At 34.1% G+C, this 140,586-nt stretch overlaps 17 protein-coding genes and 1 long non-coding RNA gene across 23 annotated transcripts in view; 11 read left to right on the top strand and 7 right to left on the bottom strand.

Annotated features, from left to right (window-relative positions):
- The window catches only part of LOC18613252 (pyruvate kinase isozyme A, chloroplastic), a 4,337-nt gene extending 3,619 nt beyond the window's left edge, over window positions 1-718 (top strand). Inside the window, exon 6 of the mRNA XM_007050386.2 lies at window positions 1-718. This exon is cut by the window's left edge and continues 123 nt beyond it. Coding sequence (XP_007050448.2) covers window positions 1-179 — 179 coding nt within the window. The 3' untranslated portion in view covers window positions 180-718.
- Window positions 12,767-14,134, top strand: LOC18613250 (protein ELC-like). The gene has a single exon (XM_007050383.2). It carries the CDS (start codon window positions 12,878-12,880, stop codon window positions 13,856-13,858), a length of 981 nt encoding a protein of 326 aa, XP_007050445.2. The 5' UTR covers window positions 12,767-12,877; the 3' UTR covers window positions 13,859-14,134.
- LOC18613248 (guanylate-binding protein 5) lies at window positions 27,707-35,447 on the top strand. Of its 2 annotated transcripts, XM_007050379.2 has the most exons (18): window positions 27,707-28,109; window positions 29,583-29,685; window positions 30,236-30,305; window positions 30,432-30,470; window positions 30,542-30,659; window positions 30,742-30,799; window positions 31,330-31,394; window positions 31,544-31,550; window positions 31,645-31,705; window positions 32,208-32,267; window positions 32,375-32,394; window positions 32,483-32,548; window positions 32,905-33,072; window positions 33,230-33,487; window positions 33,984-34,196; window positions 34,637-34,908; window positions 35,027-35,191; window positions 35,278-35,447. In XM_007050379.2, exons 1-17 carry the CDS (start codon window positions 28,021-28,023, stop codon window positions 35,166-35,168), a joined length of 1,809 nt encoding a protein of 602 aa, XP_007050441.2. In that variant the 5' UTR covers window positions 27,707-28,020; the 3' UTR covers window positions 35,169-35,191; window positions 35,278-35,447. The 2 variants fall into 2 exon arrangements, with proteins under 2 accessions (XP_007050441.2, XP_017969628.1); XM_018114139.1 differs by having other exon boundaries at window positions 27,708-28,109; window positions 35,027-35,447.
- Window positions 38,181-40,016, top strand: LOC18613247 (DJ-1 protein homolog E). Its single transcript, XM_007050377.2, has 4 exons — window positions 38,181-38,445; window positions 38,562-39,023; window positions 39,244-39,606; window positions 39,752-40,016. Exons 1-4 carry the CDS (start codon window positions 38,257-38,259, stop codon window positions 39,932-39,934), a joined length of 1,197 nt encoding a protein of 398 aa, XP_007050439.2. The 5' UTR covers window positions 38,181-38,256; the 3' UTR covers window positions 39,935-40,016.
- Window positions 57,034-59,556, top strand: LOC18613246. The gene is made up of 6 exons (XM_007050376.2): window positions 57,034-57,105; window positions 58,027-58,181; window positions 58,287-58,400; window positions 58,575-58,681; window positions 59,087-59,292; window positions 59,379-59,556. Exons 1-5 carry the CDS (start codon window positions 57,069-57,071, stop codon window positions 59,277-59,279), a joined length of 606 nt encoding a protein of 201 aa, XP_007050438.2. The 5' UTR covers window positions 57,034-57,068; the 3' UTR covers window positions 59,280-59,292; window positions 59,379-59,556.
- Window positions 61,054-67,817, top strand: LOC18613245 (histone acetyltransferase GCN5). The gene is made up of 13 exons (XM_007050375.2): window positions 61,054-61,838; window positions 61,961-62,025; window positions 62,233-62,313; window positions 62,617-62,688; window positions 63,083-63,251; window positions 63,708-63,751; window positions 63,910-64,009; window positions 64,632-64,700; window positions 65,248-65,302; window positions 65,701-65,819; window positions 66,258-66,351; window positions 67,096-67,237; window positions 67,419-67,817. The coding sequence occupies exons 1-13, from the start codon at window positions 61,224-61,226 to the stop codon at window positions 67,480-67,482; spliced, it is 1,689 nt and encodes a 562-aa protein (XP_007050437.2). The 5' UTR covers window positions 61,054-61,223; the 3' UTR covers window positions 67,483-67,817.
- On the bottom strand, window positions 68,180-72,592 carry LOC18613244 (light-inducible protein CPRF2). The gene is made up of 6 exons (XM_007050373.2): window positions 72,151-72,592; window positions 71,970-72,045; window positions 70,508-70,712; window positions 69,830-69,905; window positions 69,615-69,740; window positions 68,180-68,962 (listed from the first exon to the last, which is right to left on the bottom strand). Exons 1-6 carry the CDS (start codon window positions 72,538-72,540, stop codon window positions 68,471-68,473), a joined length of 1,365 nt encoding a protein of 454 aa, XP_007050435.1. The 5' UTR covers window positions 72,541-72,592; the 3' UTR covers window positions 68,180-68,470.
- On the top strand, window positions 79,065-82,448 carry LOC18613243 (V-type proton ATPase subunit F). Its single transcript, XM_007050372.2, has 5 exons — window positions 79,065-79,188; window positions 79,296-79,375; window positions 80,059-80,140; window positions 81,003-81,085; window positions 82,003-82,448. The coding sequence occupies exons 2-5, from the start codon at window positions 79,313-79,315 to the stop codon at window positions 82,165-82,167; spliced, it is 393 nt and encodes a 130-aa protein (XP_007050434.1). The 5' UTR covers window positions 79,065-79,188; window positions 79,296-79,312; the 3' UTR covers window positions 82,168-82,448.
- LOC18613242 (splicing factor U2af small subunit B) lies at window positions 83,137-85,312 on the top strand. The gene has a single exon (XM_018125408.1). It carries the CDS (start codon window positions 83,522-83,524, stop codon window positions 84,359-84,361), a length of 840 nt encoding a protein of 279 aa, XP_017980897.1. The 5' UTR covers window positions 83,137-83,521; the 3' UTR covers window positions 84,362-85,312.
- On the bottom strand, window positions 86,711-91,702 carry LOC18613241 (tryptophan synthase alpha chain). 3 transcript variants are annotated; one of them, XR_001928914.1, is made up of 10 exons: window positions 90,981-91,702; window positions 90,130-90,276; window positions 89,990-90,055; window positions 89,328-89,436; window positions 88,420-88,496; window positions 87,795-87,872; window positions 87,542-87,619; window positions 87,303-87,350; window positions 87,106-87,165; window positions 86,711-87,011 (listed from the first exon to the last, which is right to left on the bottom strand). XR_001928914.1 is itself a non-coding variant. In XM_007050368.2 (9 exons), exons 1-9 carry the CDS (start codon window positions 91,167-91,169, stop codon window positions 86,877-86,879), a joined length of 939 nt encoding a protein of 312 aa, XP_007050430.2. In that variant the 5' UTR covers window positions 91,170-91,702; the 3' UTR covers window positions 86,742-86,876. The 3 variants fall into 3 exon arrangements, 2 of the variants coding, with proteins under 2 accessions (XP_007050430.2, XP_017980894.1); XM_007050368.2 differs by lacking the exon at window positions 87,303-87,350 and having other exon boundaries at window positions 86,742-87,011; XM_018125405.1 differs by lacking the exons at window positions 86,711-87,011; window positions 87,106-87,165 and adding an exon at window positions 87,180-87,229.
- On the top strand, window positions 95,139-99,814 carry LOC18613240 (transcription factor UNE12). Its single transcript, XM_018128099.1, has 6 exons — window positions 95,139-95,811; window positions 96,749-96,868; window positions 97,482-97,547; window positions 98,234-98,299; window positions 98,860-98,937; window positions 99,033-99,814. Exons 1-6 carry the CDS (start codon window positions 95,461-95,463, stop codon window positions 99,261-99,263), a joined length of 912 nt encoding a protein of 303 aa, XP_017983588.1. The 5' UTR covers window positions 95,139-95,460; the 3' UTR covers window positions 99,264-99,814.
- On the bottom strand, window positions 100,182-104,552 carry LOC18613239 (NADH dehydrogenase [ubiquinone] flavoprotein 2, mitochondrial). Its single transcript, XM_007050366.2, has 10 exons — window positions 104,373-104,552; window positions 104,248-104,280; window positions 104,033-104,098; window positions 103,455-103,571; window positions 101,653-101,730; window positions 101,444-101,549; window positions 101,281-101,327; window positions 100,802-100,879; window positions 100,627-100,692; window positions 100,182-100,538 (listed from the first exon to the last, which is right to left on the bottom strand). Exons 1-10 carry the CDS (start codon window positions 104,436-104,438, stop codon window positions 100,431-100,433), a joined length of 765 nt encoding a protein of 254 aa, XP_007050428.2. The 5' UTR covers window positions 104,439-104,552; the 3' UTR covers window positions 100,182-100,430.
- LOC18613238 (protein OSB1, mitochondrial) lies at window positions 105,278-107,285 on the top strand. Its single transcript, XM_007050363.2, has 5 exons — window positions 105,278-105,789; window positions 105,901-106,039; window positions 106,138-106,219; window positions 106,324-106,430; window positions 106,796-107,285. Exons 1-5 carry the CDS (start codon window positions 105,434-105,436, stop codon window positions 106,979-106,981), a joined length of 870 nt encoding a protein of 289 aa, XP_007050425.2. The 5' UTR covers window positions 105,278-105,433; the 3' UTR covers window positions 106,982-107,285.
- Window positions 109,316-110,840, bottom strand: LOC18613237 (auxin-induced protein 22D). Its single transcript, XM_018118109.1, has 4 exons — window positions 110,416-110,840; window positions 110,064-110,266; window positions 109,866-109,965; window positions 109,316-109,768 (listed from the first exon to the last, which is right to left on the bottom strand). Exons 1-4 carry the CDS (start codon window positions 110,634-110,636, stop codon window positions 109,696-109,698), a joined length of 597 nt encoding a protein of 198 aa, XP_017973598.1. The 5' UTR covers window positions 110,637-110,840; the 3' UTR covers window positions 109,316-109,695.
- LOC18613235 (auxin-induced protein AUX28) lies at window positions 117,972-120,680 on the top strand. The gene is made up of 5 exons (XM_018114231.1): window positions 117,972-118,423; window positions 119,427-119,653; window positions 119,777-119,912; window positions 120,101-120,162; window positions 120,297-120,680. Exons 1-5 carry the CDS (start codon window positions 118,158-118,160, stop codon window positions 120,332-120,334), a joined length of 729 nt encoding a protein of 242 aa, XP_017969720.1. The 5' UTR covers window positions 117,972-118,157; the 3' UTR covers window positions 120,335-120,680.
- Window positions 122,512-127,687, bottom strand: LOC18613234 (putative uridine kinase C227.14). Of its 2 annotated transcripts, XM_018119253.1 has the most exons (12): window positions 127,489-127,676; window positions 127,202-127,335; window positions 127,056-127,099; window positions 125,509-125,586; window positions 124,835-125,027; window positions 124,715-124,745; window positions 124,534-124,592; window positions 124,262-124,335; window positions 123,685-123,771; window positions 123,026-123,087; window positions 122,911-122,939; window positions 122,512-122,814 (listed from the first exon to the last, which is right to left on the bottom strand). In XM_018119253.1, the coding sequence occupies exons 1-12, from the start codon at window positions 127,541-127,543 to the stop codon at window positions 122,728-122,730; spliced, it is 933 nt and encodes a 310-aa protein (XP_017974742.1). In that variant the 5' UTR covers window positions 127,544-127,676; the 3' UTR covers window positions 122,512-122,727. The 2 variants fall into 2 exon arrangements, with proteins under 2 accessions (XP_017974742.1, XP_017974775.1); XM_018119286.1 differs by lacking the exon at window positions 123,026-123,087 and having other exon boundaries at window positions 122,720-122,814; window positions 127,489-127,687.
- LOC18613233 (F-box/LRR-repeat protein 17) lies at window positions 129,745-134,373 on the bottom strand. Of its 2 annotated transcripts, XM_007050357.2 has the most exons (11): window positions 133,412-134,373; window positions 132,812-132,913; window positions 132,051-132,195; window positions 131,776-131,960; window positions 131,468-131,572; window positions 131,251-131,348; window positions 130,931-131,151; window positions 130,776-130,842; window positions 130,602-130,687; window positions 130,362-130,460; window positions 129,745-130,030 (listed from the first exon to the last, which is right to left on the bottom strand). In XM_007050357.2, exons 1-11 carry the CDS (start codon window positions 134,041-134,043, stop codon window positions 129,962-129,964), a joined length of 1,809 nt encoding a protein of 602 aa, XP_007050419.1. In that variant the 5' UTR covers window positions 134,044-134,373; the 3' UTR covers window positions 129,745-129,961. The 2 variants fall into 2 exon arrangements, with proteins under 2 accessions (XP_007050419.1, XP_017975014.1); XM_018119525.1 differs by lacking the exons at window positions 131,776-131,960; window positions 132,051-132,195.
- LOC108662301 lies at window positions 136,504-138,049 on the bottom strand. The gene is made up of 2 exons (XR_001928200.1): window positions 137,979-138,049; window positions 136,504-136,730 (listed from the first exon to the last, which is right to left on the bottom strand). It is a non-coding gene; the product is annotated as an uncharacterized LOC108662301 (long non-coding RNA).

The following is a 140,586-nucleotide window of genomic DNA, read 5'->3' as shown; positions in this document are numbered from 1 at the left end:
GGTGCTTGAACCTGCAGTGGGGCTTGATTCCTTTCCGCCTTAATTTCTCAGATGATATGGAGAGCAATCTAAACAGAACCTTCTCCTTGCTCAAAGCAAGAGGCATGATCAACTCAGGTGACCTTATCATTGTTGTCTCTGATGTTCTGCAATCCATCCAAGCAATCAAGGTTCCCTAAAGTGGAATATGCCTTAGTTTAATTGGTATGTGTGCACTTTTCATGATTTTATAAAATTAATAAATAGGAACACGTATTAATTCATGGTAGGTTACGAATATATTGATGTCTATTCTACAATTGATTGGGGGATATAAGTGGTCTTAGGCAACATGGTGAAAAATCCACTTTCTTTCACAGCCAGAAGGAACCCTCCACATGTTCCTTCTTTTTGGCACATTTTTTCCAACTTCAAGCTGCAAACCAGAAGTGATCCCTTCAAGTGGCGGAGATGTAATTTTATCTCTTTCCTATGAATTTTTTTTTCCCTTTCGACAACATTGTAATGGGCAATAGATTATTTCAGTGATTGAATTAGCTTGTCGTGATTGTAGAGAAAAGATAACAGGAGAGAACATTGTGTGTATTTGTCATTTTTGACATGGGAAATTGTTGTATTTCATTGTTTCTTGATTCATCTCTGTATTTGATCATATAGACTGTTGTACTTTTTCCTCCGAGAATTCTTAATTGCAATATTATGAAGATCCAAGTTATGAAGTAGAGCTATTCATACATCATCTTCAGATTTTGAAGGTTTCAAAGGTTCAAGAAAAGGCAAAGCATTCAAAGATGGTACAGCAGGAAGCATATACGAACATCATCTTCGGATTTTAAAAGAAGGGAACACAGTCTCCCTTGTCAAACATTGGATCGTTGCAGAGCTAGAATAGAAATGCTATCTAACGATTATTAAGTTAGAAAATGGAAACGTTTCATAGCTCAAAGGTAAAATGCTTGTCCAAAGCAATCAGCCAATGATGCAGTAACAAGCAAAAGCAACACTGGCGGCAACTCGTAACCATGCCAGCCAGCTGCCAGCCCCACCCAAGTGAGGCATTGAGCCCAATTTGCTATTCACATATTGGCATGACTGAGTACCGACATTCTTTATTTCCATTGCAAGATTTGGGCTTCAACAGGGCCCAAAAGATTGCATTTGCACAAGTGATGAAAAGCAATACCAACCCTTGCACGTACAACACCTTTTTGCCCACTCCGCCATGCACAAGCTTTCGATTTGTTTTTAAAATGAAACAAACGCATCCTCTTTTGATCCTCTTTGGAAAATTAGCTAAGAACCAAGCACCAAAATACAAAAGAGATGGGCCTAGCCTAAGCTAGGAGAGTGACATCTTTCACTGGCTTTTTCTCTTTCTTTGCACTCATAACATGTAACTTCAATCAAAAAGAATAAAATCATAAAGAAAAGTGAACCCATAAAACTTTGACGATAGCATCTGTCTGGTGACTAACCAAGGGTACAACCGCGGGACTCCCAACTTACAATTGCCATCGATGCCTACAAACGGGTCAAGCTCCCTTGTGTTGTGTGTGCCCACCGTAAAAGTGCACACTACCTAAAATTTTTAAAAACGAGTGCCAAAGAGGCATACACTCCTAGATTTGTTCAAGAAAAAGTAGACAGGAACTCGATAAGAAAAAGGAGGGCAAGGCATGATGGAGAGGGGCTGATGGTCATGTGGGGTCACTCTACATATATCTCAATGTTGATTAAGAAAGAGAGAGAGACATGCGAGACTAGCTAAGGAGGGACTAATGAATAAGCCTCAAAGGAAATCACCCCTCGGAATTCCAAAGTAAGTAACTTTGTCACGAGTCAAAAGCACAAACGCATTTTACTAGGTTGGCATGATGCATCTTTGCTCCTTTCTTTGATATATTCAGACAATACCATCACTTGTCACTTGGGAATTTTATCACCTTTTAGATTTATTTTTGAATCAAATAAATTTTTATAATTAATAATTGACTATATTAAAACATCAAAATAAAAGAATAAAAACTTATTTGATTTTTTTTAAAATAATTTAAAAGACTTTTTTAAGTATTATGTTATGTTATTTATTATACACATTTTAAATGTAGATTTGACATTATTAATTAATTTATTTTTGTTTTATCCAAATTAAACCAAGTTAATTTTTATCTAATTTTCTCACCTATTAGAAAGTTGCAGAAAATGAAAAGAAGACTATATTATGCTGAGTTGCAGTAATTAATCTGATGATTACGTAATGTCCGTTGCTTAAAACATAGGTAAAAAATCAAATACGTTTTTTTATATTCTAAATTTTTGATACGATAGATCTTAAGTATGTGTAATTAATTATACATAAAATGTACATCCCTTAATATATTTAATACAAAACTATTTTTTTTGCAAATCTTAAAAAATGTTTTTAAATACTCTGTAGTAAAACTTTAAAACCATGAATCTTCAAATAAAAAGTTTGCATTAATATCCTTGATACCAGATCTTATAATCCATTTATCTAAAATATTGAACCAACCAACCAAAGGGACAGTCGGGGGATCGAAAGTGGTGGAATTGATATCCCATTATCTACAAAATCAAGCCAAAGGGATACAAAGTTTTCAAATCTAATATCCTACATCCTGGATCACATGCATGGAAGCCAAAATGAAAATCCTTTTTTTTCATTTGTTGCAGCGGCATACGTTCTACACTTTGTGTTTGATGTGGCCAATAGGATGCCACTTTTTCCTGTAGGGTCAAAGTAAAACAAGGTAGGTCTGTAGGGCTGAGTCTAGTGGATTACCGTTTGGTTTTTTTATTTCTCTTCTTTTGTAGACTAGGGTTGATTTGATTTGGGACCACTATGTCACCATAGTACAACCCAAAAGGTTACGGAGGGCATAATAATAATAATAATAATTGACACAGATATATACCGGTAACACTTTCTGTGGCGTCCTGAAGGTGAGATTTCTGACACCTTATCTTTTCTCACCACAAAATTTTTCATCATAAATCTTTCCTGGGTGTTTATCAACTGTGGACTGTCGTATGGTTTGATGGGCGGCGGGTAAAGAAAGAATAAATGTTCCGGGCTCTAGTTCATAAAATGAAGCCCATAAATTAGGGGGGTGGGAGACAACATATCTGAGTCAAGGCCCACCATTAGAGAGATGTGATTGGGGACACATGGTTCATGGTTGTCCTTTCTCTCCGTGGGGCCCACGTGAAATTAGGGGTCTAAGTGGCCCCACCATTGCATCAGATTTCAGATCAAGCTCAATCAAATTTGACATTACATCCAACGTTAAAACATTTGTACGGCTATTGTGAGAAAGAATCCTCCCTACTACCTATTGATTTCCTCTTTTTGTTAGAAATTTTTTCCCTAGGTCTCTCGTCACAAAATAATAGCATTTCGCTTTATATACCGTCAAATTTCTACAAATTATACTTTTAACATCATAAAAATTTATTATTTAATTAATAAATTAATAATTTTATATATTAATTAATAAAAAATTAATTTATCAATGTATTCTTTATTTTTTTTAAACATTGAATTTAATACATCTATTATATATTGTCATTATACGAATATTATCTAATTCCTGAATTACAAATTATTATTATTCGTGATGAGCAAATTATTGAAAATATCATAAAAATGACAAAGAAAATGAAGTTAAAGACGATAGTTCTATATAAGAGCCTGTATCATGCAAAAATGCACTCAAAGCAACAATCATATTACATAATTTTCTCTTGCAATAGAAGAACACTACACTAGAGCTTTTTAATGCACTAAGATAAGTTAAAGATGAGGTTTAATAAGACATCAATTTCAAAAAAAAAAAACAAAAGTAACATTGGAGTCATATTTTATAAAGGTCTCATAATTAAGTCATGTATATATATGTATATAATTTCGATCAAAAGACCCCTCCAGTCCTTATACTCTTCAATTTTATGCAATTTAGTCACTGTACTTAAAATTGAAGTAATTTAGTCCCTTGATTTTGAAAATTCCATCGATTTAGTCTCTCCCTCTAACAGCATCTAATTTTTCCGTTAAAAGATGACGTCAGCGATCACTTGGCGTTGAGATGATGACGTAGCATGCCACGTGGCATAGAGTGATGATGTGGTAATGTCACGTGGCGCTATACGGTGATGTGGCAGTGCTGACGTGGCACTGATATGCTGACATGTTGGTGCCAAGTGGCATATCAAAAAAATTTTGAAAAAAAATTCTGTCACGTCATAGAGACTAAATTGAATAAAAATATATAATAGAGGGATTAAATTGAACAAAATTGAAATGTTAAGGGACTAAATTAAAAAAAATATTTGAAAAGTACAAATCTTTAAATAGATTATTGATATGCTTATCAGTAAATCAAATATTTAAGTGTAAAAGATCTATAGTGTTAAAAAATATATAAAAATATTTTCTTACTTGATTATTTGATTCTAGAATATGTAAATTAATTTATCTTTTTTACAAAACTTAAGTTTGAACTCTCCTCCTATAAAAAAAATTTTGAAAAAATTTCATACCTAAAGTCAAATTTAGATGAATAACTTGCATTACGTTAAAATCAAATAGTATAAAATGACTAAATATGTTGATTTAGTTACAACTTTCATAATTTACAAATACATATTCTTTTGAAATTATTCAACTCTTACCCAATTTACCTTTTATTTAAATTTACTCAAATTAGCTGATCAACATCGATTTTAGTTCAAAATTCAAAATCGCTCGATTAACAAAGTCTTACAAATTAATGCTCCAAATGCTTCCCTTTATCTTCGTAGGCAAAGTTGATCGTCTCCAGAAGATAATTCCATAGTTTCGGAGGCGGTAAAGCAAAGCTTAAAGAAGAAGGGAATACATGTTCCTTCATGGCGAAAAGTTGAGTATGTTAAGATCAAATGGCTTTCTCTACATAACAGTGCCATGCCTACACCTTTACCCACTCTTACACCCACACCCATAATTGGAACACTCAAAGAATTCGAATTCGAAACCAAAGCTCAAGAAAAAAACCAACCTTTGTTAGAGTTGAATCCTAAGGAGAAGAACTTAGTTAAAGATGCTAAGTTGGGGGAGTCCATATTTGCTTTGTTTGAAAACTTTGAAAAATAGGGAAAGGATAAGGAGGTGGAGAAGGAAGAATGGAAGCCACCCAAGATAAAACCCAAGAGCTCACAAATTGGGGTTAAGATCGTTACTGGTTTGGCTTCAGTAATTGCAGATGAGCCAAGAAAATTTTGACTTTTGATTTTCATTTTTTCACTCTTTGCTTATTCCCTTTTAGGTTATTCAAGAATCAAATATTATGGTACATGATTAACTGTTTAAATCCCTTTCTGTTTTTTATGTAAGGTTGACCTAAATTACTAATATGAAGAAAATTATTATAAAAATAGTTAAAAAGAGAAGTTTGAAGTTTGGTTCTTAAGCTGGTGCCTCTTATTCTTTCTTCTTTAAATCTGCAAGGAAGCCTCAAAATTGATTCCAATTGTCGTTCTCTTTTTCTCATTGCATTTTTTTCTTGTTGGTTTTTTTAACTTGATCTTCTGCGGCAAGGTCTCTTTGAATTTATGGAACCAAAGCATAGAGGAGAAAAGGTAATTCCCCATCTCTTTTGTTTTGCCCTTTTCTACTTTTTTTTTCATTTTTTTATTTTGTAAATTGATCAGTTTCTAATCTTTAGTACTATTGTTTTATTTAAGGAGTAAAACTGAATTTTATGATGATGGAAGTAGGCTTGTGCAATCTCGAGCTCAGTGAGGTTAGGCTTAAGCTATTTTTCAATTGCTTCAACTGATCCTCTGCTATATTTTATAGAGTATTTTATTGATGGCATTAAATAATTTTCCAATCTGGATGGGTTGGATTGATTGTTCCTAGTTTCTGGCTGGTCGAATTGCCTCTTGCATTATTGGTTTTCTAATTAAAACCCGTGATTTTGGTTGATGGATTCCATTTCCTAATGACATTTGCTTAGTGAGAGAGATGGTCAATTATGGCCACGTCAATAGTTAGATTTGATAAGTGTTTGAAAGTTGGGAACTACTCTAGCTGGCAATTAAAGCATAAATGGAAGAGATATAATGTTGATAGAAATATTCATTTTAGAACAAAAGATATTCAAATTGCAAAATTTAGTATTCCTCACAATCCAAAATCCTGTGTTTGGTTAATATTGGCTTATGAATGATGTTTGTGTATGTAGTAGTTGGCATTTCTATATGCTCTGATTCTGATATATTGTTAGATGAGTACGGCGTAATGTCGATTTCTTTCTCTCTTTTTTTATCTATTGCCCAAAATGAAGAAAATGGAAGTTACTTGGATGTGAAAACTGAAAACAACATCTTCTTTTGAAATATTATTATCCATGATTAGGTCGAAGTTGTGCCCTTGTGGCTTGATGGTTTGTTTAAAAGAAGAGAAAAATTTATGAAAATGTTTATAGTACAATCTTGGCTATTTTTCAAGTTTTTGGAAGTATTCTCGAACTTAAGGGCCTAATTTCGTAGTGGGGATGTGCGTGAGCTTTCCCTTCTTGATTGAAAATTGTCTTTTACTTATAATACGAGCAAAAATTAAAAAACTCGGTTGGATTACAACAACCTGCACAAAACATATCAAAGGACTTAAGTTTCAATTCCATGTCGATTAAAAACAGCTTCGAAAGTCCTTTTTAGTATTAGGTTAAGCAATCAAGCTTAGAATCTTTACTTATGAATTTAGATTTAATAATTCCCTTTTAAGTGGAAGTCCTTATTCACCTACTTGTCTCCATTGAAATTATAGCAACAGAAACTCCCAGACCTACAAATCAAATCCACTAAAAGCAAATTTTACTTTCTTTTTTTCCTATTTCCCTCTAGGTTGACAAATTGGTGTAGGTTGATTCTTATCCTGCGCACTCGTTGGTTGTCATTGTGCATTTGATGCTAAAATGCACCTAAACTTGTCCTTTATATGCCTTGTACTGACGCAAAGGGTCCATATAGTATCTTGGAAATTGCAGTTTGGACAATCTTTGAATAATTCATAAAAAGCTGTTTGATTTTTATCTCTATTATAAAACTCCAAGACAATCATTGCTCTTGTGAAATTTAGTGCTATTGTTTGCATCAGATTAAACCTCATAACTTCTATCATCTAGTTCTCTATATGGAAAAAAAATCAGTGGGGTCAATATGGAGTATAATCAATAAGAAGGTGTTATGTTGAAAGCTTAACATTAATGAATTTCAATAGCTCCTTTGGTAATATTTATTTATTTGTGAAAGCAATATTTAAACTCTTCCTCTCTAAGTGCCTATGTTAGTCTGCCCACGGAGTATCGATTGCATTTGACTTTTATGAGATAATAAGAAAAAAATTGAGTCATAGTATTTTGTATGAGGACAAATATGATTTTCCTTTAAAATCTCTTGAGTGAAAAAGTTAAAAGATAGGAAACGAACCAAATGGTCTATTCTTCCCGTTTTGAAATAGAAGAAACGTAGATTGAAAGTATTAGAATATTTGTCATCAATAGATAATTTTACCATCAATTGTAAAAAGGAAAGAAAAAATGCTTACCATCAATTGTAAAAAGGAAAGAAAAAAGGCCTTACTCGGTAGGTGTAATGCTTTTTTGAAGTTGACAAAAGCAGCGGTTTGGAAAGAAACTGAATTAAAGATAATATTGTTTCTATATATTTTTTATGCTTCATGAGCACAACATCAAAAACAAAAGGAATATTAAAAGAAAAAGGTCCCCAAGTCGATTAACAAAAACCTTTAATTGCTGAGCTTTGGTTTATAAAAATATGTGGCAAATCTAGAATGCATGTGAACTTTATCGGGGATAAAAAAGGAATACGAGTATACATAAAACTTTTCCTAAAGTAGTCTTCTTTTTAATTAATGGGCTGCTTCTAGGCCAATTTTTTATTTTTCATTTTCAGGAAAAAAGTCACTGTGGCATTTTCAAAAGTCAATAATTTTGTCCCACTTTGATTCTTTTCTTTCACCCTTAGTTACAGTGGTAAAGTTTGAAAATAATCCTCCAAAAAGCCTCACGTTAGGTTTAAAATGGTGTTCTTACTTTGGAAGAATTTAAATGTTTTTGAATTGCTTGTGTGAAACTCCATAGCTTAATTTTAATGCTTACCCTGTTTTATATTCATCAAAAATTCAAAAAATCAGTGGGGGACTAGACCTTGAAACTTTGTAACAGAAGGACTAGACCAAGTAGCTGCAACGGCCAACGTTCGTTATTTGGTACTAGAAGGTTAGAGAATGAAGAAGGGCGAAAGAAAAAATGGGATTCTTCTTCTTTGTGAAAGAGTTTGATAGTTTCAAAGCTATTCTTTTTCCTCCTATAACAATGAAACAAAAATTGTGGGTCTGTCGATGGAAAGGACACGAGAGTTTCATTCCTTGTTTGATGATCTAAACACATGGCTCCCTCCTATCATCAATTCCCCTTACCTATCCTAATTCTGGACCACATATTCCTATTAAGATTTTTACGGTGTCTCATGAACGGTAGATAGATGTACTTTGAAAATTAGGGATAAAGAAAGGAAATTAAAACTTGTCTATTCATGGTTTTATCAAGTGTTGCTTTTGAGTTCTTACAGAATTTTATTGCTTGACGTTGCCTTGCAATTGTGTGATTTAAAACCCAACAACATTTTCTTAAAGATGATGCTACTCTTCATGTGGAGGTTGCTTGAATTTCTAGAAGATTTCTTTCACCCGTTTTTCTTGTTTTTGTTTTCGTAGTAGGCAATAATTTATAATACACATAAAAAAGTTTCTCATCCATCCACATCTACGTCACGTAGTTAACTCATAGCAAATTACTAATTAAGTAGCTAATAATATTCCTAGAGTTCGTGATGTACTGAAAAAGAGGGTGCTTGTAAAAGTGATAATATGATCAAGTTTTATGCATGTAATCGCATTTCTTCTGTTTAACATGGAACTGAAAGTTCAGCAAGATCCCACAATTGTAAATTAAAAAGCTGTAAATCTTGTTATCAGTCATTTTTCATTCCAAAAACTAAATTAATGGTAATATTCCAGTTTTCAGCTTCTAGCGTTACCTAAATTATGGATAGAGTTGGTCCATCTTAAATCATTATATTGGCGAAGCAAAGAGTATATATATATCTTTTGGATCCTTAATTTTGCCATGTGTTGACACATTTAACCAAGAATAAAAAGGATTACTTAAAAAGGTGTGGTCACCTATAACAACAAAGAATGTGCCTTGAAAAGGGGATGGAGAAACCCTGTTTAACACACTAAGGTCCAAAGAGAGATAGGAAGAGCTCCCTCAACGAAACAAGGAAAACGAAAGAGTAACCATAAAAAACCTTGAATGAATGAAAGGGAAGGGAAAAATAAAAAAAATACAAGTTGCTTTGCTTTGCTAGGAAGAAAAAAGTATATATGAAAAGTTGGTTAACAATGGTTTAAGAAGAACCAAACCTTGACCTCACATTACACCTGCACAAGTAACCAACTAACTTCCAACCATCTTTACCACCCTTTTCCTTTTCTTTTTGCTCTTTTTTCTCTTTTTTTTGGTAAGCTTCGAGAATCAATCCTAGCAAGATGTTCAAATTTGAATAATAAAGGCAAATATATAAAGCAGTCGGGTGTGAATGGCAAATGGGAACATCATGCATTCTCTTAGTAGTTAGTACACATAACGATTACACTATGCTATAAATTTTTAAAACTAATTAATTTCGGCCTTGAACGTAATTTCGAATAAATTGTCTTGTTTGGATACTGCTACATCTAAGCCCATGGGGCATGGACACTAGGACTCAAGGCTTAAGCCCAATTGAATTCTCTAATTTTCATTGTCTACCCCTTTGGAATGCAGGGTAAACAAAAATAGTTGCTATTTTCGGTTTCGTTCTAAGTGCTTGTTTGCGTTGATTTTTTTTAATTATCTATCTTTTAAAAGTAAGAAGCAAGTCAAATAGAACTTTTGAGAAGTTCTTAAAAAAAAAAAATATTTTAAAAAACAAAATTTCAAAAAAAGCTTAAAGAAAAGCTTTATTTTTTCTCTTCTTTCAAAAATGTGCAAATTTTTCAAAAAATAGTCATTTTTCTCAATCAATCTCACTCTCCTCTCTTTTTTTTTTTTTTGCAAATCACCTTCTCCAACGTAAATCACGATCTCTCTCTCCTCTACCCCTCTCTACAAAAATTATTAGGGAAAAAAAACAAAAACCCAAACAACAGAATAGCAAAATTTATGATTTTTTTGTTCTTATAAAGATTAAGAGGAAATAAGATTCAAAAGTCAAAACTGCATTCAAAATCTATGATCCAATTACTTGCTAGATTAACAAAAATCTAACATTAGTACTACTATAGAAGTTTGAGAGTTGTTTCATTTCTTTATAGATTTTTTTAATTTTAACATTTGAAATTGTATATAAATTCAAAGTAGACTTATTCTGTTTTGATTTATTAGGTAATTAAAGATGACATGAATATCCTTTATGATAATTTTAATCAAAAAGTGTACCAAACAAGTTTTAATTTCTTATTGTATTTGGAGCCTTCCAATATTTTAACCTCTCTTTCAACCTTAACATACCAAGAGTTCTTTTCTTTGTTAATCTCTTCCTACTTGGTATTTACTTGGATGGATTCGGTTTACATCTTGTCAAGGAAAAAATCCCGCTAATTTATTAATGGAACAGTCATTCTCAAAAAGTGAATTGCCTATGATTTCACACAAGCTTAAAGAAATAGTTGATGATGAGCAAGATTAAAAAGGTGACTATTGTTTATTTATTAATTTTTTAAATATATCTTATTAAAAGACTTGTCAACCCTCTAACCTTATTGGTAGGGTCATCATTAATGTATAATATGTATAATTTTGAGTAAAATACACTAATATCTCTAATTTTTAACTAAAATTACACGTAGTTTTATTAATTTTTAAAATAGACATTTCATCTTAAAAAAATATTTTTGCTGGACATATAAGTCTTGTCGTTAGTCAACCGTCGATGTTTCTATTAGTTTGATGATGTAGTAATTTTTTTAAGATAAGTTTACCTTTCATTAATTTTAAAAATTATCACTATATAAATTATAATTTTTAATTTTTTTTTAAAAAATCTTTCTTTCCACTTGAAATCGACGACACTCCTTAAGGGAGCTTGATTGGGGCTCCCAAAGAAGCACCAATTTGGTGCTCCCCAAGGCTGCCTAGGGAGATGGGTGATCAGCCGGTGTAAGGGAACGTTGCCAGTCAACCTAAAAGAAAGAAAAAAGATATTGTAGACATTTATGTTTAGGTATTAACACTATTTATAAGTTTAGGATGAAATGCTCATTTTAAAAATTAGTGAATCACGTATAATTATGATTAAAAGTTGAAGGTACTTGTATATAAAGTTGAAGGTACTTGTATATTTTACTTTACTATTTTTGATATAGCACATAAAAAAAAATATGGGTCCACTTTCATGGGCTATGAGATGGTCCAGTGTAAGTCCTAGGGCTTTATGGGCTACCCACAAAGGCTCATCACAGGCTAGCATTCATGATGACAGACAAACACCCCATGCAAAAGCAAATGTTTAGATCCATTCAGTTATCTAAGCTGCGATATGTGGTTCTCTTACATCTTTTTCCTGAAGTTCTCCTGCAAGGTTCACTTCCAGCGGCGGTCCCTAGCCCTGCTGCCCGCTGTTTATTAATTTCTGTCGTGCAGTAGAAAACTATTCTTAGTCATGAAGACTTTAAGGGAGTACGTCAGAAGCTTTGTAAGGCTGGCAATAAGTCTAGATTCGTAGATCCTTAGCCAGGGGGACCAGGCAGTTTGAAGAATATACTGTATATAAATGTCTTCTTACTTAATTTATTGCATGCAGTTGAGATTTTTTTTTAGCATTAAGCTTAGCTTAGTTTATACAACTCCTCACAAAAAACTTCAAGCTTGCCCTCCAAGAATGCTATAGTTTATTCCTGCAAATTTTGCAAGTGGGAATTGCTCTCCTACTCCTTAGAAAGACAAAGTTATGGTCTAGACACATAATCAAAGCCCGTACTTAAAGCATATGTTAATGTCATGTACTTCAATTTATTTTTATTGTATTCCAGTTGAGAATTTTTTAATCAAGCAACCGCATTTCAAGCAATATATCACCAACAACCGGCTTTCACTTTTTAGCAGTCCCTAAAGTTCTTGAAATCATTAACAGAAGAAACCATCGAGCTCTTCCCGTGTGGATATGAACATATACATTTCATCTTTTATCAGCCCAAAATACAACCCAGCGAATGTGATAAAGACACCCATTCCCTGGAATTGACGCTGAATTTCTAGGCACCCAGTTAGGCCTCTACGGGCATCTCTTCATCTTGGTCTTTTCTCTTCCATAATATTGACAACCTTCACAGTATGATTTTTTAATTCAGGAGAAGTCAAAGCATATATATTTATATAATTCATAGACGTGCCTGGAACTGTGAAGGAAATTTTGTGGAAATGCCTGAGCAAACCTCCCCGCAGTCCATACTCTAACAGAAAAGTCACCTATATATATTGTATGTTATTAGAAAGAAAAGGTAAAAGAAACATTGTTGGAGAGTCATTATAGTTGACCAGTATTCCAAGTGGAAAAGCCGTAGGAACTAGGAAACTTGCTAAAGGTCATAAGAAAATTTCCTACCAATTTGATGACAGTTGCAAACATTTTTCTGTATTGACTTGCAATATTTCAGGTCTTCTTAGACTGATTTGTTCTGGTTTATATCTAAGATTACAGAATTCCCGTTTGCCGATAAGCAATCCATCTGATCTCAAGCTCTCTCCATATGGCACCGCCATCCCCGAAAGAATTCATAGAAACAGCTCTTTTTGCTACCAACCCTTATGCTCTATCCTACTCGGACTCTGAACAGAAATGGCTTATACTACGACACCTCCTTTCGTTGCTTCAAGAATACCCTTCTTTCAGGCCCTCAACTGGTAGATTCCTGCACAATGATGGAAACGAAGTGAACCTTCTATGTGCCAGTGGCTATGTCCATGTCTCCAACTCCACACCTTCCATTCCTCTCACCATTTGGCTCCACGAAAACTACCCTCACAAGGCACCTTTAGTCTTCGTTTCACTTGACCCCATGACCCCGATTCATCGCCATCATCCTTTCGTTGACACTTCTGGCGCCACAACCCCACCTTATATCCTAACCTGGAAATATCCTCCATGCAACCTTTCTGACCTCCTGCACAATCTTGTCCAGCTCTTTAGCCATGATCATCCTTTCTCATATTCCCCGCCGACGAGTAGTTTCACTCACCCTTCTCTTGTTTCTAGAAAGGAAGCTCTTGATAGACTTGTAGGTATGCTTTATTATGACATGGTTGCCTTGCAGGCCAGCACAGTTGAAGAAATAGAGGAGCTATCCTTGTTGCAAGACAATCTGAAGAAGCGTGACCGTTTCACCACAAGCATGATTTTGGAGATGGAGCAGGAATGGATGAAACTGAAAGAGAGATCGAACAATTGGGCAGAAGAAGCTGATAGGCTGGTGAACTGGTTGAAAGTTAATGATCGAAGACCACTAATGGCCCTGGCTGCTGGAGATGTTGAAATTGAGGATGCATTTGAAATTGATGAGAAGTCAAGAGTGAAACTTGATTGCTCGGCTGCAGATTCTGCCATAGACGATGTGCTGTATAAATTGGACAAGGCACTTGAACTCGAGGCTGTGAGTTTCGATTCATATATTAAGCAAGTGAGGAGCTTGGCCAGAGAGCAGTTCTTTCTTAGAGCTTCAGAAATGAATTAAATGGCCTGGGCATACCCCATTAGCCAAATCGACTTGAATATATTTTTCTCAATGTACAATTATCAATAGTTCAACCTTTCTTTTTGGTTGGCTTTTTCCTATGTATCATCTCTCATACAATATCACCAGTAATATCATCATTCACCTGGATAAATTCAGTGCACCCGAATCCAGCAAGTTTTATCAAGATACACCGAGATGAAATTAGAATGACGTATATAGCTGTATAACATTTTTAATGGAAGTGACCAGTCTAATCCAAGTAGACAAAAGGATGAGATAGGAATATATATATATATTTATATAGATAAATATTTCATATAAATGTGTCCGGTTCGATAACTTCAAAAGTTTAAAGTTAAATATTCAAATCAGATTTTTTTATTGAAATTAAAAAAAATTTATTAAAATTTTATTCTTCTAACTTTTTGAAATGTAAAATTTTTAATTAAACTAATTTTATAATCAAGTTCTTCTAATATTTCTTTTTTAATTGATAATATAGCCAATATAGTTAATCTTTCTTAAGATATTGTTGATCTTAAATAAAATTTTATTAATTTTGGTTTCGAAAAACTTTTTTTTGTCGAAACAACACTTACTGAAATTATTAATATTTTTCTAAAATCAATATATGCATTTAGAAAAGAATGACTCTTCTTATATGATTAAGTATTCTGATTGGATTAGTATCTTCCATTTGTATCTAATAGTTAAATGTTTATCACAAACAACAAGTAAGACTTACGGCTTTATGAAGATACTTACATATATAATAGACTTCTTTTCTTTGGAAGAAATTGAAGTTAAAGAAGAAAAAGTAAATGAGGAAAGAAAAATTCAAAAGTAGATATTATAAATTGAAAAAAAATAGTTTTATATATATAAAAGAAATTGTCAGAGATCATTAAATACATATTATCATTAGTTTTTAAAAATAAGAGAAATTGTTGAGAACTAATAGTATTGTAAGAATTGAAAAGTTATAAAAAATTGAGATTTATTAGGCACAATAACTTGAAAAGTGAGAGAATATGTCATTTTATTAATTATGTTAACTTTTACCTATTTGTAATTGGAAATGAGATAAATAGTTGAAAATTAATAAGATGTGGAAAGTAAGAGAAAATAGATATTTATTAGTCATTTAATTTAAGAAGTGAGAAAATATGCAGATATTTTTATTAATTATCTTAATTTTTATATATTTTTAATATAATTAATTATATTATTATAAAATTATGGACTTATGAAAAATTAAAGTCTAACAAAGACTTTGGTGACTTTAAGATATAGCTGGCCTTGAAATGTGTGCTTTCATGTTTTCATAGCATTGTCAATGAAAGTTTATTGATTTGCATAACTAATGATTAGTTCCGATTATATTGCTTATAATCAAATTGGGATAAGATCATTGTAGAGGGTTCTTTTAGTAAAGAAAGAGAACGTATTGCAATAAGTGAAGCGAAATACACTAGAGGCAGTAAAGAGGAATACTAGAGTAGTCCTTGAAGCTTAAGTGCTTTGGTGGCAAGTAGTGAGGAATACGAAAAAGTGGAGAAAGTGACGGATTACTACGGATGGGATGGGCTGAGTAGAAAGAATGTTTGGAAGAGTGTTGAGAGAGTTTTGAAGATAATCTCTGCTAGGTTTTAATAATTTCTGATGGTCTTCCAACTTTCAAGGCTCTCATATTTATACTAAATATGAGTGTTTTTTTAGGAATAGTTGGGAGAACATGTTCAATCATGGAGAACGTGCTTGTCATAGAAGAGCACGTTAAACAACGACTTATTGGATATGAAATTCAATCATGGGAGAACGTGCTTGTCATGAAAAAACACGTTGAAGAATGACTTATGGGAATATAAGAAAATGATCATGTAGTTAGCTAGTGGGCGTTAGTTTTGAATAATGGAATAGTGACAGTTGATAGTGCACCACGTGTATGAAGAAAGAAAGAAAAGGGTAAAACACATGTAATTCAAGGGTAAATATTCATAAATTCATGCCTCATAGGCCATGGCTTAGAGTTTAGAGGAAAATGTGCAATAACCAGGTTTATGCTGTATATTGTTAAGAAAATTTAAAGTAGGGGATTATGCTCACTTTTCAAAAGTTGGAACAAACCAAGAAAAAGAGAGCCATTTTCTAGCTAATGGAATGCAAAAACAATTGGTTTTTGACACCTTGGTTATTATAAAGGTGCATCACATGGCTCTTGGATTTTATTAGCCATCCAATTTCATACCAGGAAGGAATTTTCAAAAGTTGGTAAACTTCAAAAGAGTTGAGCATCAAGTTCATTGTTATCTCTTTTGTAGCCTTCACCAGTTCACCCCATAATAAATTGATTACTCAAGAATGTCAAGGGAAAAGCTAAGCTTGCTTCACAAATATTGATATCCTAATAAACATCGATTGTATATATTTCAATAACATTTGTGAGAAATATCTCTTATAATTATAGTATTAGCTTTCATATATATATAAACTTCAAGCTAGAGCTAGGTAGCTCTTTCCACCTATTGTAAAATTTAAAGGATTGCAAGTTTTTACAGCTTCTATCATTTACTTTCTAATGTAGAATGGAAATTTGGATTTTCTTTTTCAATTGAAAGTTTTTGTTTGACTAGGCGTTAGAGTAAGGAACTTTAAATTCAAGTTTGATATACATTGATAAGATAGGTGGCGCTTGGTAACTTAATCTATTTTTTTTTTGTTTGAGTAAAAATGAAAACACTGTGTCCTTTTTTTTTCTTTAAAAAGCAAAAATAAAACATGTTTGGTAATATTCTTGTTACAAAAAACTTTTAAAAATAAAGACATGCAAACATTCAAGAAATTTCTAGTTTCATCTTTGTCTTGAATACTTAGACTTAACAGGGAAACGTGAACATAATTATCATAACTCACAGAGAAAATGATATGAAAAAAGAAAAAGCATTATTCTATCCAGATGTCCAAAGTCTCCAGAAACAATATATCAAATTTAAAAGATAAAATAAAGTGAAAAAGAAAAAGAGAGGAAAATAAAAGAAAAAAGAAACTCGCCTGAGGTGGATCAAATTTGAAGAAACTCTCGTGAGGTGGAAAAGCAAACGAATTAGACAAAAAAATAAAAAAGGATTTAGGGTGTGGTAGTTGGAAGAGAGAGAGAGAAACAAAGAATATAAGAAGAAGAGAGAGGTGGTTTGGTGTTGGTCCAATTAGAGATAAGGTGGTTCAGTGTGTTTTTTTTTTGTTTTGAAAACAAAAAAAAATGTAAAACACTTTTTTTGTGTTTGTGTTTTTTCACCAATTTCAAAAATGTTTTTAGAAAAAGAGAAAAGAAAAATAGGGCTACCAAACACATTTTTTGTTAATGTTTCATAATTCTTCAAATAAAAACAAAAAAACAGCAAATACCAATTTTACCAAACGAGGTCATAATTATTGTTAAAAAAAGATTTGTTTAGAAATTTGAAAGTGTTAAATTTCTACTAGAAAAACAATTCCCAAAATCTACAAATAGGAGAAAATAGTTTTGCAGAAACTCACAACCAACCTCTAAGGCTTTTCCCTAAAATTTCTTTGACAAGTAAGTTCTATTTACAACAATTTTATTTATTTTGTTCTTCTTGTTTCTATTCTCTTTTGCTCTAACGCAACTTTCATAGTGGTAGGGAAAGAAAAGAAAAAAAATAATTTATTGCTACTTTTACTCCTTATGTCACAGTGCAGCTTACTCCTACAAAAGAATACTAACTTGTTACTTTTTTTAAATGTAGAATGATAATTTTTTTTATTTATAGTTGCTTGCAAATTATTACATTATTCAACTACAATTACTAATATTCCAAAGGCTTACTACAACATATCATACAATGACTTTACTACTTACCCTCACATTGATATTATTATTCTTTGTATTATAAGTATGCGCCACTTTTTGCTAAGATAACTTTATCAAATATATGATTAGAGTTTTTTTTATTATATGTTTAATGATTTATACATGTGTGTGTTTGTGTATTCTTATTTGTTTTGTTTGGCATAAAGATAGAAATAAACAAACAAACATAGGGTAAAGATAAGAACAAATAAATAAACTTGAAATATTACTGATAAAGCGTAAACACTTATTTGGTCCACCTATAGGGACTTTGCTTTTCATTGTATGGCCAATACTCGTTTTACATCAAAACTCCGTTATGGTGAGCCTGACAAGGCTGCTCTGGGAAAGCGAAGAAAAAATATTGCTATAACTTCTCTTTCTAAGAAAATGCGAGTAGGGTGAACTGGTGACCTATCTTTTGTGCTTGAAAATTAGGATGATAGTGTCATTAGGGAAAAAGGAGTGGATTGCTTATAGGAAGTAATGCATGCAAAACAGGTAGATAGGCATCCATGTGCATCTGATGGCTATCATTAGGACCGTATTTGTAATGAAGCCACTCCAATTAAAAGGTGTTCCATCTTAAAAGCGTCAGTATTGAAGTTCAAATTTGAACGTGGTGAATTCTCACTTTCTGTCACTAAATTTGGATCTAACTCATTATAGGTTCAAGGCTAGGATGAATGGGTAGAAAAAGTTTTGAAGAATTCCCCTTACGTGACTACTCTCAATAATACTGAAGCCCTTGATGCTATAAGAGCCACCACTAAACTCTATGTTCATAGGGAGACCAGAATTAAAGTATCGCACATTATTCTTGCAAGGTGGAGTATCTTTTCACATATTATGGTTACTGTTTGGGGAGAGTTTACTTTTACTCTTGAAGACATGCTCATTTTTTTGAGACTTCCTTATACTAGTAGAGACGACTTTCTTTCCATTATACTTTCAAAAGAAGATGAGAATGTCAAGAAATTCTTTATAGACTTTTTTAATAGTCAAATTAAAGTTTTCAAAGTGACACGCTTTTTTAACTGGGTAAGGCTCTTCTATAAGAAGTTCAATATTAAAGGCTAAAGCAATCCTTCTATATATCCAAATCACGCACATGAGTTAGTGACTTTGTTAATCATGTGGTTGGCTTGATATGTCCTCTCAGTTTGTCTAAATGATGGGATCTCTTCTATAGTTATTCTTTATGCGATCAAGTTTGCTAAAGGTATAAGCTTTTCTCTTACTCCACTATATTCGAGATTTTTGTATAAGAGGTTAGACTTATATCACTCTAAAATTGCTAAATCAGTTGGTTGCTATAGAGTCTTGACATATGTGGATGTATCATTCATTCAAATGTGTTTGTAGGAAAAATTTCGTAGTTGCGCGCCCACTTCTAACATGTATTAGCTTTTTGTGTCTTCTTTTGCAAATAAAGTTTTAAGAAACAATTATAGAGCTTAGGCGTGGCATGACCAAACTTCCAAAATCAACATTCTTAAGGTGTTGGATAAGGCATATCAATTTATTGCAAGGCCTTATGTGAGATCAAACAATGGTTTTGGAGATCCAACTATTTATTACCATAGATAACCGTTTGAGACTGAAAAATTGAGCTCATGCAGATTGAACTTCTTAGTGTGGATTAATTATTCTCAATCACCTTTCATGATTGAAACAACCAGTTAAGTGTTAATCGGAATTCATTGTCTGTCGAAGTATGCTCTTCTTAGAAAGTGGCACGCCAATTTGGATATGATCAGCCAGCTCCACCTAGACCCTATTTTCTTGAAAACTTTTATTCTTGTCCTTCCTTATTTCTGATTAGTGTGCTCAAGCATAATATGGATAAGTTCAAAAATTATGTTGTCCCAACCTTTGATAGAATAGGTGTATACACTGCTGGTTGGTATGTTTATTGGGCAGACTATCTTCAAGAATAGACCTCGTTTGTTGTGCCTGCTTTTAAGGTGTAATTGCATGCTCCTTCCATTAGTAGTAGTGATGTGTCGCTTCACTTGATTCACTCTAAGAGAAACAAAACCTCTTGTCAGGTAAGCTTGTTTTTCACTCTCTCCATTTTCCTTTTCATTATATTCTTATCTTGATATTGAACTTTTCCTTATTTTTTTAAATGAGAGTCAAATCTAAGTGTAGAGTAGGAGGAACAAGATATCTCAAAGTCTGAAAGTGAAGAAGAATCATGTGACCACACGAATGATTATGAGTCCAGTGATGAGTCAGTTGAGGAGAGGCTTCCCAAACATGAATATTTAAGTTTGGGAGAAAGAATGGATGGTAATGCTATACAAGAAGGTTTGATAGATATAACTAATTTTCTACCTTCTACTACGCAAAATGTTGGTGGTGATGTGGTGAATGCCACTATTGGAGTTGATAAGAGTGTTCTTGGGATCGTTTCAAGCAACATGAATTCTAATTTCGACACACCTTAGCATAACAATGCCAATCTATTTTTAAGGGAACTTTTGGAGTTACTCAAAGCATTCAAAATAACTTTGGAATTGGTGCTACTCTTGGTGTCACTTGTAATGTTTCCTCTTCTAAAGGTGTTCTGAATGCTACTCATAATGCTTTTGCTCTTGAAAGTGTTCTGAATGCTACTCACAATGCTTCATCTCCTAGGAGTGTTCCAAGTACTACTTGCAATGCTTCTTTTTTGAAAGTGTTCCGAATTCTACTTGTAATTCTTTTTCTTCTAGGGGTGTTTTGAATACTACTCACAATTCTCACTCTCATTTTGGGGGTGTTCTAAATAGTTTCCACAATGTTTTTTTTTTCTTTTAAAGGTATTTCGAATAACTTACATATTATTTATTCAAATATTGTTATGCCTCTTTTTACTACTCACCATGTGTCATCCTTTTTTTTTAATGATCGAACATACAAATGATGCTTTTGATACTCATTTAGAAGATTTTCATGGCATTTAGTCTTGTCTCAACATTTACAGTTTTTGAAGCATATCTATAAAGTAGAAAGTGAGTTTTGGCATTTTAAAGGCAAATTCATAAACAAAGTTATTATGGATACATTAGGCAGTGCCCTAAAGATTACTTCCTCCCATGGGCAGACATTTCTTTTGAAGAATTACATAAGATGGTGGCTCTCATGGAAGATGTCCTCAACTTTAGTTGTTAAATTAAATGTCTTGACATTTGTGTAACCAAAGCCAAAAAATTCATTATGATGATGATTGACAAACCTAACATAGAGGCTGAGATAAAAGAGCTTGACATAAGGAAGATTAGATAGCCTTTCCAATTTTGAGAATGACAGACACTCCTCCTTTCTAAACTTCATACTTAACTAGTTTGTTCTTGTTTTTGTTTTTCTGAGTTTATAGACTTATTTTCCATACTAAATATTTACTTTGCTTTCTTCGTGGTTTTATTTCTTCACTTGTAAATTGAGATACACTTTTCTATATTTCATTGTTTGTAAAGATATGAATGCTTCACAAACATCACTGTGCACTCCGAAAAGGGATTCTCTAGTTCATATTAAAGTGAATAATCCTTAACCTAGTATGAAGGAGAATAACACATCTTTTATATGAGCATTTAAAACTTTAACCTATTTGTAAAAAGTAGGTTATGGCCAGGAAGTGAGCAATAAAGCTAACGACCAATAACACAATATCATTATAGCTAGATTATGAGCGATAAAGCTTGCGGTTGAAAATAAATTTACTTTAAAATATCACAAGACAGCCAAAATGGAAGAGATAAAGCTGCAACTGAAAATGCATTTACTTTAAGATAAACAAGACAATTAAACAAAAGTTGACTCTAAGAAATCATTCACAAAAAGAAACAGATAATGGATGGCATTCTCATACATGATACTTCTTAAAATATTGGAAATTGACTAGCGCTATAATAGCATTAGACTTTAGATTCATTAACTTGTAATATCCACTTTTGTTCACTTCATGAACAAAGCATGGTCTTTCCCACTTTGGACTAAACTTAGTTGCTGATGTTCCTCTTCTAATATGTTCTATTGCACGGAGTATTAAGTCACCTACTTCAAAGCTTCTTTTTTTTTACCAGCTTGTCATATGTTCTACTCAACCTTCTTTGATATGTGGAGAAGTTCTTCTTAGCTTTATCGCTTCTTTCTTCCAATGTTTCCAATTCCATCATTCATAAAGCATCATTGTCTATTTCAGCATTTAGGGCCAATTTGGTTATGGAACTAAGATTTTCGCTGGCAAAATAGCTTTTATCTCGCATATTAAAGAAAAATGAGTAGTGTTGTTAAGTCCTCGCTTGGAAGTTCTATATGCCTATAGTGCCACAGGAACAACATCATGCCACATCTTAGGATCGTCATGTACCATTTTACTCAGCATCTTGAGTAGAGTTTTGTTGGTAACTTTAGCTTGACCATTTTCTTTAATGTAAAAAGGGGTTGACTTTACATGGTCGACAGCATAAAGAGCTAAAAGTTTTCTAACACTAGAGTTAACAAATGGAGTATCATTGTCTGACAAGATACGCTTGGGTATTCCAAATCTACATATGATGTTCTCTTTAATGAAGTTGGCCACGATCGATTCAATTGCCTTTTTCAAGGGAACAGCCTCAACCCGTTTGGTGAAACATTCCATTGCTGCAAGTATCCATGTATGTCCTCTAGAAGGTAGATTGATAGGCCCAACCAAGTTAAACGTCTAAGTGTGGAAAGGCGAAGGTGTGATGACGCTATGGGGTACTATAGTTGGCATTTCCATGAACTTGACATTCGTGGCATTTCCTTGCATAATTCACTGTATCCACTTCCATGGTAGGCCAATAATATCAAAGATCCAATAGCTTCTAATAAAGTTTTCTCCCCTTTTTCCAATAAGAAATTTATATCAACTGGATAAACACATTTCAATGGATGTCCCACAAATGATACTCAGAACGATTCATTCCCTTTCAAGAAAAAGTGTTGAGCTCTTCTCTTTAATTGTCTTGTGTCTTGGAAATTTGTTAAAAGAATTCCATTTTGAAGGAAATCAATGTAGGGTTTACGTCAATCACCTGTACTTATTGCAATATAGGATTCGAGCACATCTAGAGGTTCTAAACACTTGGGACAATACTGTTAAAATTGAAACGAATTTTTGGACATAGTTGGCCAAAAATAACCTAGTCTCTAGAGTAATCAATGCAATGGTGGGCCTTCCTCTAGAATAAAATCAAGAATTACCTTTTCAAATTAAAAAGGGAAATGTGTTAATAAATTTAAGAGAGCTTGAGACTTAATCATATTGGGTTGCATTACTGAAGTATCAAACTCTCCAAATAAGAAAAGCCACTTTACCATTCTCCTAGATAAGGCTGGTTGAGAGAGCAAGAATTTGATGAGATCTGACTAGGTTACCACTTTAAGTTTATGAGCTAAGAAATAGTGATGAAGCTTTTAAGTTGCGTACACTAATGCAAAATAGTACTTCTCCATCGGTGGGTGGTTCAATTCACTAACATTTACTAAAGTAATACACTGGTCGTTCTTCCTCCTCCACTTTTTGAACAAGTAAAGCACCAATTGAGTGTGGAGTTGAAATGAGGTATAGCATGATTGGTTCCCCTTAGATTGGCATGGTCATTGTCATGAAAGAAGTAAGAATACCCTTGATTTTCTCGTAAGTTTGTTGTTGTTACTCACCTTATGAAAATGGGACCCCTTTCTTAAAAATAACCTGAAAAGACATAATAATCTCCGTTAAGGCTAGAATGAACCTCCGATCATAAGAAACCTTCCCTAACAAGTTTTTGAGTTGTTTTTGATTTGATGAAGGTGGCATAGATTGAATAGCCTTTATCTTCGTAAGATCCACTATGCCTTTTCTATGAACCACAAATCCCAAAAACTTACCAGTTATTACTCCAAAGGCACACTTCAAGGGATTCTTGCGTAGCTTGTATTCTCGACATCATTCGAATACTCTTCTCAAGTCTCCAAGATGACTTAGGGCTTTCTTGGACTTCATCACTATGTCATCCACGTAGTCTTCCAATTAATCATGCATCATGTCATGGAAAATTATGCATGTTTTTGCATTCAGCAATTGGATGAGCCATCACGCAATGGTAATTGCAATATCGCAGATTGGACCTTTTTTCTTGCAGTTGGTGGTCTTAATACGTAAAGCAAATTTATTTGTCTGTCTTTAATAAATTCTTAAATGAGTGCCTTTACTCAATCTTGTCTTTAATAAATTTATTTGTCGCACATTGGCTTAAGGTTTTCTCGAGAACTTTTTCTTTCCTTACCTCTTTCTTGGATTGCATTCATAGTCGAGATGTTCTTTTTATTAAAATGATTAGCTTCCTTATGCCTAAGAATTGTATTATTGGTCCACCGCACAACTTCGACTAAAGTGGCAAAAGTGGGAAGATGTAAGTTTTCCAAATGCACCATATATTCATCTAACATACCTTGGATACAAACTTTGACTAGCTCCTTTTCGTCATGAGAATCTTGTATATTCAGTATTTGTTTTCTAAACAGCTAAATGTACTCCATAAATTCCTCTATTGACTTCTAATATTTTCTTCCTAAATTGATGAGGGTCAACTTCTCTTAGGTAGAGAAAAACTTTTCCCTAAACATCTTACACATTTGGTTCGAAAAGTCAACTAAATTGAGAGTGAGATTAACATACCAGGTGTAAGCTTTCTCAATAAGGGACTTAGAGAACTCTTTCAACTTTAAATCGTCATCCAAGCTTACGACACCCAAGGTTTCCACAAACTTCATGACATGTTCCCAAGCATCACCAGTCTTGCCATTGAATTGTTTGAATTTCGAGATAGTGTAATCCTTGGGGTAAAACTTAGAGGTTACCTTGGCAAGATAGGGTAGTTTAGGTCAAACTTTCAGAAGTTGAGATTGTTGTTCTTCTGATCGAGTAACTTCTCTAGCTCTTCCTTTGCGACAAAACTTTGTGTGCTAGTGAAAAGAGTTATTGTGACAAGATTGCTTACAATAGAAAGATTGGTGGTATTAAGGAATGGGTCAATCTTACTCTCTCTATTTCCTCCATTTCCATTCATGTTGTTGACCATGTTAATGGCATTTTCTCCATTATGAGTTGGCATTGGTTAAGGTTGAGAAATTATGGCAATTGAGGATACAAACTAAGTGATGGTCTCTATTATTTATTTGTTGTTTTCTTTCAGCACTTGCATCTTTTCTTGGGAAGCTTGGAACATTTTCATAAGCTCTTAGACATAAGTAGGGGCGAATGTTTCTTGGTTATTGGGAGAACTCTCCATATTTTCTGGTAGGAAATTTTTTGACAACTTTTTCACTTACTGCAATCATTCTTCCCCAGTGTAGTCGCTAAAATATAGAGGGTTTTTCTAGTAGAGAGAGAGAAAGGACGTGTTGCAATAAGTGAAATGGAATGCACTGAAGGTGGTAGAAAGGAAAATTAGAACAGTCCTTGAAGCATAAATGCTTTGGTGGCTGGTGGTGAGGAATAAGAAAATGTAGAGAAAGTAATGAATTACGGTGGATGGGAAAGGTTGAGTAAAAAGAATGTTTGGAATAGTTTTGAGAGAGCTTTAAGGATAATCTCGACTGGGTTTTTAATAAATTTTGATTGCATTCCAACCTCTCAGGCTTTCATACTTGAATTAAACATGAGCATTTTCTTATGAGTAGTTAAGAGAACATGTTCCATCATGGAGAACGTGCTTGTCATAGAAGAGCATGTTAAAAAAACGACTTATTGGATATGAAGCTCGATAATAGGAGAACGTGCTTGTCATGAAAGAACATGTTGAAGAATGACTTATGAGATATTAAGAGAATGACCATGTAGTTGGATAGTGGGCTTTAGTTTTGGGTAGTGGAATAATTACACTTGATAGTGCACCATGTATACTCTTAAGGAAAAAAGAAAGAAAAGGGTAAAGTACTTATGTTTCAAGGAAAGGTTAAGAAGAAGTTCTTTTAATTATTTCCATATTTGAGCCACTAAGCCAAGCTCTAGAACATTCTAAACATGAAGATAACTCATAAACCCCGTTACTCATTCTAAGCTTAACATATGAAATAGCTATTCCACGTTTGTTCATATTCTATAGTACAATACTTTAAAAAAAAATAATTAGTCAAAATTAGACATCTATAATCATATTTAGGAAGAGTTACTTGTTTAAGAAGTGTAAAAAGTAATCTTACCGATCCTTTGGGATTAATTAGTTCAAGTGATAAAAGTAAGGTGAAATTTTTAAGTAAAAAAAAAAAAATCCTCTAGAGAAATAGCAATTATTATGTCCCAAGCAATGACATCACATAACTTAATTAATGGTTAAGAGCACACAGCTTATGTATTATAGAAAGGATTGTGAGGAGTGTTGAAGAGAACAGTTCTTTTGACTACTTTATATAATAGAGGAAATCGATTTTGCTTGTTTACTGGGGAAGGATAGTGATTTATGATGGTTAAGTTCCACGATCTTGCCGTGGAAGTGGTCTAACACTCATTGGAAAATTATATAGTATTAATACTAAATTAAGCATCACATGATTACCTAAAACATGGGGGAAAACAGCAAATGAGGAATTCATCCTTTGCTTTTCTTTTTTTTTTTAATACAAAATGAATGCAGAGTTGCACACGTACATGGAGAACCTAATAAGATTTATTAATTTGTTTAGTGTAGTTGACTTGAATGAAAAAGAGTACTCATTTGGGGTTCATATTTAAGATCAAGATAAGGATAACATGAGGACCATGCAGTGCCAAGTGCCATCAAAGATAACCGTTGGGCTAGACAGGGTGGAAGGCTGGTCTGGACCCAGGCGTTGGATTAAAGTTTTGAGCTGGCCCAACTTGCACCCTTCCTTTCTTTTCTCCTACATGTGACCTTTTCTTTTTCCTGGTACTATAATTTGATCCAATTTTGAAATTTCAATGTGGGTACAAATAGCATAGGTTATGCTTTCCCTACTTATCTGTACCTTTGGACCACATAATATTGAAACATGAAATTATCACCACCATTCTAATGTAATGCATCTTTCCCAAATTATTTATTCGATAGCAACTCATACATGATTGTATATTGTAGCCATGATATATGTAAAATGAAATATACACACATTTGTGGCTAGTACTTGTCATGTATGAAATATAACTTGACATATGTTTTTATATCAAATGTCACCGAAATTTGATAGTGAAAATTTTCTCAATCCATTATGCAAATTTATTCTCATTACTAATTTTATCATGTCATATCAACACTTGCACATGTGTAATACACGATAATAAAAGAGTTACTTATTTTTATACCAAATAATATAAGTTTACAAAATTTAAGCTTATATTCCAATCAAATTTACGTCTTAGGATTATTACACTAGATTTGACAATTTTGTATACGATATAATAATATGATAGAATTTAAAAGGATTTAAATTTAAAATATTAACATAATTAATTAATTGTATTATATTTATATTTATTTTTATAATTTTTAATATTTTATATTTACATAATACGAAAATATGAATTATCAAGTCTAATTAACACAAAAACAATGGTTACTGGTTGCTTCAAGAAGTAGATGCTAAATTCAAGCAAAGAATGTGATAGAAAAATAAAAAAATTGTTAAAAGGAAAGAAAAAAAAGATAGAGGGAGAGATGCATAAGGTCGGAGGGTAACTTAGAGCTTATACTTCGGACTCGGAGATCTGTCTGGATCGCTTGTGGCTAACTGCCAAACTGGCTTCGGACATAAAACATTCAACCATGCTCAAAAACGTATGAGATGTACTTTTGTCAACCAACCAATAAAAAAGAGCCACGTATACAATGACCTTCGAGTGTTCTCAACTTATATCACCATAATTTCAATTCTACCCTTCCTCCTTTCACCGCATTTTCACTCTACCATCGTCCCTGAACGGTAAAATCACTCTCAACAAGTTCCCAACTTAGCCAAGAGGCGAGAAAAAAAAAAAAGAACTCCCCTCCACGGTGGCACGGATCCCATACTTTATATTCCAAAATTCTTTCGCTGCACTTTTTTTTTCCCCTCTTTCTTCTTCTTCTTCCTTATAGATGCAGCAGAAATCTCCTCCCACGCGCGTTCACGATTCTTAGCGTACACCCATCTGCAGGGTCTCCTTCGATCCCATTCTTGCCGTTATCCTTTTTGTTTTTGGTTCTTTTTTCAAATCCCAACCTCTTTCATGTTTGCCTTATTTGTACAGTTTCTTGTATCTGCATTTGGAAAATAGCGATCTTTGCTAACAATGAAGATTTCTTTTTGGGCCTTTGTTGTTTCGATTCTTCTCCTCTTTTTGGCATCTGGGTCTTTCTCAATTGACAATTTTCACCAACCGTAAGTTTCTTTTCCTTTTTGTTATTAGTTTATGTTTAAGCTTTGATGCTTTATAGCTTTTGGAGTAGTTAGAGTTGGTTACTATATGATTTGTTAGCTTTAAAATAAGACACCTATTTGCATGGCTTTAAGATCTCGGTGGCACATTATTGGTTTATTGGTAGTTATTGCCGCCAAATTTTTTTTTCAACATAAATTTTAAGTTTTTCTTGTTTTCTTTGATTTGATCTGATGCAATTAAGCTTTAACACGAGCTATCAATGATTTTACTAATTTAATGTCTGTCTCAAATATAAATAGAATAATGTTCTAAGAGGCAGTTTTGAGCCAAGGTTGTTGATTTCTGTGTTTCTGCTAAGTTCATTGACTAAGAATGATGATCATTAGAATTACTCATAATGTAGGTCAGTAGTTTCCTCATATATGTGATGTTAGGTATTGGCAATTTTAACTTAGACGACCAAAAGAAAATCTTGGAAAGAAGAAGATCACAGCATGATTCAAATTTCATGCATAACTGCATAATTAGGATGGATCGTGGCAGTTATCTTCTGCTAAAGTGACTCTTTTAGCATTGAGATTTCAGAAGTCTGGTTGCAGTTAAAAGTGTTTATGTTTAGCAGTGATGTTTTCGAGAGGGCCAATTATTAGGATCAAACTCACGTATAATCAGCTTGTTTCTCTAGAGGTTTGGCAGCGTATTAGTTTTCTTTAGAGTGAGCACTCATTGCTGGTAGGTAATGATTTATGATTAGTTTTGATTGTGATTTTCATCTCTCTTAGTTTAGTTGGAACATTCTGTTCAGAGTCTTGGCTTATGTGAACATCCTGAAACTTCTTTTCAAGTTTCTCTGCTCTATACTGGAAGCATTGGGAATATATATGAAGACAAAAATTTCAGTTTATATAGTGGAGCAGCATTTATAGATTATAGGTTTTGTGCCATAGTGGTGTGACTAAAGCGGCAAAGCTATATCGCTCAAAAAAATAGAAAAAAAAAAGGCATCAAAGCTATAGGATGGAACCATTATAAGCATTCTTGGATTGCTTCATAACTAGATTATTTGCTTTGTCACTTCCATATAGGGGACTGTTTGTAATCTGTTCTGCAGAATGACAAATATAGTCGCTAGATGTCTGGTCTCCAGCTCTTTCAGTAAGCATAATGCTTAAGCAAAGAAGTTTCCTTTTTCCTGTGTTCTTGCGGGAAATTTTTTGGGCATAGTATGCAGAATATGAGCTATTAAACATATGCTTTCTATAGGAAAATTCTTTTTTCAGTTTTACAAAGTACAGGTGAATGCCATTTCAGTGTTATATTCAAATGCCTCCTTGGAACCTGATTTGGCTTGATATTTGTGTATGCCTTTGCAGAAACTTAACATATTCTCAAAAGGTCACAGTTATCTTTTACATTATCTGATGCTGATCTCATTTCCCTTTTTTTCTCATTACTTAAATTTATACATATAGGTTTCCTATTGTGGAGCCCGATCCTGGTCATACAAAGCTACGTCTTTCGAGGGAAGGCTTGGAAGCCATCAGCAGAATAACTACCCCAATTGCAGCTGTTGCTGTAAGTTTCAGATACCCTTCCCTGACATCTAGTATGTAGTTGTAGTTCATTGTTTTTATTTTTGTGACTTGACTTCAAATATCAATAAGACATAACAATATAAATTGCAATTGCTAGGTACCCCCCCTCTTCCAACCCAGCCCAATCAAGGAAAAAAAAGAAAGGAAGAAAGTATGAAGAAAAGAAAAAATTTGCTCATGTTTTTATGGAAACATTAGGTTTTTTTTTTAGGTTATAAAATTCAACCTCAAAATGAGTGTTGGAATGTCTTTGGGAGGTGAATTTGGGAAAATTCATGAACTAAACCATCAGTTTTGATAATTTATGGCTCTCACTGTTAAATATTTGTTAGGTATAAGATAAAATATTTTACCAATTTCTTCAAAGATTTCAAACACAATATTCTGGGTGAAATACTGGTTGACAATATTATTTTGTTCCTGTAATGTCTCTAATTTTAGATTGCACGTGATTTACCTTTTGAGAATAGGTCCTTAGGCCTTTTTGTTCTCCCACTTTTACTCAAATCTTGTTGGTTTTGTATATCCAGGTAATTGGTCCCTACCGCTCTGGCAAATCTTTTCTGCTAAATCAACTTCTTTCGCTGTCTTGTTATGAAGGTGCATTCTTCACTGTTATATGCTCCTTTGTTGTGTTGTAGTACTTGTCACTTTCAACATTTTTTACAGTTAAATGAGATCAATTTGATGACATTTTGGTTATGCTTTTTCCTGTTTATCCATCAGGATTTGGTGTTGGACACATGCGTGACACAAAAACAAAGGGTAATACAGAAATGATGTTACAATTATGCACAACTGTTACATAGATGATGTTTACACTTTGTCTCTAACAGGGATTTGGGTTTGGGGAACCCCACTAGAATTGGATATTGATGGAGTAAGAACTTCAGTTTTCTACCTTGATACTGAGGGTTTTGAAAGTGTTGGGAAGTCAAATGTATATGACGACAGGTAATTCCTGAATATGTATTTTAACTTGCTTGATATAGTATATATTTTAGTTCTATTGCCTTTCTGATGTCTGTCTATGCAGGATTTTTGCATTGGCAACTGTTATGAGTTCTGTACTAATTTATAACCTGCCTGAAACGGTTAGTCAATTTTCTGTAATTTTTCTTTGTTTTTGGATGTTCTTTATTTGAAACTTTGACATATTGGGAGGCTGAAAAGGCTTTAACCTTTATAGTTCAACCTAAATTTCATGAAGCAAATGTTGCTTTAGATATAAAACTAGGAAACTATATTATGTTTTAAATTATTTCTTTGATAAAAATTGGGTAAAAAATTTGCTTAAATTTAGGGCATTATAAGTATGAAGGTTAGTTTTGTTACATATTAAAAATTCTTTTGGCGTAAAATTCTTGTGGTTAAGTTGAGCTTTTAAGTTTTCTTCAAGGATTAACATTTGGATATGCAAAAACTGAAGCGCTATCGAGGTGTTTTATAAGGGCTTCTCTTATACATTAGAAAAGCAGTGCTGTGAATTTTAGCATTTAAGGTCTTCATGTAGCATTGCAGTCTATTTATCAGGTTGTGGACTTGTGTGTTCAAAGTCTTGAAGCCCACAATTTGCAGCTGCCTTTAATGGTTGATACTCTTGTTTGTGCTGTTCTGTCATTAGATCCGTGAAGCTGACATATCTAGGCTGTCATTTGCTGTTGAGCTTGCTGAAGAATTTTATGGAAGGTTTGCCCTTCTACATTACTCTGAATTGAAAGTATTATCAATTTATTACATATATTGAGTAAGCTTGGTGCTATTTTATTTTTAATGCCTGTTAAGGATGATACTAACTTATCTTGTTGTTTTCTTGACAAATATTTCATGGAGAACAGAGTGAAGGTAATTTATGAGCCACTAAAATGTTTGTTATATTTATGCTTGTGCAATGAAGTTAATTTGCCATGGAAATCATGGGTATCTGAATTTCTTGTAGGGGCAAGATGTTGCTTTTGAACCTGCAAAACTTTTGTGGCTCATCCAGCGTGATTTTCTGCGTAAGTTTATAACTGCCCTCCAGCATTTGATTTATGAAGTGTCATAAGGCCCTTCTACTTTAAATGTCAATGTACCAGTGACATGCTAGCTTATATGGCACTGCACTGAAATATAATATCTGCCAAAATTTTATCCCTTTCTAGTATCTACTCCATGTCAAATTCTTTTTTATTTTATGTGCATGAACATGTCTGGTAAACGTTTCTTTGTACCTTTCACCATACTCTTAAGTTTCTTTTAAAATGCTGTGGAATAGATGGTGCGAAGTTTCTGATTTGGGAGACATTTTTTTTCTGGGTGCATCTCTTAATGTGGCATCCCTTTTTTTTTCTTCCATTTTTCTGCAATTTAAATGGATACTTTTGGTATTTAAGTTAGAGGAGAGAAGATTTGAACTCAATATCTTCTTTTTGGATGTTAAATCTGTTGCTGCCATTAGTTTATTTCTTCTGCCCCACAATTTAAGGGGAATTAACTGACATTGTTCTTGGTTTTACCCAGAAGGGAAGTCTGTGCAAGAAATGGTGAATGAGGCACTTAGGCATGTCCCTAACACTGATGGTTAGTTTATCTGGTTCTGCTTAATTGTTGGACAGATGTTTATTTATGTTAATCTTGTTTTATTTTTGGGATGAAGTTCTTATGGTGTGTGTCTGTTGCATTTTCAGGGGACAAAAATATTGATCAGGTATTCCTTCTGTGACCCTATTTGTAGGCTACTACTAGATTAATGTTATTCTTGGATCAGAAATTCACTGTTCTTGGAACTTCATCAGGTTAACCAGATCCGGGACTCCTTAGCTGTAATGGGTGATAACAGCACAGCATTTAGCCTTCCACAAGTATGTTTCCAAATGTGTTTGTTTTATTACTCATATAGTACCTTGGTCTTTCCCATTTCTCCTATTTCCTGTTGCTATTGTCTTTCTGAGCAGAAACATAAATATAAGCTTGTTGGGTGATGTAATCTCTTTTGAACATGTATTGGGGATAAGACTTATGATACCATTTATTGATGGTAGAGAAGGCAAGCAAATACTTGGGCGTGCTTACAGTGAGATTTCGGTTGATGGAATGCATATATTCTTTTGTTCATGTGTGGATTGCTGTCCATCTATGTTATTTGTTGACAAATAGTGGAAGTTAATGTTAAAATCTAAACCTTGAGTATCTAATTGCTTTGAATTTGAACTTACAGCCTCATCTCATGAGAACAAAGCTTTGTGACCTGAAGGATGGTGACCTTGATCCCATGTATGTTAAGAAAAGAGAGGAATTGAAAGAACTTGTTGCCAGTGTTATACGTCCAAAGATTGTGCAGGGCAAGCCTTTAAATGGGAAGGAGTTTGTATCATTCCTGGAACAGGTTAGTTTATGTTCTCATTCTCAGACCTTGTGGTCTTGGATAAGTTGGGAGTTTACAAATTGTGAAAATTCTTAAATTAGTCATTGTTCGTGATGGTGATTGATTGACGTCCACAACTTCGCATTGTTAATATGCATTTTTATTTTTAATCTTACAGATACTTGAAGCTTTGAATAATGGGGAGATCCCATCCACAGGCTCTCTTGTGGAGGTTTTCAATAAAGGTATTCTTGAGCGATGTTTGAAGCTATACAGTGAAAGGATGGGAAGATTAGTTTTACCTATGCCAGATCAATCCTTACAACAAATACATGAAAGGTCGCGAGAGGAAGCAATGAAGGCTTTTGATGAACAACATTTTGGCCGTCACCATGCAAAGAGATCTGCCAAGCAACTGGATGAAGAAATAAAGGAGGTATTGACTGGCATTTGAAGGGACATAATTCTTTTCCTTTATCAACAATGATAATATATCACCTCAGACATATAAACATTCAAATTTTTGTTTCTTCTTTTGGCCAATATTTTCAAATTTTTGTTTGGTGGTGGGAAAAGGAAATTTATAAGGTAGTTAATCAGTGGGAAACTTGAAACTTATGAAAAGTTTAGTAGATATCATATATCTTTCATGAAGTCTCTTGAGTTTCTCGAAGTTTACATTGTGAAAATCCAGATAGGGATTACTCAGATTTCAGCAATTTGATCACGTACTGCAAACAAGAGAATAATGAAGATGTTTTTGTGGTTATTATTTATCATGCTACGCTTGCTCTTATATCTAATATAAATATCTGGGCTCCTGAAGATCTAGTAATAAATTCTAATCTTAAGTATGTTTTGTATGTAGTCTGATCTAGTAGACTACAAGCTATTTTAAATCTCACGTCCTTTATGTGGAAAATTTTGTCTAGGTATATAAGAATGTCATTATGGCGAATGAATATCACTCCTCAAGGCTCTGTGAGGCACTGTATACCAAATGTGAGGACAAAATGGACCAGCTTCAAGTTCTCAGACTTCCTTCCATGGCAAAATTTAATGCAGGTTTCCTGCAATGCAACCAAAGTTTTGAGCAGGAGTGCATTGGGCCTTCAAAAACAAGCTACGAGCAACGCATGATGAAGGTGATCAAGGGTCTTTGCAGTTTTATTTTCAGTTTCCTTTTTCTTAGGAAATGTTATTTTCTTTTGTTGCAATATTTAGTGGAAAGCTGGAGAGTTCCATTCAGTTTTTGGATTTAGAGTCTTAGAGCACATTCCGAAATGTGTCCGAGTCAATTAATGCTTGAATTAATGAAGTTCTTTTTCCCTGTGGAATACGTATTTCCCAGTCTCCCAAAGTGGAGCTGAAGATAAGATAACTTCAACCAAACTAAAGTCATGAGTTTGAAGTAAGTGTGGGTGAAAAGGGGGGCAGCAAATTATAAAAATTTCACTTGCATGTTAAATGGAAAAGATATATTTGGGGTACTTTGTCACTGAAATTGTAAAAAGTTTCTGTCGTCTGCAGTGCTGAAATATGTCTTTGCTGAATAATGTTTTTGAATGTACCATATTATTTGCAGATGATGGGAAAGTCACGTTCTCTGTTTATCAAGGAATACAATCAGAGGCTCTTCAATTGGTTGGTGGGCTTCTCCCTTGTCATGGTGGTGGTTGGCCGGTTTATCATAAAGTTCATATTGATTGAAATGGCAGCATGGATACTCTTTATCTTCTTAGAGACATATACGAGGATGTTTTGGTCAGCGGAGTCGCTTTACTACAACCCGGTGTGGCATTTTATCGTAGCCACTTGGGAAACTCTTGTCTACGGTCCGATCCTTGATTTGGACAGGTAACACAGCACTTTCAATTGCACCTGAGAACAAACTTGCGTGTTATGTAAACTTTTTGGCCGTGCATTCCAAGTAGAAGTATTGTTTTCCTCATATGGTTTTGATTTGTTTTGGCAGATGGGCTATTCCCATTGGTTGTATAGCGGCAATATGGATACTTTATTGGCGGTGTTATGGGAGAAGGAAACATGGGTCGCGTTGGCTTTTACCTCTGTATACTAGTCATAAAGGTGGCTCAAACAGACCAAGATCAGATTAATGGAGAGATGGGTGTGGCATTGGGTATGCAGCTTTTGATCAATCATCTTGGGCGAGCTTTTCCTTTTTTTTTTAACATATGAAAGCCCGCCGATCAATTTTTTGTTCAGGATAGGTCCTCCAATCTGAGATTTGTCCAAGAAGGGAAGAATCAGAAGATGATCAACCACCCACACTTATAGTATCACTATCCTTATACTGTACCATTGTTACACAAAATCATTTGTATTAATATAATCTGATTTGTTTCTAATGCCAATTATTTAACACCTTCAGCTTTCCTCTTCTCTTTTTGTTGTTGGTAGCCCATAAAGCATCACCATCATTTATGTGTAAAAGCCTGAATTGCGTAACTGGTAAGGTATAACCTCCTACTTCATGTATGAAGCTCCGGCGTCCCATCTTTAACATGAATACGTGATGGATACTACGCGCCCAAATATTCAGTCTCACCCATGATCTTCCTTAATAAATCTTGCACTAGGAAATTGGAAATGTTAACTTTTAATTGCATCAAAGTATTTGACTTAATAATTAATTAATGTATAATTCTTATGTAAAAATAAAAAAAAATGATTTCTCCAAATCCATTGAATCATTGGCATGGTGGGTGGTAAAATGCAAAGACTTGTACTCTTATACTTTGGTCTTTTTATTAGTCAAAAGTTATTTACAAATATGAAAAATTATAATTATTTTTAAATAATTGAAAAATAAAAAAAGTCAAAATCTAATTTAATTAATAATATTGAAAATATTTTTTATTGAACATTTATCAACCTAAAAAATAAAAAAGAGACACATGAAAAAAGGAAAAAACTAAAAGAAAAATAAATTATTCATGATTATTTTATTAACAATTAAAAAAACTAGTGAAAAAAATCTAACAAAATTTAAGTAATAATATTTTAATTAAACTAAGTATAATTTTTTAATTGTTTTCTTTTTTTTTTCCCTATTTTCTCATTTCCCTTCTTTTCGTTATTTTCTCACTGGTATTGAAAAGAATAATGGTTCCTTCTTTTTCTTCCCATTCTTTGTCTATCTCCCCCTCCTTCGATCTCCATGCACCGCTATAACTGCAACTAGGGGTGAGCAAAATTAAATCAGATTAATTATCCATCCAAATCAAATGTAATTTGAATAAAACGATTTGGTCTAATTGGTTCATTGGATCAATTGGTCCAAAATGTTTGATCTAATTGATTTTTTGTTCGGTTCTCGATTTTAAAATTTTTAGACCAATCCACCCAAAAAATAAAACTAATTATATATATTTTATATATATTAAGAATAATTGATAGTAAACTTAATTAATAATATGCTTAAAATATATTAATTTATTATATGTACATATATAAATCATAATCATAATAATTTAATTTTAGTTATATGTATTTTTTTATTTATAAATCTGTATTAATATGAAATTATAAATTATATATTTTAAATGATATAACTTATTTGTTAATATTATAATATATGATAATAAACATCCTACATATTAATATGTTATAATTATTACATCTTAGTAATGTTTCATAATATAAAATGTTATGAATATATATATATATATATATATATATATATAAACATTATATATATATATATTTAATTTATACATAACAATTACTATAATTTATAATAAATTTTATTTATATGATTACACTTAATAACCTTATTAATTATCACCTTAGTTTTTATAACATACTGTTTATAATTAATTATTATTTATACAAATTTTGATTTAAAGTTGTGTCATTAGTTTCATATATACATAATAAAGTAATATATTATATATACATACGTATGTTTAATTTATACATAAACATTACTATAACTTATAATAGACTTTATTTATATGATTACACTTAATAATTTTATTAGTTATCACTTTAATTTTTATTACATATTTATAATTAGTTATTATTTATACAAACTTTGATATAAAAATTAAAATATTATAATATATAAGTTGTATTATTAATTTCATATATATAATAAAGTATATATATATTTAATTTATACAAAATTAGTAAATTTTATAATTATGGATGAAGTTTATAAGTTTTAATATTATAATTTGTAAAAAAAAGTGATAAAATTTTGATCAATTGATCCAAAACCAAACTGACTAAACCAATTCTATATTTAGTTAATTTGATCTTTCTTTATATTTAGTCTGTTTGGCCTTCTTTTATGTTTGGTCAGTTTTTTTAAAATGTTTGATCCATTCGATCTTTAAGTATGGTGAACTAAATCACACAATCCACTCAATTGCTCACCCTTAACTGCAACCCAAAATCATTATCATCAAGACATCAACAAAATATATTGAATTATTCAACAACTAAAAAATTTTAATAAATTCAAAAGAGCATGGTTGGTTAAATTTAAAATTGATCTCATAAGAGCTTGATTAAAAAGTACAAAAACCTTCTTAAATACACAAAATTTATACCTAGTTTAATTAGAATATTATTACTTAAATTTTTTAGATTTTTTTCATTTCATAATTATGAATTTTTTAAAATTGTTTATAAAATAATCTTAAATTATTTCTTTCTTCCTTTTAACTTTTTTTTTCATCTTAGGAGTTTTTATTTAAATTGATAAAAAATAAATAAAAAATATTTTCATATTGTTTAATTAAATTAGATTATGATATTCTCTATATTTTTTTATTTTTTACGTATTTGAGGGAAATTATAACTTTTTATATTTATATTGATTAACGGTAACAAAAGGTCAAGGTACTTAGTAATGAATTTTGAAATAAAAAGGATATAAAGTGTAGTTTAGAAATGTATAAGGGGTTTTTTTGTAGTTAACCCATATGTTTGTTGTGGTCCTTTTGGCGTTGCTTTTCCTTCTATTCACTTTCTGACATCAATAAATTCTTGCTTATCGCGGTGTTCAGTCTGTTCACCCTTATGTCATAAAAAGACACAGCTTTCATTTAATATCGTCTTCCTTCAGTTACATCCCCATCTAATTCACATATCACAAAGATTCTTAGTTCTGTTCGAGCAGACCCACTTTCAGCACATAATACACAGGTTCTATGTAAGTTTTATTTCTGTCAGGGAATGAATATGATGGGGTCTGTTGCCAAGAAATCTGCTCTGATAATCTGCGGTGACTACATGGAAGATTTTGAAGTGATGGTTCCTTTTCATGTGCTGCAAGCCTTTGGAGTTCGCGTTGATTGCGTCTCTCCCACCAAGCTACCTGGTGACAAATGCATCACTGCTATCCATGATTTCTTAGGATTTGAGGTAAAACATGCTTCGCTGTTTAGTCCTATGATACCAGTTACTTACAAAAGAAACAAGGAAGCCATTTGTTTCTACGACATTGAATGAATGAATAATTCTTTTACTTTCTTCTCCAGCTTTACACAGAACTGCCAGGCCATTCCTTTACACTGAATTCAAACTTCGATGAGGTGGAAGCCGGATCCTATGACGCCCTGATTATTCCTGGTGGCCGGTTCATAGAGCGACTCAGTGTTGACGATGAGGTCTTGAGTATTGTTAGAAGGTTTGCTGAAGCAGGCAAGCCTATTGCGACAAGTTGTCATAGCCAACTTCTTTTGGCCGCTGCAGGACTTTTGAAAGGCAAGAAATGCACTGCGTTTGCAAGCATGAAATCTGTAATTGAGCTGGCGGGCGGCGTTTGGTGGGAGCAGCCAGGAATCACTTCAGTTTTTGACATTACTGCTTGTCTCAAAGACGGCAATATCTTAAGTTCAATAGGGTGGCCAGCGCATGCTGAATATCTCAAAGTTCTGTTTAAATCCATAGGAGCCAAAATTCATACAGCTTGGTCTAATTCAGTGCTTTTCATTTGTGGGGTAAGACAGCCTTAGATTAATGCCCAAAATAAGCTCATCAAGGGCAAAACATAGAGTTCTCCAAGCAAAATTCGTGAAATTCTTGATTAAATTATATAAAAACTACAAATATGGTGAAGTCCTATTTCCAAGTTACTTAGAATACCAGACCCAACTTGTTTCTTTTTACTAGGAAGATACATATAAAACTCACAAACTTGTTTCATTTGGTGTTTCCAAGGACTATGTAGAAGACTATGAAATCAACGTCCCATTCCGTGCACTGCAAGCATTAGGCTGCAAGGTTGATGCGGTTACCCCAAGCAAGAAAAGGGGAGAAACCTGTGTCACAGCTATCCACGATGACGAGGGAGCCCAAGTCTTCAGCGAGAAGCGTGGTCATAACTTCTTTATTACGGCCAATTGGGATGATATCAGTGTTCATCGTTATGACTGCATCGTCCTGCCCGGTGGGAGGTCTCCGGAGTTGCTGGTAATGAACGAGAAAGTAGTCAATCTGGTGAAGGAGTTCGCTGAAAAAGACAAGGTCATTGCTGGAATTGGGCAAGGGCAATGGCTTCTAGCTGCTGCTGGTATTGTAAAGGTGATTATTACTATTTGTTCATGCTATTGCTATATAAATATCATTATATATCTATGAACTCTGAATATCTTGAAATTGCCCCAAATCGGAAGTTGTTGAAACCAATGAAAGTAATTAATTATATGCGATATAATCAATTTTCCAGGGGAAAAGATGTGCGACCAACTATGGAATGAAGGTTATGGTGAAGATGGCCGGAGGGGATTTGGAAGAATCTAAAGGGTGTGTGTCGGACGGGAAGCTGGTGACTGCAGCCGGATGGCCTGACCTTCCTGCCTTCATATCTGAACTCTCGAAACTTCTTGGTTTGTCTTTGAGTTTTGAGTGAGACAATTAGGTGGCTATTTTGTCTAAAAGAACTCAGCATAAAAATATATGAACTGTGCATGAAATTAATGAGTCTAGGGAATAAAGTTGGATTATCATCCTCCTGTTTGAATCTTCTTTTGTGTGTTTTTGCATACAAGACTAGGTTAAGTAATTTTAAAGACAAAACTTAACTTTTTTTTAAGAAGCATATGAAATATTTTCCTTAAATAAAAGATTTGCAAATAAATTATCTTGAAAATCGATAGATTGCATCAGAAGAGATACAAACCACCCTTTTGTGCATGATTTACAGTCCGATTACCGTGAGTTGAGACAACATCTCAAGGCTCATTCAAGCAATGTTCCCCAATACAAACAGATAAAAACACAAGAAACATGACAGAATCATCCCGCCATTACCAGAATAGCATCATTCCTATACACAATATAATCACCAAAGGAAAAAACCAATTCCATCATTCATAGCAGACCATTTCCAACATCAAGGCCCCCATCACCCATGCCAAGGCCACTCCATTTCAGCACCAAGCAGAACAAAATAGAAATCTCCGAATCCCACGCAGCCTCAACAGCACCGTCCCCTGGCTCAAGATGAACCAATAACAAACCATGCTCCATAACATAGATAGGGCTTTTGAAGGGTCTAGCTAAAGAAAACAATCAAAGTCAATAAAACTTAATTAACTAATAAGGTTCCTTTTATGTCAAATTCCTTAAATTTTTTCTATACAAGTGTTTACATAAAACTTCAAATTAAAAATTTAAATCGATAACTTAATATATCTCTTTTTTAAAGATTAATAGTTCTTATTAAATTATTGATAAATTTTTATGAATTGATTATATTATTATTGATTAATTGTTTACATATTTTGATTTAATCATTAAACTTTATCAATTAATCAATTTGATTTTTGATTTTAATTTTTAATATAATGTTATTAGGAAAGTACATGATGAATTGGACCAAAGAACCCTACTTAACTAAATGATATAAATACCTAAAAAAACCTCTTAAATTATTTAAAAAAATTTAAATAAACTTTTGTTTTTTTATTGTGTTGAATCAAATCCTTATATTTTTATTTTAAGTCCAATAACCTCTTATAATAAATGGTTCATTAATTGTTATTAAGCAAAATATTACTTATCATTCAATACCATGTGATGTTGATGTAACATACTAACATGTCATTATAAATTATAATAATTTGAAAATTTAAGTGGATTCATTGCAAAAGAAATTTGTACAAACACCCCAGAAATCAGCACACCACTTACAGAACAAATCAGAGTGGTTGTAACAAAAGGAAGAGATCTCAGTTGCCTAAAAGATTATGAAAGCAAATACAACCAAGGAGACCTTATGAAGACAAAAGTAGAACACCCCTTGGTGTGGACACATCATCACTAAACAACTAAGTCATGAACCAAATCAGATCTATACAAAACAAGTAGCCATTTGTTGCCATTGAGTCAAAATAATGGCCACAGAAGACATAACAGCATGCCTACAATGAAATTATCCCAAAAGCTGTAGTGCAACAAAAATCAAGTCTACAGCTTTTACATTACCCTTGGTTCTCCACAAAAGGTTTGATAACCTCTTAAACTGTTAGTGTAAGCCCTGCAAGCAAATCGATTTTGTGTTTGTAAAACATTGCATTAATTCGTCATATCTCATATTAAATACATTATGGATATTTTATATAATGTATGAGGTATTTCTTTTTCCATGAGTTTATTTATAAAGAGTTATAAGAGACTTATGTAGATAAAGTCCTTGGAACATAATGGCCTTACAAAGAAATTAAAAAGTTTATAATGATGAGATTCTTATACATCAAAACCTTGTTCCTAAATATGTTTCTGGTCATTGTATTGTCAAGAATAAAGACATTGATAATGCTCAAAGGCTGGTACATGCTAAATGTCACGAACTACGCTCCTTTACTTAACTATGCGATAGTCCGTGCGAAGCTTAAGTGGACGTTTCCACGCAAGCCAGCTAATAACTCTTTTATATTGAATTAAACATCAACAATAGCAACAAATTAGACTAAGGCAAAGCACATTGAAATCGTAAGGCATACTAGATGCCATACACGTAACCACTGAGCCACAAAAAGAAAAATATTTTATTAATTTGAAAATAAGTACAAAGGGACCAAGACATGCCATCGTCGGGCTATAAGGGCAGCCCTAGATTATTCACTATAAACATACCTTTACCAGTGAGGTAGCTCAACAATCCGTCAACTGCTCACCCCCTACAAAGAGTTTACGAGATTTTACAAGTATTCTACTAAATCTCAACTTTCAATCTAGTGTCTCGTTCCCCTTTAAAAGTCCTCCGAAAGGTTATTTTTATAGAACTTTGAAGTTAGGCCAAGTTTGGTGAAGAAAGAAGTCAATTTCAGCTGAGATTTTCTAATCAGACTATGTGGGCCACAGCCTTGCCCAATTAATTAACAGAAATCATAATTGCTTTAGGACTGCTACAATATGTCAACTTCAATAAGAATTTTGACCACCTTTCAGGCTAAATTAGGTGAAGTGGTAAACATAAAAGTTGTAGCTTTTTCTCTTAGCTTTCCAATGTTCTAAGAATCAATTCATTTGGAGCTCTGTAGAGGGAGTTATGGCTGAAATACCAAAACATATGTAGTGAAAGTCTACACCTCAAAATTGCTCTTCTTCTTCCACTAAATTTCTTCTTTCATCAAACACCTACAAAATCAGAAATAAATCAATAATAACCTATCTTAATCACATTAACACCAAATTAAGTATAAAATTAACAAAGATTAGATTGACTCACCTAAATTAACTAATTTAAAATAATTAAATAAAATCAACTAATTTCTATGCATTACTAAAAGAACAAAGCTAAATTACTATCAAAATTAAGCTCAAATAACTCTATTTCATAGAGTTATCATCTACCAATAGCCATTACAATGCTTGAAATGGGGATATTCCTTTCCTAAAGGGTCTTTCCCCTTAAAAACTTAATAAGTATTTCTAGAGATGTCACCACGAGCCATTACAATGTTTGAAAGGGAGACATTTCCCGTACAAGTACAAAATACTCAATCTCTTAGACAACTCTATGTTGTTATAGTTCGATACAAAGTTGGCTCATGACATCTCTTCCACTCAATCTGTCGACATCCTCGTTGATTGGTAGGCTTGAAATTCTTCAATCTTTTGCTAAAAGGCGCAGAGATCTGCTTCATTCTCCCAAGTGATCTCATTTGGCACTAAACCCAAAACCTTTCCATCTCACCAAGTACTCATGTGTTGGTCATCGGTTGATTATCGTCGTCCTCCCTACCAAAAGCTCCTCCACTCAGCACTGCGATGGTGGCTTGGTGCTGATGGCTACTTTTGTGGCTCAACTCCTGCTTGCATTTGTTGGATCTACATGAAACAACTTCAGGTTGCTGATAAGAAACACGAGGTGTACCTTTATCCCCTTAGGTAAATCAATCTTGTAAGAAGTCTTTCCCACCTTGGCTATAACCGATAGTGAACCTTTATACTTCCATACTAGTCTTTAATCTCTCTTCCTTAAGAATCGAAGTTGTTCGGGTACCAACTTCACCAGCACCAGGTCTCCCACCTTAACGTGTTGCTCCTTTCGACCTCTATCTGTCCACCTTTTCATGCGACTGGAGGCTTTTTTTAAATAGGCTCTGGTGATTTCAGTGTTTTGTCTCTACTCCGTAACAAAGTTAAACACTTGGGGACTCTTCCCACTATACGATTCCATTGAGGTATGGGCAAGTCTAGGTTGTTGTCCGATGATGACCTTGAAAAGGGTTCTATTAGTGATTGAGATCTTTTGTGAATTGAAACATAGTTGAGCCACATCTAGTAGGTTGGGCCAATTCTTCTGGTTCGCCTTTACAAAGTGTCATAGATATTCTTCCAATAACCTATTGAAGCGTTCTATCTGACCATCTGTTTGTAGGTGATAACTAGAAGATATGGCCCAAATAATTTGAAAAACTCTTTCCAGAAAAAGCTTGTAAACCTTAAATCTCTGTCGCTAATAATGCTCTTAAAAACAACCCAATATTTTACCCCATGTTTAAAAACCATACGAGGCATGTCTTCAGCAGAGCCAAACTTCTGCACCAAAATGAACGTCGCGTATTTGGAAAAACAGTCCACCACTACCAAGATCGCTATCATATCTCCCACTTTAGGAAGTCCTACAATAAAGTCCAGAGAAATACTTTCCCACGATTTGGTTGACACTAGTAGAGGTTCAAGCATTCCAGTCGGTCTCTGTTTGTTTACTTTGCTCTGCTGGTAAATTAGGCATGTCTTCGTATAATCCATCAAGTCTTGTGGCATATGAGGTCAATAGTAACCTTATTTCAATAGGGCAATGGTTCGCTACCAACTTGGATGTCTTGCCCAATGAGTGTCGTGACATTCCCGTATTAATTTTTGCCTAAACTCCCCTGCTCTTGGAACAAATATGCATGGTCCTTTCGTTAATAGCAGTTCATGTTCCACTCAAAAGTATTTTGACTTTCCACTATTCACCAACTTCATAATGGCCATTACTTGCAGATCTCGATACAAGTTTTCTTTAATAAGATTACGGATATCTGTGGTCACTTTACTGGCTGTCATTGATGCGATTACCCTTAGGGTTTAGGAATTTGACCTTCCTACTGAGGGCGTTTGCCACAAGGTTCGCCTTTCTAACTTTATACTCAACGGAGAAATCAAACTCGACTAGGAACTCTTACCATTTCGTTTGCTTAGCTGTAAGTTTTTGCTATGTGAGAAAATAATTTACGATTGTGTTATCGGTCTTAATCACGAATTGCGATCTTAACAAGTAGTGTTGCCAGGCCTGTAAATAGTGAATCATTACTAGTAGTTATTTCTCCTATGCCTTGTATCTTCTCTCAGCATCATTCAATTTTTGACCTTCGAACACAATTGAGTGTTCTTCTTGTAATAACACTACTCCGAGGATAAAGTTTGATGCATCCGTTTGTACCTCAAAGGGCTTTGCAATATTGGGGAGTGATAAATGGGATCTATCATCATCGCATCTTTCAAGTCTTTAAAGGCTTCTTAGTATTGCAGTGTCTAACTCCACTTCTGTCTTTTTTTTTCAACATTTCTATCAGTGTTACTATCCTTCTTGAATATTCTTCCATAAATCTCCAGTAATAATTTGCTAGCCCTAAAACGAATGAAACTCAATTGTATTCTTAGGAGTGGTCCACTCTTTGATAGCCTTCACCTTCTGTATATCCATCTTAATGTGCCCTTGTTCAATTATATGGCCAAGGAATTGAATTCGAGTTTACGCGAATTCATATTTATCCCTTTTCACATACAATTAATTACTACGCAGCCTTTAGAAGACCTGCCACAAGTATTGTTGATGCTCCTTCAAGGTTGAACTGTACACTACGATACTATCCAAGTAGATTACCATGAACTTGTCCAGATAATCATGAAACACCTGATTCATTAATTGATTAGTCCAAAACGCATAATAAGAAATTCAAATGTGCCATACCACGTTACGCAGGTGGTTTTCAATTCATCTCCTTTAGCCATTCTTACTTGATGGTATCCCGATCTCAAATCTAATTTGGAGAAGTACTTTGCCCAACTCAACTCGTCAAATAGATATGCTATAAGAGGGATAGGATATTTATTCTTAACTGTGCCTTTTTTCAGAGCTTGGTAATCCATGCATAATCATAAACTCCCTTCATGTTTCTTTTGAAAGAGTATTGGGGCCTCAAAATGTGCCTTTGATGGTTAGATAAATCCGGTTTGAATCGACTCGTCTAATTGTTTCCTTAGGTTCGGTAACTCTGAGGGAGCCATCCTGTATGGCTCTTTTGCAAACGGCTTGATTTTTTGGAGTAATTCTATCTTGTGATCGATAACTCGTCGAGGTGGTAGGATCGTGGGTAGTTGTTTTGACATCAAATCCTGAAATTCTTCCAAAACCAGTTTCACTTCTTCGGGTATTGAATTTGTGTTATCTTCGCTTTTGTAGATGAACATGGCCACGTATGAGGGCTCACCTTTCTTGATCCCCTTCTTAAACTGTATAGCTGATATAATCCTCTTTTCACTCTTGGGTAGGATTATAGCCGGTACCACACATAGTCGTTCTCTAAAGAACATTAGACAACTCGCAGTAAGGAAAGGGATGCGTTGTGCTTTCATCATAAAATCCAAGCCTAAGACAAAATCAAAGTCATCTATAGTGACTACAGTCATGTTCACATTCCCTTCTTAAGAGCCAATCTTAACATTTACGTTTTTAGAGTTCCCCATAATAGCTAAAGCTAGCGAGTTAACTGCTTTCATCTGCCCAAAATCTTTCTCAACTTTAAAACCGCATCTTTTTACGTCTTTCAGGGTGATAAAGGTGTTTGAGGCCCCTATGTCAAGCATGGTGTAGACACCTTATTTTGTTTGGACAATTTTTTTATTATAGTTTATATAATTTTATCTTTCATTGACATTATGCTATTTTATTAACTTAGTTGTAAGTTTAATTAAAATTAAGCCATTTTAAGCTTCTTAAGCCCAAAACTAATATGGGTTTGATTTTAAATTAGACATTTTTTACTTTTAAAGCCCCAAAGACTCATAAACTAACAAATCAAAATTTAAAAAAAAATTAATTAAATCAAAAAATAAAAAAAAGGAAAGGTTGTGGCAGCTGCCTGACTAACTACCATGGCAGCCTATCAAGAGGCTATCACCTCCCTACTACATAAAGCCACCCTCGACTCTCTCTCCAACCCACTTTTAGCCTAGAACACATGATTACCCCCTTTCTCTATTGTCCAAAAATATGAACAACTGGGTTTTATAAAAACCCTCAAATTATAAAAGAAAAGGGAGAGGAAAAAAAGGAAAAAGAGGATTTTTTTTTTTAAGAAAAAGTCTTGAAAAAAAGAAAAAAGAGATAGAGATGTTATCCCTACTAAAAAAAAAGCAAAATATAAAAAGTAAAAACCCTAACTTCTAGCAACCTCATAACTATAAACACAAACCAAAAAATAACATTTTTTTTAAGTCTCGTTTCTCTTAAATCTAGGAGAAAATAGAGGTTTTTTGAAAAAAAAATAATCTGATTAAAGGGTAAAAGACATTGAAAGGAATCTTTAGTGAAATTTTAAGGATTTTTGGACACCGGTGACGACAATGATGGCCGATGGTAGTCACCGGTCAGTATTTGGGGTGGCCAGATTTCTTTTAAAAAAAGGAGAGAATGATGGTTAGAGAGAGAAAAATGATTAAGGAAATGAGGGTGGAGAGAGAAAAATAAGTTTAAATAGTTAGGGTTGGGTAAGAAAAGGCACCAAAACTGTGCCGTTTTAGGAAAGTGAGAGTGAAAAAAAAAGGAATGGGAAAGAGAGAGAAAGAAGTGGGAAAGAAAACAAAGAAAAGAAAGAAGAAAAAACAAAAGAAAAAATAGAAAAGAAAAAGCGGGGGCAACTAAGGCACCAAAAAAAGAGAAAGTGGGTCATCTAAAGGATGACGCCTAAATAGAAAGAAAATCCAAAAAAAAGTGAAATAGATGAAAAGAATGGGATGTCTCATAGAAAAGGCCCAATGAAAGAAAAAAGAAAAGAAGAAAATAAAAAAGGCTCAACAAAAATGGAAAAAAGAAGTGGAGAAGGTCCAAATTCGTGGAGGCCTAACAATAGTGTAAAATAATGGACTCTTGCCTAGTCCATTAAAGGTGAATTTCTTGAAGCTCTTATTTTATTTTATTTGAAGTTTATTCTATTTCATTAGTACGTTTAGCATGAAAATAGCTTCAATGTACTTAGATAGATGCAAAAAAATAAAAAGATGAAATATTTAGCTATATAAAATATACATAGGCAAATATAACAAGGTAATAATAAAATATTTAACTATAATATATATATATATATATATATATATATAGNAAGTAATAATAAATAATTAATATATAATATATATATATATATATATATATATAGAACACCACAAGAAAACAATTTTTTTCCGATAGAAAAAATTTCGTTGGAAATTTTAACTTTTTCCAACAAAAAATTCCTTCAGAAAAAGCTTGTTTTTTGGTAGTGGAAGAAATATGATAAAAAAATCTTTTGGTTATTTTGAATTAACTTATTGATGGAGTTTCACTCGGGGATGCGAAGAGTCACGTTTCGAAATGATTTTCTAGGTGTGAAATTTGATTAGGATTTTCATCAAAGTGTTGGCATAAATTCTAATTTTATATTCCAAAACTCCATTAATTCAAAATAACCATTTTAAAATCTAATAAGAATAAAAGGCATTTAATTAAAATAAAATATCAATTATATAATCACAAAGTATAAAATTAAATTTTATATTTATAAATTTATTCATTTTGCATCGTTTATTATTTTGCATTGCACAAGATTTGGTTTTTTACCAAAGGGTATGAAAACTCAAATGATGGGATTTTCTCGAAAAACTTATAAAGATGAGCTCTTTCGGGGACATTCTTAGGTGAGGAAAACTTTGAGACTTCACCAAAGTGTTGGGATGGTTTATGAATGATTTTTCGATACAAGGTTTTCACTTCCCATTGTTTAAAATTGATAAATTATGACATCATTTTATAATTGCATTATGTGTACTTGTAAAACTGAATAAAATGCTTTAATTTGCTAATAAAATAAAGAATATAATAAATAAACAAAGATTAGGGTAACATAAGAATAAAATTAAAAGTTAAGGTTAATATAGGATAACATGTGATTAAATTGTATTGTTCATGGAACGGGCATCAAGAGGGCGCTAATCCTTCCCTGTGTGTAACTGTACTCCTAAACCCACTCTAAAATTCGCAAGCCAATTTATTGTTCTTTCGAAGGATCTAAAATCAATTTAGTGACTTGTCGACTAGAACAAAATCAATTGGTGGTCAATCTCACCTAAACAAAAAAGATTGGTGGTGACTCCCAACATTTCCTACGTTTAGCGGTCAGGTTATTGGACTTGCATGTTACAACACATGTCTTTGGTTCTTTTCTCATTTAACAACACCTCTACATACATTAAACCTCGTTTGGGCCCCTTCTAATTGTGCTTGTGAGGTGCTAAAGAAATAAATGGAACCCATTCATACTGGCTTTTCCTCGACTTTTTCGACTATGGTGTAAGGTAGTGGTATCTCAGCATTGGCAATGCATATTTCACTAAGAGCTGCTCGATGAGGATAATCAACTACTCAATGTGATTCTCTGCATAAAAAACAAGATATCGAAGGTCGTGGCTTGAAGTTCCATTCTTATTGATTCTCGGTTGGGGTTAGTCTTTATCAATTGGTCTCATATCGTCTCCTCTACTTGAGGGTTTACTAATTCTCTAAAATTTTACTCTACTATTTGAGCTAGAGCTACTAGTCCTAGATGGAGGGTCTTTCCTTTGTTAGAGTTTTCACTATAATCAGTAAGGCACTCGACAGCCGTCATTGTCGAAGTCACATCTTATACCTTCTGTCCCTGTAGCTTCGTCCTTGCCCATGGTTTCAAACTCTCGAGAAAATAAAACAGTCTATATTTTTCAGTCATATCCTTGATATCTAGCATTAAAGTAGAGAAATTCTTCACGAACTCCCACACTGATCCCATTTGTGACAACTCCCATAACTTTCGCCTCGCCATATACTCAACATTCTCAGGGAAAAATTAATTGTTCAGTTCTTGCTTGAGTTCCGCCCAAGTGTTGATGCGGCACTCACCATCAATGAATTTGAAACTTCACCATAACTTCGCATCCCTAACAAGATACATTGAAGCCATCGTCACTTTGTCCTCTTTCAACTATGTGCGTACAACTCAAAAATATTGCTCCATATCACAAAGGAAGTTCTCTAACTCCTTAGCATCTCTGCCCCCTTCGTATCACTTGGGCTCTAGCACTTTAGCCCTTTTACCTCGATCTACTAAGTTTGCACTAGCATTGCCTGCAACAATAACTAAAAGATTTACCTGAGCTTTTAATTCTCCAATTTCACCTTGAAGAGTGCTCAATGCATCCCTAGTCTCATCATTCAAAGTATTAATCATCTCATATAGTTACCGCTAGACTGTCTCAATTTCATCTATTCATTCGTGTGGGACTATCTGAGCTTTTACTGCAGCCACCGCGGCCTCTAGCTCATCAATCTTTTGATGGTCCTCTAGTGAACTCTGCGTAGTCATCATGTTTTCTCTTTAGCTCAGCACGTCTTGCCTGTGCTCTGATACCAACTATTATGAACTTGAGTTCATCAACCCTAAACTCTTTGCTTAAATATACGATTGTCCGTGCTGCACTTGAGTGGACGTTTACAAGCAAGCTAGCCTATAACTCATTTATATTTGATCAAACATCAACAACAACAACAAATTACATTAAGGCAAAGCACATCAAAACCATAAGGCATACCGAATACCATATATGCAACCACTGAGCCACAAAAAAGAAAATATTTTATTAATTTGAAAATGAGTACAAAGGCACCAAGACATGCCATCGTCGGGCCATAGAGGCAACCTTAGCTAATTTGCTACAAACATACCTTTACTACTGAGACAATCCAATAATCTGCCGACTGCTTACCCCTTATAAAGAGTTTACAAATTTTTACAAGTATTTTACCAATAACCATTACAATGCTTGAAATGATGATATATCCTTTCTAAAATGTCTTTCCCCTTAAAAACTTAACAAGTTTTTCTAAAGATGTCACCACGAGACATTACAATGTTTGAAAGGGAGACATTTCCCTTACAAATACAAAAACTCAATCTCCTAAACAATTCTACCCTGTCATAGTCCGATATAAGGTTGATTCATGACACTGAACCTCCTAACTTTGAAAGTAAGTAACTGATCTCATAGGTTGAAGTACGCGAGATACTTGGGGATAGTATATGGGTGTTGGTCAAAAAATAAGTTCACTAAACATGACCTGATATGAAAGTTTCATTTTGTATTTCACTCATGTGTCTATAGAAATACCATCATATGTCAGTAGTATAAGTAACCTTAGACTTGTGATACTAGGTCATCTTGTATGTGAATTGTCATGCTTTGATTTCACCTGTATGAGTTTGGAGGCAACTAGATGCCTAAACATGGCGCTTTTGGGTATGGCATGAAGCATGCAAAGATGAATGAGTAATCCAAAAAGGATTCATCACCCCAAGTGATTTGAAGGGGACATATCTCATTTGCTCTTGGCTTATATTGATTAAAAGTCCTTAGCCAAGGCAATCTTGATAGGTAAATATGAAAGCTGCAAGACTAATATGGATAAGTTAGAAAGTAGACACTGAGTCAGGCTTATTATTTATCCAAGATATATGAAGAAATGATTGAATTACACTAAGATACTGTACTCTGAAAGGTTAATCAAACCATATTGACTCTTTTGACATTTGGGTGGTCATAATGTATTGTTAGATGTCGCTCATGATTTATAAATATAAAGATAAATTCTTAGTTGTTTTAATTTATATTTATTATCAACATGTTAGGTACTTAATGGGTCACACACAGAAGGTGAATTGTCAAAATTAATTTGAGTTCAATTGGATGTGATCAATTGATTTTATAAAGGCTTAATCTAATTAGGTATTGGGCTAAATCAAATATGATTTGATGGAATATTAAAAAAAAGCCCAATTAGCCCAAGACATTTTTCGATCCTTGTTGGATATGAAGTAGGTCAATTTACTCTGTAAAAGAATCCTTTAGCTTTATTTTGAACGTACAGATGAGTCTTGTTTTAGTTTCTCATCTGTTGAGATATGATCACATCCAAAAAGAGAGAAACACAATGGAGCTCAAAGTTGAGAGTTTGCTAGCACAATTTTTGGCTTAGGAATTCATGCACTCTTAGTGAAGAGATTTCGGCAAGTCATTGTGTGGATCACCATTAGAGGTGGGACAATTGTGCTGTTATGGTTTGATAAGTCTTAGTTGGTGTACAAAAGTAAAAAACCAAAAGCCAAGAAAGACTCCACTAAAGAAAGCAGACATCAAACTTTCAGGTATATCGAAATGTTTCTTTTGTGATTTTTCTAGATTAGTTTCAATTTAAGTAATCCATGGCTTAAGGGATTAAAATTTTAATAATTTTTCGTTACATATAATCACCTTAACATGATTTGAATCCTCTTCATAAACAGTGGCCGAGAGTAACCTTTCCAAGAAAACCCTACACAACAAACTTGTATAGCCCCTAAAATAAGCAAGGAGGCGAAAAAAAAACTAAAAAAAAAAATTCATATAGTCTGTCACACAAAGTCTCCCAAAGTTCAATTTAAGTTGCTCAGCCCTTTGAACTCTTGTTTTAGAAAGATTATTAGCTACTTTGTTGGTTGTCCTTGGGATTTCCTGATTTCCTATTTTTTAACTTTGGCTTTATATCATTCTATCTGCATAATGGTGGCTCGAAGTTTCTATGGTTCTTCCTCGAAATCGTTAACCCATTTCACAACATTTGTTGAGTTGCTTTCCAACACTAGTTCATGTGTTAAAGCCCATTTGTACACTGCAAAATCTGAATAGTCTTCCATATTGCTAACTACTCAATTGTGTTAGCATCTTTCACACCTACAAATAATAGAAAATAAAAGTATCCCACCGTTTCAAGGTCTTTTTTACATAAAAATAGCAAGCTACCTCTATATTGAGCAAAACCTTTCTTATCAATATTTCTTTTACAGCCACTTCTTAACAAGTTGCCAACAAAACACCTCCACTTTATACTGAGTAAGGCCCTTCCATATTTGTTTCCAATAATCAACCATAGTGTTCGAAGCTAACAAGACACTTCTATAAAATGATTTGGAGCTATAAATCCCGCTACGAGTTCCTTTCCATATGACCTTGTCTTCAAAATCTTTCCTTAGGGCTTGCTCACCAATTGTTTTCAAGAATTCACTCCATTGTCCAAGTTTCCAACCGAACATGGGTCTCTTCAGGTTCACCCTCCAATGCTATTCGTCATCATTCCATTAACCAAACTCTTTAATGCCTCATCTTTTTTAGTAGATGAGGCAAACACTCTCGAAAGTTTGTATCATAGCACAACCTGTTCAATCCAATGATTGTTCCAAAATTAATATGCTTCTAGTTCCCTAACAACACTCCCAACCCTTCTTTATAAGTGCTAGCTTAACCATTTGAAGTGATGAATGGTTTGATGATATTTTTCCACACCCCGTAAGTCATCCTAGTGCTTGCTACCACTGAAATCAAACTCTTTTGCCATTACCTTACTTTTTTACTAGTATGTTCCTCCACAAGCGATCATTCTTGTCAGCGAATCTTCAAATACATTTATTTATTATAACTCTATTTTTGAGATTAAGATCAACCAACCCCAAGCAGCCAAGATCTCTATAAGGGCAAATGGATGACCAATCTACATATTAAGTTCTTGTTTCGATGGTACTTCTCGTAAAAATCACCATTGTATTTTATTGAGAGTCTCTTTCACCCCTTATGGCATTTGGAAAATCAACATGTAATAGGTGGATTGATAAACAAAAATTGACCTCAAAATTGTAACTTTTCCTCCCACGGAAAGAGTCTTAGATTTTACTATAGCAAGCGGAGCTTCAGATTTCTCTATAATTAAGTCCCATATGTTGTTTGAGTTGGTCGCATCCCTTAACAGAAGTCTAAGGTAAATTGTTGGGAAAGTACCTGTTCTACATAAAATTCTCCTAGTCCATTCTTGTATTCAGCCTTCTTTCATGTCAATGTCGTAAAGGCAACTTTTATGGAGATTACATGATCATGTAAAATTTTTCAAACCTCAAGTTAGCATCATATGAATATAAATGACAAGTAACATTTTAATTAATAACAATTAGTCAATTGTTATTTGATTTAAAGTAAAAATTTACAGTTTTTATTGAATACAAAAAAAAATGAAAAACTTATTTGAATTTTCTTAAATAGTTTAAGAACGTTTTTAAATACTATGTTTCACTAAATTATGCTCATTTTTAAAACAACAACAATAAAAATGTGCATAGTAATAGTAGTAAGGCATAATATATAAAAAAGCTCCTAAACTATGTAAAAAAATTCAAATCAATTGTTATACTTTAATTGCGTTCAATTAAGTCTTTATACTTTTATTTTGAGCTAAATAAGTCTTTTTACTTTTATTTCGAATCAAATAAATCTTTATAAATAATTATTAACTTAATAAAAATATCATTTGTCATTTTATGATGCTTGACGTTGACATGACATATTAACTTATTATAAATGATGATAATGTGGCAAGTTGATATATAATAATTAATAATGACGTAACATGCTAATTTAGCATGACAACATAGTTATGTGATATTTTTTACTTTTCATATTAACGCTATATCAATGTCATGTAGATATAAAATAACAAGTGGCATTTCGATTAATAACAATTAGTTAATCATTAATTATAAGAGCTTATTTGACCCAAAATAAAAACACAAAAACTTGATTAAACCCAATAAAAGAAAAAGAACTTATTTGAATTTTCTTACATAATTTAAAAGTTTATTTGAGCATTATGTCTAATAATATCAACAACAACAATAATAAACAGTAAGGGTACGTTTGGTTTGCAAAATGAAATAGAAGGAGAATAGAATCTTTATTCTGTAGAAATAGAATAAGGGAGATATAGCTATTATATAGTTTGGTTCATAGGAATGGAATAGGATAAGAATTATTATAATGATTTATTTCGATGATTAGTTGACAGAAATAGTTTTAGGAATAATTAAGAAATAAGTGGTAAATCAAAAAATACCCTTTATTAAAATTAAAGAATTTATTTTGTTAAAAGATAAAAATATTCTAAGTAATTAAATAAAAATACCTTTTACTATAATTAAATAATATTTAGACTAAAATACAAACATATTTTTATTATAATTTAATAATATTTTGTATTAGAAAAAAGTTAAACTTTTTAGTATAATTAAATAATATTTAACATTAAAAGATAAAATATATTTTTCATTAAATTTAAAAAATACTAAATATTATTTTTTATTACGTTTATTATTTCAAATAATAATATTAAATAATATTTTTTATAATATTTATTATAATTAAATAATATCTAAATATTTTATTTTATTTTTTTCAATAAAGTAAAAAATTTTGCTGTCTTCTGTGCTTTTCCCCACCACCACCACCCAATTTGGGCCTATGGAGTAACACTTTGGGAGCATTACCTTGACCTTGTGTCTTTTGTGTTCTAGTTATCAATTCCGCTTTCTTTGCCTTTTTCTCGTCATTATCTTTCTTGATCTTCTCCTTGATTTCACGAAATGCAACTTCTCGGGTAGCATCTCGCACTTGATTGGAAATGAATGGCGGAGCAACACATAAGAGAGAGTGGATAGTAGTGGAGCGCAGCAGTAGTACCGAAAGCTAAAAAAAGGGAGTTGCTTTAGAGAGAGAAGGAGTAAGGAAAAGCGAAAAAAAAAAGTTTAGTATTATTTTATAAGGTAATTTTTAAATTATAAAAATATATTTTTATCTAATTAATTTTTTTTTCGTATTCTCAATAATTCGGAATAATTATTATCAAATGGATATTGATAATGACTATTTAAATCCCTAACCATTTCATTGAACCAAATACAGTTTTTATCTCAAAAATAAAAATAAGAGAGTAATGATTATTCCATTCCCCCAACCAAGCTCGCCCGAAAAGGAATGGAAATCAATTCACATTAATGCCCATATGGGGAGAATTAAATGCTGGAGTTATATTTTTGTTTTGAACCCTCCTGAGCTAAAACCAATTCATATCACTGCCCAAGCCAATTAATCTCAACTTGTCAGACATACAGTCAGAAAATTTAATTAAGAATCAGACAAGCAATAGTCGGCAAAAAATCCTCTAAAATAGAACAATTGGAAATAAATTTCATGTTCCTTGTAAAGTTTCAGCAAGAATCCAATTCTTGTGACTAACAACGTACGCCCTTTTTGGAAACACAGAGGTCCTTATCCGACAACATTAAACTCAATTGAAAATTTTTATCAGGAGGGAATTTTCCTTAAAGAAATTTCAACTAATTTGAAATGTATTGAAGTGTACAACGAGATGTCATCATCTCTTTTTTTTTTTGGCCCCCTCAAATACCCTAATTATGTACTCTAATAACTAAACACACACACGCATATAAATATATATATATATATATATGCAACTATGAACATATATATGAAGAGAAAATTACCCTGAATATTAATTTAGAATACAATTACTCTCATAAACCCTAGTGATGAAGCATTATATCCCAACATATGGTTTACTTTGGAAGGACATAGCCAGCAAAAGATTAATTAATTTATACAGATAACCATATAAAAGGAGAGATAATGTGGAAATGTTTTAGTAAAAGAAGGTAGAAATGACAAAAATTGATGAAGCTGTCCGGGGGCGACGTTCAAATTCGATACTCAATAGGCTGCAATGCGAGCACATTGAGCGGGAGGGAGGATGGTAAGGTGGCGTTTTGAAACGTCACCAATACCAATTCATGTTCCTTGACCTTTTATCCTGCGTTTGCATTTCTGGGAATTGATTGCATTTCTTTCTTTGGAGCAAAACCTTAACAAAAATGAGTCATGACTCGTGACCACACATTTTACCATTAGTTCATTGATGACATACTCGCTCTGCATATATGACAACTCATCCTGACTCGGTGGGGCTCCCATTTCCTAAATATTGCCCTCAAAATCCACCTATCATTTTTGGAAGTATAGTTGTAAATTGGATACGTTTGCCCACTCTTGTAACGAATCTCAAGTGCAGGTGTCGCTTGAAGCCAAACGCTCTCAATGCAGCCAATTATTATATATATGGTGTCATTTTGTCACACTAAAAACTACTCTCACAAGTATCAGCATTCTGGCAAGTTACTTTCATCTTTTACCAAAACTTCTTTTAGTTACACTCCCTCTTTTCCTTCATTCTTTGCCATGCATATATATATATGTATTATATAACAACTTCCTAATCGTTTGATCTTTCTGTTGCAGGGATTTGTTAAGGATTCGGTGATTTTTATCTGAAGATGAGGACTGTTGTGTTTGTCAATAGCATCGATGAAGGTGAAATCTTGATGCCACAATTGCTTTTGCACGATTTAGTCCACTGTTTGATTGGTTTTTGATTGTAAATGTTTACGTTCCTTTTTCATTTTTATGTACCATACTTTCGTCTGGTTGATTTACTTCTTCTTCGTTATAAATTCATATGAGACTGTTGATTCGTATACTAGCAATCTTGATCATATGCTTTTATATATATATATATGTAAATCAATCAGTTTTTTTCTTTTGGTTTTTGTTTTTTAACCAATATCAATCCAAGTCATTCTATATCTTTTCGTCAGTCTTGTCTCAAAATTTGTGAAAGATGGTTACTGATCGCTAATCTGCTTCCTGATTGCTCTTCAAAAATGTATATACATCAAGATTATATTTTGATTTTCCCCTAAACTATGTTTTTTGACAAATCTCTATGTCAAATTTTATTGTCTTGATCTATCACATATGCATCTTAATAGTTTATTGATCAATAGTTATTTACGCGCCAATTAACGATCATTTAAATTTTTATCTGATTAGCAGTTAAGTGGCCGTTTATTTGATTAACAGTTATTTACGCGCCAATTAACAGTCAATTAAATTTTTATTTAATTAAAAGTTAAGTGGCGCGTGAATACACGGCGCGTGAATATCACAATAATAATAAATCTATTGTACTTGCAAGACAGTAATAATAAAATATCATTGATAAGGATTGAATTATTTAAATAAGGTAAGATCTATGATTTTTTTGCTTGTATAGCTATCATCTTGATCAATAAATTACAATCAATTATTCCTTTTGAATTCTGAAATCGTACTATGTATAAATATTTATCAAATATAATTAGCAGTTGACTACATATGCCCTAGTTTAATTATTAACCTTCAATGAATTTGTAGTGAAATTTAAAATCAATTTGCATTCATTTTTCTTAATAGATGAAGCTGCATATTCACCGGAGCCGACCATTTTACCAAATCAAGTTCAGACCACCATCTCCAAGGATACTGCAAAGCCTGAATCAGGAGGTGTCGTGCAACCCACCCCACTGAACGGAGATAACAAAGATGAAAAACAGCAGCCTGACCCCGGTGTATGGTTTACTAATTTTACTGTACTTATCACTGCTTAACATGATGCTTTGTTAAAATGAAGCCCATGATATCCACTACTTACCTATTTAATTATAAATGAACAGATGGTCATGAGAGCTAGGAAATGGATTGGAGTCCTGGTTTACAAAGAATCTGATGATGGCTCCAAACATATGGGCGAGGTTGTGGATTACTCTGAGGAAACTGAATTGTACAAGGTCATGCGTTCTTCATTATTACAATAGTTTTAACTTTCCAAATCAATGCCTTCTAGGATTTTGTCTGAAATGGGATCTCTTTATGTATCCTTCATTTCTCGTAAAACATGACGTTTTTTCTTGGTTCCTTATTACACCCATTGTTATTGCAACTCAACATCTTTGTTTTTGCAGATTGAATATGAGAATGATGTCTCTGAGGACCTGGATTATGAAGCATTACTGCCGATTGTAGCCCCTCCACCGGTAGTTTGCCAATATCTGGAAAGCATTGGTCCTAGGTAAATCACTAAATTAAGATGGCTAAGCAGCATCACTACATTAAAATCTTTGTGATTAATGCGGACATGGTATTTTTAACTATATTTTAATGCTTGATGACATGTTGTTTCCATTTGGTGTTTCTTGTTTCTCATGTAACTCGCACATTATACTATATATTTGATTGACTGATATATTAATTAACAATGTCAAATTAAACCTTGAACTCTAAACTATAAAGACTTCATGTACTATTTGTATGGTTACGTACTAAAGGTTTTGATCAAAACTTATATGGTTGCATGTTTGCCTTCTCAAAATGTCCATACATATTGGTTACTAGCTAGGATCGAAACTTTTGATGTGTGCATGATCTCTGCAATATTCAAGCCTTGAACTGATTAGAATTTGAAATGTTGGCTCAGTGAAAATGAAAAGCGAAAGAAGAAACGGCATCTGTCAGACACAACAGTGCCAATTCATCCGAGAAGGCCTGCCGCCCCAGTCGAGCCCGAACCCAAAAAGAGGAAGGCCAAAAAACCTGCGGGTTCTGCCAGCACCTATGTGCCCCTGGCATATAGAGAGACCAAGAAGGATGCCTATTACTACTATTATTAGTAGCTGCAGTGTGGTTAATTTCACAATCCTTGCTTGGAGTCATTGCTGAGGATGATCGATCTTGGCTACGGGTTTAATGCTTATTCTTTCTGTGTGTAGGTTGGACCAAGGAGCTCTTGGGATGCTGCTCAAGGGATTCTAATTCAATCGCAACTTTGCAATCAAGTGCTGGTTATATTCGCCTATGTGTGTTTTCGCTCCAGTTTGTAACATCGTCTAGTATTAAAACTCTAGATTTATTCCCGTTTCTCTTCGGATTGCTTTGCTGTTTCAAGTTGTTTTAATTTCATGTCTTTGTTGTTAGCATTGAGATTGCAAGGAGATGACCTTGTGCTTGGATTAATGTCTGAGATATTATTATGGATTTAAGTTTGAGATATTATGATTATGGATTTGATTCCTCAAGGCTATGTCTTTTAGTAGCTAGTTGGTACTTAACTTTTTAATAATAACAATGTCATTACTAAAAAAGAGAATATTTACCACAAAGATATTCATTATAATATATATATATATATATATATATATAATCAAACAATCATTTATTAAATTATCTCTCACTCGATTACACACCCAATTCTTCATTATTTTCATTGTTAAAAAAGTTCTTTGAACATTTGCAGTCATAACAAGATCAAGACTAATTTACTAGGAAAAAAAAAACTAGTGGATAAACAAGCAGTTTCTCCTTTGTCCGCACTAGTTTTTTGACAAGATAACCAACCTCGCATGTCAAGGATACAAGATCACTACTAACCATTGCTGTAAACTCAAGAGGATAAACCTAGGTGCAAATTTTAGACTTTTGTAACTTTACATTATCTGTTGACACAAGCCTGGCAATGCATGTAAAAAACGTTAAGGTAAGTTCAAATTCAAATTTATGTTTTAGGGTTTAGACTAAGAGAATTCTAGACTTTTCCTAATTGGGTTTAGTACATTAACTTATGATTTTGTCACAGCCGAACGAACTCCATAAACACTGAAGAACATGACATTGCCATGAACACAATTGGTTTTAAGTGGCCTTAATTGGTATGAAGAGTCAAAGGATATGGGTTAATGGACAAATTTCATGTATACAAAAGCAACATGGGGATCTACGGAGAAAGAGTTGGTATTGGACCAGGAGGCACTGCTTAGGCTTTAAGGTTGTTGTGCTGTGAGTAAGAGCGTAATCAAATTGAGTTGAGTCGAAACAGTGCATGATCTGGAGCTTGAGCTCCACTCCAAACTCGTAGCTCAAGCTACATCGAGTATTATTTTTCTGGCTCGTGCTCGACTCGAGGAGGATCCCGAGCTACTTGAGCTCGCTCGACTAGGCTCATCAACTTAGCAAAAAACAAGCTCGATTAAGTCGGGTTTGGTAATTAAAAATAATTATTTTTATATAAAAAAATTTATTGGAAAATTTAATATATTTTATTATTTTGGATAAACCGTTGAAAATATTTTTTTCGAAAGAAATTTTCCATTTTCAATCTCATGTGCCTTCATTGAGCTATTTAAAAGAATAAAACTAGGGATGACGAAACTTTGATTTAAATGATTCAACTTTGTCTACTATATCTCTGGGCATTTCTGTCAGATTTCACACAACGTGAGCGACAAGAATGCCTGCTGCCGGCTTCATTCAAAAGTGTAGGCGCGAGAAATGTTCAGGCCCATTAAAAATTTATTTTGGGCTCGTAATAGAAGGATGGGTCCAAAGTTAGATTTGACTGTTCTTCCTGCGCTCACTGCGATAGCACCGTCATTACTAGTTAATTAGACACCGGACCCGAAGCGACGCTGCTTTCAACACCGAAACCGGGAAATTTGGAACTGGAATAACGATCCAACCAATTTCCCTGTTTTCTCTTTACTCTGCAAAGCCCTAATCCCAGCCAAATACCAGAAAGCATACAAACACACACAAAAAGGAAAAATCCCTAATTCTCAGAAATGGACTCACACTTAACCGCACCGAACCGCTCCCGCAGCTCCCAGACCCCATCCCCATCTCACTCAGCCTCCGCCTCCGCCACCTCCTCCCTCCACAAGCGAAAAATCGCGACCGCGGCCTCTGAGGACCACGCGCCCCCTTCCTCGTTCCCTCCGTCTTCCTTCTCCGCCGACACACGCGACGGCGCTTTGACCTCCAATGACGACCTCGAGAGCATCTCCGCCCGCGGCGCCGACTCCGATTCTGATGCTGACGACTCGGAGGACGCCGTCGTCGACGACGAGGAGGACGACTTTGACCACGACAATGATTCCTCTATCCGCACGTTCACCGCCGCTCGCCTTGAATCCGGCTCCGGAGGCGGAGGTGGCGGCTCCGGCTCGGCTCGGAACACGAAACTCAAGACTGAGAGTTCCATGGTTAAGATTGAGAATGCTGACGGAGGAAAAGACGGTGGAGCCCCCGGGTCTGGGTCAGCGGGAGCCACGGGTGCTGCCGGGGCAGGTGGTAGCTCAGTGGCGGCAATTTCAGTGAAGGAAGATGTTAAGATATTTACTGAGAATATACAGACTAGTGGAGCTTATAGTGCTAGAGAAGAAAGCTTGAAAAGAGAGGTAAAGTTTTCAACTTTCACAAAAACTAATGCACATTGCGTCTTACTTTGTTTTAATGGATTGCTTTTCTTGTGAATTATGGTATATACTTCTTACTTTTATTATTATTTTTCAATTTGCAGGAGGAAGCGGGAAGACTCAAGTTTGTTTGCTATTCGAACGATGGTGTTGATGAGCATATGGTTTGGTATCTAATTCACTTTTTCTTACGCATTCTTTTGCATTTTTTTCCCTGGAAATTGTTTTGAAATCTTCAATTGTGCATGTTCGCTCTAGTTATTACTAGCCTTTAATGGACTATGTGTTGGGGTTTTGGTTTTGGCTTTCTTGCAACACTCCATAAACCTGCGAACTGATAATTAAAAAAATTATGCTTTTGCTTTTGGTTTTTCAGGTTGATTGGATTAAAGAATATATTTGGAAGACAATTACCCAATATGCCAAAAGAGTACATTGTCCGGCTTGTGATGGACAGGTAGGAGAGGAATTTTTGAAGTCACATACTGCTCTTAAGTTTTAAATGGGAAACCTCACTTTATTATGGATTTCTTAGTTGGGTCAAACATTCGTGCATCTTAATATATGAGTATTGAGTTGCTGGTGGATATTTTTGTACACATGACATAAGCTCATGTGGAATATCTTTGTTAATTCTCCTACTGCTTCTAGTGAGTTATTCTGCCTCTTTAAATTACATAATCTTCAAGTTTGCTTCGCAATGCATTCATCAGTTGTGCATTTTGAGATCTCACTGTGCTTCTTACTTTGGATTTTGTAGAAGTCATAAGTCTGTGATGGTTATCAGACGCAATCAGGTTGTTGGTGGCATCACGTATCGCCCATACGTCAGGTAAGATTTAATACCCGTGTATCATTTTCATTGCTACTCATGTTGTTATGAGTCCAATCAAATTCTGCTCCTTATATGGTATATTCTCCTCTTTGAGATTTTTCTTCTTATTTGCTAAATTTTTGTTTTAGTATGTCTTCACTAAATATTGAGTTGTACTTCAGTTTTACAATAAACAATCTGAGATTCTTATGGTAATGACTCAATCACAGCATGGCTGTCTGTTCATTTCATTCAACAGTTTCAGAACAACTCTAATATCTTCTATGTATTTTTTTATTCTGCAGATCTACTCTTGTAGTGGATGTGAATATCTGAGAATTATTTTTCTTTCATGATGTTAATGCTTTAATTATTCTTTTAACTAATACTTCTTTCCCTGGTAAAAAATCAGCCAAAAGTTCGGGGAAATAGCTTTTTGTGCAATCACAGCAGATGAACAAGTTAAAGGTTATGGTACCAGACTGATGAATCATTTAAAACAACATGCGCGTGATGTTGATGGACTAACACATTTTCTGACTTATGCTGACAATAATGCTGTTGGCTATTTTATCAAACAGGTCTGATAATGTTTTTCCCTTGTGATTGTCCTGGTGTTTTGTTTTTTATGCTTGGCGTAGCATAAACTTACAGAACTAAAACATTTTCAGATCAATTATATACAGTATACAATCGCCTATGGTGAACTTCTTTTTGGTGGAAAATTAGGTTTAAAGTTACAAAAAGGCAAAGGTTAAGGAAGCTGTCAAGAGGATAGATCAATCCAACTGAAATGGGATTGTAAAATATTTTGTCAACTGATTAAATAGGAATTTGCTGAATGTGTTTAGGTTGTGTCACCCCTTCTGCATGGGAGAAAAATCTTCTGTGCAAATAACCTCCAAAATATAGCTAAGAATTACTGATTTTTTATAGTTGCTTCTTTTGTATAATTAATGAGCTGGGTTTGGCGTGCTATTGTTATCTGAATTGAATAAATGCAGTCTTAAGTGACTTTTTAATTTATCTACTTGCAGGGTTTTACCAAAGAGATTCACTTGGAGAAGGATCGCTGGCAAGGGTATGGTTAATGTGCAACCACACCCTTTGTCTTTCTTTTTTCCCCGTCCCTTACAGCTCAAAGGCCATTTAGTTTATGCTATTGTTAATAAATCAAGGAGTTGAAGATGTCCTTGATATCTTTCTAGGCTATGTGTAATAATGTCTTTACATTTCTAGGTATATCAAAGACTATGATGGAGGGATCCTTATGGAATGTAAAATTGATCCAAAGCTGCCGTATACTGATTTATCAACCATGATTCATCGCCAGAGGCAGGTAAAGTTATTATTTGCTCAGCAATGAAATTTTTTTTTTTCTATCAATTATCATAACCCTCTATTATAGCCCAATTCAACTTGTGAGGTATTGTTTGCTTGTTCCCATTAGATCTCATGATTTTATTCTCACTAGACACCTGACAAGCTGGGTTCAAGGTCCTTCATAGATAACACTGGATCTTCCTAGTGCACATCTGATGTGGGATCCATATGGGTTACAAATCTCTTCCTGTCCAACCCTGTTGTCTTCACTAGGAAGCCACATTATCCCCACTTCTTGGGTCAAATCTGGGGAGGCCTGCAACACTGTTATCGTCAAATCTTGATTGACCTATCATAATAACTTAGATGCAAATAGGTCCCAGCCTGGCTCATTGTGGGATGTCGAGAATGGATAACTGAACAAGTGATGGTTATCATAACTGATTTATAGTTTCAGTGGTGTGTGAAGAAATTGATAACCAATCTCAATCCGCAATCAATTAGTAACTTTTAACCAAAGTTTGTTCTTTTCATTACTTCTATTTTTCCCTTCTCACTATTCACATGCATATTCTGACTTTATTATTTTAAACTTTTACTAAAAATGTGCTTTATTCTTTGTCATTTGGGATTGATAGGCAATTGATGAAAAGATAAGGGACCTCTCAAACTGTCAAATTGTTTACCCAGGAATTGATTTTCAGAAGGTACATGGATCTCATGCTGTATATGTGCTGTTAGTTTGATTGAATTCAAATCCAATATTTGTTAATAAATTACAGTTTGTGTTGAAGTCACTTGTTAGGCCTTAAATCATGTTCGATTTTACAGATACAATATCAATGTTTGTTTTGCATTTTAAATTTTACTCAATGCCATCATTGTACATTTTTGTTGAGGAGGTACTTGTTTTCTCAGCATTCTAGTTTTGCCTTTTACTTTGTCTGTGTACATTGCTTGCATGTGTATATTTGTTCTTAAACCGCATTCCAGTTCACCGAGCTCTGTTTTCTTGTCAGTTTATTCATTTATTTTTCTTAGTGTTCTAATCAGTGAGTGAAAAAGATCATTTTAAATTAGATCTAGTGAAGTGCACAAATCTTGTCCCACTTCAGTTGTTGGTCCCCCTAAATTTTTTATAAAATTATTTTTGTTCTTACCATACTTTGCTTTGTAAGGTTCGGTGGTTGAGTTTTTGCAAATGATGTATTAATATTTCAAACATAATTGTAATGAAAAATTCATTTGATTCAGAAAGAAGCTGGTATTCCTAAAAAAGTCATCAAAATTGAGGATATCCCTGGTTTGAGTAAGTACTTTTGTCTCTTATTGCATCAGTTAATTTGTGTTGTTGTGTTTGCTTATACATTCTTGGCTTTTGGTAGACATCAATGTATTAGGTAATTTCCCTGTTACTACTTTCTTGTGTTTCATATAAATATTATATTATATCTGATATGCTATTGCAATTGCATGCATTTTTGTAGCTTGACAAATTTGGTTGAACACATGTCCCTCCCTGTAGATAAACTTTTTCAGTTTCCAATTAGGAGGACATATTAAGTTTATGTTCCATCCAGCAACTTGCAATTTTTTTTCCCTTTCTTTGGTTATTTTTGTTGGGTAATTTATATACACAAAGACTGTGTTTGCTTGCAGTAAGTTTTAACTAACTGAATCCTAAATTTTTGTTTAATTTGGTAACAGAGGAAGCTGGATGGACTCCTGATCAATGGGGCCATACACGATTTAGAGCCTTAATTGTTTCCACAGACAATGCCACAAATCAGAAACATTTAACTGGTTTCATGCGCTCACTTGTAAAGGCAGGTTTCTAAACTTTTAATTGGTTCTCATCTGCATATGATTTTCATTATTGCACTTCTCGATAGACACTTGATTTCCTTTTAAAGTTGTAGTCGGATATAATTTGGAATAATTGTGCTTTGTGATATTGCAAATGAATCTGGTCTGGAAGTTTGTTAAAGGAATATGCATGTGCCCTTCTTCTAGCAATCAAACACTTAATTTCCAATGGATCAACGTCTAAGATGCAGAGGAAGCTATTTTCCACCTTTACCCTTTAAAGGAAACTTTCAGTACTCTTGCAATGGTCTAATTACAGCATATATGTTAACAGATTGTTGCCCTTTGCTTTTTCTCATTTAACTAGGTTTTTATTTGGTTGACATGAGATATCTATTTGAGCATCTTCTGCCATGGATTTTCATTGGATTCTAAGCAAATTGGTTATGTTCAAGCAGTCAATGCATGACCACGTTGATTCTTGGCCATTCAAGGAGCCGGTTGATGCCCGTGATGTCCCTGATTATTATGATATCATCAAAGATCCCGTGGGTAAGGTTTTATCAGATTTATGTCTCATCCTCCGTATTTCCCCACCCCCCCTAAAAAAAGAAAAAAAACCTCATATTTCTACAAACTGTTGTTTCCTTTCTGAAAAATTCTGAGATGTGCTTTCACCATTTTTTGTGGTCATATCTTTGCCAATTGTATATAGCCCATTAAGTACTGAAGAGGCAAGCAATTCCGTTATAAAACTAGCCTAAGTGAACCCTTGTGTTCAGAGTAAAGGAATAGTCATTTATGGGTCATGTAAACAGCCTTGATAGGATAGTTTTCCTGTTAAGTAGGTTAGGTTTAAGTGAAAGGTTTTTATTTTGTAATTTTTCTTTTCGAAACTACAACTGATAGAACCCAAATGCCCAATCTTACCTGGAAGTGGAAAACTAAAAGCAGTGCATTATATTTAGTTTGACTTGATGACTTTGGAATTTTCATGGTTTCTTTGTAACTCTGAATCCTGAATTAGTAGCCATGACCTTTTGTCTAGTAGCTTGACGAAAGTTTCAAGTTTCTATTCTGAACATTTACAGCTTAGCAGGTCATTAAAATTGGTTGTTTGCATAAATAACTCCTAATTATACCACCAGCCAAGCTTATTGCAGGTTCAGGTGGTTTATTAATACCATAATCAAGTTATACCTCCTGTGATAACTTTTGCTCCAGGTTTTAAAGATGCTTGAAAGTGGAACATACAGCAAATATTCTTATGCTTGATTGTATATCCTTGTAATGCAGATCTGAAGACTATGTCAAAAAGAGTTGAATCGGAGCAATATTATGTAACACTAGACATGTTTTTGGCTGATGCCAAGAGAATGTTTGCCAACGCGCGCACATATAATGCTCCCGATACAATATACTATAAATGTACAAACAGGCATGATAATCACTTCCTTGTGCTTATCTGTTGTAATTTTTAGTTGTTTTTTGTTCATCAGGATTATAAATATGCAACCAGGCGTGATATGATTGGTATCATGTCCTTGCGCTCATCAGTGCTCTATATTTTCCTTTTTGATCTTTCATCATGATTTTGACTTTAAAAAAGTTTATTGCAGGCTGGAAACGTATTTCCAGAGCAAAGTTCATTCAGGTCTCCAATCTAACACCAAAATTCAGTAGTGTGAACTCGACTCAGGTCGTACTCTCTGATGAGATCGGGATTCAGTGATTCAGGCGTTTGCCCCGATTCAAGAATATGCAAACATTAGTCTTCATAGTCTCGTCTATATTCTGCCGATCTTACTCTGGGGAAATGCAGAAATGTATGATGAATAATTTAATAGATTACTAATAGGGTTAAGCACAGACAAAAAATACCTCATGATAATTAAATTATTCTGCATCAGTTAAAAGTGTTATGGTGATTGCTAGCTGGTATGAATCAGGTAAGTATATCATCATATTGTAATTGATATAATTTGAATTCCTTGATTAATTATGTATGTTCCTGATTATATAAGCGCATGGTTCTGAAAATGGCTCCCAACCTGCCAGATTGAGCTCGTAATGACATGGCTCAATCATGGTTATTCTGATGGAAGAAAATAACTGTTTATCAACCTCTTAAAAGGACGTCAATACGCAATGGATGGAATTATTTGGTAAATGGCAGCGCCCATGGATGTTGTGTAAGTAATTTATTCAATAATTGAATTGAAACATTCATTTCCCGTTGGGTTCGCTGCATTTGTGATCTCGAATGAGACTGATGCTGAACAATATTCTTTCATGGTCGGGGTTATAGGTTATGTAACATTATACCTTGAAAATATATTCATTGTCGATTGCATGCAATTATCTCAATGCGCAAGACAACTCGTCAGAAAACAAGTATTCACTCTCCATGATCCACCTTGAAAGGCTAATAACGGCAGATTTAACTCCTAAAAGGAATTTCATACAGATTTATTTACCAAATAAGTTTACCCAAGGAACTGACAAGTACGGCCATGTTATGATCACAGATATGATGGTCAACGTTGATGAAGATCTTAAACACAAGAATGCAGTGAGAATCAATACCCATGAATAGATTTAACCAATAGTAGTACCACCAGCTAACCTTCTCCAAAACCAACTCCGGAAACAAGAGGAGAGGCTCTAAAATTCAACTTTGCTTCTTGTTCTTGGCAGCCGCATGGGCTAGTCCAGGCTCCCAGTTCTTGGCAGCCGCATGGGCTAGTCCAGGCTCCCAGCCAGGCATGCTTCCGCATGGACTGACACCAGGGCCAATCTGCTTTTGCATGCCACTGTGCGCTATCTGATCTTGCACGCGCTCCAAGCTGGGTGTATGCTGCAAAGCAGATGTTTCATTGACATTATTCACTCCTACCTCAGTTTGTGGATTCACAATAGGAGGAACCGGGGTGTTGCCCCGGAAACTGTTGTCCACTCCCTGATGATGCATGGGAGCCGCAATGCTTGGAACTGGTTGTTGAAAAAACTGGTTAGTGTTTGGCTGCAATGGAACAGGAGCAGCTGTAGATGCTTCCAATGGGCTGCTAACAAAAGGCATTCCTACACTAGGTACATTGGGCCTAGATAGAAGGACAGGGTTGATCCCTGTCACCCGCTTAACTGTTTCTTCAGCCATTTTCACCTGAAATTTTCATATAGAAAAATCAACCTTACAACCCAGAATTAAGTTGCAGCAGCAATAGCATAATCAATAGTGACTTATAGCAACAATGAAAAGAGTTAAATAACAGTTTCAGGCATAAAGATGCATGATTGTGTTTCACAGCTGGCAACAATGCAAACACTGACGTTGGCATCTGATGTCCAACAAGGTAACTTCAATGAAATATACTGGACACTGGAAATTTAGAAATTTAGAAAGACATTGGAAAGCATGACATATTACAAGTATATGAACAGTTGAACACACCATAGAAGTGACAGTGTGTCAGTACTGGACATGTCCAGCAGATTCCTGAAAGGAGCACATATAAATCGCCAATAACCAAATTAATCTCCCTTCCCCTGAGAGAATTGCAGCTAATATATTCTGCAAGCACGTTTAGGATTAAATCCTTTAGTCCTAGATGGAGAAGGAAAATGAATTTCCCATAGCGTTTCAAAATTTGAAACAGACTAATCTTCACAAACTTCGAGGTGTCACAATAACATATTCTCCTGTCATTTATTTGGAAGTAAGTTTTCAACTTTCAGGAGGACCGATATATCAACTGACTGCAGAATAACTGGACCATGACAAGAAAATGCAAAATTAGACAACTTTGATGGTTTACCTTTGCTCTTAATGTCTCGATATCAGCCTTAAGAATTCTATTGTCAACAGCAGCTTCATCATACTTGTGATTCATGTCAGTTAGTCGCTTAAGTAATGTGGAATGTTCAACTCTTAGTTGACCAACCTAGAAAACATCACTTACAGGATCAAAAAAGACAATAAAACAGAATGCATAAAAACATCAAGGGGAAGAGGGAAATGATGCGGCAAAACCTGCGCTTCAAGATCATTCATATGTGCTTGCTTTCTTCTTCTAGAGCGTCTTGCTGATTCTCGATTTGACCGCATTCTGAGCCATCACCAATGTACCAATTAGTCGAGGCAATTTTGTGATTGCATCAGCAAATTAAAACTTGAACTATGTAAGAATTTATTAATTCACACATGGTAGCGCGACAGGTGATTATTGCTTAGGACAAACAAATAAATTGATATTCTTTAAAACACACAAACACACACACAAAAGGAAACGAAATCCATATTCCTTGAAGAACATGGATCCCAGAGGCAAGAACTGGGATTAATTTTTGACAAAGGTAATAGTATTTTGTTTGATTAAGTGTACAGAGTCATTAGCTCAAGTTCTCTTCACAAAACAAATATTTGGTTCTTTTCAAGGCAACAAATTAGTAGTTCTTATAGCTATTACTTACAAAGAGAAGACTCTTTTTATATAAGGACAAAGTTGTTACATTAGGACAAATTAGTAGTTCTCATAGCTATTACTTATAAAGAGAAGACTCTTTTTATTTAGGACAAAGAAAAAGAGAGAAAAAAAAAAAAGGGAAAGCAAACATGTTAAGCGAAAGAGAATAAAGAAAAGAACAAATAGCATTTCAAACCTCTAAAACCAATCAAGAGTACCAGACAAAACTAAAAATCACTGATTACCTCCTTGCACGTTTTGCATCAGCCGGATCCATGTTCTCGGTGGTTTCAGTATCTCCTTCAAGTTCATCATCATCTGAATCTTCTCTTGATGACCCACTTGTGGTTTGCCTCGCTTGTACCCCTGATTTTCTCTGTGTAGTTAACACAGCCTGTGTTCCACAAGGTGCATCATCAGGTTCACCCTGTCCCTGAGCCTTTGAGGAACCTAAAATGGTAGAATTTTTATTAAAACGAAAAATCAGCAAGATATTATATGTAAAATACTTATACGAAGAGGAAACCAAATAATGCATTAAGAGTTCTAAAGTTCTTTAGCAATAGTATTAACAGTTTAGACCTTAGAATTCGAGGAAAAGGAAGCCGGAAGGATAATGGAGAAGTGAAGAAATTACTTGTCTTGTTTGATGCCTACATAAAGTTTATAGAAAAGTAACAAAATTTATCAAAGCTAGTAAAGCAAATTAATTCTGTTTTTCTGCATCCTTCCATCTTTTTTCTCATTTTCCTTTTCTTCACTCTTTCAGCACAAGCATAAATAGGAGATGGAATGACATTGCACTCTGTGAAAACCTGGACTATTACTATCATTAGGCATAATCATGCATGATATATGCAGGATGACTCCAGCAAAACTAAATTACAAACAATGTTCTCCTACAGTTCATCAAGCAGCCAAACAATCATTGTTGAAGTTAACTTAGAAGGACCCAAACTACAGAAATATTCATGTCATTCATTCTGACACAATCAGACTTGATGAACTACATTTGGCTCAACACATATAGACTTTTTCAGTAAATAAAGGGAACCAACTGACATATAGAAAGTTAAACTCAAGCTAAGGTCAAAGTTTAATGGTTGCAGCCACCTATTACAATGACACAAGCTTATAAACAACACTATGCTAAATGCTAATCAACCAATATATAACCATAGTGGCCATCCCCATCTGCAGTCTAACCCTAAAAAAATTAGTCAGCCGCCTTCATCAGTTCCAAAATACAATTTTGTCAGCACCACTAACAAGATAACGGACACTTTTTTGCACAAACCATAACAATCTTACATCAGAAACACTAATTACTACCAAGAATTAACTTGCTGCCAATCTAACTCCTAATCAGGAGTAAAAGTACCCCTCTGAGCTGACTCAAAAGCAGCTCCATACAATTTGGCAAAGTAAAAGAAACAGAGTATCAGCAATGAAAATTAAAACAGATGAAAAATCCCTAAAATTCATTTGCACAGTTGCAAAAATCGTATGCATATCTTACTAATAGAGAAAAAGCTCCAAAGGAATTGCATTTAAATGTGGTCAAACAGAGTCAACAAATAAGAATAAAAAAAGTAGAGGTTCCTTCCTCCGTTAAAAAAGTTACATCCATTGCATTAGAGATAAAAAAATCTAAAGACTCGGATTCATGAAAAACTCAAATAGAAGGCATGCTAAGCAAAAGCTTACCTTGAACTTGGGATCCCGATTGAAGAGCCCGATCCTCAGCTTGGGCAGACGAATCTTCTGCCTTCACAGCCGACGCCTGAATTATTGTTTGCAGATAAAATTCAGCATTTTTTGAAGAAAAAAGTATTATTACTGATATTATAGTAATGATAAGATATCCAATTTAGAGAGAGAGGAATACACGAGAGAGAGCAACAGCAGCGCAGGCTTGATCGAGCTTGTTCTTGAGGATCTCGCGGTACTCATCCGAATCAATCGGGACCGTCGGTGTTGGATCCGACGGTGGAGGATGATGATTCTGATTGTTAGACCTTTTGATCTCCACCACGTCACTATCACCATCACCTTCTTCAGCTTTCGAAACGGACGGCTGAGGCGCCGCCAAGCACGGACCAATCACATTCTCGCCCGCACGCGACCCTGGAGTCGCCCCGCCTGCGCCAGAAAATTCTTCAAGAAACTTCTGCAAAGCCCACTCAGATTGGCTTCGGCTCATCCCCGCCGCAGCCTCCAACGCCGGAGTCGCCCAGAAGGGGTCGGAGAAATCGTCAACTGAGAACACAGTATTCATCGTTTTCAGTGTAATCTTTTTCTTTCTCTGTCCGCAATTTGCAATTGGCCTCTTTCTCCGTCTCTTCCTGTTTTATGCGGGAACAAACAGAAAATATCTACTACTTTGTTGTCTATAAAACAATCCAATAACAGAGCGCCGCGTGGATAACTTCCGGGTCTTATATACACGTGTTAGTATATTAGTGGGTAGTGAGGGCGACAGCTGCTGGATTTTGGAGCACGTGATTTGTGAAGGTAGGTGTGGCCCGATCTGCGGGCTAAGGCCAAAAAAAGAGAGGAAGGGGGCGGGACCAATGAACAATTGTACGTATTGGGGTCAAGTGAGCAAGGCTGTATGACTCAGATTGTGACGCAAAAGTGTGATCAATTGGATTCTCGAGCTGTCACTGGAAAAACAACAGACTGGGTCCCATGCCAAGGATTTTGCTGTAAGGCTGACACGTCACCTCTTATTTCCCAACATCTCAAGGTAAGTATATTTTTTATATTTTATATTATATACCTAATTTACAGATTTTTTTACTCTCTTGTAAATTAACATTAACGTGTTGCACGTGGATGCATTCGAGATAGTAATAATTTTTTGGATAAAATATTTTTATTTTTTAAAATTTTGATTGAAATTATATAAAAATTAATTAATTTTTAAAATAAATATTTTATTTTAAAAAATAATTTTGTTAAACACGTAAGTCTAATTATTAGTCAATCCTTAATATTTTTATCAATTTGATGACATGATAAGAATAAAAAGATAATTTTATTTTTGATTAATTTTTAAAATTATTATTATATAATTTTATTAATTTTTTATTAATTTAAAAAAAAACTCTCCAAAAAGAGCACGGTATTCCCTGTTTTTGAAGAGCTGGGGTGCTCTCTATTTTTTTATTTTTTTAAATATAATAATAATTTTTTAAATTAATTAAGAAAAAAAAGATATTTTAATTTTTTTATAATTTTTATTAACAATATCTGCACTCTTGCAACGGAATGTTTATTTCGAAAATTAATAGATCTGTTTGAAATTTCGATTATAATTTAGGAAGTGGGAGTATTTTATGTTATTTTTTTATGCAATTGAGTTGAAAATAGTTTGTAAAATAGATATGCAATAATAACTATATTATCATATTTTACCATTAATGTCTGTATTGTCTTGTAAGTTATTGCTAGAACCTGTTGAAAGAAAATCCATAACATTGGATTTTCTTTTTCTAGAAACAATAAAGTGTACCAACAGGTTCGACCATAATTGTTTGCAATTCACCTTCAACACTAACAGTAGAAAAAACTGTTACGTGCCCCCAATTTTACGAAGACACTTACGGTTGAAAGTTTGTGTTTGATTGTGACCAATTGTCTTGCAGGGTGTTGCTCCATTGTTCCTCACCCAGATTGTCATTTGTATACTTTGGTTGTCTTTTTTCATGAATTGATGCAATTGGGGAGTATTTCGTAGACTCGTTATGTTGAGGAAGACTCCTAACTTCCAATATTTGCATTCTCCTTACTATATTTTGTCTTGCATCATTTTTTTCATCTATTTCTATAAGAAAAACATAAAAGACAGAATAAATTTTTAACACAATATAAAATTATTTATCATAAGTAAATTACATACGAAGCAATAAGTATTGATAACAAAATAAAAGCAATAGTAAACACAATATCAAACCAAAAAGAATATTAATAAAAAAGCATAAAATGTAAACAAAAAATATGTAAGTATAAAATGCAAGCATAGTAAATGTACCAAAATTCAAAATTACATAAACTTAATAATTGAAAAAAAAACACCATACTTGTTGAACACAAAAAAAAAATACAAATAACATCATTCACCAATAAAAAATTAACGTACTTGATAATATGCAACAAGTATTTTTCTTGAAGGTATCTTCACACGCAAAAATATTAATTGTAAAAAAAATATAAAGAAAAATATAGCCATGCCAAGTAGAATAATACTCATTCTTAAATTAAAATAATAAAAAAGATTAATAAAATTGAGAAATACAATAAGCAGCAAATGTTGTACAAACTATATCTTATGTGCTAACTTAATTGTAAAAACAATTGAATTACACGTTATATTAAAGTAAAAACATTTTCATCAATCCTAGCAGCTGTAAGCAATGCACTAATTTAAACACATAAACAAAACACAAACAGAAACAAATAAAAACAAAAAAAAATATTTAGCACCCTATAATATAATATATGAAAGTTTATGTTTATTTAATTGATATGGAACATTTATTACAACTAATATGAATAAATTCATTAATTTCTTAACGTAAAAATAAACGAAAAACATATGAAGGCTCAAAGAATTAAAATTCTTCAATTATTAAAGATTAACAACTTTAGCTAGATTAGTTGATTACATTAAAATTAACGATTAAATTTTAAAATGTTAAATTAATAAAACATAAACATAGTAATGACATTTATTTGCATAATGCAAATAAGTAGTTCATTTGACAAAAAAATTAAAAAAACAAAATTGAAATAGAGTGAGTTTGTAATGTCTCACTTTAAATGTTTTTTTTCAGTGAACCAAATTGCTATGTTAGATTTGATACATTTTGGATGGTAAATACTTTTAGTTTTAAGATTTGGAGATAATAAGGATGCATTGAATTGGATTAGGGGTGTAATGATTTTTGTTTTTAATAGGTAGTTGATTTAGGAAAGGATTTTATTTTATTTTCTTTTACAGGATAGAGTGTGATAGGAAATTGGATATGATTGGATAATTCTACATTAGTTTTTTGTTTTTCTTTGAGTTGGTATGAAATTAAAAGTAAAATATCATAATGTTTATTATTTTATATTAGACAAAAATGTTTTGAAAAGTTTTTGAACTAATTTAAGAACATTTAAATAAGTTTTTTATTATTTTATTGTGTTCAATAAATTTTTTGTACTTTTATTTAAGTCAAATAAGTTTTTATAATTAACAATTAACTATCATAGTCAAAATATCATTTGTCATTTTATACTCATGTGCTGTTAATATAAACGGTGAGAATGCCATGTGACTATATCATTATTCCACGTAAGCATGTCTTATCATCATTCGTTATAACATATTAACATGTCACCTCAACAACATGTGACATAAAAATAACAAGTGATGTTCTAACTGATGATAGTTAGAGTGAATCGTTAGTTTTAAGGGTTTATTGGACTCAAAATAAAAATAAAAATATTTAATTGAACAAAATTAAAAAAAATGCTTATTTGAATTTTCTTTAATAGTTTAAAAAAAATTCAAGTATTATGTCTTTCACATATTTCATCTGATATTTATCTAAACATGTAAGTGTGAATACTACTGCAAAATATACCAGTATTAGGGTTTGTTTGTTTTGCAGTAAAATATTTTTGAAAAATATTTTTAGGACTTATACTTGTTTGAAAAACGAAAATTTAATTTCAAATGTAAAACATTTTACGAGTCAACAGGTTTAACTATGAAAAATATCTTACGTCCTTGAAAGGTATAAGACATTTTTCAAAAAACAACAAAAATATTTTTATATTAAATTTATGAGTATAAGTTTAATAAATATTAATATTTAACTTAAAATATTAAAATATTATTAATATTTAAATTTAAAAAATTAATTTAAAATATTAATATTTAAATTATACAACACAATTAAAATTAAAAAAATATTTTTTCAATGAAACCATTCAATACAATTAAATTTTTTATTTATTAAATGGAATAAATCTTATTAATAATTATAATAAAAAATATTTCAATGATCATCATTTGATGAATACACATTTATAATAGGTTTAAATCTTACTAATAATTACAATAAAAAATATTTCAATAATTGTCATTTAATTAATACATATTTATAAGTATAAGTTTTGTATATCTTACACAATTGATGAATATTTATATTTTTATAGTTATGATAAAAAAGTGATAAGATGAAATTTTTTTAAAAAATTAGAGTTTATTTTCATTACAAATATGTGGTTAAATGCTTTGGGAGATATCATTATTGATTTTGTCTATTTTCACTTTCATTCTTAATCCCAAATTAGTGAAAATCAAATATCAATATTGTTTTATAATCAAGTCTTATTTTGTTCTTTTAATACCTAAATAACTCCACCATGATGGAAAAATATTTTTCATAAAATGATCTAAATAATATAAAATATTTTCGACAGTTTATCCAAATAACAGAAAATATTAAATTTTCCTGTAAAACATTTCATACAGAAAAAATTTTCCTTTAACAAATCATTTTTCGATTACCAAACAGACCTTTAGACAATTATATTTCGATAATGTTTTATATACTAAATGTTTAATTGTTTTAAATGTGTAAATTTACTATTGATTAGTAAACTTAAAATTGATAAATTAGTTTGATGATCAAACTTTAGATTATTCATTTTTTATATATGTACTTTTTTTTCTTTTCCAACTCTAATAACTTATGCATTAAAACAGTGGCGAGGTGACGACTACCACCTCTCATTTTTTAACTTTTTGTTTTGTTTTTATGTGTGTAAAATAGCAAATGTATAGCTTTGTCATCCCTAAACAAATAAAATATATTGATTTGGAATAATGGTAAGTATTTTTAGCTAAATTTTATAGGACTTGGGTTTAATTCCTTCTAATCCAAATTTTAAAATTATTTTTCTTTTCCTTTGCTTTTTTTTTTGGGGGGGGGGTTTAAAACTTGTTTTCCTTTTTTTTTTCTAGAATTACTTGAGAAAAAGATTGCCAACACCATTGACATGGATTTTTTTATTTTACTTTTTTTAAGGTTTAAAACATATATTTAAATTATTAATGAAATTTTATGTTATAATTTAATTTTTTTCAAAAATGATTAATTTTTTTCTCTAAATCAAATCATTAACTCGATATATGAACTTGGTTGCTTTTTAATCACCCCTCATATAAAATCTTGGATCGCTACTATATTAAAACTAAAACTTATCAAACAATCATTACAACTCTATCTCTCTCTCTCTCTCTCTCTCTCTCTCTATATATATATATATGTATGTATGTTTGGAAGGGGAAGGAGTGTTGAACATTATCAAATAAATTTTCAAGTAAGCACTACATTATTTTTTTAATAATAATTTAGAGAAGAATTTAAATTTTCACACAGACATTATTAACATAATATACTCACTAAATTTTCCTAAAAATAGATTAACAAAAACTAATTAGGATATAATGAAGAACAATATATTTCTTGATTCGGTATCTATATAAATTATTCAGTGATGCAAAACATATTCTAATATGTAGAAAAGAAAGGAAAAGATAAAAAATAAATGTGTATTAAGATTACAACTCTTATTTCTAAACACTAAAGTACAATGATAAGATCAACACAAACTTTCTATTCACCATAAAAGTAATATTTATTCTTGTATTTTAGACATGAGCATTTAACAAATGTTTTTAACTAAATTAATTGACAGTTTTCAAATCCTCTTTCTTCAATTAGAAAAAATTAATTGGCAATTTAAAGTTTAATTTCTATCTACTCGATTGTAAATTCTCTGAGAACCAACTCTATGATCTTAGTTGAGCTAAATCAAACACTTTATTAATTATTAAAAACAAGTATCATTTCATTATTTAGCACCCATTGATTTGATTTACAAGACTTGATCAATTTTGTTGTGTTATTAACTTACGAGTAAAACTACTGTTTGAGGAGGCCATTAACCGACAAGGAATAGATATCCCACTGGCCATTAATTGGCCGGGTCAAACATATATTTTAAGATAAAATATTCTATCATTTTTAACTTTTAATCATAATTACATACGAATTTATTAATTTATAAAATGAATATTTCACCTTAAACAGTTATATAACGTTAATATTTAAATTAAAATATTCAAAATATCCTCTCTTTTTTTTAACCTTTTTAGATTAACCGACGATGTTTTCTATCCAACAGGCTACACCGTCACCAGATCTAGCTTAGATCTAACCGGATTTCTCAAGGAGCACTAAATCCACCAAGATCGGTGCTCCACAGCTCCCTATGGAGCACTCTCTGTGCTCTTTGGGGAGTACATAAACGATGCTCCCTAAGGGAGCACCCATCTGTGCTCCCTGGAGAACACGCGAATGATGCTCTCAAGGAGGACTTGGGGAAGTTTTTATTAATAAGAAAAAATAAAAAATAAAAAATTATAATTTAAATAATATAATAATTTTTAAAATTGATGAAAGGTAAAATTATTTTTTTAATATTAATATATTATTAAACAAACGAAAATATTAACGATGGAATAATAGTTAAATGGTTAAATTTATGTGTTTAATAAAAAATATTTTTTAAAATAAAGTGTTTATTTTAAAAATTATTAAATCTATATAAAATTATGATTAAAAGTAAAAAATAAGACTAAGCGGTAATTGGCACACAAAGATTGGGAAGATTTCGAGTTGAGAAGAAACGTCGCCGTTTTGATTGTAATGTAAATGTATTTCTGCTAAAAATCGGAGCGTTTCGATTCAACGTGTCAGTATCATCTGCTAGTTTCTGGTCCACGATCAACCTCTGCAAATGCCCGTAGATCGATCAAATCGAACGCCGAAAGTGGGAGCAGGCAATCCATCACAGAAAGGTAGATTTATTTGTCTCATATTGATTCAAAATCTAAAACAGGAGCGTAAATTGTAAGCCATCATTACGCGCCCTTAAGCGATGCTTTCGGTTATTGTGATGTTGTAGTTTAAAAAAATTTACCGATGGCGAGCAGAGCTCAGATACCCACCAGCAACTCAGCTCTTATTGCAATGATTGCCGACGAGGTGAGTATAACTATGGAGCCGCGTAAATCAGTATACAGATCTCCGCTCTTTTTGGCCTTTTTATTTAATTTTAGTGCATTTTTCCCTATAGATTTCCCGGTCGTTCTTCTTGAATTAGCTCTACATCGCCTGAATTTTATGTCAATCAGACGTAAGAAGTTTATATAATTTAGGTGTAATTTTCCTTTTTGAAAGGAATGAATTTGCTAAATATAACTAACTAAAGCATCTATAGAGTGAACTGGTAGAAAGTACTGTTATAAGTTTGATGCGTGTTGCTTGGACTTCCTAATGCCGTGTTAGCCGATGGAAAACTCAGTTTTATGTTGCTTTTGATGAGCCTGAAAGGTGGATATCATTCAGATTTAGCTGTATGATGAATGATCATTAAACGGTACACTTGCATCGAGTTTTGTGTTTTTCTGAATGATTGTGGTATGTGTTGCAGGAAAAGTTTATTCATCGCCAGACAGCTTTCTGAGTTCCCCCAAAACCTATTTATTTAGTCATTACCATGTTTTCTCATTTTGTTAATAGACCATTGCAAGAATAAGAGGGTGTTTAAGGCATGATTTGATGGGTAGAAAATGCTGCACATGTTGTTAATATGGCAATTAATGTCGTTACTTGCAATTTGCAATGCATTTGATTTGACCTGTCTGATTTATAATTTGTTGGGCTAGGACACGGTGGTTGGATTTCTGCTTGCTGGAGTGGGTAATGTTGACTTGCGGAGAAAGACAAATTATCTTATTGTGGACTCAAGTATGCTCTTGAACTTTCTGTGTTTTATTACTGCTATTTGATAAGCTTGCTTTTCAAGTATGGTCTATATCAAACTCTTGTCAACATTTTACAGTTGCTTTTCGATCCAGTATCCGCTCATTGAATGCTGAGGCTCACCAGTTATTTATCGTTAAATCACCTTAGGTTATCTGAATTAGCAACTTATGTTCAGCTTGACAATGGTTTATGTGCTGCCAAATGAAAGAGTGGAAGAACACAATCAAGTTACTCAATATGGGAAACATGCTGTTTAGGAATGTTTAAACTAAAAGTATGCCTTTTGCTACTTATTTTGGATCAATGTAACTAAATGTTTTGTTACATGTTTGTTATTACATATGATAATAGTTAAATAATGTTCTTACAACTTCTGATTTCAAGTCATTTTGCCATCTGGACTTTTAGGGTTTTGGTTTTAAATTTTCTTATTGGAGTGAGAAACACATGTCTTCGCTCCTTTTCCTGTTGAAATAATTATTAATCAGCATGATAAAATTGATAATTCATAGGGAAGTACAACAATGGACTGTCTCTCGAAAGGAAGATTTCCCTGTTTTACATATTACATCATTTTTATCGTTTCTGTGTCAACTAGGGAAATGAAGTACCCATTTGTCAAGAGAAAGGGGAGGGAAAGTAGAAAAGAAAAGATAAAGCATAATCCTCTAACTATTTGAGATTGGAATAAATATCACATTATAAATTTACTCCAGTTTAGCCCTCTTTTTTTATTTTTCTTTTCCTAATAAATCACATCATATAGTTATTTTCACTATCAAAGTGAATATCATTAGCATCTTAATCCTTCACTCATAGAATGCCTTTTGTTTTTGCCTTTTAGAAACCACTGTTAAACAAATTGAAGATGCATTTAAAGAGTTCACAGCAAGGGAGGATATTGCTGTTGTGCTGATTAGCCAATATGTAAGTTGTTTGCTACATACTCTGTCATACTATATCAGTTTTTTTGCAAATATCTATCTGTTTGTTAAGCTAAGCTGTGTTATGCACAGAAAAGTTAAAAATGTGTGGCTGAGGAGAGCTATGAAATTCTAACAAGTACAGATCATGTAACATCTCTTGCTGCCATCATCATCAAGTCACACTCATACTGCTCTTTAGAAGTCACTGTTGGCCACTTATCTTTGAAGTGTGAACATAAATTGCCTTCAGCTCTAAGACACGCGTACTAGATTCTTTAATAAAGTGCTTTATTTGAGTCATTATATGTGCTAACCTTTCATGGCTTTGCTTTAAATGACATGATCAATAACAACCAAATACCAGTAATACTGATGATGAGATTTGATCAAATACAAAATCTGCCATTTGATAAAATACCTCTCTGAAATTTGGTGAGCACCTAAACTTCTTGGTGACAACAATGAGTCTACTCCATACTTGCCCTATTATGTTGTTCTATGTGGAAATGTTGTTTTTTGATCATTTGTTACTCAATCAGAAACCAATCAAATTGATACAGTTTAGGAATGAACAGAAAATCACTACTAAAGTTTTCTGCAAACCTATTATTTATTTCAGTGCATTGAGAGTATCTTGAACTCCAGTGTCAAAAATGGCAGTATGGGTTGTCTCATCTTGCATGATGGTAACGCAATTTTGATGAATTTCCCTTTTGCTTTGATGGCTCTGTCCTATTTTGGCGTTGGCTATTAGGTACTTGAGTAACCAAGATCTTGTTTTCTGAATCTCTAACTTTCGTATTTTTATCTATAATGATACCAATCCAGACACAAGTATAGAATTTCTGTTTGAACTGCATTCTCAACTCAAGTTTAGTATGCTAAATTAAGCTGTGGCCCTCCATCCTTTTAATTTAGGTCGCAAATATGATAAGGTTTTTGGTGGATAGCTACAACAAGCCTGTTCCTGCAATTTTGGAGATTCCATCCAAGGATCATCCTTACGACCCTGCACATGATTCTGTTCTTTCACGAGTTAAATACCTCTTCTCTGCAGAATCGGTGGCATCTGGGAGGCGTTAAATGCAGATACACACTTGAGACGTCACTATCTTATCATTTATTTTATTTCCTCCATTAATTGTACATCATGACTTCCATTATTCTTTTCAGAGAGTTGCTAATGGTTCTCTTCCTAGTTTCTATAAGTTACAATGTGCAACTTTTATTTGGAGATATGCTTTGATGGCTTTTTGAATTGAATAAACGATGTTTGAAGAAACTTTTGGAGTTGGGAGGCGTCCATCATGCAACAGTTGTTGGGAGCCTACTTGTTAACGTAATGATATAGTTTGGTTGAAATGTCTTTCTCTTTGTTTTTGTAAATAAATAGGGCACGGGAGATTGGAGAGTGGCCGGGTGGGGGTTGGAGGTTGGAAGATTGGTCGAAAGAAAAGTTTTATTCATGTGGAATGGAGAAGCCAAGCTAAGTGGATGTAGTTGCCTATTAAGTAGTTGTAACTCGTTGTTTTAGTTTAAGCACGGGAACTTGTAGTGCTGTTACAGGCCTGTAGCAGGCTATCGTACCTGCTTTGGATGAATGAAAATTTTCAATTATTAAAAGGAAAAAAAATTATATGTTGGGATGGCGAGACTATCTGATAAGCCTAGCCAACCTGAAAATTTGTTGTTTGATTTTCAAAGCGTGAAATTAGGAGTCATCTTCTTCTAGTGGAAGATGTAGACGAAGGAAGGAAGGGATTGAGTGGGGGTTTTGCAAACATTTCCAGATTTAGTACATGAATTAGCAGGACAATGGCACTCCTTTCTGTCAAAGCCCAAAAGCCCATTGTGGACTCATTTGGGGATAGGGATCCCTAGGCGTCGGACGCTGCCTGCAAGTGATGGATAACCCAACCTTGACCCAACAACTGGATTTTGATTTGTTAAACTCGTACAACATGACAGCAAAAGGTGAAGGAGCTGACCAAGGCTGCTAAGCAGGCTGAGGGCATAGGTACTACTACTACTACTGCTTGGTAAATATGTAGCATCTCCCCACAACTCTCAGTCTTCCCCAAGGTTTCGTGGCACCTGCCGAAAATAAAAAAAATAAAAAAAAAATTGAAAATCAGCGAGAAGTCCAGAACCCTCCCCTATCCCCAAGGCCCAAAGGCAAACGAAAAACCCAATCCCCTGTCCTCAGTCCCTAATCCCTTCCTTCCATTTCCTCTATTCCAAGTCCAAATTTAGGGTTTCGAGAACCCCAACCCTACAATAGCCCTTCCAAATCAGACCTCTTTTTCGTTGCTTTCTCCTTCATTTAGATTAGGGAATTTAATTAAAAATACTCCTTTTTATTTTACAAATCCACTGCACTCGTAGTTGTTCCTAATTTCACCGGAACAGTAAGCAAATAAAGAGGTAAACAGCGACAATGGCGGAGCACTTGGCCTCAATCTTCGGGACCGAGAAGGACCGCGTGAATTGTCCCTTCTATTTCAAGATTGGAGCGTGCCGGCACGGGGACAGGTGCTCACGGCTTCACAACCGGCCGACGATCTCACCAACTCTCCTGCTGTCGAACATGTACCAGCGCCCGGACATGATCACCCCCGGAGTGGACGCCCAGGGCCAGCCTATCGACCCCCACAAGATCCAGGAGCACTTCGAGGACTTCTACGAGGACATCTTCGAGGAGCTCAGCAAGTTCGGTGAGATCGAGAGCCTCAACGTCTGTGACAACCTTGCTGACCACATGATTGGAAACGTGTATGTTCAGTTCAGGGAGGAGGACCAGGCTGCAGCCGCCCTCCAGGCACTTCAAGGAAGGTTCTACTCCGGTCGGCCTATCATCGCGGATTTCTCCCCAGTCACTGATTTTCGCGAGGCCACTTGTCGGCAATTCGAGGAGAATAACTGTAACCGCGGGGGTTACTGTAATTTTATGCATGTCAAGGTAATTGGGAGGGAGCTAAGAAGGAAGCTGTTTGGGAGGTACCGCAAGTTCAGAGGGAGTCGGAGCAGGAGCAGGAGCGCCAGTCCACGCCACAGGCGTGATAAGGAGTTTAGGGACCGGGACCGGGACCGGGACCGTGGTGATTATCGCGATAGAAATGGGCGAAGACCTGATAGGCACGATAGGGACAGCGGTAGTAGGAGAAAGCTTGGGAGTCCTAGGCGAAGCAGAAGTCCCGCACCTCCTGCTAGAGAAGGGAGCGAGGAGCGGAGAGCCAGGATTGAACAGTGGAATCGAGAGAGGGAAGAGAAGGTGTAAGAAGAGCTTTTTATCTACATTTTCATTTTGCTTTTTGGCAATCATTACTGTTTGCTCGATTCAGATCATGTTTTTATTATGCTTCTACAACTTGGATTGAACTTTAGTCTTGATTTGAGCGACTAGAATGGTCTTTTTCTTGTAGTGTTAGTTTTAAAAGGTAGTACGTGTATCTCTTTTGAATACATAGTTTTCTTTTCTTTTAGTTGTTGGTTAAAGTTTCATAGCTTTGGATTAGTGAGGTTTTCATTCCTCCTCCTTTGTTATTTTCTAATAATTTCGTTATATTAATCCTCTTTTTTAGTTGGATTCTTAAGCTTTCTTTTATGTTCTACTTGTAAATCTGCCTGAGGTTGATCAGTGCTTTTGGCGGGGAAGAGCAAAGCTCTGCTTGCTTAGTGAGGTTTTCATTCCTCCTCCTCTATTATTTTCTAATAATTTCGTTATATTAATCCTCTTTGTTAGTTGGATTCTTAAGCTTTCTTTTATGTTCTACTTGTAAATCTGCCTGAGGCTGATAGTGCTTTTGGCGGGGAAGATCAAAGCTCTGCTTGCTTAGTGAGGTTTTCATTCCTCCTCCTCTATTATTTTCTAATAATTTCGTTATATTAATCCTCTTTTTTAGTTGGATTCTTAAGCTTTCTTTTATGTTCTACTTGTAAATCTGCCTGAGGCTGATCAGTGCTTTTGGCGGGGAAGAGCAAAGCTCTGCTTGCTTAGTGAGGTTTTCATTCCTCCTCCTCTATTATTTTCTAATAATTTCGTTATATTAATCCTCTTTTTTAGTTGGATTCTTAAGCTTTCTTTTATGTTCTACTTGTAAATCTGCCTGAGGCTGATAGTGCTTTTGGCGGGGAAGATCAAAGCTCTACTTGCTTAGTGAGGTTTTCATTCCTCCTCCTCTATTATTTTCTAATAATTTCGTTATATTAATCCTCTTTTTTAGTTGGATTCTTAAGCTTTCTTTTATGTTCTACTTGTAAATCTGCCTGAGGCTGATCAGTGCTTTTGGCGGGGAAGAGCAAAGCTCTGCTTGCTTAGTGAGGTTTTCATTCCTCCTCCTCTATTATTTTCTAATAATTTCGTTATATTAATCCTCTTTTTTAGTTGAATTCTTAAGCTTTCTTTTATGTTATACTTGTAAATCTGCCTGAGGCTGATTAGTGCTTTGGCAGGGAAGAGCAAAGCTCTGCTTGCTCACTCTCGCTGCTACTGCCTTTCAAAGAAGCAATTCTTTCAAAGAGTTTTTGTCCTTTGCCAATTATAACTTTTATTACTTAACAATTATAGATACACGCTTTGCTTTACGCATTTTAACTTGCGAATCTGCCTCAGCCGTGATTGTTTTACTGTTCAAATATGTTAGGCTGCCTTCAGTGGGGAAGGGCTGCCAGTGTGTTTGCTCCCGCTCACTGCTACTGCTGTTCATTTATTTCATTTTATGAATGTGTGTTGCTGTGAATTTAGTTATTGCAATGGGAGTATCCAGGGAAGAGACCTTCTTAGGCAAAATTCTAAACCATTGTTATTTGTCAAAATTTTCCTAGAAGATAATGAATTATACCACCGGTTGCCTGCACCACTCCTGTATAAATTATTTTATGGGGAAACTCCTTTTTTTTCACCATTTACAAGGAGACTCTCTGTAGAAATTGTAGTTTTTTTTCTGTTGTTTCCTCTCATGTAGTCTCTCCCTCAGATTGCCTTTCACCTTCTCAAGATTCAATGGGATGGCTTTTCAATTTACTGCTTCAGACTATGATTCATATCCATATTTGAAGCTAACACTGATTGAATTATTATGCTTTTTTATCAGTACATGTCTGTCATGCAAAAAATTCTTACCAAAGCATTATGCTGCAGATCGTTGCTACCGTGTAAAAACTCTTCCTCGTAATTTGTCCATGATTTAGAATGTAGCTTTTTGACAGTTGAAAGATAAGCGTTGCATCTAACTCTCAATGGTTTATGATAGAAGATGTTTATTATTTTTTTTGCATTGGGTTTGTAAGTCAGCTCCAGCTCCTTGATTTTTGCCAGCAAAGCCTGGCTATTGTATTTTGTATCCATTTGCCTTCAAGGTAGAGAAATGTAGTTTAGCAGAGAGGAATGGTTGAACCTTATCTATTCTTTCCTTTTCCTTATTCTTATGCACATTTTGGATCATAGGATACAAGTATAACCCTATGTTAATAAGAAACCCGGCGTGAAGTGTGGTTCATCTGCAGGTGGTAAGTGTTTTTTTTTTTAATTAGAGCAAGGGAGATTCATATACCAATCAAATGAGTTAAATATTCAAATGCACCAGTAGTCGACAGGTGATAATCGTATGGAAGATGAGTACTAAACTTGTCCAAAAGTGAAGTAGCTTCCTTTGGGATTGACCTAATTCATCAATTATAATTTATATAAATTAAATATCTATACTTTCAAAACAAAGATTTAACATTATTTCCACTGAAAACCATAATTGAGAACAAAATGTCGGGAGTCTGACTTAATCCCATTCAAAGAGTCAAGCAAGTGCAGATTTCAAAGATTTGGTAAAAATTTCCAGCGCCTTCAATCCGTCCTCGGGAGATTCTGCTTCACCCAGCAGCTTGACCATGGCACTGCCAACAATCACACCATCCGCTCCCCATCCTGCTACCTGTTACGGTACATTAATGCAAGAAATAAATATCTAGATGGAGGCAGAAGCATGGTGATATACAAGTATCAAGTTGCATGTTCTAAAGACCAACCTGCTTCACATGCTCAGGTTTTGATATGCCAAACCCTACTGCAACAGGCTTGGTTGTTGCCTGTCATAGCAAAGTTAAAGCATCAGGTGCAAGTACTCCAATCATCGATCTGTAATTACCTTGACTTAAAGGTTCACACATGTTTTACAATTATGTCCGAGGATTTTAGTAAATGAAACACAATGATCAACAAATACCTCATGTCTTCAGAATTTATGTGAGATGAACTGACTTGTAATTGCAATCTTGAGAAATTCAATGGAAATAAATCATCATGTAAAAATATGAAAGAACCAGATCTCCTTAAAAGTTTCTTAAAAGAAACAGCTCAATTCAATTATATATCAAAGATTAGTCCAGAATGATTAAAAACATATACACCACTTGGACTGGCAAGCTACTTGGTGATATAGAAAATTTGGTTCGCACGACAAACCTCTTTAATTTCTCCAATAAGAGTCTGAACCCGATCACTTACAGATGCACGGGCACCAGTAACTCCAATTGAGCTCACCTGAAATTTCCAGCAGATAAGGAGAAATCAGAATTGTTGTTTATACCTTATCAGAATTCAATCTCAGTTTGTCATAAAATTTAACATAAAACACCTGATAAAACATTAGAGTTAAACATAGTAATAAAAGAAAATAACATGATAAAAGAGTCATCAACTTTGAAGAGGATCGTACAAGATACACGAATCCTTCTGATGCTTCGACAATAGCTTTCATTCGGTCTATTGGTGTAGTCGGTGTTGTAAGCAGTACCTTTACCACAGAAGCAGAGAAGCCTTAATATATTGACTATATGCACTTATGCAGAAAAGAAATGCATTGCTTGTGACATCTAAATGTTAGAAAACAACACGTTAAGGTTGGAAAAATAAATGAGTTCAAATCTGATAGCTAATTGGTTCCTAACGTTGCCTTCAGATATCCAATTCTGCAATATTCACCATGATTGGTAGTAACGCCGGCTTTAAAGTTACGTATATGAACCATAGAAAGCAAAAACAGTTTCATCTTTCCCCTGATTTTGTTAATTTTCACCAGGCTTCTTACATTTCCAGACTAGAAGTGTTTATTCTGAAAATGTGAGGAAAGTTTATTTTGGAGATTGATGAGGAGTTTGTAAGTTACTATGCAAATGATTTCATGAAATATCTCATATAAGTAACTAACAAATAAAAGATTTTACAGAACCCACACTATTGCATTAATTTAAAGTATTTGACCAAGCATAACATGGTGGTGAAACCTAATTGAGATTGCAAAGAAGTTAAAGGGGGAAAAACATTCTTATAGAGGAACGCACCAATTCGATCTTGTTTTTGAGAGCTTCTCTTCTCAAAATTTCAGTCTCCTCCAAAGGAACATCTGGAACCACAAGCCCTGAAAATATTTTGGGAATTTTTGAGGTAACAACATTATTTAGATGTTGGGATTCTTGAAGGAAGTAAGACTCAAAAACATTCAATCTATGGATTTCCAAAAAAAAAAAACTTTAAGTGATAGATATAAGGCCCATATATTGGATTATATAAGAGAATTGTGAAATTAAAACAAAGCCAGCACAAGCAACACCATATTTCGATTTTCTTTATCTTATTGAGGCCTAACAATTTAAAAAAGAAACATGGGTATTTGCAGGTTTATTTTCGCTCACATTAGACATATCAACTATAGCTAGCAAGGATATATATGTATGCAGATTGAGCAAGGGAACTTGTCAACAACCTAATTAACGTACAACGCGCTGTTTCATTCATCATAGCATGTAGAAAACAAGAAAAACTTTTGACTCTTTACAGGATGCTGACTATCAATGAGGTGACCAAGAAACATAAAACTAAGGGGTCAAGGATAATCCCAGCAATATTACTAAATATTCTACTAATTGTAGTACAACTGGCCTTCAAATATTCTAAAGGCACTGCCAGGTATATAACAAGTACCTGTATAGTTGATCAGTGGCAATATGACACTTATATCCAGGAATAAGAAGTAAAAGACCTCCAAGTGGAGTTTGAAATATAAATAGGATTAGAAAGACAGAAACAGAAGAGAAAGAGAGACAGGGAGAGTCTTTGCACCTAAAGGCACATAGAATAAAGCATAATTAAAAAAAACCTGTACTTTACATATGTAGATTGACTCAAGCAATGGACAATAGTAGAATGGTAGAGACATTCAAGATTAAGTAAAGCATGACAAGTCGATTACCATGTATGCCTACATCCTTTACAGTGGACAAAAACTTCTCAACCCCACGCTTGAGAATTGGGTTGTAATACGTAAATAAAGCAATTGGACAAGATAACTCTGGAACCACCTGTACAAATTACGAGTACATAATTAGAATATGACCCCTGATTTAGGAAGTAAACAGTGAATGAAGTCACAAATAGTTATATTGCAAAATTTTTGTTTCTGTAGTTACTTACACCTAGATGCATGTATGTAACAAATTCCCTCATTCAAAAGAAAATAAAAAAATCAAGGATCTTAATGATGATCAAAGGTCTTAAATAGGTTCTTGTCATTGAAGGGCAGCAAGCTCAAAGTTCTAAATCATTAGCATACGTGAAATGAGCAAAGCACCAATAACCAACATCACTCATGAATCAAAATGTTTTTTGGTTCCAGTCAGGGATGAAGACATAAATAAGCAATCTTCTGTGCAAGAAAACAGTTACAATACTCACTTACCCTGAGAAAAACAATGGTTGCATTGACATCAACAATTCCATGCTTTAACAACTAACAAATATAACTGTTGGTTTTCCTAACAAGGTAGATGTGAGTGACAAATGCATTTAAAAGAGGTCCTTCTATTTTTTCATTTGGTGATAGACAGATGCCATGGCACTTGGCACTAGTCTTACCTCCTTCAACATTGAAAGAATAGCATTGAAGTTGGTTCCTCTTGCCAAAGAACGCGTAGCCGCAGCCTAAACATAAAGAAAACATCACTGAGAGATTTGAAAATAAACAATAAATAGACAGACCACACTGTTTAACAGACCTGGATTACAGGACCATCAGCTAGAGGATCAGAATATGGTACACCTAGTTCAATTATGTCTGCGCCACATAAGTCAAGCACCTTAAGTGCCTCAGTTGTTGTTGAAAGATCAGGATCACCAGCTGTGATGTATGGGATTAATGCAACCTTCAGAAAGAGGCATGCTTGTTAGACAGCACTAGAAAGATAACCTTAGGCCCCAAACCTCTTGGTGAAGCCTAGGTTGTTGACATTATCATAAGATTTTAAATAAATTTTACAAGAATAGTAGTTCCATTCCAGAGAACTTCCTAAAAGGCATCCGATGTGAATAAAGATCCGTTCTCAACATGATAGTAGTTTATAATTGGTAATAACTAAGGTGTTTTATCCTTTCAAGTACAAAATTTACATCATCAAGCAGCCACCTCTTCCATCCAGAATCTCAAACCAGTCTAGTAAGACAAAGGAAGTTCATAAATAATCCTAATTGACGAAAACTGTTTGAGCTCTGCAAGCACACTATCCAAAAGTTGACAGGAGTCAAAGTGGAAAACGTAGCTTAACATGGTTAAGTCAACCAAAAATCACCGAATGATTCTATTCTCTGGCTACCTTACTTATACAAGCCATAAAAATATTACAGTGCAACAAAAAATCAGAACAATTGCATCAACGAGGCGTGTTATCTTAATAAGCCTACGATTCCACTAATGTAACCGCATATATCACATACAAAAACACCCATTTGAATATAAAGTTTGAAAATTTCTCTCATAATAAAACTACAATCTATTTCTTCTACCCAATTTAGAGTATCCAAAAAAAAAAAAAACACACATAAAGGAGAAAAAGGGTAAAAGAATGCTTACTTTGCCTTGTGTTTTCAATTTAGAGAAAGTGTCAGCAAGGCCAAGAGTTGTAGCAGTGGTTACAGTAGCCATTGGAGTGAATCTCTTGGTTGAAACAAAGGCCTTGCCGGAGGAAAGGCGAGATAGTGAAGCGAGATTGTGCTTCTTTAAGTGGAGAAAGTCGGCCGTTGATTTCAGAGCAATAGCCATTACAGTGGGGTGAGAGAGGTTTTTCTTTTCTTTCTTTTTGTTTTTTCTCTTTGGGTACTGTAATGGGCTTACGACAATTCCGGTTTATAACGTGCCAACCAGCCCTATTCCATTTTAAGCAAATTTGGGTGGCTAAATTTTTTACCATTCAATGTATCAGACTTCCCTAATTCTGGATTGGCGTTGATGGCAAGGTTCATCACGTTTGTGTTTTTCCATAAGGAAAGTTGTTAAGTCCTCGTTTATCCTAAAAAACATGTTCTACCAGTACTACTACATAACCACACCAAGAGCTTTTACCCTCTAAGAGTCCGAAGTTTCTTGCTAAAACCCAAAAAAAAAATGAAAGAGCAGTTGAGTCGATGTTGTGCACATATTAAGCTCAACGGAGTATTTATTAGATGAGATGAAGAGTAGTAGGTTAGTTAATTGCACCTTAGGGGCACTTGATGGCAAAGGCAATTGATGCATTGCTTCATCCTGTAATCCCAGATATAGAAAAGAGTGGATGGCCGCCAAAATATCACAAATTCGCCCGTATCTACTCATTTCTCCATATATATATATATATATATAATGATTTAAAATGTGAATAAAAAATATATAAAATTAAGGGTACTATGTGTAAATACTATAAATTTTAAAATAAAAATTTTATAAATACTTAAAAGACCTCCTAATCTAGGTATAATATTTTAAAATTTTTTTTTTCTATTTTCTCCTTTTCCTTCCTCTCGTCACCTTTTTGTTGTATTGAAAAGTATGATAGTTTTTTCTTTTGCTTCCCCTTCTTTCTGTACCCCTCCCTCCTCCGATTTCCACGTACCACCATGACTAGGACTCAAAATCATAACGAGCAAGACGACACCTACACCATAGAGTGAATTTTCCAACAACAATTACAAAAATTTAATAAATTTACAAAATTTTACCAAAAATAATAACTCTCAAAAGTTGTGTATTTTTTAAATTAAAAATTATGATTTTTCATATGAGAAGTTGTGTCTATTGAATTGTAAGTGATGTTTAATCTGAAAGGTTATATCTTTTGCTAAAGTGATATTTGTAAAAATATTTTCAAATTTAAAAATTATGAAACAGTTGAAAAATGTCACTGTCTAAAAGTTATGATGTGAAAAATAATCTTTTCATTTTGTAACTCAAATGTTATATCTTATAGTATAAATAGTTGTCTTTATAAAAGTAATTATTGAAATAACACATTTATTTAAAGATTATAACATGTAAAGGTAAAGGTGTATTTAAGATATAGAGGTATCTTAATGAAAAGGTACTGTGTCTTTAATGAAAATATTCTTGCAAATCTATATACAGAACTTGCCGGTTTAACACACAAAAAACAAACAAGTTAAGAGCAAAAAACCAAAAGTAAGAGAAATATTATGTATTGAATGAAAATTCAAAAAAAACAAACATTTTTAGTTCCACCGTTTATAAAAAATTTTCAAATTCTTTATAATTTACTTATTGCAGAAAATAAGTTTTAAGATCAAACAACTTTGTAATTTTTGAGTGTATCTAATAGTCTACTTTTATAAATGTAAAAATAAAGTTAGATGTTGGTTTCATTGTATCTCTAAAACTATTCACATAATTCCCATTTTACATATTAAGTGGTGAGAACAGAATAAATCTTAAAATAATATCTACAAAGACATGCTTAAAGTCAATTTTTGTCGGTTCATTTAAATTCCGAAAACCCCATTTATACCAACATCAAATCTTATAATATTTCACCTTAGAATGCTTTAAATTTTAAAATTGTTCTCTCAAGAACTTGGTTAAATTTAAAATTGATCAGGTAGGTTAAAAATACAAAAACCTCCCTATATACAAAAAATTTATACCTAGTTTAATTAGAATATTATTACTTAATTTTTTTAATTTTTTTCACTTCAAAATTATAATATTTTTTGAATTGTTAATAAAATAATCTTATATAATTTATTTATTTCTTTTAATTTTTCTTTTTTCATTGTCTCTTTTTTATTTTTTAAGTTGATAAATGTTGAATAAAAAATATTTTCATTATTATTTAATTAAATTAGAGTGATATATTCTTTGTATTTTTTTATTTTCAATTATTTAAGAGTAATTATGATTTTTCATATTTGTAAATAACTAGTGACCATAGTAATGCAAAATGAAAGGCCTAACCATGCATTGTGAAACAAAAGGGACTAAAGTGTACTTTAGAATTGTATTAAGTTTTTTTTTTTATATATTTTACTTGTTATTTAATATCACATGGTGTTGATATAATATATTGACATTTAATAATAAATAATGACGTGGTGTGTCGATAGGATCATATGACATTTTTTATTTCATATGTCAATATCATGTTAGCACCATGTGAATATAATATGTTAAATAGTATTTTGATTAATAACAATTAATCAATAGTTAATTGTAAGGAAGTTGGCTAAAAAAAAAAAGTATATGGACTAAACTATACGTAAAAAAAAAAAGAATTTATTCAAAAATTTTTAAATATTTCATGAACTTTTGAAAACATTATACTTATATTTTATCTACATTATTCAGTATATTATATGTATAAAGTTTTTACGTTATTGCTTCAAATGCAAATTAGGAATTAGAGCCGGTGAGGGTGGGTAGAAGGGCTTCAAAATTTCAGGTTTGAGCTGTGTGCACCAAGTTTCTAGTGTCCACACCATCCATCAAATGTCTTATGCCCAATTCCGGACAACCCCATGTTCTCTATGGGCTCGAGCTGGCCCATCTTTTATTGGGAAGGTCTTTGTTTCATATTAAGATTAACAAAATTAAAAATAGTACGTACATAATAAGTATAATATTCAAATGTATTTTTAAATTATTTAAAAATATTTAAATAAATTTTTATATTTTTATTACATTTAATCAAATTTTTATATTTTTAGTTTGAGTCAAATAAATCCTTATGACTAATAATTGATTAATTACCATTAGTAAAAATGTTATTTATCGTTTTACATTCATATGACATTATATAACAGTAATGTGTAAGGTAAAATATACTATATGATCATGTTATTATATCAAATTAATATATCATGTCATCATCAATTATAATACGTCAACATACCATATCATAATTAATGATAATATTTTAACACTACATCAGCATCACGTGACATAGAATACAAATGATATTTTGATTAAATCAAGTATTAGTTATAAGAATTTATTTGATTCAAAATAAAAAGTATAAGAGTTTATTTCACTGAAAATAAAAATATAAAAAATTGATTGAATGTAATAAAAATATAAATTTTTTTTAAATTTTTTTAAATAATTTTGTGACCTTTTTATATATTATGCCTATATAATATAACCAATATAGGTTTCGCTTTTCCCCCCTCCAACCAAATGACAAAAAGAAAGAAATCATGTACTGGTAACAGCTGCATTTAAGAGAGATGACGGTAAGAGAGATCAGAACAAATATATTTGAATTGATTGCCTTTCTTCGTGGAAGACAAAATGTAGATGGAGAAAGGAAATCTATCTTCATTCATAATAATAGACTGCAAGACACAATAGTGTGATTAAAGAAGATGCACGTAAAATCTAAGTAGGATTGTGTTGTGTAGTCTCTCAGTTCCAGTTCCAGGTGCTGTCCGGTTGAAAGATTGCCGCGGATTTGTTTGCTTCGAAATGGAGGCGTTACCGCTAACACGTGGAGGATAAGGAAGCAAGTATGAAAGCACAAGGACAAACAAGCCACATGGTCGTTGCCCGGAGGAGGCGTTTTGCACAATAAAAATCGACGCCGTTTTCAGACCACTAGCTAGAAAGGACAGACCCAAGCAAACAGGAAAAAATGGGCTTCCCACGTAATTTTGAACAAACTCAACCCCTTTTACAAAAAGGCGCAACATTTTTAACCACGATAAAAGCCACACCCTTTTTCATCCCCGCTGTGTGTGTGTGTGTCTCTCTCTCTCTCTCTCTCTCTTCTTCTCTTTTCTCCTTCCGTCTCTCTCTCTTAGCGCTGAAGAAGAAAAAGGAACAAAAGACGAGCAGAACCGAAACTCTGAACTTTCCCTTCTCACTGGGAGATAGTAGGAAGATAGTAGTAAAACCAAGAAAGAAAAAACCTTGTTTGTCTTAAAAGGAAAAAAAATATTTCTTTGTGTGTTATTTTGTTTGGTTCACTTTCTTTCGCCATTTCCTTTTTGCATGTAGATGCTCTTTGGTACCCCTAACTCGCCACTGCGACTCATTTCAACTCAATTTGCACTAGTATATCTTTGACTTTCTCATGGCCAATAACCCCAACGAGGCCCCCGCCGATGATTTCCTCGAGCAAATCCTCGGACTCCCCAACTTCGCGCCAACTGAGGCGGGCTTGCCGGGACCCGACGGTGGCTTGGCTGGAACCGCTGCAGCGGCTGGAGCGCCGATGTTGTTGCAGCTTAGCTCTGGTGATGGCGCCGGACATCTCGCTGCAATCGGCGGCGGGGGAGGCGGCGCGTTTCACGGACAGGTTTTTCCGTTGGGGTTGAGCTTGGAGCAAGGAAAAGGCGGGTTTTTGAAGCCCCAGGAAGCTTCCGGTAGCGGCAAGCGCTTTCGTGACGATGTCGTCGATGGCAGAGTTTCTTCTGTAAAAAGCGTAAGAAAATAATTTGATCATTTCTTTTTATTTTTCATTTATTTAAGGTTCGCTTGTGTTTGCTTGGTTCACGAGGAACGGAGGAAAAGGATAAAAACAATATAAAACCTTTACTAGTGGAGAGATTTCTTTTGGGAACTTAACTAAGGAGCTTGTTTCTATGGTGCTAACTAGTGATGGACTTCTTTTCAATTATTGGTCACTTAATTTTTTTTCAACACTAATTGGAGGCATGCCTATTTGTCCTTGTTGGATTATTTTAAGTTTTGCATTGTCAAATGTGGTGTGACAGCGAATTTGTCTGTTTGATTTTATCATGTTGCTATGTCATGTGTGTTTCTGTCTAATAGCAGAGAAGACAAGGGAAAACATGACAATTTTTGGAGCAGGGGGCGGGTTGGGAGTTACTGTTGTGAGATGCCAAGTTTTGGTATTTGACAAAGGAAAGAATACATCAAGGTCCTTCTAGGATTTTTCAAGTGGCGTAAGTTAATTCACAGGGTAGAATTATTCGATTAAAGAAGAGTCTGCTTCAACTGCTAATTAGCCACAAACCTGCATCAGCAAATGAAAAAGAGTTTTACTCCAAAAATGAAGATTTTACTTGTTAAGGATTACAGAACAACTGGTTGAAACTTGATACCTAGGGCCATAGCAGTGAGAACAAAAATATTCCCTAAATCTCCTTTATGTTACACTTTAACGGCCATTAAAATGACTGGTAGTTGATTCCTTAATTTGTACTAAAGTCATGCTTTTTCTCATTTGCATTTGGGGATTGGCTTTTGGTTTAATGGTCCATCTGCCAGGAGAAACTGGTCCTGAGTAGGTTTCATGCTCCTAGCTGCCAAATTTGTCAACTTCAGATTAGAGTTCTGTTAGTACTATCTTTTTCTGTAATTCTATCATTTGTGATATGACCTATAAAATTTTCCAGGTTTTCCATGGCCAACCAATGCAAGCAACTGTTGCTGCAGCACCACATCCACCATCAATGCGTCCAAGGGTGCGGGCCAGACGAGGACAGGCCACGGATCCTCACAGCATTGCTGAACGGGTAAGCTTAATTTATTATAAATAATCATTACAAACATGGGAAGGACAGAATATATTGAAGGGCAGTAATTCAGGTGTTTCTGGCTTAGAATCTTAGGCATGATTAAGTTAGTTCCTTGCCAAGGAAAAAGTTAAAAACCTAGAATTGTAACATTAAGTGGATGTCTTTTAAAGAGTGACTAATTTGATCTGATAGATAATTTTAATGAAATTGTTTTAAGTACTATTTCTGTTGTTTGGTTAATATGCAATGTTGAAGGTCATCTCATCCAGAAGAAATTATGATTTAAAGTATTTCTTTTGGCATGTGTATTTCAGCAATTGAAAGAAACAGACATAAGATGTAGCTAAGACATCATGAAGTCATAAACTATAAAAGATTAGTACTGTTCTGTCCTTTTACAAATCTTACAAAAAAAAAAAGTCATATATAGAAATATAGAGATATATAAAACCCCACAGGTTTAACATTTTTAGGAGGGAATCTAGTGGCAGGCAAAATTGCACCTGATTGCCACTTCTTATGATGTGAAATGGCATAGTGAACCTGCTCAACAAATAGTTGCAACAGTAACTAACCATAGTGAACCCTTCCACTTTCTCCCTTGGTACAGTTGCGCAGAGAGAGAATTGCTGAAAGAATCAGAGCATTGCAGGAACTTGTTCCTAGTGTTAATAAGGTGAGTTCTTTTTTTATTAAGTGATAAATTTACTTGTAAAATGATTTGCATATTTCAAATATATTTTTGGGCAACATTGTGAATAAGTGCTATTTTCTTATATTGGAACTCTATCGTCAAATGAAGGTAATGCTGTTGTTATGTTGGAAGGAAAAATAAAATGATGAATCAGGAAAAAAGATCTTATGATTAGTCTTTTTCTTTCCAAAATAATATTAAGGAGCATGCTTTTATTGAGAGCAGGGAACCATAATCTATAAATGCTGTCTGTCATTGATCTTATCAGCCCCTAACTGCTGATCTGCCCCATCTTGTTGTATAACCTTGCAATAGTTTTATGACTAACCTTGTCATATAAAAGCTTTATAACTGTTTAACTTTATTATTGTTTGAGGGTTGTCCACTTTGTTAGGCTCATTTTCCAACTAACTTTATTGTCCGTTAGTCAAATTGTGTACAGATATTGAATAGATTGATGTCCTAATTCCAAAGCTAGTAACTTAATAACTTTACAGTTGACTATTGTTGTTTAACCTAGCTAAGTTGATTATTGTTATAGGGATCTCTTTGAGACATGGGTGACATTATGGTAGATTTGTGTGTCTTGGGAGGTAAACCATGAGAAAGTTTAGCTATGTATAATGCATCTTACTCCGTTTAGTAGTGACATACGTTTCTTTGTGCAGACTGACAGAGCAGCCATGCTTGACGAAATTGTAGATTATGTGAAGTTCCTGAGGCTCCAAGTTAAGGTATCATTAACTCTACTTACCTGTTTAATTTCCATATTTCTTATTCAGATTTTACTTTACTGCATATTGTATTGCTGCTCATGTTTATGAATCAGTCTATGATATTGTATTAGATGAATGTGGTTTGTAATTTAGAAGTTACCCCCAATCAACATATTTGGGTCAGTGTTTGGTTGATATGCATCTGCATGTTCCTTTTTGCCTAAATACTGCTAAAGCATCACTGAATTTGTCCTGTCGAGCTTTTGCTTGTTCTTCAAGGAATACAAGTTAGAAGAAGAAGTTTTAGTGAATGTTTTTAAGGGTTTGGAATTTGTTTTCCCTAATTGCTACAGTAGAAAAATTGATTCATGCTATTATAGTATATATTTTACTTCTTCAAAGGGTGACAATGACATTGCCACGTTTTTGGTAATCGGATTCTCCCACTGTATGCGTATGTTCCATTTAATGGTTTGCTTAGGATCATGTAATCCATCTAAGGAAATGAAGAGAAAAGAACCATCATTCTGATTTGAAATATTTTGTTCCCTCGTACTGATATGTGATTTATTCAACAGGTCTTGAGCATGAGTAGGTTGGGCGGAGCTGGTGCGGTGGCACCACTTGTAACGGACATCCCACTATCATCAGTTGAGGTAATAAACAAGTAATCATGCACATGTTGGACATTTTATATGTATTCGGCTATTCAGTTAGCAATTGAGCTTCCCAATATTATACACTACAACAGGATGAAAGCGGTGAGGGTGGCAGAAACCAACCGGCATGGGAGAAGTGGTCAAATGATGGAACAGAGCGACAGGTAGCTAAGCTCATGGAAGAAAATGTTGGAGCTGCCATGCAATTCCTTCAATCAAAGGCGCTTTGCATCATGCCTATTTCACTGGCCACGGCAATTTACCACACACAACCACCAGATACCTCCCCTATTGTTAAGCCGGAAGCAAATCCTCCTGCATAGGCCTGAGAAAAAAGGGTACGCATCCCACAGGCCATCCTGGGTCCCGCACTTTATTTGTCCTATTCTAACCCCCCACGAAATAAGTTGTTTGCTGGCTTCAAATTGCAATCAAAGTCAGATGCCATGGCTCTTGCTTTTTGCCTTTCTTTCCAGCTTTCCTTTTTTTTTTTTTCTTTCTTTCTTTCTTTTGTTCAAAACAGGGTTTGATGTCAATGCCTAAAAAATTAGAGGCAGGCCCTTGATGTCTTGACAAGTTCAAGTAAAGGAGAAGGATTGTCAAAGCTCACTTGATATGCTCTTCCTTTTTGCATCAAAGGTGGGGGTGGTGGACAATGATGGAAGCACTTTTGTAGTGGGGCTCTGATTTTTGGTTTAGTGGGTTGTGGGACCTGCAAAAAGAGATAGATGGGTATATATAAATTATTATATATATATATATATTATTGTAACAGTGTATTTTCAGAGGAAAGGAATGCAGAAGTAGAATGGATAATGGTTGGCTATTCCATAATGCTTGTTGTTATAGTCCAACTGATACTTGATAGTGCTTACTTTGTTGAAGGGGGAGCGTGGGTTATGTTTCCAAAAGTAATTTGACTTCCTTTTCCCAAATTCTACTGAATCATTATTGGGCGGAGAGAAAAAGGAGAGAACAGCCGGGGCGCAAGGGCTGGCTTCACCCTTGAGGCGTCCTCATTCTTTATGTGTATTATTAGTATCTCATTTTTAGCGTTCAACAGTTAGCCACCAACTAAAGTTGTAAATTTGGGCAGAATCCCATGCTAAAACCAAGGACGTTTTCAGCAGAATCTAATAGCCCTTGATTCTGATGACACTGGTGATGTTTTCAAGTTTATCCCAGCGCTTGCTGCAGCACCCTATTCCAGTGTTGTTCAACATCTAGAAACATTCAAGGCATTCCAATGCCACAATTATGGCCTGCTTCCATCCTCCAAGATTTTTATCCAAAACACTGACATCAATCATCTCATAATTTATAACAAGTTGAAATTGCATGGAAAATTCAACTGATGTCATATTGGTAGAGAAAATACAAAAAATGGCAGGTTGAGCTTGACAAATTAATTCAACAAGAACATACACCCCAGAGAAGCCTGGCAACATCCAAGCTTTTGCATTATTGGAGGCAGCATTGGCACGTTAACTTTAGCAGGCATCAAGATCTCGGCATGGGGGAGGTTTTGGATCACTTAGCAAAGTGGTATTTCCTCCTTCTGGTCCACTCTTTATACGCTTAGGATTTTGAGTGCCAGGCTGATATATAGTAGAGAAATTAAAACATACATTAGTGATATCACTGTGCACATAAAAATGATCCAACTCAAACAACCCACATGCTTACCGGTGGCTTCTCTCCCCTTCTTAACATCTCAACTATCTCAACAACTCGTTGTGGAGTAACATCTTCCTGCATTAAACATGAAATGCCCAAATTAAATTCCAGTAGGTTTCTATCAGTCGAGGACGCCAAACATATGGTAAATAGGGCAAATTGAGTGGAATTTTCAGGAACCCACATAGTAATTATAAGTATATCCTTCAGATCCATTAGAGTAATCAGCAACCGTGATCATGGGAGCATTTACACAACATCCCTGCAGAAAAGCAATTAGTAAAATGTCAAACTTGTCAGTAGAATAAAGAAAAAAGGTTACATACCATAGACGTCTATCTCCAGATTGCATTTATCTTACAACTACCATTAGTTGAGGACAAGTAGCAATACATGGATGATTAGGTAAGCCATGCCTAAAATACCCTATAGGTTATTGAGTAGACGTTTTCATCCATTGCAAACTGAACTAGGAAATTTCCAGTATCCTAGCTAGAAACCCTTTTCATGCATCTGTTCTCCAGATATCCTCTGGGACCACTAGCCATAAATTGATAAATGTATTATTGCCATGCCAACTTCTTATATACCAACAAAATCTACGCAAAAGTTAATTAAAAGATACAGATCCAGATAGGTAAACATGTAAAGGAAAAGACTTACCATACATTCCATTTCTCCAACTGAGAATAAACCATCCTTTGTTACCTCTGCACAACCGAACCAATAGAAACTTAATCTTCAATACTATTTAAATTTTCAAAATGTGACATGAGCATTGGGTGACGTAAAATAAAAGTACAAATAATATGTTTACCAAACTTACCATTGCGCTTAACCCCCAAGTGTTTCAATAAGGCTTCTTCAATTTCTCGTGAACCACGTATCATACAAGGTGTTGTGCCACAAACCAATAGATGGTACTTGCCAACCTGAAAAACAAATGAATAAACTCATATAGGTACTGCAACTTTGTTAATTAAGAAAAGTACATAAAAGAGGTCTCAAGGTGCAAAACAAAAATATAAATCTGACCTTTGACCGGTTGAACATTGAATAAAATGTTGCAACCTCATACACACGAATAGGAGCAACTTCTATAACCTTTGCCACCTGTGCAATTTGGTACATGTTTGATTAGAAATATAATTCATTTAGCTTTTGCTCTAAAAAGGGGCTACACCACTCTAATTATCGGCATGAAAATTCAGTGGATGTTAGTTATGGCAACAAACATTTAATTTGCTTAGCTACAAAAGAAAATCTACAGACCTACCGGTATTACATTTCAGGCAGATATTTAACAACTGGGTGATGCATAACGAAGTAACACCTTTTTAATATTGTGACTCACCTAAGTACTAAGCAATTGTTATTTCAATAACAAAATGGTCTAGCCAATAACCACTCGCACTCTTTATGTAATTTCAATAAAGGAACACTAGTTATCAGCAAGAAAAATATTAAAATCATACAATTAATTATTTCAGTCTTTTAATCAAATTGAACCTCAGGCAAAGTAGTGCTTGAGAAAATTATCTTGCTATGGAATCCTATACTTGCATCAACTTTTCTTTTTTATAGGTCCTATGCTAACACCAACCTTTTAACAACTAAGTGATGCATAATGAACTAACACCTTTTTAATATTGTGACTCACCTATATGCTCAGCGATTGTTCTTTCAGTAATAAAAAGGTCTAGCTAATAACCACTCTTTATGTGATTTCAGATATAGGAACACTAGCTATCAGCAAGACAAATGTTAAAATCATACAATTAAATATTTCAGTCTTTTAATCAAATTGAAGCTCAGCCCAAATAGTTGTAGAGAAAATTATCTTGCTTTGGACTCCTACACTTCAATCAACTTTTCTTTTTTATAGGTCCTATACTAACATCAACTTGAATCTTCAATAACATCAAATTATATATTAACAGGAGATCAGGAACTAATATTACAGTAACAACATGCTTCACTTTTCCCTTTCGTATGCACATGCCAATAAGAGTAAAAGTACAGGTCATTTGCATGATTCAGCATTAACTGCAGTCTGATATCCATCACAGAATTCTAGCATGGACTTTGCCTACAACAATGATACGAGTAGCTACGTACATGGCAATATTGCGGTGACAAAATATAAGCAACTTGCTGGCACAGTCAACAGTCTAGTTATCCCTTTCTTAGAATTAGTAGCAGCTAGATGTATCTAATCTGCCACATACTGGCTCAACTTCACCAGCAATATAGAGTATGCATAGAAGCCATTCCCTATGGCCAAAATTTACTCATAAAAAGTACTTAAAAAGACATCAATCTGATGATAGAGAAGGAAAATTGTTACCAAAAAGTGACTTGGAAAATATTTTTTAAGTATTTAAAGCTTAGATTAAACAAAAAAAAAAAAAATCTAAAAGCAACTCTTTTCTATTAGGTTTAGCATTATACCATACAAAATAAACCATACAGCATGAAATGATATGTCTGTTCGATAGAACAATAAAAGTTTTACCCCAATCTAACAAATCTAATCCCTAGAAAAGTTTGTGATGCATTTTGGCTTAAAAAAGGCACATTCATTACACACCAAAACCTTCAGCTGGCTCGGAACTAGCACTGCCCACAACCTAGCAACGGAACTAGTGGAATGACAGGATCAAAACTAGCATAAAGGCAAAAAATACTATAATTTGCCTCCAAAAGTGGTTAGTTTCATGTCTAATTCTTCATATTAACTATATATCACTAGATTTCTGACATTTGAAAATACCAGTTCAAGAATATTTAACGTATGCCCCAAATGAATATAAATTAAGAGAATTTATGCAACATACTGCATTCATGGCAGAAACAGGAAGCCACCCTCCATGCTGCTGCTGAGCAAGATCTAACAAAGGAATAACTGCAGATTGCTTGTAGTTGGATGGATAATGAGACAATATCTCCTTGACCTATGCATAAATTGAGATTAGAATGGTAACTACCTTTGGATTTTAAAAAATGGAACAAATTGCTAAGCAAATAACAATCCCTCTGATAAAAGTAAATCAATCCAAATTTCACACAATTTAAACTAGAATGATGTTACAAGGAGAGAAAAAAAAACACTATTCTACGTTTCTGATAGAATTCTAAGAACACACCAGCCTTCTACAACCAAACATAAAATGCAAATCGTTAAGTTCATATACGTTGTCAAAGTAAAATTAATGGCATTTGATTTCAATATATTAAATTTATTGGAGTTTATGGAAAAAACCTCAAATTTATCTCTTGTTACCATCCAGTCATAAATTTATCAACTTTACTTAGTCCCAAATCCCAATTTACTGACGTCAAAGTCAAAAGCTTTTCAATCTACAATGATGATAAATGGTAACCTATAACTCAAACTGTAAGCATCTGAACTAACCGTTTCTTTATTTGCCTCGGAAAATTCCCATGGAAGGTCGGGACTGTTATCTGGGCTATCAATGTGCTGCAGCCAAAAAAAAAAAAAATTACACCAAATTCAACCCATCAACTTCTTTTCCACTGTAATATTTTTAGGTGGAAAAGGGGTAAAATTTAGCAGTGTCATATAAAATCAAAAAACATATATTTATTGCAGGGACGATTGGGACGTACATAGTTCAAGGCAGTGGAGAAGGATCGACACGCCTGCGGAACAGAAAAAAGGGGAAATTGAGATCGAGAGGTGGTTGGATGAGCAGAAAGCGAGGGAAAATGAAGGGGAGAAATAGGGGGAAAACCTGAGCAGATTGACGGAAAGCTTGACGGATCTCGAGAAGGCGCTGGGACGCGAGTCGAGCAAGCATTTTGGGGGAGACCCTCCTTCGTTAAACTCAACCAAATACTGAAGAGTAAAAAGGAGAGGAGTTGGGGAGAAGGAGAACAAGAACAAGAGAGCGCATAAAACTAACAAATTACAAGTGCTCAATTCCTAACATTCACGCTTTGGGAGCCTGGTTCCTTTTGGGCCTCGCATAAAATGGTTTGCTCCTCCGACTTGGCCTTTTTGAAACTGGCCTGATTAGGATATCTAATAATCAAATTTAAATAGTAAAATTATTATCCGCTATAATAATTTTGAGATATTTAGTATTTGAATTTAATTATAAAAAATGATTTTTAATATTAAATTCTAATTATATATATTTTTGTTTATAAAGTCTTTATAATTAATATAATACTTACTAAAATTCATTAATTGTTTTAAATATGATTTTAAATTTTAATATTTTTATGAACTAACTTTAATTTATTAAATTAATTTTTATTAATAATATAAATAAAAAATTAGTTTTTAATTTATGTTAATCAAGTATTTATTGAGTAAGGTCTAAAATACTAGGCTAAAAGTTCGAGTAGCAATTTAAAATTTTAATTGAATATTATAGAGTTTGATTATCTTATGAAATAATAGGATTTGATGAATACCCTGCCTATTAACATTTTTTTTAAATACTTTTTTTGTCATATTCCATTCCTTTAAAAAGGTCTGATTATTGCAAAACAGAAGAAGCTAAACTCAAGCTGCTCACAAGGCCCAAGATTGGTCCAGTATTCCGAGTCCATTTATTACAGAACAGGTCAGAACCCGGCCCAACACATCCTGCCCAGCAGACAGCAAAAATCTTTGTCCTTGAGCATTTGGGACAACTCCATCATTAAACTTAAATCCTTTCCCAGAATCCAAGATACCGAGGCCGGCAAAGATACGAAAGCGTTTCTCTTGCTGCAGTTTTACTTTCAGCATCTACTTCGCAGCTTGGCGCCAACCCTTCACGAAAGCTAAAGAGAAAGAGCCGCGATGGCGTTTGGGCAAACGCTAATGTCAAGCAGAAACCTCTTATTCACCGTCCCAAGAAACCCTCACACAAACAGCATCTCCCTATCTCCGACTCCCCAATACTCGTCTTTTTCCCTCACTAAACGACCGCGGTCCTTTCGAACGCTGAAATGCTCTGTCGATTACAGAGACCAAAACTACAACCTTCAAGTAACGTACCCAAAACCCCCAGAAATCCCGTGGAGCAAGGACCTTTGTAATACGGTGCACCTCATCGGCAATGTCGGCGCCGCCGTCGACATGAAGCACTTAACATCCGGCAAAGTCCTGGCGTGGACTCGACTAGCCGTCAAGAAATCCTCTACCGACACCACATGGTAATTTTTTCATTTGCTCTTAGGGAAAATGAAAATTCAGCCCCAAAATGTGCCTTATTACACAAATTTCTCATTTTGCTTATCTTTGTTTTTTTTTAAAAAAATTGTTAGGATTAATTTGACATTTTGGGATGAGTTGGCGAATACTGCGTATCAGCATGTAGAGAAAGGGCAACAAATATATGTTTGTGGTCGGTTGGTTTCGGATACGGTTGAAAGCGACGATGGCAAACAACAGACTTATTACAAGGTCCCCAGAATTACTATAATCCTTTCATTTTTCGTTGGATTATTGAAGATTTGAAGAATATTCTTATTGTTTTTCTTATTTTTGGTATCACACTATAGATAGTTGTCCAACAATTAAATTTTGTGGAAAGGAACTCCTCCTCTGTGGCATCATATGATCGTGGCTCTAGTGTGGTGCCTAGTAAGTCATATTGCCCGATTGGCTGAAAAACATTCTGAACAAATAACGATGCGAGTTTTTGTCTTCTTATTGTTTTCTTTTTACATTGGGTTTAATCATGGCAGATAGGAAATTTGGCGGTAATGTTGTGAATAATATGGGCTCTGTTGAGGAACTATGGCAAGCGTTCTTCGCCAATCCTACAGAATGGTGGGATAATAGGAAGAACAAGGTAGTTGTTCAGCAGTCTCATTTGAATTCAGAAGATCATTGCATCATGTCTGATGTGGTTGTGCTTTGATATGTACATATCTACCTTTAAGATTTAATGCAATTACAAGAATTAGGCTACAGTCAGTGCTTTGCCAACAATGCTTTACATGCATCAAGATCATATTACAATTTTGTAAAAACTAACCTAAGAAATGTTTGAGTCAAAACAAGAATTGGCTTTCCGGACTGTGGAATTAGATGGATGAGTTTCATCTTTCATGGTCTGATTATATTGCACCAATAGAATTGAATGCTTTGCCATTGAAATATTTTGCTAGCAATTTCTATTAACTGTTAACTCAGTGTTGTTTCCTCGATGTACAGAGGAGCCCAAAATATCCAGATTTTAAGCACAAGGATACTGGAGAAGCTCTATGGATTGAAGGTAGGAATAATCCACACTGGGTGAAGTCCCAATTGGAGATACTAGACTCCAGAATGAGTTCTTTCGAAGATGAGGATGAAAGGATGCATGCTTCAATCACTGGTGATAATCTCACGCCTTTCTAATGGCTTATTCTACTGTGTTTGTGACGTTGCTATAAGTTGAGTACCCTTGGCATGGTGCTCGCATATTGCATGAGGAAATTTTGTAAGCCCTGATACCCTTCAGATGTATGGTCTGTTCCGTAAATTTTGCATCGTCTGCAAGTTCTAGTTTCATATGCTTTTGTTTGACCTTTTGAATTTCTGGAATATGATTAATTATGTTTGTCAGTGTAATAGATTTGTCTTTTGGTGGCCTTCCTCTGTAATTACCATGAAGAAATTGATGATTCACTAATTAATTCAATTGCTTAAACCTGGTTCTTTACTCTGATAATGTAGCACACATCTTATGCATGAGCACTGAATTGGATCTAAATTCTTTAATTTATATTGAAGAGTAGAAATAAGAACTTATTAAGTTTCTGGTTTTTTGCCCTCTTTCCTCCTCTCCCAATATTGGGTGATAGATGTTGGAACTCTACCACATTCTACTACCTTATTCTGCCCATTGGATCCCAAGGCTGATACAAGATCTCAATCTATATTTTTTCATTCAATTTATACTTTAATATGGCTTTGAAGTTAATTGAATTGCATCTCCCTTATATTTTCGACCTCCAGTTTAAACTCAATTCTTGCTGTATATTGTCTAACTTAAATGCTCTCAACTTTTTAGTTTTCTTATTATTTTTCATCCTATTTATTTAGTATATGTATTGTGCCATCAAATTTTAGGAAATCAAATGCAGACAGGTTTAGTTCAAAGCTTGGCTTCACACCAGTCATTCCTTTTCTGGACTGGACATACTGAATTTTGATTATTCGACATTGTTAATTTCTGTCATTTCTCCTTCAATAAGCAGCAGTTCAAGATGAAATCTGTCCCCTGCCTGGTTGTCAAGTGTGCTAGAATCCTGTTTTAGACATGCATTAGTATAAATCTGACACAGATAATGTGGCTTCTCTTCTAAACAGCAGCATGTTGTTGAAATGATAGTCCATTGAGCCAATAACCAGTCTCAATTAGTCTTTATATATAGGACGCTGACCAAATGAACCCTTTTAACCCTTCTCCCAAACTGGCTTTTATTCTGTTGCTTCTTTGTTATAAGATTGCTCTTGGTCTTCATCCCTCTCGCACATTTGCATTACTTGATGATTTTGGGGACTAGGGGGGTGATTGCTTTGTACTGCAGGTTCCTTTTTTTTTTTTTTGTTTATCCTGCAGGTTTTTCTATTGTCATGAGCAGTGAGTTTTTCTGCTCTCATTGTTACTTAATGAAATGCGAATGAAATCTTCTGCTTTTCAAAAAAAGAAAAAAAAATTGCTTGATGATTTTTTTATCATTTTGTTAAATTTCAATAAAATTGAATTCTGCTTGACACAAGTCATTGAGAGTTATCATTAGATAGGGTAGCGACGAATTTCTGGATTATTCTTTAGCTGCTCTACCGTACCCACCTGCCCATGTTAGTTGCTTTTGTTTTCACTTTGTGAGGTTATCATTGCAAATGGGGAAAAAAAGGAGGCCTTTTATCTTTCCATTCCACTTGAGCAGTAGCAATTTGTAGTCCTTGATATTTCTCGCATAAAAATTCTAATCCCGTATCCTCGAGCTAGGATTTGTTCACTCTAGTGGCTGCCATCTTGTATTGTGATGCAAATCGCACAACTCCTTCCGATCTGTGTCAGCAACATTCGGTATTGGGCCACGCCATTCTAAACTCTAAGCAATCTTGTTTCAACAATATTTTCTTCTTCTTCTTCTTTTGACTAATCAAGGGATTAATTGCTTTTACTTGTTTTATAAGCCAATACGTGGTTATCTCAAGGATTTCTATTGGCTAAGCAGTTCTCTCACATTGCCAAATTTCTGTTACCAGAAGAAACTCTTGCACATGCACATGGCAAATTAAGTACATCCCAAAGTTTTAACTAATGTTTCAAATGAAACGGAGGCGTTGAGAAATAAGCCAATTAATCTTGAAAATTATCCAACATGTAATTTATAATTACACCTTACAATTTGAAAAACCGAGTCTGTCATTACCTGAGATGCATGTATGCTTTCTGTCACAGACATAGGATATAGCTGAATGAATCATTACTTCTCAAGATTATCGTATTAGATGAATGCCGCCACCATGTATATATCTCAAGATTGTGGAAACTGGAAACCGATTGAGTTGGGAACAAAGGTAGCTTTGATATCGTTTTTATCCAACCGTATTTGGAAGTGTTAGCTAAATTAGCTATCAATTAATTATAAAAGGATAGATAGTATAGTGGAAGAATTTTGAGAGAATTTATTCTTGCCATTTGTTCATTCTGATCAAAATAAAACAATACGAAACTGTACACATAAATATGTATAAGTTTTTGCCTTTCATGTAAACTTCTCGTTACATATGCTTATCCTGGAAAAATGGTAAAGTAATATTTCCTTTTTACAGTTGGATATCAAGCATTCTATATTCGTTTCCTGCTTTTGATATTGTGCTATATTCTTTATAAAGAACTATAGATCTTTGAATTAGCGGAGGCACAAAGCCGTCCATGATTCAAGAAGACGAAAAGAAGGGGAAAATAGACGATCTTGTTAATCTCTGAAATTTTCCTCTAGCAAGTAGCCTCTCAGGGAGAGCAGATTGATCTTCCTTGTGGATTATCCGAGCCAAAGCAAATTTCTTGTAAACTTGTCTCTTCTTGTTAAACAATTTGTTCGTTGTGGAACTCATACACAGCCCAAACCTCTGGCTTCTGATCCTTTCATGATTCTCAGCCTCTTGCAGGAGGAGATGAACATTCTGTAAACAAAAGGCAACAAAAATATGAGTTTGTTGATAAAATAAAGGAAATCAACATTTAACGTTCAAGAAAAGTAGCTTTGGATAGAGAACTTACTCCCAGGGAACATCTCCAACAAGCATCCAATCACCGTCTTTGTCTTCATAAGTAGGAGCATAATCAGATCCATTGTAGCCTTCCCTCTCTGAGTACGCACCTATTAATTGCAGATCAAAAACCATCAGCACTTCTACTACAAAATTATTAATAATCACCATAGTTTTATCATTGGTTTGTCAAGGTTATGATTTTTACCAACGGTGAGCTTGAACATGTTTTCCAAGGCCTTGAGCAGCCCCGCGTAGCTTCTGTAAACCTTGAGATCAATCTTCCTGAGATAAGGAGCTCCATCAACGCTTACTTTCACGTACATCCCTGCCCCTTCAACCTCATTGTTCTTGGTCTGTAAACAATTTTTCCTGTAAGATCGGATTGGTGGCCATCCTACAACTTGTGCCCTGCATTAATTCATAAAATAATTTTTCATAAGATTCTATCTAAAAATAAGTCAGTAACTCATTATACCCATACCCTATAGTCTAACCTTCTGTTAACCAAACGTTTGTAAGACAAGAGGTTTCATATGCATATATATATATACACTTACTTGACAGGAGGGGCAGTGTCCTGGTGATCATCTTTTCCAGCCTCTGTCACGCAATAACTGCTCTTAGACCTTGACTCCTCAGAAATCTCTGATGAAGATCTCTTATTGTTTCTGATACAAGGAGTCGATTGTTTCTCAGGCTCATCACTCCCAGGCAACCCCAATCTGAGCTCCGTTGCCTTGAGATTGAGATCGTTCTGGTAATTCACTCTCCTTTCCATTGCTACCAATATATAAATATTTCACAACCTGAATAATAGTACTCTTCCAATATGTTTCCTATTGTTCCAAATATTGTTCGAAGGAAGAACTTGAGGATTTTGCTTTTGCAGATCTCTTTTAAAACTCTTATTTGTGTTTGCCAAAGAAAGAAGCTTTGTAAAAGATTTACGGACAGTGTGTTGATGAGAAAAGATGTGAAGCAGGACATGTTTTATAGGGGAGAAACTGTTCAAGGGACAAAATCCAGGTGACTTGTTCACTCGTGCATGCATTTCATCGATGAGAAATGATAATCCCACGCACGCGGTATCATACGCGCTTCTGGAATGACCAATCATCTGGGTTCCCTCGTGGGACCCCATGGGGACACGTGGAGCGATGCGCGTGGGCAGGATAGTCGATGTTCCGGGACATGGACAGATATGGCTGCCTGTCACATGTGGGGCAGCGCTGAATTTGGATGCCCCAAGTGAAGGGGACAAAGGAGGGACAAGCACAGCCGATGGAAGTGAAGACTGTGGACCAGAATGGACGGCTGAGATGGGGGGGTTTGAGAGGATTCGGAGAGTGAGTCAAGGATCGTTTGATCCCGAGGGGGTTGGGGGAGTTAGGGGCGGGGGATGGGAAAGAGCCCCATGTGAACCTGGGTCCCACGTGGATGTCGTTGATTGGTAAGGCCATTGCATGTGGGATGAGAACAGTGGGACCCTTCTTTAATTGATGGGCCATTTTAGGTTGTACATGACATGTGGAATGTCATGTGGCCGAATGGTACTTGTTCTTCTACTATTACCCCACGGGGTTTTTCCTTTCCCCTCCAGTCTTCTCCTTGTTAGTGGGAGGGTTTAGAAATTGATTATTCGCCAGGATCTTATCTTTGGATTTGACTCTCATTACACAAAGTTTAAGTATATTTTGTCAAAGAGATTATGAGTTTTTCGTTGTAAATTCAAGAGGGAAGAAACGTGAAATTTCCTTTTCCTTTTTAATCTCCTAAGCCCAACATAAGATGGGAAAGATAGATAGTAACGAAAAATGTATCCAAAGTCCATTTGTTTGCAGCTAGAATTTCAAACTATCCCCAACCAACCAAGAGGCATGCTAGCACCACTCAATACTAACATGCACAAAACCAACTGTCTTTAAGGTTAGTTAAGTCTTGTGGGGTGCATATATATAACTGATATAAAATGCCCGCTAAGCGCTGTTCACAAAATTTGAGGTGGAACAGTTAATTAATGCCAATAGATAGCTTCTCACTTGTCAATTTCAGATGGGGATGTATAACAAAATTCCAGTGAATTAATTAAAAGCAACATGATGGCTACATGTTGAGTTTTTCGTCCACGAAATCTAGGTTTTTGTGGCCTCGATCGGCATTAACTGATCAAAGATTTGATAATAAGGCAGGTTTGCATGGCACTGAGCTAGCAGCTGTCAATGCTCCTGCTGCATCCGCGATTGTGAGTAGATTCTTAATCTTAAATTTAATCAACGTGCGATTACGTTTCAACCTTTGCCTCTACAAATTAATATAGAAAAGGAGTTTACATTGCTTAGTAACGCGAGTTTCTTTTTCTCTTTTCTGGCATGAAATTGATGTAAAAAATCAGTTTGCAAATACTACGTCATTTGGAATAGGATTTGTCGATCTAACCAGGGACAAGATTTTGCCTTACAGCCGATTGCGCTCTATTATAATTTTTAGAAAGCTGGCTCACACGGATACTGGAAATTAGAAAATAACAAAGTCCGGCGATTGGCATGACAAAGAGAAGACAATCATCGAGTACCGAGATGATTCCAAATAAGTTGTGCTTCATTTATGTAGAGACCTTAATCTGCTTTTCTTGTCTGTGAAGTTTGCTCCAACTCAACCTCCCCCACCTAATTGCATAATAATTCCAGGTATCAATCACGACTCACTATAAAATTTTGGGTATTATATTTAAAATTTGAATGTTAAAAAAAGAGGAAATTATAAGATAACGAAAAAATATTTATTGACTTATAACCCAAATCTAATTTACTGTAAAAATTAAAAAAAAAAAAGTCTAACTTTAATTTTTATGGGTGGGAAATGGAGCTTACTAATGTACCAGGCTGCTGCAGCTTTGTGTTTTTTGAAGCAAAATTTGAAGAGATGCAAACTCTTTTTCCAGCACCTGTTGAAGTGTTCCCCAATATAGATGGTTGAGGAAGTGGGCAGCCCAAGTTTCGAAATCTTCTCAACAGCCTTGTTGGGTATGGGGCAGCTTTGTTTGCTGGTGCCAATGTACTGAGACCCAGTTCCTTTAGGCTACCAAAACATATCCGCAAAGCTGCACCATATCAAAAATACAACTCACATAGATAGGAGATGGCATGAGAAAAAAAGGGCAACGGACAAACTGATAGGTGTCACATTTGAATTTCGAGCTACCGTTGTGATCTAATTTTGCCTTGTTATCGCAGTCACAACTCAGTTATCTTTGGAATTGCATTCTAAGGACCACAGACAGAGAAAGGGTCCACACCCTTTCTCACCCCCCAAACACGCTTGGATTAGTTTTTTAAGTTTCTGTCTATGCCAATGCTGACTTCATCCCATCAGCTTATACCCCACAACATCACATTGTGTAGTGTACCCCCTTTGTTGATTGTATTGTTGCCTCAATAATTTTTCAATATTAATTAAACGCAAAATCCTTAGGATTGGAAAAAAAAAAATTCAACATCGTAAAAACCTAATCACCACCTTTCGTTAACTAGGTACAGTTCATGAAATACTTCATCTCTCTTCTTTTTAACGAAGAATAGTCAAAGTGCGGACTCTTGACCACCGCCAACCTCCAACCTTTTCAGATGATACCAAGCTCCGGTTGATATATAATATAATATAATTCCCTCCTTCGCTTTTTCCATCCAAATCAAACTTCAAATGTAGTGTAGGATAAGCATACCAAGCTGCAATAAATGCAGTGAGAGTGCGAAGCTATCATATCATTGAACCACACGTGTGGTGTCTTAATTGCTGATGGCGATAGTAAGGCCTACGCCCACCCGTGGTGGCGGAAAGCTTGAAATTTTGGACTCTTAGTTGGAGAAGAAGCCCAAAAGCCATTAAAGAGAGCAGCCCCCACGCAGCTACTGTTGCTGTGCCCGTGATTATTGGGTTTGGCCTTTGCTTCCCATGCGCATCAACCATCTTATGCCATCATCACCGTTTTGCATGCAGGCACGCATGCATCAACCCCATCTTTCATGGGTAAACTTTCAGCTGTTTATATTATCTTAGAAAACCAGATATGCCTAAATGGAGAAAAATACAAATTTATGGCTAATCATACCAAATTAATTACCTTCTTAAAAAGCTTGGCTGTTAGTAGCGGTGGTTGAACTTGACATACAGGAGAAGTCATCTTGACTTGCACACGTGAATGTGGGTACTAACTATGGATGTCCAGATGTGGGACCCACATGTTTCAGAGTACTAATAATAGCAGGGACTGGGCCATTATTCTTGCTCAGATTGGGCCCAAACTTGCACTTTCAGAGCTCCACCATGGGGTGCTGTGGTTTCGGCCCCTTGGTTGACGAGTTTAGTCTGGCTGCCCATTTTTGCCACCTAAAGGTGAGACAGGATATCCGGCAGTACCAAAATCCATATCCAATCTGATTACTACTTCTTGGTGTGATTCTCTTGAAAAATGAGATTCACCCATTGCTTTTTAATTCGATTTTATCTACAAAAATTTTTCAACGGTCATTCAAGGGTGGCTCTTTTCTCATCTTCTCTTGGCATGGTTGGCCACAAGCATAGCCACGAATTTCAGCATTCTATCTTTTATGAATCCTTAATTCTGCCGCTTCCCATAACTTGGACGTCTAATAAACAAGAATGAAAAGGATGGACCCTTCATGAAGACTCCAGGTTCAAAGAAATTAAGACCTAGTCAATCTAACTTTGTTGATTAATTTATAACATAACCCTAGGGTCATGTCCCCATGGACGGACCTCATTAAATATATAGGACAATACGAAAACAACAACAATTGCATGGGTTGACATTTATATATATGGTTGCTTACTTACGACTCGAAAATTATTAGTTTTCATGCAACGTATTTATACATGAAACATGCACATAATAAGCCATACTGCTTTCAGGAAAGAAAGGGAAAAAAAAATCCAAAGCATGCAATATCTTTATTTGCAGAAAAAGAAAATATGATGATTTATTAATTTGGGCCTTGGTTTTTCTAATAGATAGAGGGAAAAATGAAAGTTTTTTCCATATAATCCAACAACAAATCAAAGTGTTCAAGGTTTGTTGGCTGTTGATTGATGCAAACAAAACTCTCATTAATTTGTTGCTGTTGGAAGGAGCTTTAGCATGCATACCTAGAAAAGTGAATGCGACACTTGAATTTGTCAGTCTTTGGAGGAATACATTGCATTGGAACCAATTTCATTCCTTTTCCCATACCTTCCATATATATCAGTAATCATTTCTAGCCATATATCTATATACATGTATGTAGCTATTGAACAGTTTTAATATCTTTCCTTTTTCAAAGCTTCATCTCCATCGAATTTATAGATTAGTTACAGTACATGTCAAATTAATGATCCAACTTGCAATTAAGTTGATAAAAAGAGGATAGTTTAATCACTCGAATCTTCACTAAAAGTAGCATCTAAGATGTGAACATGCGATCTTTCATTGTTATAAGTGCAAGCAAAACCGCACTTTTTGTAGAAAAGATTCACATATCATTATTAATTAGGATCTGTTCTTAAAGCATTGAAGTGAGATTATATTAATCGCAATTGAAAGAATCAATAACAATAAAACAAAAGCGTAGCATTTCCGGCATGGAAGGTACAGAGCAAAAAGATTCTTGCATGCACTAGTTTTTCACCATTTTCAGCTCTTTGGGTTCTTTCTAACCCTGCCCTCAATACCATTTGTCTCCATTTTTTTTATTTTTAATTGACATCAGTGAACATAACCACCCCAGTAGGGAATAAAATAACAGTATCTCTGGTCAATAATGATTGAATTATTATTTTATCCAGCACAAAAGAAATATAAAAAAGGAAATGATCATTTGGTTATATTGATGATCTATGCAAAGGGGATGGCTGACTACTTTCGGATGGGCACAATGCCGGAACCTACCTCTGATTCTTTGTAGGGATCGAAACCAAGTGTCAAAATTTTAGTACTCAAAAACTGTAGATACTCTTTGTAGAATTGAAGACCTCTCTACCTAACTGACAGAGATATTCCATAACTAAGAGGTTTTGGAAGGAGTTTAGGGTACTTAGAAATTAGAATTCTATTCAACAAAATTCGGATACTACTAATAAAAGATTAAATTTAGGTAATTAGATTATTTTTGTTATAATCGTTTACGTAGGAATTTCCTAGAAGAAATCTGATCTAATTAAGTTTCGTCTGTTAATAACATAATAATGTATATATTGGTTATTTTTTACTACTAATTAATACATAATTAAGGCTGTGGTTAATGGTATAGTTTAATTATACTTAAAAAAAGATTAAAATAAAAAGAAGGGGAAGGGCAGTGGGATGCCCTGCAGCGGCGCACATGGGATAGGGTTTGATACATAGGCGACACACAACCATATAAGCAAACAAGTTCACATGGCCACTTTGTGGGTCCCTTAAATTTCCCCCCTCCAGTGAATCTCATCACATGCATTTTCTTACACTTGGGTCCCACTTTCTCAGCCAACCGTCGAGATTAAAAAAAAAAAAGGCAAACCCTATTCTATTTGGATTTTCTTTATTTATTTATTGTTTAAAGTTTAAACCATGAAATCATGCCCAAGGCAAGGGAGGATCGTATTCAAACTAGTGTGTATATATAATTACCATATCGTTTTAAAAGGAGCGCAGGGAAAAGTAACTTGAATTGATTAATGATAATAAGGATTCTCTACTTAGAAAGCTTAAAGAGGTGATTATGATAAGAAAAAGGTGCTGTCGATGATTAAAAAGCTGCAACTTTACTTATTATCTAGAAAAGATATGAATGATTACATTGATTAATGTAACTTGTCCCACTTTTCTTGGGCTAATCAAGATTTTTCTTTAGTTCAAGCCATCCTTAGCATCATCTTACGGTTTTAGATTGAGTAAACGTTAAAAAGTAACAATGTAACAGTTGGATGTTAAAATATATAGAGGGTATAGTAGTAGATTTTTCTCAAGTATTCTCGGGATCTATATGATTATGAAAGGTTTAAAGAATTAAGGAATATGATTATTTTAATTACTAGTTTAATTATTAAAATAAGATTAAGATTAATGACTTGCATATCTTTCTCGGTGCTTTGACTGTAATCAAGAAACTAATTTTGCGGTTAAATTACTGAATGATGGTACCTAAAATATCTTGGACGAAAAAAAAAATCCATAATTTCCTCAATATGCTAGTTCCGATATAGTGGGTGGAATTTATGAGAAGTGATCGTGGCCTCCATGTGTACATGCAATTTGAGACCGCAACATCCATCATAATAGAGATGATGGAAACTCAGACTGGTTTTGTGCATGCCATAGTCACGTCCAGTTGAGTGTGCCCTGTCAAATTATTGCTCCTTGTTTCTCCTTTTGCACCCACATTTCCTTTCCAAAGCACACACTAGTTAAAGCCACACCCCAACATACACTTTTTCTCTGTCATCTTAATTTCTAAGCACTTTGACCATACATACGGTGTTGTATAAGGAATAATGTAAAATACATGCGTGAAAATGCAATTGAGCCTGGGGAACACAGGCTATATATATACTCCTATACATCTAAATGAAATCAAAATATATCCACATTTGTGTGTATGTACTATAAGTTATTTGGTCATTTTACCGATAAAATGCATAAAGAATTACAAAAATGTTTGTCTTGCCTCTCTATAAAAGATTATAGTCTAAGTTTCACTCTTTCGCTTCCTCTTAAAATACTTTGTTATATCTAAAATTAAAATATAATTAATGAAGGACACGTTTTGATAAAAAAAAAAGAAGATTATATAAAAAATTAAAAAATTACTACCATCCCCAATTCTCAATTATGGTAAATTTTGGAAAAAAAAAAAAAACAAAGGTGGGCCAAACCCAAGTTAAAATGGGGAGAGCAGCCAACGAGGGTTGTCCACTCTCTCTCTACACACAATCATAGGATGCTAACGTCACCTTGTCGTCACCTATCCCAGCAAGTTGGGATAATCCAGCTCACAGGTCATGCCACGTGTCCACATCCCAGTTCTTCAGAAGGAGAAACCGACAATGCACCCCTCCGTATATTAATACCCTCTCAATGCCCAACACTCCCCTCTTCTTTGCCAACGTCGCTATTACTCTTACTATATCCCAAACCCCTTTGTTATTACGACCTTTTTCTCTCTATTTTTTCACTTTCATTTCAAAGCACCAAACCAACTCGAAAACCACAAAGCCAAAGCCTAGATACAGAAGACTACAAAAAAAGATTAAAGAGAGAAAAGCCATGGGAGTTGGGCTGAAGTTGGGGAAAGGAGGAGGAGATGTTGGTGGCGAGAAGGCGAAAATGGGATTTGAAGAGACTGAGCTGAGGCTAGGGTTGCCTGGGAATATTAGAGCAGGAGAAGGAGAGGTTGCAAGGAAGAGAGGCTTCTCTGAGACAGTTGATTTGAAGCTTAACCTTTCCTCAAAAGAAAGCTCTGGGGTGGATCCAAATGAGAAGGAGAAGAATCTTCTCCCTTGTGCCACTGATCCTGCGAAGCCTCCTGCCAAGTAAGTTGCATGCTTTTTTTTGTTGTTTTGGGTTCTTCTTCATCTTATTATGTTCTTTTTTTTTAAAAAAAAAAATTAATCTTGTTTGCGTTAGTTTGTCTGGAAATATGTTGGTGCATATAATTATAGGATGATTAGGCTTATTAGGTGCTAAAGTTAAGCATATTTTAACATAAAAAAAGAGGAGTTTGGGCAATTAGAGCTTTGATGTTATGTTTGTCATGAAGATGTTGGATCTTGAAGCAATTTAATCATCCAGAAAAGAAAATAGAGAATAAGGTGGAAAGCCATAAATTATCATTTCAATTTGTGGAGCTTCTACTACCTGAAAATACACCAGTCCACTGTGAAGCTTAGATTTTTACACGAATTTTTTAATTTCAAAATGAGATGTGGTTGGTTATTATATGGAAGGACAAAAAGAATGAGAGATGCGTTTCAAATTATTCGCCTCTATTCAATTCCCTTGAAATACTATTTAAGAACCTAATTATTCTCCTCTATTCAATTAATGGCATCTTCCATCCAATTAGTTTCTACTATAGGCTCCTAATTGCTAACAACCATTTCACGCAAAATTTGCTATTTTCTTAGGACTTTTTATATTTTCCGTTCAAAGCAAGCATATTTGTTCAGACTTGTAAATTTTTTAGTAAATGATATAATTAAATAACAATTAGAATGGAGATATATATATATATAAAATAAATTCAAAACCAAAATTTGTTTTCCTAAAAAAAAATCCGAAGATTTACTTACTTAATATCCAAATATAAACAAAGAGAAATTAAGATATTATACATAAAGTTTCATAGATCCGTGTAGAGTTATCATTCTTACTCATCAAAGAATATATATCATACAATTAAATTTTCCCTCGATATTGTAATTATTTTAACCTTGATACTCTAGTTTCCAAAATGAAAATTTCTGTCAGTGATGAAACTGTAAATCGAAGGCGAAAGTTATTTATTTAATAAAAGTTCATGATATATGACTTTAGGGCGCAGGTTGTGGGTTGGCCGCCAGTCCGGTCATTCCGGAAGAACATGTTCGCCACCCAAAAGAGCAGCAGCGAGGAGAGTGAGAAGGGCGGTGCAGGCAACGCCGCCTTTGTGAAGGTCAGCATGGATGGTGCACCTTACCTCCGCAAAGTGGACTTGAGGATGTACAAAACTTACCTGGAACTTTCTGATGCCCTAGCCAAAATGTTCAGTTCTTTCACTATTGGTACGTACTACGTAACCCGCTTTACATCAAGAGCAAGTTTTCCTTTTCTTTTCTTTTGTTTTATTCTTTTTTTGTTTAATGTTATGATTTTTATTGATATAATGAAATGTGTGTTGAGTGAAGGAAATTGTGGATCCCAAGGAGTGAAGGATTTCATGAATGAGAGCAAGCTTATGGATCTCCTTAATGGCTCGGATTATGTTCCTACCTATGAGGACAAGGATGGTGACTGGATGCTTGTTGGTGATGTCCCATGGGAGTAAGTTACCTTCCATCATTAATTCACAGCTCTTCACTGTTTTCCACTTTGGAGCTTTTCAGTCACATAAATAATTACTATATATATATATATATAATTGGAGAGCAACAATGTATTAACAACTTTTACAAAATTTACATAAATGAAACAAAACTAATCTTCTTTTTCCTTTTAATTTTGAATATCAGTATGTTTGTTGAATCATGCAAGAGGTTGCGCATAATGAAAGGAACAGAGGCAATTGGGCTTGGTTAGTATTACTATTTCCTATTCACTTAGAATTAATTAAACAAAACCCCTTTTTTACCTAATTTTATTTAATTAGTATTTTGGTCGATTAATTTTAACAAAAAAAAAAAGTAAAAAAATGTTGATGGATTTCAGCACCAAGGGCCATGGAGAAATGCAAGAACAGAAGCTGAAGTTGGTAGCTGTTATTAGCACAACCTGCTCCTTTGATCTTGTGGTCGCTGCAGCTGTCGAAACAATGATAAGAAGCAAAAAGCGAGCAGATGGATTGAGCAGGTTGACTACTTTATTATTATTACTATTATGGTTAGGGTGCTTTTGTGCTAAGAGTTGATATATAAAATTAATGTGAGATACCACTACTTAAGTATTTGTTATGGACAAAAACAATAATAATGAATATGATCTTACTGTACGTCGCAAGACATGGCCTGTCTTTGCTTGTGTTTAGTAGTGTTAAAACACTCACTGTAATAATGTATCTCTTTGTAGTTATTATTACTTGTTGTGTTCCTTAAATTTTGTTTTTAACTGAAAGGGAAATTTATTTAATGGGGGGGGGAAACAGTGGTGTGTGTCCGAGAGCGAGATGAAGCGGAGATGGGCATGGAGACTGGAGAATGGTTTTCATAAAGCATTTGACCTGTGACAGTGAGTCAAAAATGGCGATTGTCATGGCGGTTGCTGCCCATGTATATTAATTATATTTTGCATTATGAGCAACATGGGCTTTGTACAAATTGATCAGTTGGATCAAGTACTGGTCTTTCTCTGTCTCTCATATCTTGGATCTGACACCTCTGCTGAAATCCATGGATGGAAAATTGTCAATATTTTAACAGCTTGTTGGGGAAGGGCATGGGGAAGAATTCTTGGGAACTATTGCCATCAACATCAAAGTTTCTTCAACTTTTCTAAATAATTAATTAGTTCATAATAAATTCATAATTTTGTCTCGTTTTGCCCCACTATATATACGACACTTATATTGATCCAGCAATCTTGTTGCAACTCTTGGCAACATTTTACTTTGTTTCTTTTTAATTTCCACTCAACTCCTTTATCTTGTATTCCTTTGTTGGGTTTATAGCCTATAGGTGCCATTCAAACTTGACAGCAAGGGTTTCCATTAGAGGATAAAACATATATGAAAGTAGTAACATTTAGGTTCTGGCAAAGAAAACAAAATTCTTCGTTTCCTTTGGATGGCAAAGAAAATATCAAGGGAAATTGCCCCACTTAATTTGCTTATATTAATATCTATCATGGACCCTTCTTTCAAATAATCTCAAGAGTCGGAGGCTACAAAGGAACCGGAAGCAACAGCAGCAGCAACGGGGGAAGAACCCAAGCTGAAGCTGGAGACAAGGCGTTGATGGAGATACAAGGGATCTTGTTGCCAAAGTCAGCCAGCCCCATTTTTTCTTTTCTTTTTTTTAAAGTGAAAGTGAGAGAAAATAGTTGGATTATAAATTTTATTCCATATTTTCCTTAACAATTTCTTTTATGAAAAAGTTTTAATATGACTATATCTAAAAATGTATAAACAATTAATTCGATTAAATTTTTTAAAAATTTAATTGAATCAATAAAAATAAAAGTTTGATAAATGCACTTGAGTAATTAACTAATTGATTGATGCATGATTTTTTCTAAAAAATAAAATTTGAATTTCTTTTCTCTCAATTAAAAAAATCTAATTAAATAAATTAATTCAAATAATAATCAAATTGATCAAAATTTTTTATAATATTGTTATAACTTATGTAGTAAATAATTAATGATTTATATGCAAATTGATTAATTGAATTAACCAAAAAAAACTGTCCAAATCAAAATTGATAATCGTATTTATTTTTCGAATTAATGAAATAAACAAGTTAATATATATAACCATATTTATAGCATTTTTATTAATTCAATTTTAATAAAAATTTGCTCTATCGTAAAGAAAAACCTTGATATTTGACTTACGAGTACTCATTTAATGTTTGGAGAGATATAATCTTTTGTTTATCTTTTTCGTCACTTCACTCTCCTTCGCCTCTTTTTAATTGTTTTTATTTCTCTATCATTTTTTCATTTAAACATTTGACTCATTGATTAGTACATGATTCTTTTATTTAAAAAGTAAAATTCAAATCTCTTTCCCCTAATTTCAAAAAAAAAAAAAACTTCAACATGCGGAATAAGCAACACTTATGCTTGCTATGTATCCACGGCCGGACTCAAAGGAACAAAGCAAGACAAGTTGTTTCTCTTTATTTTTTCATGGCCGAAAAGAGATGAAAACGTTCATTGCATACATAATTTTATCAAACCTTAATGTGGTGTATCTGCAAAAGAGAAATTACAGTAAAATGGTTTTGTTCTATATGTATTGTCATTCAAACCAATGAGCAATGAACAATTAAGTGTTTTCCATTAATGACATCAACTTCTACAATCCGCAGAAATTGTATTATTGAAGTCATCTTTCCTACTGGATTCAACATTTACATTGCAATTCATCCATTACGTAGTGAAAATTTTCATCTGGTTTGAAAGTTACTTTAACCATTTACCTTCAGAAGTCAACAGACCTGATTACCAGGTCTGCATTTTTCTTTGACGTCATTATAATTTCAGCATTTGGTCGATCATTATAGTCAATCTGCATGATAGAGAAAGGATTTAAAAAACAAAAAAAAAAAAAACCAATTTATCTAGAGGCTTATAGAACTTTTCAGCTCACACTAAGTAAGCTTACCCGCCATTGTGCAACATCAGGGGGCTTTCCTGTTACAGAACAGGAAAACAAAATCAAAATGCAACATCTTTTATATGTAAAGGTGCCTGTTTAAAAATTAAAATGGATCCATTACCTGTTGAAATATGCCTTTTTAAAACTCGTTGTATTGCCGTGTCAAGGTCAACATCAATGAACCTTCAACATAAAAGCAAAATGTAGAATAAAGGCCATTGCAGCATCACAGAAATCAAACCAGACTTTTCATATGATTGTCTCAAAGGCAGAAGTTTCACACATAATAAGTCTAAAGCAGGCATGCAGCTGTCGAAATATGCCTTTTTAAAACTAGCTGCATAGCCGTGTCAAGGTCAACATAAATGAAACTCGAACATAAAGCAACATGTAGAACAAAGGCCATTGCAGCATTGCAGAAATCAAAATAGACTTTTCATATGATCATCTCAAAGGCAGAAATTTCATATCTAATAAAGCCTAATGCAGGCATGCAGCTTTTGAGACGCTGGTTAGAATTGAAGCATAATATCAAGATGCAATCAAGGACATGAGAACAATTTTAAGCATAAACTACTTTCAAGTTTTCATAGAAAAAAACAGAAAAATAGGAAACAAAAGAGTGTCAAACTAGCTCTCATGGTTGACCTTTGAGACAGGTGAACCATATTTGAAGTATAAACACGAGGAAAACTCACAATGTGTATTTTAAAATCAAATTGCAGGGAATTAACAGTAAAAGGAAAAATCAAGCTATTACAGGTAGAGCATGATGCTTACCACTTCTCGTCAAACATAGACGATATCTCCTTCCAAACCCCCTCTTCCAACAACAGATAATTACCTTCTACTATGACCACCTTATGCCTGCAAAGAGGACAACAAATATGTTTTATTTATTGATCAATCATAAACTAAATCTCAACCTATCGACTGCTGCAAGCCTGCAACTACATTTGTAAATTAAGTCATACCAACCTCCAACTACATTTGTAAATTAAGTCATACAAACAAGAAATAACCAAAGAAAGTGAGCAAAGAGCCAAATACACATTACACAAGATCAACATGAATTAAATCTTGGGATAACTTCACATTCTCAACTCAGCCTGCTAAATTCATTTTATTTTCCATTATATTTCCAACTTCAAAATTTCCAATCTCCAATTAATACTTTTATCTGAAAATGGTCAGCAGTCAAATTAGATGCTTAAATCTTATATTCCATCCACTTTTAGCATTCCAAATTCTCAACAAAAAGAAGACAACAAACAAAGAAAAGATCACTTACTCACTTAGTCTATCCAACATTGAGAAGTTTCTGGTCTGAATACAAGAAAAGGTGTGAATCACTTACTGAAGGCTCACAAAGATATCATCTTCAATAGGATCTCCAACACCATGATCAAATGAAGGTGCATAAACAGACCCCTGAGAAATTTTTTTTTTCTGATTAGAATACAAATTGCAGTTGTTGCAGACTTAAATGAAAAAAACTCCATCTATATATCTCTAAATTATTCCTCTATCCAACCATTCATCCATATGGATACACAGAAAAACACAAAAATAAATATACATTGCCCCAAATCAAATGTTTGTTGAGTTAAAGCACCAATAGCTACCAACCTGATCCCTTAGATTATTCAGGCAATTAAGCAGTAGCATGGGGTCAAAAGTCCATGGAGCTGATTCATCAATGGAATGATCATCAATTTAATTTCTAACAAAGTGAAATACGAATGAAAGGATCATCAATTTAATTTCCAACAAAATGAGATACTAATGAATGTTAAACACAGAAGCTCACCTCCCCTTCTTGCATGTGCTTCTTCTGGATTCTAAAATGAAGTTACACCAGTTAGAATCACAAACATCCAAGAAAGTTTCAACTATGACACTGAAAAGTCATGGATGGTGGAAGCTTAACCTCCATTGCGTCTAGCTGGGAACGATATAGATGGAACCCATCCATTGGAATAACTATAGCCACATCTGGAGGCTTAACTTGAGAATCAAAAGATCGAGCCTTCTGGGGCCATAACTTGTTTATACGCTGCATAACTTCAACAGCTAGAGTACTTTTCCCAGCACCAGGAGGGCCAGCTAAACCTACAATATGCCTGCATGATCTCCAAACATTAGATTTAACTAGAGGAGTCAGAGCAAAAGTTGCAAAGAACTAGGATAAGCCTAAAAAGAAACGACAGGAGTGCCATATGGAGGCAGTAGGGAAGCATGAGACAATGGAGGGCCTCCAAAAGAGCATGAACAGTACCAAAAAGAAACTGTATAAGCAAAGAATGTGCTACTCTATTGTAACTGAACTTCTTTTGAGACAATACTATTATGCATACATTTTTTTTCTAAATGGTACATATGACACAAGTCTTCTCACAAAGAGAATAGAATAAGAGCTCATACTATAACTGGCACTGTTGTTGCTTCATTTGGAGTAGAAGTATTTAATATTTTAGAACAGATATTTACATATGGGTGCAAGATCCTTCAACTTGAATACAGGCCACATCAACAAACAGCAATGACCACTCATTTAGGATACCAAAGCACAAATTATTCCTAGATTCAAAAACTAGAACTTACTTTGCATTGGGATTTGATGCTAATGCTGATGTAGGAAGCAAACGTTCAGCCAAAGTATCAAAGATCTCATCCATAGAACTTCAAATAAAAAATAAGTAAAATCATCAAAAATAAGGAGAACTGTAGAGGATAAAAAGAATAAATAAGAAAACAAGTAAAATTGCTTAAAGACCAAATAGCATACATGACCATATTTTACCCTATAACCAATGAGTAGCAGAGATGTAAAATTAGTAAAGAAATTAAAAAAGAACTTTTCTCAACTCATCAACAATTGAAAGCAATAAAAACAACTAACCAATAACTATTGATGCAAAAGGGATTTAGATGGAATTCAAATAATCGGCAAAATTGACTTCAAGGTGAGCCTTTCAATAAATACTATCTTTAAAACTTATTTCGCCTCCACCACTTGGTATACAAAAGGGGAATTATTCAAATAGCTTTAGGAATACAATGAAACCAACATCTAACGTCATCTTTGCACTTTACGAGATAAGCTGCTAGATACATCCGAAAGTTTACAAAGTTGTTTGACTTTCAAGTGTTTATATTTATTTTCAGAACATAATACTTCTATCTCTCTTGATTTTTTTGCTCTTGTCTTATTTGTTTTTGATATGTCAAAATGGTTGACAGCATGTCATTTATATAAGCTTGCAAGTGACTCTTCTCAAGGACACAACCCTTTCATTAAGTCATCTCTTTGTCTAAAAGATACCTTTGCATTTTGTAAGATACAATTCTTGGATAAAGATATTGTTTCAATAATGCCTTATGAAAAGACAACTATTCATTCCATAAGACATAATATTCAAACTACAATATGAAAAGATAACTTTCCATATCTAAACTTTTGAACTATGGTGTTTTTCCAATTGTCTTGTAACCTTTGGATTTGGAAATGTTTTTCCAATATGTCACTTTATAAAGAGACATAACCATTCACCACATTATGTATTTTATGTGACATAACCTTTAAGCTAAGATAGCTTTCCATTATGTGAGACAATCTTTTATTTTGAAAATACACCAACAATAACTACATTTCATATCCAAACTCCAAATAAGAAAAGCATAAATATATCTGATTAACTGCATTTCATATCCAACTCCAAATAAGAAAAGCATAAATATATCAGATATACCATGTCTAGTGAGTTAAGCTCACATCAATGAAGTCAGTTTTTATAAGAAAAAGTTTCCCATCTGATTCTGTATCAATATGATAGACTAGAGACATGTGGCTTGAGTAGAAACAGAAATTGATTTTGCAGCTGAATATGCTCCTATCAACATGTGACAAAAGCACCAAAGAGAGAGCAATCAACCATGGGAGTGTGGTAAAGCTAGAGCAATTTGGGATAAACAATATTTTAATAGCCCGACATTTTAAACCCAAACATGAAGAGATATTAATAAAGCATCAACAACATAAATAACTGCATCCTATTGCAACGATACGGACGTAAACAAATGGAGTGAAACTATTACTCAATGATTCCCACATGTTCGGATCATCTTTCCAATGTATAAAGATCCAATACCTGGCCTCCAAAACCGGAAGTTCTTTCCTTTGACAGCATATAACCTACAAAAGGGAAGACATTAAGTATCAAAGCAAAGTAAATTACATAGGAAGAGGGGGAGAAGGAATTATAAAGAATTGAAAGATAGCAATAAGAAATTTAACCTTCAATGGGTTCTCCTTCTGAACTAGAGAACTGTACCGGCCTAATAAAGGCGGTGCAGTTCTTGAATTCAACGAAATGGACACCAGATGTTGATTCCATGAAGAAAGCTTAACTCTTTTGAACAACAAAGACTCTGCACAATAATAAATATACTCATTGAAGATGCAGGATCTTTTAGTAAAACAAGCCAAAAAAAAAAAAGGCAAATTGGTAAAAGCAATTCTATAAGAAAAAAGGATCGTAGTACAAGCACAAACATGATTTAAAGAGAAAAGGAAATTGGAACCTTTCGAAGAAGAGAAAAAGGGTCTTGGATTCCTGGAAATCGAAGGAATCTCCATTGCCGAACCGTCAGACAGAGAGGGAGAGCCTAGAGAGGTTGGAAGGAATGATTCCAGAACCTGAAATGGCTTGCCTTCTTTTTTCCGGGTAAATCAGTAAACTGAGTAAGAACCCAATGGGCAATGGATCTGTCAAACAGTTAACGAGAGCAAGACACGTGTTCATTTGGAGTAATTTGATCAAGTTGCTGTCTTCGCAATGGCGTCGTGCCTTCTCTAGTTTGTCTCGCGTTCAAGTAACGCCGTTAAGGAACAGCGAACACCCCTTCATTTTCCAATATATCTGTGAAAATTATTACAATTAGATAGTGTGCATAAAACATATTTGGATTTTCATTTAACACCGATAACTTTACAAGCCGGCTTAAAAAGTGTATATATATTCATTTAGATATATTTAAAAAATAATATTATATTATTTAATTATTAAATAATATATATTTTAAAATAAAATATTTAAATATCTTTAAATTTTGATCAAAATTTCATAAAGTCTATCGGTTTGAAAAATAGGTATTCCATTTCATAAAAATATTTTTTTTTATATTCATCAATTATTAAGATTTTTGTTTATTTGTTGACGTAATAATATATTTTGAATAATTTTATCTTTGAATATGTCAAAAATTATAATATTATATAAAATTTTATTTTTTATTTATTTTTTTTTTTGAAAAAAGAACTTACCTTCCAAGCCAACTAAATCCGCACTCCACTAGGTAATGCCATTTTCGCGCTCCCCTAGATCTGCCCGAATCTAGCTTGAAACGTAATATTTTTAAGAAAAAAGTTTTTAAAAATGAAAAATAAAAAATATTTTAATATTTTTATTTTTTTTGTTAACGGTTTTAAGATTTTTATGGTGAAGTGTCTGTTTCTAAAATTAATGAATTTTTATATAATTTTGATTAAAATTTTAAATTGTCTACATATTTTAACTTAAATTTTATTATGTAAAATATAACATTAGAACTATAGTGACTGTTTGAATTGTTTCATCTATCACGTCTCACTTGAACAGTAAAATCTTTTGCCTTGTGAATAACTTTTTTACGAAAATCAATTTAATTAAATAGATAATAAAAAATATACCTATTTACTTTTACTAATAACTATATTTTTTATTCATAAATCTTACATATCAATTTACACAATAATGTATAATTATAGTAATTTAAAATAAAATAAAATTGTTTAATACGAATTTTGGTATGTCGAATTCTATATAATTTTCAAAAGTATATAAAATAAAATATAAGTTTGAACTTTCAAAATACAACATAAATATTCGAATTTAATTATTTTTAAATATATAAATTCATATGTATAAAAAATATATAATAATAATAATAATAATTTAAGCAAGATGAGAGGGGCCATTAGTATAGTATAACTGCCTCGCCTTACTTATCAAATAGAAAATGACAAATTCCACCCATATCATTGTAATTTTAATTTTTTTTTTCATATGATAATTTGTAAGTTTTTTCTCAATTAATAATTTGTGAATTTTTTTTACTAATTAGTAAATTCTACGAATAATTTATATTTTCACAAAAATTATATTATTAATTTTACTCAACAAAATTATAAAAATGTCTTCAATTCAAATTTAGATTGCTTATTTATTACTTTTGTAATTATACTATGCAAATTAATAATTTAATCTCTTGAGGAAATAAAAATTATCCACAATATGCTAATAGAGAAAAAATCCATAAAATGTTAATTGAAAAAAAAAATACAAGAATAAAACAATGTAAATAAGACAAAAAAAGGTTTCAAAGGATATACAAAAATAATAATATTTTAATGGAATTGTTTAATAAGAAGTTAACCTATAAAACAATTTCGCTCTTGTTTTTTTTTCTTATAAAAAAAGATAAACCAACACATTCGAGCAGATCAATGTGAAATTCACAAGAGAAATCAAGTTTTATCATCTTTAATTACAGAAATTTATTTATAAAATTAAAAAAATACCCTCACAAATGTATATAAAATATAATTTTTTAAAAAATTAATAGTATGTTATTATTTTAAAATAACACCTTAATAAAAGTAATGTATAGACCACATAGAAGTTGCTAGCTAAAAAGTGAAGTTTTGTTCCTTTTTGTTGAAGATTCAAACTTCACCATACCACCGCTGTTTTTAATTATTTTTGGTGTTAAAACTTAAAAGGAAAAAGACAAAAAACCTTTGATAAAATAATAAACTTTTATTGGATAAAAACTGCAGCAACAGCCTTGGAATGTTTGTGTAACAACACAGTTACATGGAAAAGGCAAATTGAGTGCCTTTTACGACGGGGTTTGAATTATTATGAGAACTGCTCTAGTGTTTAGGACAACAGACAACAATGCGTTCGTACAATAGAATTGCTATGCAAAGTAGAGGTATCAAAAAATGGGATTTTCAGTCCACAAGCACGTTACAACATTGTCGTCCCACTATCCTCCTTCGTTTCTTATCATCTTCACTTGACTGCAATTGCAAACAACAAAACTTCACATTAGCTTTTCTTTCCCCAAACCCTTTACTATTTTCTCCAAACTTTGAATTATCAATCCAAGTGTGGCGTTCGCTGTCACTAAAACAAAACCAATTTTGGTTTGGGTCCAGCAATGCAACAAGGATTTCTTTTACATCGAATAACCAGAATAATTTCATTGCTAAGTATCTCTTAACTTAATGACATAGCAGGTCAGAACAAAACTAACGTCATATGTACAGCAATGTTCAGAATGGTGTCATAATAATAGTCCATTCCCATCTCAATTTTTCCTCCAAAACCAAATTCTGCTTTAAACTATACCTGTTGACTGAGAAAATTTGGTGCACGAACCCTCTTAGAGCCATCAGCTAGACGCTTACATGGAAAATGATTTTCCACAGAAGCCAAGTTATCACTGACCTGTCAATGTTTTCAAAGATTAAACAAGAGCAAAACCTATTGATAAGGGCAACTGATTTCAACCCCCCAAAAGTTGGATAAAGCATACCACATGAGTGCCTTAACAAGTGCAAAATGGAGCACAAAAATATTGGTATTTACCTGGCCTTCAATGGCCCCAATTAACAACTCCTGACATCCCGATGCATGAACGTTTTGCAAACTTGGGCATTGAAGTAGCAATCTCTCTGAGGAAAACACACAATTTTATTGAATAAATCACAAGGAAAGATGAGCATAGGTAAATGACAATGTTCAAACTAGCAAATACCATACCTGGATGCAAGTTTTTACAAGAGTTTAAATTAAGGTCATTGAGTTCTGGACAGTTTAAACATAAAGCCTGCATTGACATTCACAAATAAGAACCACAAGAGAATATTAAGAAAAAACTAGCAATACAATCAAGATTATGGACTAAAAGATCTCACATCTAAGCCAGAACAACCCCACAAACTGAGTTTTTTTAATCGGCTGTGTTTGATAATAAGCTTCTGGTACATGAGGTGCAATTTGCTATTAAATGAATTTGGAAGTTCATTGTTGCCACTTTCATCACTGGGTGAATTCTGGGAATTGGGATCACATATGGTCATCCCGCAATCCATAAGTTCAAGAAGAGGTAGTTGAGCTGTGGCAAACTGAATTCCACCTGAGAAATGCAGAGAAAAATATTAATGAATAGATTTACATAAAGTAGGACAATTATAGGTAAATATATATAGGTGAGAGTCTTAGACATGAAGATTACTTGAAGTGATGTTAGGACAAAGAGCAAGGAGGAGTCTTGACAACGTGTTCGGGAACACATTGCAGATCATTCCAATGCCACTGTCACTGATGCTAGACCTGAAACCAAGCAGCAAGCATTAGGAAAATTGGTTCTGAGGATTAATTGATAAAAAAGCAATCATTTAGAACGAGCCCAGATAAATAGATTAATTTAGCCAAGCTGGAGCAAAACATACCCACTCAGATCAAGTAATTCTAATCTTGAATAGCTTGAAGCAATAGCAGCAACAGATGCATCAGTGATTTCTGAGCCAAGAACAAGTGAAAGCATTCGCAGGCCCCTGAATAATGGACGATTGTTATTAAACTAGTGATTCATCAATCCTCCCAATGCTCAAAACACAACAATGATAGAAAACTGAAAAGAGCAAGGCCAATTAATCACTACTACTCTTAAGAAAGCAAACAAGCATTACATCCAATGTTCTTAGATTCATATACGATACTTGATAAAATGAACTTGTAGACCAAAAGATCAACAAACCTCAAGTTTGCAGCCGTAAGAGAAAGCACAACAGCATGAGAAAGACGAACTGATGCAATGTGAATATTTTGCAACCTTGGACAACATCTTCCCATACCATCAATCATGGTACAAAGATCAGTAGTATCATTTTCTAGGCGAGAAAATTCTAAGGATATCTCTTTCAAATTGGGACAGTTAAAAACCTACAAAAGGTGGCACATGTAAACACAAATTCACTTTAAATGCCCCAGATGGCTAACGTAGAAGAAATGAGGACCTGATGAAAATGTTACCGTCTTAGAGAGTGAATAAAGATCAGAAAGCCAGAGTGTCGACAGACTTGATGAAGAAAGGACAAAGCCCCCTAAATTAGAACATCCTTCCATCTTAAGGCTCATTAGACAGCGTTTGTCGGCAACAAAACGACCCAATTCATCTCTATACATTAAAATTGAAGGAAAGTTAATATGGCACATTTTAATTTGTGCCCAGTTACCATGCAATTACAAATGAAGCAGGGTGTGAGAAAAGAAAACAATCAAATTAACCTTGCAAGTTACAACAGTACCAAATAGTTTGAACTCCAAAACAGGGGCAAAAATATTGAATGGGTTCCATCATAAACAGGAATTTTAGCACATGAGAACCTACAATAATGAAGAGAAAGCTCTGGATAATATAATCGACACGAGTCGGACCAAGAAATCTATAACAGGGTGCACATAATTTCATAACTTTTTCATGTTATCACATCTAAAATTAGAAGTACAAAAATAAAAAAAAGAGTGATCAAAGACCGCTCAACTAGAAACATCTACTTATTTCACCCTAATTTTAGCCTCTTATAGATTTATTGAAGACTCAAGAGATTGATAAGATTCAATCAATTAGCTTAGATCTGAAGCAATTCATCCGTCAACAAAATCAAGGGTGGACAATCAAAAAAAAAAAATACAACAGTAACAAAGTTTATTAACTGAGCAACTAGGCATACCATTTACAAGATCTATCTGTAGATTACAAATACAAAAGGGCGAGATAATAAATTATATACCCTGTGATCCGATTGACAGCTGTTTCCGATGTGGAAATCTCCATAGACTCCAAATTAGGGCAAGAAAACGCAATGCAGGCCAGCATCGTTGCATCCACATCACTGCCAAACCCAAACAAGAAAATTAGTAAAAGAAAACAAAAAGTCTAAAAGCAGCATTGACGCCCTAGCCCCGAATTCCCCAAAAAGGATGGAGAAACAAAACCATTTGCAAGTTCTTGCAATTGAATAAACTGTTAGGACGTATCTCTTCAAGTGAATATAGATCTTAAAATTCTCCGGTCTAAAATTTTTGTTGGAAAGCCAATCCAACCCCCTTGTCAATTATTGCATTGATTTTACCTTTTAATTATAGGAAAAACTTTATTGGAATGTTGCCCAGAGAACACTATTACAACAGTACTTAGATCGAACACACTGTTGCAGTTCTCGTGGCGCTCTGATTGTAGATCAATTTCCATTTCACTTTACTGATTATTTTCCTTTAAATTATAACCAGTTTAAATTCACATTTTATAGTTTTATCTTGATCTCCTTTTGTACCAACCGATCCAGGCCATAAAACCCTAGATCTGTGTAAAGATTAGCTTAGACCCGAACCTTTCCATTTTAAGAGAAAGCCTAACAAGGCTCGGGCATTTCTGCAAAACCGATCCAATGAAGCCGAGCTGAGCCCCCGGTGGGACCCTAAGTCTCAGCTCCTCCGCAGCCCTCCACAGTCTCTTCGTCGTTTCCCTCCACCCTTTACACACCCTAGCCGCCGCCATCAGCCCCGCCGGCGGCAATCTCCTCAGGACCTCCCACAAACATCCCGCGGGTAACCCTCCGGAGACTATCTCATTATCCGGATCCAGATCCGTTCCCAGAAAGGGAGAATCGTAGCCATCTAAATCAAGTTCCGGCGAGTCGCAGCGGATGTCGATGTCGTCAAAGGAAAGAGCACGTCGGAGGTGGGAGTAGGGCTGACGTGGAGGATGATGCGGAGGACGGGCTGCCGAGGAGGAAGCATCGGTGATAGTTGTGGTGGCTGGAGTTGAGGTTGGGGTGGAAGTTAAAGTGGGGGTGCTATCAGTGTTGATAACTTGGCAAACATGGCCTTTCTTGGGAAGTCCACATCTGCCACAGTTGTAACTGCCCCGACGTTTGGCGGGTTTGAGGTCAAACGCTGCAGCGGCTGCAGCAGCAGCACTGGCGGCGGCGGATGAAGAAATGTGGGGCTGTGGGTGGTGCATGTTCGTTTGGCAACGGAGACAGAAAAATGAAGATATGAGAAATGATTGAAATGAGAAGAGAGAGGGAAGGGAAGGAGGGAGGGGATTTGGGTGAGAGGGAGAGAGGTGGAAAATAAAGGGAGGGAGAGTTTGGTCGGGAAGGGGCGGGAGAATGGCAAGTTTTCGCGCCTCATTTCGAAACCTGGAAAAAAAAAAAAAAAGAAAGGGGAGAGAGGAGCGTGGGTTTATGATGTTTATTTACTGTTTTACCCTTTTCCGTGGTGGGTCAGTAGTACTGTCCGACTGGCAGTGGAAAACGTTAAACAATAAAATAAAGAGTTTTTTCTTTAATGTTTTCTTTTGTGTTTTTTCATATCCGAAAATATTTCCCGTTATGGCTATATGCTGGGAAATTGGACAAATTTAAGTAGTAATGGCGATTTTAGAATTTATTATTGGGGCTGTGGAGAAATTTTTTCATTTTCACACGATAAACCAGGAGAACAAAATCATGGTGGGATTATTGTAATTAATAAATATTTTAGCTTTAGCTAAATAAATTGAAATATGGCGTTTTAATACTGACGATGCAAAAGGCGCCAATGTGTCCGCTATCAGCCTTTTTCTTTTTAAAATAAATTTTTGGAGGTAAATTGCTCCAATCTTCAAGCCCGGACAACAAGCACGCAAATATACAAATTTGCCACTCACCGCACAGAAGGGAGTTTTTGACGACGATATAAGCCTACTATTTTGAATCCAAAAACTCTTACCACTAAAAGAAACTAATCTATATCTGCACCAGTGATCATTTTATTTACAATGATATTTTGAATTTACATGAAAAATAACAGCGTGAAATTAAAATATTTATATGAATGGTAAATTCATATTCTTATATCATTTGAAATTCACGAGTATATACAATTTTAAGTAATTTCCACATAATATGTGCATTTTATTAGCAAAAATCATATAAGAATTAAGTTTAAATTCTAAGATTTATGTTCCCCGTCATAGATTAAACCAATTACGTAAGGACTCTGGCTTATGTGGAAGGTCTGAACGCAAACTGCAGATTTGACTTGAATAATTGCCGCTAATAACTGTGTAAGCGTATGAGTTGGGTGGGAGAGACATAAGAGTAAAATACTGCCGCCCAATTCAACTTTTTCATGCATTGGTCTATTCTCAACTAGTCGTACCAATTTGTTTGCATGCCGATGCAAATTGTGGAATGTTAGATGTCTTGCAAGTTGTAAATTAATGAAAATTATGTAACTTAAATTTAAGCAACTTCCACTTGTTACTTGCTGAAAGTAGATGAGTATCCAAACATCCGTCTAATGATACTACTCCATACATTTCGATAAAAGGATTATCCTATACTATGTATTTAAGTAATATAATATACAGACATAATATTAGAAAAAATTTATAAATTTTTAAAAAAAATTTAAATAAGTCTTTATTTTATGTTCAAACAAATCTCTTTACTTTTATTTTAAATTAAATAGATTTTTATACAATAAAAAACCTAAGATTTTACATAAGGGGTGATTAAAAGGTAATTATACAAGGTCATGAATCGAGTTAATGATTCAATTTAAAAAAAAAATAAATCACTTTTACAATAAAATTAAATTATAATATAAAACCTCACCACAACCTTTGGTCTATCCTTGCTTTATAGGAGTGAGTAAAAGGTTAAGAGATGAAAGTCGATTGATTTGGTTAATATTCTAAGGGAACTCAATTTAGTCGACTAATTGTATTTTCTAACCAAATTAATCGAGTTAATCGAATACTCACCCTTAGACTCTTATGATTATCTCTTGATTAATTGTCATTAATTAAAATGTCACTTGTCATTTTATATTGACATGACGTTGACATGAAAGATAAAAAAATATTGCATGGTTATATCATTATACCACATCAATGTTCAACGTCATCATTTATTATGATATATTAATATGTCAAGTTAACGTCACGTGACATAAAATTGTAAGTTAAATCCCTAGATCCAAGTGTGAATATTAGAATACCAAAAGCATCAATTATTTATTGCATACCTGTTTGATTCATAGAAGTAGCCATTATTCGTAGCGAAAAAATAAAGAATTTCTTATTAAAGCTAGATCTTTCTTTTTGCACTTTTCTATTGTTTGTGGCGGCTCTCAATGGGCAAATACTATTAGATTAGGAGGGAGAGGGGACCTAGCCATCTATATATAATAAACAAAACCCTAATATAAATGTCAAGACCCAAATTCCTGACCGTGATTGATGCATGGACCCAATAAGCATAGCCACTAAGTCCAAGCAAGCCTATTTATATAACCTGTTCATTAATCCATTGAGTATTCCTAAAGTCACATTTCATGATCTCAACTGTAAGTACTTGAATGATATTTTACCATGATCAAATATTCGCATGTATATATATATATATATATTACCGCAAAATGGTGTTAACCGTCGCCAACTCATAATGGCGTTACCATTCAAAGTATATATATACATATATATTGTCTAAGACAAGTATCTTAAAATTTTACATTTCGTTTATCTATATATATAGCATAAAGACACTCGACTTCCAGCGGAGCGACCGTGGCGAAGGTACTGCTATTGAATGCCGAGATACCTACCAAAGAGACGAGTCCACGTGGACACCTTGACCTAGGTTCCAACTGCCTCCTGATCTGAAAACATGAAGTTGAAAACTGTGAGTATGAACTCAGTGAGTGAACATAGGAAGGGAACAAGCAATTGATAAGGAAAATTTAAAAATCATGATGCACTTGTTTTGAAAACAGTGCAGTTTAGTTTAATTTCTTCCTTAAACCTCGTGTTTTGAACATTGGTAAATAAACTCTTAGAGTTGCAAAGACCCATGCTCAATCATGAAGATAAAAGAGTGAAGAAAAATTATATAAAAAATCGAGCAAGGTAGCAACGTGATAGCACGTTTCTCGCTGCAGTAAAAGACATTTTTGGTTTGCATATGTTTCGATTTTTCAAACATATCTCCCACTACAGAAGTCCAATTGACATGATTTTTAGGTCATTAGAAAGCTAAGAGGCAGGGCTACGACTTTAATGTTTACTACTTTGCCTAATTCTGAGCAAAAAGTGGTCAAAATCGCTTTTAAAATGACAGCACTGCACCACTACTTGAGAGTTTCTGGCTGCAGCAAAAATCCATTTTCGCTATAGCCAAATTCCTGTTGCAATAAAAATCAATTTGAAAATACTTAACAAGTTTCACTGTTCAACATGCAAGATTCCATATACATTACAATCACGTACTATATTCATAAACTTTCTACTACGCATGTATATATATATATATATAAACACGAATACCACTACCTCCCTCAGCCAACATGCACTCTCCACACGCACATCATTACCGGCATGTGCATTGCCCACTCTNTATATATATATATATATATATATATATATATATATATATATATATATATATATATATATATATATATATGTATATAAACACAAATACCACCACCTCCCTCAGCCAACATGCACTCCTCACACGCACATCATTACCGGTATGTGCACTGCCCACTCCGCACATGCACAGTTGTAAGTGTCACAACATTGTCATTTGACCGGCATATGCACTGCCCACTCTGCATATGCACGGTTATAGTTGTGACAACATCGTCATTCAACCGGCATATGCATTGCCCACTTCGCACATACACGGTTACATCAATTACACAAAATTACTTAGAATACATATCATGTATTTTTATATACACATCAGCATTATATAAAGGTACAGAGATTCATCATAATCATATTCCACATCACCAAAAACATTTCACTAAAGGCTTGTTCCCATGCATTTTATAGAAAAACAATTAAAATGTCTCAATCAACCACATGTGCGTTAATCCCAAAACATTTTGTGCAAGTTCACTCACCGGTATTTGTTAAATGTTTACTCGACTCCAACCTCCACTAATGGTTCAAATGGAATTGTGGGGCCTCGTTGGGACCTATCATCACAACAACATCACAACCAACTCGATTTGCATAATTATATTTCTAAAAGCTATCCACTAAATCATGTTCTGTTAGTTGTTTTTAACTAGCTTCCATCTACCATCAAGTGACTATATATTTTCACTATTCTAGTCACACTCCAATGAATAACCCACCTCAACAACAAAACACTCACCGATCTAGCCACTAGCCATTCTCAACAACTTAAAAAAAATCAACTCAATTTCACTACTCACCTTGGTAGCTTTGTAATTGAATTTCTTTCCCAAAAGCTTTCAAACTATCATGAAAATCTCACTTTCTCTCTCTAAAACGTCCAGTTAGTGAGAGAGTATAATAAGGAAAGGTTTTTTAGGGTTTTTATGGTGAGAAAGTAGAAGATTACAAAGAACTTTGAGAAAGGGTACACAAAAACATGAAAAATCGAGGTTAACTCAAGGAAATATATGGAAATTCAAGACAAGCTTCCATGGAGGGGTGAGATAACGTGGGAGAGGAAGGAGAAGAAGAAGAAGTGCTGGAAATTTGAAAAACATCCTAGAAACTTAGATTTTTATGGCTTAAGTTTATCCATTTCTAGTAAAATTACCAAAATGCCCTTAACTATGTCCTTTTGTTTTTTCCATTACTTTTATGCAATCTTTTTACTTCTTCAACACTGAGACAAGGTCCATAAGGGTTTAGAAATACTCGGGTTCATGAAAACTTAAAAATTTCAACTCCATATGTAAAATGACTGTTTTACCCCTACCATGAAAATAATTGGTATTTCTATCTTCTTCATTATCTTATCCTCATCCATTCATTCCTTAGACCTACTTGGACCTTAATAACATTAGAAAACGAATTTCAGGGGCTAACTAGGAGAAATGATGAAATTACCCCTAGTTCGTGTTATAGCGTCTACTGCTAGTTACGGGTCAATAGGGGTCAAGGTCTCACAATAAGCCTCCCCATTAAAGGCATACTGGGCCAAGGCCTACACAACCGTCAAACCATACTAACCCAATTAGACATGCAAAGCCCATCATTAATTGATCACTTTAATATTAATTGAGCTCTCATGCTTTATCTCACAATATGACTAAATTATCAATTTGTTTTATTAAACAAAAATTTCCAATTAATATAAGCCCACATAATAGAAAATTTTAACATTCTTTCACTTAGGCAATATTAATTAGAGTTTATTTTGAATTTTAAAAAATACTTTAAAAAATAAAACTTTAGACTAATTGACTTAATTTTGATGTGGCCCCAATTAAAAAAAATTTAGCCCTTAGAGACAACATCTTAATGATCCTGTCCAACGGAAACATTTAATACTAAATTATGGTAGCCATTATGTCACTTATTGACATAAGACCAATCTATAGTTACAAGTACCATTGATCCTATCGACAGTGGATCTCAATGTGGCTGTGTAGTAAGAAAATAACACCTAAATGTGATCTCAATGTGTTATTTTCATTGTTGATCCTTTTGCTGATTTCTCTAAACCTGGTGAGAAATCTATTTGGCATTGACAACATGCTTGTATGTCTCCCATTTATCCTCGAGGTTTCTTACTGGTTACATTCATGAGACATACTAATAAAATCACTCTCGATATAGACACCAATCTCAAGATTTTATAAAGCATGTATGTAAAATATAATTAGGTGTACATGCACAAATAATACCAAATAATAGCATGGATTATCAATTAACGATGATCATCAACAAATATAAAATCAAACATCTCATGAATGTTTAAAACAAGTGGCAAAGGTCTCATCACAACTAAATGTAAACCATGGTGTGAGAGTTATATAAATAACATACTCCCACTAACAAAGTATAACAAAAGACCCCAAAATACCCATGCTTTCAATATGTCTATTAAAAACTATAGGTTTTAATCCCTTAGTCAAAGGATCAGCCAACATGTTGTCAGTGTCAATGTGCTTAACAGCAATGTCATTATTTTTAACAAAATCCTTGAGCTTAAGATATTTTATCTTCAAATGTTTGGACCCACTTGTGCTTTTGTTGTTCTTAGTAAACAACACAACAGACCTATTATCACAATAAATTTTAAGAGGTCTAAAGATGGAATCAGCAACACTTAACCCAAAAATAAGATTTTTAAACCAAATAGCCTGTGTGGCAGCCTCATAACAAGCAACAAACTCAACTTGCATAGTAGAGGAAGCTAAGAGTGTTTGCTTAACACTCTTCCAAGAAACTATTCCTTCAGCTAACATAAAAATACACCCTGAGGTGGACTTCATGTTATCTTGACAACCAGCAAAGTCAAAATCTGTATAACCAACAATCTCAAGGTTATCCACCTTTCTATACCAACATATAATCCTTAGTATTTTGCAAGTATCTCATCACTTTCTTACTAGCAACCCAATAATCTAAATCAGGATATCTGCCAAGAATCCCCACTGCAAAAGCTATGTCTGGTTTAGCGCAAACTTATGCATACATAAGATTTTCAACTACACTAGAATAGGGTATGCCTTTCATAGATTTTCT

The sequence above is a fragment of the Theobroma cacao genome, chromosome 1 (genome assembly GCF_000208745.1).
Source record: "Theobroma cacao cultivar B97-61/B2 chromosome 1, Criollo_cocoa_genome_V2, whole genome shotgun sequence".
NCBI classification, from domain to species: Eukaryota; Viridiplantae; Streptophyta; class Magnoliopsida; order Malvales; family Malvaceae; genus Theobroma; species Theobroma cacao.
The sequence above is the reverse complement of the archived record's forward strand: the minus strand, read 5'-3'. Positions and strand labels throughout refer to the sequence as shown.

Bases quoted from the DNA above. Each gene is read 5' to 3' on its own strand.
- LOC18613250 (XM_007050383.2), top strand. From the start codon at position 12,878: ATGGCACCGCCATCCCCGAAAGAATTCATAGAAACAGCTCTTTTTGCT.
- LOC18613248 (XM_007050379.2), top strand. From the start codon at position 28,021: ATGAAGATTTCTTTTTGGGCCTTTGTTGTTTCGATTCTTCTCCTCTTT. The intron at 32,395-32,482 runs GTATTCCTTCTG...GAACTTCATCAG, and splicing joins GGGACAAAAATATTGATCAG to GTTAACCAGATCCGGGACTC. The intron at 33,073-33,229 runs GTTAGTTTATGT...TTAATCTTACAG, and splicing joins TTGTATCATTCCTGGAACAG to ATACTTGAAGCTTTGAATAA.
- LOC18613247 (XM_007050377.2), top strand. From the start codon at position 38,257: ATGAATATGATGGGGTCTGTTGCCAAGAAATCTGCTCTGATAATCTGC. The intron at 38,446-38,561 runs GTAAAACATGCT...TTTCTTCTCCAG, and splicing joins ATGATTTCTTAGGATTTGAG to CTTTACACAGAACTGCCAGG. The intron at 39,607-39,751 runs GTGATTATTACT...TCAATTTTCCAG, and splicing joins CTGCTGCTGGTATTGTAAAG to GGGAAAAGATGTGCGACCAA.
- LOC18613246 (XM_007050376.2), top strand. From the start codon at position 57,069: ATGAGGACTGTTGTGTTTGTCAATAGCATCGATGAAG. The intron at 57,106-58,026 runs GTGAAATCTTGA...TTTTCTTAATAG, and splicing joins TGTCAATAGCATCGATGAAG to ATGAAGCTGCATATTCACCG. The intron at 58,401-58,574 runs GTCATGCGTTCT...TTGTTTTTGCAG, and splicing joins AGGAAACTGAATTGTACAAG to ATTGAATATGAGAATGATGT.
- LOC18613245 (XM_007050375.2), top strand. From the start codon at position 61,224: ATGGACTCACACTTAACCGCACCGAACCGCTCCCGCAGCTCCCAGACC. The intron at 64,701-65,247 runs GTACATGGATCT...CATTTGATTCAG, and splicing joins CAGGAATTGATTTTCAGAAG to AAAGAAGCTGGTATTCCTAA. The intron at 67,238-67,418 runs GCATGATAATCA...AGTTTATTGCAG, and splicing joins TACTATAAATGTACAAACAG to GCTGGAAACGTATTTCCAGA.
- LOC18613244 (XM_007050373.2), bottom strand. From the start codon at position 72,540: ATGAATACTGTGTTCTCAGTTGACGATTTCTCCGACCCCTTCTGGGCG. The intron at 69,906-70,507 runs GTAATCAGTGAT...GTGATGGCTCAG, and splicing joins GATGCAAAACGTGCAAGGAG to AATGCGGTCAAATCGAGAAT. The intron at 68,963-69,614 runs GTAAACCATCAA...TGAAAATTTCAG, and splicing joins TCGAGACATTAAGAGCAAAG to GTGAAAATGGCTGAAGAAAC.
- LOC18613243 (XM_007050372.2), top strand. From the start codon at position 79,313: ATGGCGAGCAGAGCTCAGATACCCACCAGCAACTCAGCTCTTATTGCA. The intron at 79,376-80,058 runs GTGAGTATAACT...TTGTTGGGCTAG, and splicing joins TTGCAATGATTGCCGACGAG to GACACGGTGGTTGGATTTCT. The intron at 80,141-81,002 runs GTATGCTCTTGA...TTTGCCTTTTAG, and splicing joins TTATCTTATTGTGGACTCAA to AAACCACTGTTAAACAAATT.
- LOC18613242 (XM_018125408.1), top strand. From the start codon at position 83,522: ATGGCGGAGCACTTGGCCTCAATCTTCGGGACCGAGAAGGACCGCGTG.
- LOC18613241 (XM_007050368.2), bottom strand. From the start codon at position 91,169: ATGGCTATTGCTCTGAAATCAACGGCCGACTTTCTCCACTTAAAGAAG. The intron at 90,277-90,980 runs GTAAGCATTCTT...CTCTTTCTGAAG, and splicing joins AATTGAAAACACAAGGCAAA to GTTGCATTAATCCCATACAT. The intron at 87,166-87,541 runs GTTTGTCGTGCG...TTGCTATGACAG, and splicing joins TTATTGGAGAAATTAAAGAG to GCAACAACCAAGCCTGTTGC.
- LOC18613240 (XM_018128099.1), top strand. From the start codon at position 95,461: ATGGCCAATAACCCCAACGAGGCCCCCGCCGATGATTTCCTCGAGCAA. The intron at 96,869-97,481 runs GTAAGCTTAATT...CCCTTGGTACAG, and splicing joins CTCACAGCATTGCTGAACGG to TTGCGCAGAGAGAGAATTGC. The intron at 97,548-98,233 runs GTGAGTTCTTTT...TTCTTTGTGCAG, and splicing joins TTGTTCCTAGTGTTAATAAG to ACTGACAGAGCAGCCATGCT.
- LOC18613239 (XM_007050366.2), bottom strand. From the start codon at position 104,438: ATGCTTGCTCGACTCGCGTCCCAGCGCCTTCTCGAGATCCGTCAAGCT. The intron at 104,099-104,247 runs GTACGTCCCAAT...TTTTGGCTGCAG, and splicing joins TCTCCACTGCCTTGAACTAT to CACATTGATAGCCCAGATAA. The intron at 100,880-101,280 runs GTAAGTCTTTTC...GCTTTTCTGCAG, and splicing joins TTGGAGAAATGGAATGTATG to GGATGTTGTGTAAATGCTCC.
- LOC18613238 (XM_007050363.2), top strand. From the start codon at position 105,434: ATGGCGTTTGGGCAAACGCTAATGTCAAGCAGAAACCTCTTATTCACC. The intron at 105,790-105,900 runs GTAATTTTTTCA...AAAAATTGTTAG, and splicing joins TCCTCTACCGACACCACATG to GATTAATTTGACATTTTGGG. The intron at 106,220-106,323 runs GTAAGTCATATT...TAATCATGGCAG, and splicing joins TGGCTCTAGTGTGGTGCCTA to ATAGGAAATTTGGCGGTAAT.
- LOC18613237 (XM_018118109.1), bottom strand. From the start codon at position 110,636: ATGGAAAGGAGAGTGAATTACCAGAACGATCTCAATCTCAAGGCAACG. The intron at 109,966-110,063 runs GTAAAAATCATA...TGCAATTAATAG, and splicing joins CATGTTCAAGCTCACCGTTG to GTGCGTACTCAGAGAGGGAA. The intron at 109,769-109,865 runs GTAAGTTCTCTA...TTTTGTTTACAG, and splicing joins GTTGGAGATGTTCCCTGGGA to AATGTTCATCTCCTCCTGCA.
- LOC18613235 (XM_018114231.1), top strand. From the start codon at position 118,158: ATGGGAGTTGGGCTGAAGTTGGGGAAAGGAGGAGGAGATGTTGGTGGC. The intron at 118,424-119,426 runs GTAAGTTGCATG...ATATGACTTTAG, and splicing joins CCTGCGAAGCCTCCTGCCAA to GGCGCAGGTTGTGGGTTGGC. The intron at 119,913-120,100 runs GTAAGTTACCTT...TTTGAATATCAG, and splicing joins GTTGGTGATGTCCCATGGGA to TATGTTTGTTGAATCATGCA.
- LOC18613234 (XM_018119253.1), bottom strand. From the start codon at position 127,543: ATGGAGATTCCTTCGATTTCCAGGAATCCAAGACCCTTTTTCTCTTCT. The intron at 124,593-124,714 runs GTGAGCTTCTGT...TTGATGAATCAG, and splicing joins AGCACATGCAAGAAGGGGAG to CTCCATGGACTTTTGACCCC. The intron at 122,815-122,910 runs GTAAGCTTACTT...TCTATCATGCAG, and splicing joins CTGATGTTGCACAATGGCGG to ATTGACTATAATGATCGACC.
- LOC18613233 (XM_007050357.2), bottom strand. From the start codon at position 134,043: ATGCACCACCCACAGCCCCACATTTCTTCATCCGCCGCCGCCAGTGCT. The intron at 130,688-130,775 runs GTATGGTATTTG...TGTTTTCCTCAG, and splicing joins TTGTAAAAACTTGCATCCAG to AGAGATTGCTACTTCAATGC. The intron at 130,031-130,361 runs GTATAGTTTAAA...TTGCAATTGCAG, and splicing joins CAAATTTTCTCAGTCAACAG to TCAAGTGAAGATGATAAGAA.